Source organism: Anguilla anguilla, chromosome 6 (assembly GCF_013347855.1).
Source record: "Anguilla anguilla isolate fAngAng1 chromosome 6, fAngAng1.pri, whole genome shotgun sequence".
Taxonomy (NCBI): Eukaryota; Metazoa; Chordata; class Actinopteri; order Anguilliformes; family Anguillidae; genus Anguilla; species Anguilla anguilla.
Genome location: NC_049206.1, coordinates 33,189,259 through 33,333,437, shown reverse-complemented (window position 1 = coordinate 33,333,437; position 144,179 = coordinate 33,189,259). Strand labels below are relative to the sequence as shown.

The window sequence follows — 144,179 nt, the reverse complement described above, 5'->3', positions numbered from 1 at the left end:
TTTATGAGCCAGCTCCCCATTCCAGTCTGTGCTCTCCCCTTCAGAAGGCGCTTCCAGCGACGTGGCCCCCCCCGACAACGGAACCCCTCTAACCTCTGCTACCCCCCGCTGACCCCCTGTGAGAACTTCACGGTCACAGGGGGGCTGTGGAACTGCCAGTCTGCTACACGCAAGGCAGACTTCATCTCCGCCTATGCCTCCCTCCTATCCCTGCAGTTCCTTGCCCTCACAGAGACCTGGATCACACCAGACAACTCTGCCACTCCTGCTGCCCTCTCATCCTCCTACTCCTTCTCCCACACCCCCCAGCGATCTGGCCGTGGTGGTGGTACTGGTCTACTGATCTCCCCCACCTGGAAATTCTCTGTTCTCCCCCTCCCTGACCTGTCTATATCCACTTTTGAATTCCATCCTGTCTTTATCACCTACCCTGCTAACCTCTATATTATTGTTATTTATCGTCCCCTGGGGCCCCTGGGAAGCTTCCTGGATGAGCTAGACACCCTGCTCAGCTCCTTCCCTGAGGACGGCACCCCGCTGATCCTCCTGGGAGATTTTAACATCCACCTAGAGGCCTCCCAGTCTGCTGCCTTCCTACCACTACTCCACTCCTTCGACCTCTCCCTACAACACTCTCCCCCAAACCACAAGGCAGGCAGCCTCCTAGACCTGATCTTCCTGAGGACCTGCTCCAGCTCCAATCTTACTGTTACCCCCCTGCATACGTCTGACCATCACTTCATCTCCTTCTCCCTCCCCCTCTCTCCACATCCTCCCTCTCCTCCTCCCACCCCCACGGTCACTGTCCGCCGTAACCTCCGCTCCCTATCACCCTCTTCTCTTGCTCCCAGAGTGACTGCTTCCCTCCCCCCTCTTCAATCATTTTCCAAGCTCCCCACTAACTCTGCATCCTCCACAACTAACTTCATCTCTCTCCTCAGCACTCGACTCCCTATGCCCCTTTGTCCCTAGGCCAGCACGTTCATCCCCTCCCAGTCCATGGATGTCTGACATCCTATGCATGCATTAAAAGTAATCCATGAGGGAAAGTGTTGATTATCTTTGTGCTTTTTAAACGTGTTTGAAAAGGGTAGTTTTGTGTAAAAATGCTTTAGCAACTTGAAACATTTTATTGTTTTGAAACACCAACGGCCACCAAATACCCGAAAAGGCAAATGAATGCGTTAATAGGGTTACATGCGTTAAAATGTTTAAAACAAGTAGAAATTATGTTAGAAAAGTTTGGTAGTTCTTTCTTAAAGTAGATTAGTTTATTAGTTAGACAAGGAGACAGCGTTGTGTGTATGAGCGTTAGTTTTGTGTCAAATAGAATTTAAGAAAAGCGAAAGCGTTATTGTCGAGAGAGTGCAAAAAGACCAGCTATGCAGGCAATCATAACCTTTACAGAACAATCTAATTTGTGATGTTTATTAGATCTACTGATCAATAAGCTTGTTAGTTCTGCTCTATCATAGCTTAGGCATGTTTTTAAAACAAAGTGTTTATTACGGCTGTAGGCTAGCTAAATATTAGACAAAAGCTTACCAACGTAAAAAGCGTCCCAAAACATTCGTTTTGAAACTTTGCTACTTTAAAAACGGTCGTGGGCTATAGTCTACGTAAAAATAATAATTAGACCTAGGCTACTATTATATTGCAGCTCTATTCTGCTGGCCATAATAGACTATTGTTTTGTTAATGTCTGGAGACATTATGATAAAAGGGTTTCCGCTTTGCGCTACTAGTTTATATAAATATAGGCTATGTTAGCTCCATGTGTTATTTAGTTATATCAGTAAGTGTATAATTTGTCCAGGTGCGTAGAACTGCCAAAATCCGTCCTGCTAGAGTTGGATAAGTATCTGCGTTCATTTGCTAATTACATACCGCGTTAGATTTTAAACTTTTCCCTGTGTGGTAACTGTTCTTTGTTTTTAGGTTGTGTTAGGTTTCTTTGTTTTTAGGTTTCTATCTACCACTTTGATTCTTAGAATTGATAGATTGTGATTATTGCACTATTACAGACTGTGAACCTGTGTAATCAGCACGTTATTCGACTCAGGTTTTCAGTTGCTAATTAGGTACACTCGGAGCGACGCTATATTAGTCCTGCTAACTCGCAGTTTAGGTAGTAAGTGTATAATTTGTCCAGGTGCGTAGAACTGCTAATTAGGTACACTCGGAGCGACGCTCCCTCCTAGTTTATGAGCCAGCTCCCCATTCCAGTCTGTGCTCTCCCCTTCAGAAGGCGCTTCCAGCGACGTGGCCCCCCCCGACAACGGAACCCCTCTAACCTCTGCTACCCCCCGCTGACCCCCTGTGAGAACTTCACGGTCACAGGGGGGCTGTGGAACTGCCAGTCTGCTACACGCAAGGCAGACTTCATCTCCGCCTATGCCTCCCTCCTATCCCTGCAGTTCCTTGCCCTCACAGAGACCTGGATCACACCAGACAACTCTGCCACTCCTGCTGCCCTCTCATCCTCCTACTCCTTCTCCCACACCCCCCAGCGATCTGGCCGTGGTGGTGGTACTGGTCTACTGATCTCCCCCACCTGGAAATTCTCTGTTCTCCCCCTCCCTGACCTGTCTATATCCACTTTTGAATTCCATCCTGTCTTTATCACCTACCCTGCTAACCTCTATATTATTGTTATTTATCGTCCCCTGGGGCCCCTGGGAAGCTTCCTGGATGAGCTAGACACCCTGCTCAGCTCCTTCCCTGAGGACGGCACCCCGCTGATCCTCCTGGGAGATTTTAACATCCACCTAGAGGCCTCCCAGTCTGCTGCCTTCCTACCACTACTCCACTCCTTCGACCTCTCCCTACAACACTCTCCCCCAAACCACAAGGCAGGCAGCCTCCTAGACCTGATCTTCCTGAGGACCTGCTCCAGCTCCAATCTTACTGTTACCCCCCTGCATACGTCTGACCATCACTTCATCTCCTTCTCCCTCCCCCTCTCTCCACATCCTCCCTCTCCTCCTCCCACCCCCACGGTCACTGTCCGCCGTAACCTCCGCTCCCTATCACCCTCTTCTCTTGCTCCCAGAGTGACTGCTTCCCTCCCCCCTCTTCAATCATTTTCCAAGCTCCCCACTAACTCTGCATCCTCCACAACTAACTTCATCTCTCTCCTCAGCACTCGACTCCCTATGCCCCTTTGTCCCTAGGCCAGCACGTTCATCCCCTCCCAGTCCATGGATGTCTGACATCCTATGCACCTCCAGGGCCAGCTTCCGCGCTGCTGAGAGGAAGTGGGCCAAATCCAGGGACCCATCTGACCTCTTAGCCTATCAGTCTCTCCTGACAGAGTTTTCTTCTGCTGTCACTGCTGCTAAGGCAAAATTCTACCAAACTAAAATTCATAACTCAATTTCTAACCCTCATCAACTTTTCTCTATTTTCTCTTCTCTCCTCAGCGTGCCACCTCCTCCACCCCAGTCTTCCTTCACTGCAGATGACTTTGCAGCATTCTTTGACGAAAAGATTGCAGACATCCGCAGCTCCTTTGCCCCCTCCGCCCCCTCTGCGCCCTCCGCCCCCTCTGCGCCCACTGCCCCCTCCGCCCCCTGTTTCTCCACATTTTCTCTCCTCTCAGACTCTGAAGTTTCCCAGCTTCTGCTCACCCACCGCCCTACCACCTGCGCCTTCGACCCTATCCCCTCATCTCTCCTCCAGGCAATCACACCAGACATCCTCCCTTTTGTCACCTCCTTCGTGAACTCCTCCCTATCTTCTGGATGTTTCCCCTCATCCTTCAAGAGGGCCCACATCACCCCGCTGCTGAAGAAACCCACACTAGATCCTTCAGTCATTCAGAACTACCGCCCGGTATCTCTCCTCCCTTTCCGATCCAAAACACTTGAACATGCTGCATCTAACCAACTCTCTGCTTTCTTCTCTCAGAACAACCTGCTTGACCCCCACCAGTCTGGCTTCAGGCCTGGCCACTCGACCGAGACTGCACTCCTCTCGGTCAGTGAGTCACTCCATGCTGCACGAGCAGCCTCCCTCTCCTCTGTCCTGATTCTTCTAGACCTCTCCGCTGCATTTGACACTGTGGAGCACTCTATCCTCCTGTCCTCCCTGGCAGCAACAGGGATCTGCGGCACAGTCCTTGACTGGATTGAGTCTTACCTCTCTGACCGTTCCTTCCAGGTTGCCTGGGCGGGTAAGGTATCACCACCCCGTCCCCTCGCCACCGGAGTTCCCCAGGGCTCAGTCCTCGGTCCCCTTCTCTTCTCCTTGTACACCAGATCCCTTGGCCCTGTAATATCTGCCCATGGCTTGTCCTATCACTCTTATGCCGACGACACGCAACTCTTTCTCTCCTTCTCCCCATCGGACACACAGGTCCCTGCCCGCATCGCCGCTTGCCTGAGGGACATACAGAGCTGGATGGACAATCACCACCTGAAGCTCAACCCGGGAAAGACGGAGCTAATCTTTATTCCTGCTCCATCCTCTCCCCTCCTCGACTTTTCCATTTCCCTAGGGGACACCTTAGTGACATCATCACCGTGTGCCAAGAATCTCGGAATGGTGATGGACAACAGGCTGTCCCTCTCCAAGAACATCGCAGCAGTAAGCCGGGCATGCAGATTTTTCCTATATAACATCCGCAGAATCCGCCCCTTTCTCACCACCTACTCAACCCAGCTCCTGGTCCAAGCAATGGTTCTATCCCGCCTGGACTACTGCAACTCTCTTCTGGCTGGACTACCGGCATCTGCCACCAGACCCCTGCAACTCCTTCAGAATGCTGTGGCTCGTCTGGTCTTCAACCTCCCCAGACACTCCCACGTCACTCCTCTGCTCACTACCCTCCACTGGCTGCCTGTTATAGCTCGCATCAAATTTAAAACATTGGTCCTAGCATACCAGGCAGTCAAGGGATCAGCCCCAGCATACCTCCACATGATATTCAAACCCTACATGCCAGCCAGATCCCTCCGTTCTGCTACCTCAGGACGCCTAGCACCTCCCCCTCTTCGCACCTGCACTTCCAGAACACGTCTCCTGTCTGTTCTGGCCCCACGATGGTGGAATGACCTCCCCGTGGAGGTCAGAACAGCTGAGACACTGACCCATTTCAAACGACGACTGAAGACTCACCTCTTCAGGCTGCACCTCTCCCCATCCCTCCCTACCCCCCTGTAAATGACTGTAAACTTAGGGTTGTAACTAGGCAGCTGTTTCGTAGGTGACTTGGGTGCATTAACTGTCTTAACTACTGCTTGTATTTTTTCCTTAGACTGCGTTGTTGCCGTTCTCGTTGTGTTAGTGTTAATCAGTTTAACCTTCAGGGTCCAAGTTGAACTATGCGGTTGTTCCCTGCACTTGGACCGGTACTTCTCTCTAGGGGTTTCGTCATACTTGTTCCTGGTTATGGTTATACACTTTGTTGTACGTCGCTCTGGATAAGAGCGTCTGCCAAATGCCTGTAATGTAATGTAATGTAATTTAATAACAAAAGCTCTACTAGGGGCGACTTAACTCATGAGGTCAGAGCGGCTGTCTGTCAGTCGGAGGGTTGCCGGTTCAGGCGTGTCGAAGTGTCCCCTGAGCAAGACACCTAACCCCTAACTGCTCTGGTGAATGAGAGGCATCAATTGTAAATCGCTATATAAATGCCACCCATTTACCATTGAATAGACTATTTTTTGTTAACGTCTGGAGACATAAAGATAAAAGGGGTTCCAAGTTGCGCTACTAGTTCATATAAATATATGTTATATAGGATCTTTGCGCAAAGAGACCGTTGTCTCACAAAAGTTGCTTTTGAAATAGGTGTACATTCATGAAAAGTCCGCCCCCCCTCAAAGCAAACCTCCGCCTCACAAGACAAACCACAGCCTATGCTGTCACATGACAAAAACCCGTCACAACCTACGCCACACCCACAAAACTTTCGCCGAGCCTGTCCGTGTGACAGTGATTCCAGTCGGACCTAGACATCGGACATAGCTGGTCTTTTTGCACTCTCTCTCGACAATTACGGTCGAGAGAGAGTGCACGCTTTCGCTTTTCTTAAATTCTATTTGACACAAAACTAACGCTCATACACACAACGCTGTCTCCTCGTCTAACTAATAAACGAATCTACTTTAAGAAACAACTACCAAACTTTTCTAACATAATTTCTACTTGTTTTAACGCATGTAACCCTATTAACGCATTCATTTGCCTTTTCGAGTATTTGGTGGCCATTGGTGTTTCAAAACAATAAAATGTTTTAAGTTGCTAAAGCATTTTTACACAAAACTACCCCTTTCAAACACGTTTAAAAAGCACAAAGATAATCAACACTTTCCCTCATGGATTACTTTCAAAAATGAACATTTCCATTAAAATTAAATATATGCCAAATCACGCATGTGCTACGCTAAAAACCAACAAACCTAAATAAACAATGTTTATTAACGATATTAAACAATGACTATATAAAAATAAAAAAAATTGAATTAAACTTTTTTTTTTTTTTTTAAATTAAACAATGATTATAAAAAATAATAAACCACAGGGGGCGGGACAAGGGGTGGGACAAGGGGCGGGGGTTTCAATCCATCAAACTTTTTGACAGTTACCACAGGGGGCGGGACAAGGGGCGGGGTTTCAATCAATCAAACTTTTTGACAGTTACCGCATGCCATTTCTATATATCATGCCTGAGTATCTACTGCCGGTCATTGAAGGTGTAAGCGGTGGTAACCATGGTATGTGTAGACAGGAATGAGATGATGAATAGGCTACTGCTGTCTGAGTATTGTAGGTTACTGGCAGCCTGATCAGTAACAGACAGGTAAATGATGCCAATCATAATATGAATAGACAGCAATCAGATGAATACTGCTCCCTGAGTTTGTGTGATCTGCTGCTGTTATAAAATACGCTTGTAAGCAGTAGGTAGGCTGCTGTAATTTGCATATGCAAACTGAGGCTATAGCAATATGCAAGCAGCCTCCCAACACCCCTTTTATTAGTTATCTACAGAAACAGAAACGGTAACCATTCCCACGAGTCCTGAGCGGCGCGGAACGGCACGGTGCGGCCCTGGTAGCCGTTCGGCCCTACAGTGGAAAAGCGCCTATAGGAAGCTTTGAAGTGCTCAGCCAGCATAGCCTGGAGATAAGACAGAGCAGGAACTGGGGGGTTACTATCTGAGGTGTGAATCTGTGTGTCTGCTTGTGTGTGTGTGTCAGAGAGGGGTGTCCATGCCCCTGCCCCCTCCTCTGTTTCAATGGTTAAAATATGCGGCTTTCTTTGAGTTAAGTCATTTAGATTTTGGGCAGCTTGTAAAGAAGAAACAAGTAACAGTTGGAAGTGGGCATCTGAGTCCTGCATCTATGTCTGGCGTTCTACATTTCATCTCTGTTTCTTGTGGAATATTGTGATCTTTAGATTTTTGACTTTTGGATTTCTTTGGGACAAAAGCTGTGGTTTGGTATCTTCGCTCATTAATTTCTTGTGTGACTGTCCATGTCTGTAACCGTTTTAAGGTAGTTGAACCTCGTTTTCAGATTAGACGTTAATATTTTCAATTCAATTCAATTTTATTTGTATGGTGCTTTTTACAGAGAACTGTTACAGACACTTTACAGAGTATCAGGACAAGAAACAGAGCAAAAAGAGCAAACAGAGCAAACACCAAGCCTGAACCCCCAAATAGCAGGTACATAAGGTAAAAACAACTCCCAGTGGGGAGAAAACCCCCAAACGGGGGCGAGAAGAAACTCCCCAATGGAAATAAATCTTGATAGGAACTCGGCTATAGAGGGGGAGCCCATCCTCCACTGGTCAGCATTGTGTAAAGTAGCAGACAGCAAATAAAATGGGCTGAACAGCTGAGGTGAAAGCTAACAGGAATAGTAGTATACCAAATGGTATAGTTAGAATAGTTTAGAGGAGCTGGATGATGGATCTAGAGCTCCAGATAGCATCAAGGCATGGGCAGGGGACGAACACGGCATATATAAATGGCATGCCCCTTCTGTCAAAAAGTTTGATGGATTGAAACCCCGCCCCTTGTCCCATCCCGTGGTTTTTGACGAGTTTACTTGAGTTCAACACCCCCAGCCCAGTTCCTTTTACGGATTTGTCCATTTATTAATTTAATATTTATTTTTTATAGTCATTGTTGAATACTGTTTTTATTTTTCGGGGTGTTCATTTTTATTTAGGGTTCTTGGTTTTTTAGCGTAGCACATGCGTTGATTTGGCTTATATTTTATTTTAATGGACATGTTCATTTTTAAAAGTAAAAGAATCCGTGAGGGAAAGTGTTGAAGATCTTTGTGCTTTTTAAACGTGTTTATTAGTTAGATGAGGAGACAGCATTGTGTGTATAAGCATTATTTTTGTGTCAAATAGATTTTAAGCAAAGCGAAAGCGTGTTAAAATTGTCAAACAAGTGAAAATAGCAAATCGTTACACTGAAGCATTGTCTGTAAAGAAAATGCAAAGCGTGACAGATGTAAGTTGTCAGGCTATGTGTGAAAAGAGAGTTTCTTTTTAAAAACTATGATAGAAGAGACAATTAGAGACAGAAGACATTTAGAGACAGAAACGAGCAAAACTTTTCTCTGTGGAAAGCCCTCTTCGGATAGAAGTCCGTAGTTTGTTGAGAGAGCAAAAAGTGCGAGTTGGAGCTGCTCTGTCTTGAGTCTGGGCGCCTACTGGAAACTGTCAGATCTTCCAGTCCCCGCAGAAGCTCGGTGGGGGTGTGGTGTAGGTTGTGGTTTGTCATGTGCCGCGTGTCGGGTTGACAATGAAGAGAGGGGTGCTTTGAGGGGGCGGTCTTTTCAAAAATGTGCTTTTTTATTTATATTTTTTTATCTTTATGTCTCCAGGCATTAACAAAACAATAGGCTATTAGACATGAACTTTTGTTTTAAATAACGCAAAGAGCCTGACATATATTTATATAAACTAGGCCTACATAACGGAGCTGCAATATAATAGTAATTCTTATTTTTACATAGGCTATAGATGGAGTATAGTTTGATAGGGAATGCAGTTGAATATAACATTAACGCAGTTATTTCACTCTGTGCAGCCCTTCTATGAACTTAAAGTGTTGATTTTTATTTTTGTTATTATAATTATATAATATAATTAATTGTATCTAAATAATATGTCAAACCATTAACAAAGCAATGTTGCAGGCCAACTCGATGGTGCAAGTTAGCAGACTTGAATCGTGAACGCAAAAAATCAGGAAACGTGGGGATCGGGCAGACCGGTATTTTTGAATTGCACAAATTAACAGGAAAATGTAGCATTATATATATATATATATATATATATATATATATATATATATATATATATATATATATATATATATAATTTTTTTTAAAAATTAAAATAATTAAAAATGATAATTAATTCAGAATGCTTGGTGTAACTAAACTCCTTGTGGGCCAAAGTGCTTGTGCAACATGAAACATTTATTAATTCTTTAAATCAAGCAAAATGTGAAAATATGTAAGTAACTAAGTTTTAAAGCGGTGGTTTGTGTGTTAGTTTAAAGAAAAGAAGCCCATGCAAGTGTGCAAAGTCTTAACAAGCCGACAGGGTGCCGATTTAAATGTGTGAAATAAGCAAGCAATGAAACAACGTAAATGGTTATAATAGCAAAGTTGTTTAAAAGCATGGATTAGCAAAAGTGTGGAAAACAGGGCAAAAGTTATGTTTAGCTGCGAAGAAAAATGTGTAAAAAGCAAGCAAGTAGGCCTAAGCTTGCTATGAAACTACGTAAACTGTTATAAAAGCAATGAGTATTAAATGCAAGAATTTGTAAAACAGTTGAAAACAAGGAAAAGTTATATTAAGTTTTGTGAAAAGTAGACATGCGTGCAGATTGTGAAACGAATCGGGAGTGTTAAAGTCGTATAAGAGAGGTTTTCTGAAAGCTAAAGCAGAATTAGTACATGCGTTAGTCACTTAGCCGATTTCCTGCGACAAACAGAAGCTGTAGCTCTGTAGGTAGCTAGCTACATGTTCACAGCTGGGGGGCAAGAATCAAAATGGTCACAGTGACCCTGTAAGCAGGGCGGAGTTAGGGAGGAGACACCGTTATGTTAGACCATCGCCCCCAAAGTTTCGAAGAGGCCCATCAATAGTTGATGACATTTAGGATTTGGGGATAGCCGAAGTGACGCAAAGTGTAGACGGGTAGGATACATCTGGTAATGGCATTTACGCCGGGAGGTGCGTGCAGTCGGGGTTTGGGGAGGGATGTAGCCTATTGGAACAGCTGAGGTCCCCGGAGAAAGCAATGAAATGTTTTTTAAGTAAATACAAACACAAACCTAAACTAAGTTTTTTCAGCACCCATGTTGGACAGAAAACATTTGATTGTAAGCAAATTCATAATGTAAAAACGTTTTTTAGAATACTACTTATAAAGCCTTACAAGCCTTAAAATTTTTTTTTTTTTTTAACTAAGTAATAAATAAAAAAGGTTTTAAGTGAAAATTGAACACGTTTGACGCCACATAGGCATGTTTGGTATCTATAAACAGCAAAATTTTTGAATGGTTTTTAAAACGTATTAAATAATCACACTGGTCTTAGTAAAATGGTGTATTTAAAAGCAATAGTTTTAGCCCCTGCAAAAAATTTGTGGTTTTCACACATGGTGGTGATGGGGATCCTGAGGTTAAAAGTATGTTAACACCCTGTGAAGCAGAGTCATATGGTAAACATCCATTCAGATTTACCACTGGGAGAATGCATTGAAATGTTTTTAACTAAATACAGATACAAACCTAAATTAAGTTTTTCAACAGACATGTAGGAAAGAAAACATGGGTTGCAAGCAACTTCATTAGAGTCCAAAAAGGTTTATGATATTACACACATTTTTAAGCCTTTAAAAAGGGATTTAAGTGACTGTTTCATTGTCATCAACACTTTGATAGACAAATTAAGTAACTAAATACAGATACAAACTTAAACTAAGTTTTTCAACAACCATGTAGGAAAAATTTAAAATCATTCGAAAGTTTTGCTGTCTATAGATACCAAACATGCCTATACAGCCTCGAACGTGTTCATTTCTTTTTTTTATAGCTTTGTTTATTGGATTTTCAACGTAATCAGCATTGCACTTGTAAGTTATTTGGTAGGAGTATAGAACAACACATCAAAAACAACAATACAATAACACAGGGTAATCACAAAAAATAAATAAATAAATAAATAAAAATGAAGACAGAAAAATAAATATATATATATATATAAAATAATTATAGTAATAATAAAAAGAAACAAAAATGTATTTTGATACAGTTGTTCACAGGTCAACTAGATCAGACAATACAGTCATCATTAACATCATAGATGTTGTGTATACACATGGCAGGCCTCTTACATCACCAGAATGTGTCATGTCCTCCCCCCCGTCCAGCGAGGATAAAAATAAAAAATATATATAAATATAAATATACATCACTCTGGAACTGCAGGGAAATGTAGACGCTTGACATAAGAAAAGAAGAGGGCCCACATTGTACAGAATTTATTTACAGACCCTTTAAATGTGTGTTAAATTTTTTCCAACTTTATGCAATTTAAAATGGCTTTAATCTAATAAGCATGAGAGGGGGGTGCAGAGGATTTCCATCTAAGCAAAATTAATCATCTCGCCAACAAAGTGACAAAGGCAATTACATCCTTTTCATTTTGGTCAGTTGTAATGTGGGTGAGGAAACCCCGAATAATATCTATCGGCGATCACATTAGAACATGTAAAAGGTACTGATCTGTGAAATAAAATAGCCACCCCTCTTGCCTTACTCTGAAATGTGGAATGGAACACTTGACCCACCCATCTGCACCTAAGGCTTGAGTTTTGTGATACCTTGAGATGAGTTTCTTAGAGAAAGATAATGTGAGCTTTCAATTGATGAAGATGGTGGAGCACCTTATTACATTTAACTGGGTTATTGATGCCACTGCAATTCCGAGTAAGAAAATTAAAACCATTCCCTCCAGCTGGAAGGGCTACTGCAGGCTGAGTCATGTCTTTAGAGAGAGAGGATGTGTAAAGGACAAGGCACAATGTAAACTAAAGATCTTAGTTGACCCTAATAGTGCAAGTTTAAAGAACAACGACAAGTGACAAAACACAAAGGACATATAAAGACTATATACAAATAAAGAGGGAAAAACCCCTTCCCACAAAACCTCCCTTGCCGAAGCATCTCCCCAACTGAGATGCAAGCAAAACCCTAAATACAAAAATTTTTTAGAGAAAAGCATTATAACTCTTACTCTTTGCTACCTGAGATTTGTGACCATTGAACCAGAGTAAACCAAACAGGCATAAATTGGCCCCTAGTAGAGAGTGTGAAAAACTAGCATCAGTTAAGCGAGGCCAAGGTCAATAAAATTGCTTAAGTGGTAGAACTGCGACTGAACTATGCAAATAGCCAAATATTGACCTTAGAGGCGGTTCGGATCAAAATAAAATAGTAATGATACAAATATAAAGCAATACTGTGAGTGGAATAAAAAATTTAAAAAAACATATTGTGGAAGGGAAGTGCGCGTAAGCTTACAGCCATCACCACTACGATGGATCATATCACTGCATTAACATTACTTATTATTTGTAGAGTTAGAGTGGTCAGACCATGGTCAAATTATAAAACCAGCAGAAACCTTCATATAATGTGAGCAGTCTCCTATAATGTAAACATGGCCTTTCAAACAGACCATGTCATGAGTGATACAATGGCAGGGGCTGGATGAGGTGAATACCTGAAGTGAACACTTATTTTTTATATAAGAAAGGAAGAGGGCTTGGAAATAATGGTGTAAAATCTGGGCAGAAAATGAGAAAAATTGTGTATGGGAAAGAGTCAAGTAAAATGATGTAAGCATGTGGGAAAGGCCAAGCTTAAGCTCCACAACAGGAGGAACTAACAAGATAGGATAAAATGGAGTGTACGGCCCCAGGGGAGTCCAGTGCATCTTGTGTGTCTTGTGTGTTTTTGTGAAGTGTCTCGTGGAATGCTTGGAGAGTATTTGTATTGATGTGCGCAGATCAGCCCGGGTTCTTGCATGTTATCTTTGAATTACCTGCAATAAATTCAGTTGCATCAGACTGTGAAGTGTATAATTTCAAGAAATATTCAACAGTGTGAGGAGAACACCCAGCGCTTCTGGCCCAGGCTGGGGCCTGTTTTTCCCACATTGAATTGGTGAGCCAGCCAGGAGAGGCTCAGGGAAGCCGAATGCCTGGACGGAACTGCTGACTCTTGGTTCAACAGTGGCCACAAAAACAATAAGGTAAGCAGAGCCTTTTTATAAGTCTGCACGTACTAGTTGAATCTAAGAGCAGTGTGTATCCGCCTGGGCCGAGGCAAATAAGAGACCTCACCTCTAAGAGGTCTCTTATTTCTAAAGAATCTAAAACTACAGTAAAAGGCTATGGTAAGAGAAAAGAGTCTGATGTGATGTTGTGCTTGAAATAAATGTTATGTGTTTGTATTAAATGTTACGTGTTTGAAACAAATGTTATGTGTATGAATGAAAAGAGTGAAGTGCGAATGTGAGAGATATGTTAGAGTGTGTGCTTAGGATACTGATAGTGTGTTGGCTCGTTGTCTGTGCTGTGTTTGCTGGAGGTTTGGTGCATTTGGCGCTGACGCAGCTCAGGCAGTGATAGTTCTGCGGATACCGCTCCACCTGTGTTGAGGATGTGTATCAGGGGGAGGTCTGAACGGGTAGAACTGACAGCACTCTAGGGCACTCATACTTGCGGGGGCCATTTGGTGTGGGTGATTGGGCCATTCACTTGTGTGCTTGTTGGCCCCCCGGGGTTCTCGCGCATCCGGCGGTTTGTCCGTTCACAGAGGGTGTTCATTCAGTCAGTCGTGTTGTGCGATATAGCCGCTGGCATTACGGTGGTGGGACGTTCGACTGTCTGTTAGATCAAACGGGTGACATCAGCTCCAGTCATTCCCCACTTGCTGGCCCAGTGTGTTTTCGTTCAATCGGCGGCTTGGCTGCGCACCTGGTGTTCGTGCACTTGGCCGTGTGTTCGGGGTTGCGCGGGGTCTGCGTGTGCTTATTTGTTTGGTTTGGTTCGCCGGCCTTGGGCGTGTCACTGCTCGTCTGGGGGCCCAACAGGTTACAGACCAGGCCAACAATTGCTAAGAGGCCTACGGGACGGCAATTGAGGTAGTCGCTAAGGGGCCTACGGGACGGCGACATTGATCTTAGTTGTGCGATTGTGTAACAAACCGAGCTCACGATTGCTAAGATGGCAATCGGAGCAGTCACTAAGGGGCCTTTTATGTGTTTTTAACAAGACTATGTATGTAACTAATTTTGCAAAATGGAAAGATACTGGGAATGAGCAACCTTTGAGGAGGAAGATATGTGGATGAACTAAGGGAGTCAGATAAACTTCTGGGCGTCCTGCCAAGTTTCAACTGCAACTATTTTTGGTACAAAGAGGGAGATAAAAAGCTTGCCACAGGTGTCTCTGAAGGTCACGAATATGTAAACATGATTTGAGGGATACTTTGTAAATGGCGTTGTCAGGAGGTAGCCTGACAGGTGAGCCGGATTCGCCAGGGAAATTGGTTGACTGGAATCTGCGTGCGGACTGGGATTATGGCGAAGGCTGGTTCGCCGGATGCGGGGATTGGGGGCGTGGCGCAGCTGCTCCGTGTTAGCCGAAACGAGCTGAAGGCTTTTCAAAAAGGCAGGTGAAAGGCAGAATGCGAGAGTCACCCGGGGTGTGAATGGTTGGGTTCCTCCAAGCAGGATTTTTATTGTTAAGATTACTTTTTGTTCATTCTGATTTGTGTTGTCCGTTAATATTATTTCTGGTCTTTTTGTTGGGGCTGTCTCCCATTCTGGCGGTGGCTGGATGGCTGGCGGTCCCGGATGAGAAGAGATGTTGCACCGGAGCCACGGGGAGCGAGCGGCGCCTGGACTAAGTCGGAATACGTTGTGGGACATTGAGAGGAGCGACGCTGTGCAGAGGGCTGGTCCGGAGGCCAGGACACTGTTGCATGCGCAAGGAGCGACGCTGCAGGGGAAAAACCCTACTTAAGCCCCGACGAGGGCGGAGGAGCGGCGAGTCTTCCATTCAGAGGACGGGCCACGTATGGACCAGGACCAGAACCAGCGCCGGCTCATATTTTTATACAGACTGTGTTGAAGTAGAACACCTTTTTAGGGATGACAGTGACAGTGACTATGATGGTGACGAGAGTAACCATTGGAGTGGACGAAACGGTGGATTTGTGGATTGCTCACAAAGAAAGAATAAACAGATTTGATGCGATCGGATTATCAAAACACGAGTGGTTACATTTAAGAGCAGAAAGACAACCTGATAAACTTATATTAAGAGCAAATAGTTTACCATTTCCAGTTTAAATGATGCCTGCAGGTTCAAATAAATAGGCTCAATTTCACCCGGTTCTGCTACTGACATGGGGGATTGTCATACTTTCCTTTGTAGGAGGTCTTGGCTGACTAGCCTCGACTGTAGACCCCCTTCATGGCATTAACGGAACCCAAGGCAGAGGTGGATTGAACGACAATAATCAAAGACATAAACGAAGCTACCGATTGAATCACTGTCACCAAATAAAAAAAATAAATGAATAAAAATATGCAGAGGATTCAATCATTTCTGATTGCTGGGTGTGAATTCATCAACCACACAGTGCAGCAGGTCTTAGTTCTGCACATGCTTGTTATGAAGGTGCCGGAATTCCAGACAGGTGTTTCAAATAGTTTGTACTTTTTCTTTTTCTTTTCTACAGTAAAGACGTATTCGACATTTAAGCCATAACAGTAGTTCATAGTGTCTCAGCGACTAAAACACTGCCTCATTCTTTTGTGTAATGTTCTGCCAAGTTTCTACTGATTGGACCAATGTCAGGGTCAGTGTATCTGAGTGACATCAGTGTTATCTGTAGCTGTTTTATAAAAAGACAAGGCTGAACCATTAGAATTAGTGGAAATTCAAACTCCTTCTTGGAATTGAGATGTGTTCAGGTGGTTGAAAAATGGTCTGGGGGAGATGGGTACTGCTATCGTGCAAGGACTTTTGATAGTCTGTTTCGCCCTGATGCTAATAAGTTGTGCTTTTAACCTTTTCACCCGATGTGCTCCTAAGGCTACCCCAATTGCAACCGTCAGATCGGAGCCCAACATTTTACAGGAATGGCCAGAAGCACCGCAAGGGCTTTTGGCTGATGATGATATTGTGACCTGAACCACAGATCGCAGAAGGAGGTTGACAACTTCTCATCATCGCATTCACTTACACATTCACTCTGTGGTTGCAGACGTTGAACCTGACAAAAACATTGACAACGATATTTCCTAATTTCTTGGAAAATACTATTATTATTGAGGACTTTTGGGCATAGCTAAGCCATATGTTTGCTGATAGACCTAGCTGACATCGTTTTTTGGAGCAAAAAAAAAAACAAGCGAATAGAACACTATCATTGATTTACTGTCTCTGTCTCCATCATTGCAAATTTCATCATTGCTATGAAAGTATTACTGCTCAAAATATTTTGGTATTACATAATGTGGATATTTCACACTGTAATGTAAGCGTTAGTTAGTAGTTCAATAATTTTTACGAAATGTAGGCCTATTCCTTGTCTGAAAATGACCATTTGAAAAGTTAATGCAGGATTTAATCATTCTTACAAGACATAAGGGCACAAATTCAGAGGAAATAGAGGGAGGAGAGAGAGAGAGAAGGGGGAGAGAGATGCAACAGTGAAGTCCCGTCTCTTCACCTGCACAAAACGTTGATTATGATTAAATCCTGCAATAACTTTTCAAATGGTTATTTTCAGACAAGGTTAAGTATACATTTTGTAAAAATTATTACACTACTAAGTAACACTTACATTACAGTGTGAAATATTCACATTATATAATACCACTAAACTATTTAAAGACATTCAATTTCAAAAATAACGTAGGCTATATAACCAAAATATTTTGAGCAGTAATACTTAAATAGCAATGATGAAATTTTACCTGTGTTCAGTAGATGGAGACAGAGACAGTAAATCAATGATAGTGTTCTATTCGCTTGTTTTTGTTTTTTTGCTCCAAAAAAACGATGTCAGCTAGGTCTATCAGTAAACATATGGCTTAGCTATGCCCAGAAGTCCTCAATAATAATAGTATTTTCCAAGAAATTACAAAATATTGTTGACAACGTTTTCGTCAGGTTCAGCTACCACAGAGTGAATGCGTAAGTGAATGCGATGATGAGAAAACTTTCGGTTACTCTATAAAACGCTATTCCAAAAGCAAAATTAGACGTTATACATCTTTAGAAAGCTTAAACTCTCACCTACTGAATAAATGAAGTGTCAATCAAGCCAGACTGTACTAAAAAGGGAAACAATGCCATAAACAACACATGTGGTATTACACACAGCTATTTTGCAAGGTACCCAGGCGTCACAAATGCACACATATTTCACAAACAGATTGTCCAAGACAATATATGACCACTCAGTCTCAAAAGGGACATCTCTACACGTAAAACCAATGGTAAGGTTGTATATTTATTCAATATTCCCAGATATTGACTGTAGAATGACATGGTACCCATTCTTCTTATTGTAAAACGTGACTGCGCTCCGTTTTGTTACGTCGCTTCCGGGTTTGTCGTTTTTTTTTCTTTTTACTTTTTAAAAATGCGGAAGTAAAATTCTCTCAAAAAAATGACTCCAGAAGTCACGGTAGTGTATATATAAGTATATTTTTTTAATGAAAATCTAGTTCCAACATCATTTTACTACACATTGATTCACTGGGGTCTCCATCCTGCAATATTCCCTTTAATAACGACGTTCTTGGAGACTCAATGGGGGAAAATTGCCCAACATGGCAACCCTGGTCTCTATTGGAGCGCTGATTGGATAGTTGAAAATGCCTTGAACGATTGGCTCTCCATACCGGAAGCATAAAAACAGTGCCAAAAGTCTGTCTGTGGCTGCGTCCCAAATCACTCCCTATTCCCTATATAGTGCACTTCTTTTGGCATCAGCCATTTTGTAGTGTGTCCCATCTGAGAAACAAAATTGTAGCACACTATATAGTGAACTACTTCCACCCCACAATGCACTGCAAAATGTAGGGTACAAGCTATGTACACTATCCGGAAGCCCAACATCCCACAATACACTGAGGTAGGGCTTTACTGTTTATTTCAACAAAGATGGCGGTTGGAAAAAGCGAGCGGTAGCTGCTTGTATAAATGCAAGTTGTCCATAGTTATGTCAAATCATGAATTATATTTGCATATTTGATACAAAAAAGTTACCAATTTTCGTTAGAGGGCCAAGTGTAACGTTAACGGTTTTTCTCTGGAGAGCTGCTTGCTAGCTAAGAAGCTAGCTAATCTTGGTAGCAGTGCAACTCAAGCAAAACGTAATTTTCGGTCCCTGATAAAAGATTTTTGAACAGTATATTGCTATACATTTGGTCGATGCCAATATTAATTAATATTTATCCAAGAATTTCATATATACATGTACAGATAACGTTCAAAAAATATTGTATCAGGGACCAAAAAAACAACGTCGCTTTCTCGCCACATCAATAACGAATGCAATTTCCGTTATTGTGCGACAGATATATTTTTTAAAAGATAGTAGCAGCGCAGGGTGATGACAACAGCATCCCAAAGCAAATGCTCGTTCTGCCGCTCACTCCCTATCTAGTGTGCTACATATTTTCCACTATATAGGGAATAGTGAATGAGTGAACAAGTAAGGCATTCATACTTTTTCTGTTCACAAATGTTAACAAACCAATTCAGATCACAAAACACATGTAGATTTTAATTTACAGACGTGACCCTCCCCCTCACGAAAATCTATATCCACAAACACAACATTTTTTTACAGGTTCAACTTGCAGAGTACAAACACGAACCATAAGTTGCAAGCACAAGCCATTGCTTACAAGTACAAAATACTTTGTTTCAGTTTCAACTCGCAATGTACAAACATAAACCATAAGTTGCAAGCACAAGTCATTGCTTACAAATACAAAATACTTTTGGCATTAATTTGAGCCCATACTCATGTTCAGCTACAGTTGTGTGGGTGAGTGCTGGACGACAACTGCTGGGCAAACTGGTTTGCTAGTGGCAAAATTAAGCAACAGAAAGGCCGTATAGGGAGTCTGTTGAATTGTTTACTTCTCAACGAGTCAATGTGGGCTGAAAACATTTTAGTAGTAAGGAGAATATGTTATACTGACTGTTATGCAGACTATACTTGTTATACTGCATTGGATCTCCTTGGCCTGTGCACAAGGTGAAATGGCAAGAACTGTAAGGGATATGAGCATTGTGTGGCTTTTACCCACTCCCCACAAAATAGGGAGGGGATGTCTTCCACGGGATGCTCTGCTCTGCTGTTAGGTCTCCCTCCAAGCGAGTCATCATTTTGATGATCGCTGAGGTCATGAGATAGCGTTTTGCTGTCTGACAGTACGGAATCTGACAACAGATCTTAGAGAGAGTTTGCCAAATGTGATCTATACATGTATTAACATGAATACGTAATAATCAACGTATACCAAATACATATTAAATGAAAGCCGCAAGCGATGTTGGGAGGGGTCCAAGCATTGGCACTATCGCACCCCCTATGGAGCGATTAAAATGGCTTTGTCCTCATGATCATATACCTTCACCCAACATATCTACTGAATATCATGATGAGCAATGGATTGAAATATGTGTCTGACGTAGTAAAATATTGATGACTTATGACCAAATATCTGCTAAGAATCTAGTCTGATGACTTAGATGCGTCACCATGGATGTGTCCTGGCCGCTTCCCGTAAAGGCCTTTACTATGTCATAACACTTAAATGGCCCGGTGTGTACAGCTGCAGTGTTTCTACGCCGCAACTAAAAAAGGCGTCACACTAGTGTTGTCACGATACCAAAATTTTGACTTTGATACTGATACCAGGTTTAGTATCACGATACTCAATACTGAAATGATACTTGAAACTTAAACCATGCTGATTCGATACTCGGTACCTAACGATACTGAAATTACCTTAATAGATCAGAAATGTAATGTCCACAAGGGTTGACCTCATTTTCGAATTCATGGTTTATTAACAACCTTTACGTTGAAGCCTCTTCAACATATTAATAAGTATAGGCCTATAGTGTTTCAACACTAGAAAAACAATAGAAAAATATATTAAATATATTTCAAAAATTAAACAGTTGTAAACTAAATAATCTTTAAAACAGGTCATTCACCTTTAAATAGATTTTAAAACAGCATATTTTAATAACAATACAGCATCTATCTATAATAAAATATTTCCAAATTGGAACACCTATTGCTACTGAAGTGAACTGAGTCGAAGCTTGCGCTGTATCAAGGAGCTGAGTGCACAAGCGCAAGTCACCTCACTTGGCAACCTTAGTTGCTACTGCCATCTAGCAAAGATTCTGACAAATTACACTTTTCATCCTCTAAATTAGTAATGCGGGAGATACATTTCCCTGGCTTTTATATTTGACACAAAACTACCGAACGTCGAAAAATTCTAATACCGAAGCGTTTCTCTTTTTATAAGTACCGAAAAAGTGCTGAAGTTTCGGTATACTGTGCAACACTACGTCAGACACATATTCCAATCCATTGCTCAGCTTAGCAGAGAATGCACACTTCAGAGCGCCTCAGAGACAGATAGAATAATAATACATATTTCAAATAATAAATACGACATTGAAAAAAAACGAACCAAAAAACGAAATATCAACTCGTCATCTCTGCGAGCTGCGCGCAGAGTAGCCTACCTTATCATTTATTTCGACATTGGCAGACTACAGCATAAATTGCGTCTGTTGTTTATATTCAATATTAGTAATTGCAGCGAGAAACTGCAGCTGTAGACACAAGATAGTGTGTTATGTTATGGTAGCAACGGAACGAAACGGACTATATATGTATTACCGTCATTGTTTTATTATACGAGCGTGTTTTCGCGCGTTTGCACAGAAACTAATAAAAAAGTCCAAATGGCGGGCAAACAATATGGCGGACATAGGTGCTCCCAATGGCGAAGTTGTAGAGCACATTCAGATGCATCGGTCGATTAAGTTTTGTGTTGATCTGACTTTCGGTGTGGGAGTTATGACCTTTTAAACATGACCCTTTGTTATAGCGCCACCATCTGGCCGACATAGGTGATTTGTAGTGCCTGAGTAGTGGGGGGCCATAGGAACCCACCTACCAAATTTGGTTGGTGTACAACTTATGGTTGCTGAGCCTCAGAATTTTAGCGGAGAAAGCTTCCACGCCCCAATGAATAAGTCCACCTGAGGATAAAGGAAAGAAAAAAGGAAAACCAGAAAGTGCAGTAATATAAAGAAATTGCATAATAATTAGTTGTGCTTTTCAAAGTGATGCTCTTACCCTGTTCATCGTCAAGAAATCATGTTGACAGTTCATACTGGAAATGGGGATAAGTAGTGCAATGTATTTACAGAATATAGTGTTGTTTCCCCAAAGATGGTATTTGTTGATATAATTGTGGTGCATATTTATTTTCTATTTTCAAAAAATGAAATTTCTTCATGATTAGAAGAAATTTTGGGATAGCGCTTCCGATATTGCTTGTGTTGAAAGTGCTGTGACTGAAACAGGGATAGATGTAGTCACTTGCCACATCTGTCCAAAATGTAAACAAGTCAGGCCGTTTTCACGGGAGGGGAAAATTTTATGACAGTGTGCTAACCTTGACAAGCCAGCTGTATTGTAATGTTAAGTTATATCTATCCTTACTAGCTAGGGTCCTTACATGCTTGCTAATAACTTATTTGAAGAGTCTTGGAGATTGACAGTGTTTTGTTAAGAACATAGGTAGAGGAACTTATGAGAGTTAAGTTGAATGCATCAGTTATGGAAAAATGTGTGCAGAGGTGTTAATGAGACTAACCATTTGTGAACTCTGGATTGATTGTATTCAGGAATTTGGCCAGCTGTGTTGTCTGTGGGGAAAAGCCAACAACAAACCTTCCTCCTGTGCATGATCATGTTTTGATTCAGAGTGTGCACGGAGAGAAGGGCCTATTCACAGATGGGTCCATTGTCGATGTGTTTGTGTGAGAGAGAGAGAGAGAGAGAGAGAGAGAGAGAGAGAGAGTGAGACAGCGGCTCAGGGGCAAGGAGGGGCTGAGCGAATCAATGTGGTGTGCGCAGCTGTGGAATATTTTACCCATTTTAAAGTGTAAAAAAATTGAAAATCAATATGTGGCGGGCTGGTCTTTGGTCTTGTGTCATAGGCTGCATGAGAGGCAATAATTTGATTCAGCATTTGTTTTCTGGAACTTGTATTGATTTACTGGAAAACATCAATGACAATACAGTTATGGAAACTGAAATATGTTTGCATTATTTGAATATCAGTTTTATAAGCTGTGTTATCTTTGACATAGACATGGTCGATTAAGGTGGCCTTTTCAGTAGTTGCTTGTTTAACAAGTTGAGTGTATCCATGTTGCTGCATGAAATCTTAAACAGTTTGTGTAATGAAGAGATTTTCATTGAAGTCGCCCATTATTATTTTGGTTCCCAAGAATGTGTCAAGATGATCAATCAAATGCAGCAGTTTTGTTCTGAAAGTAACCAAACTGTAGGATGGTGGTCTGTAGAGGATGGCAACGTTTGCTTCCAGTGGCTTTATGTTGAATGTTAAACATTCAGTGTTTAGACATGGCAAATGTGTGATGTTGCAGTCTGCATCATTTTTAAAGTAAACTCCAACACCACCATGCTGCTGTTTCTTCAGTTCCATGAAGATATGTTCAGTGTGATCACATGCAAGGCACCTTGGTTTGCTGTAAAATGAAAAGTTGTTGAGATGAGTGTCTTGGGTAGAATGTTCTTGTTTTAGCCATGTTTCTGTCACACAAATGACATCAGCTGCAAAATACCTGTGATCACATTGAATCTTGGATATGAGCAGAAAGTCCTTGAACATTGTGCAAAAAAATTCTGTGCATTGTATTCAAGGATTGAAGTGGTGGCTGAATGAATGCAGGCATGTTTTGTATTGAAGTGTGAATTGTGTCATTAGCATATATAGCAGTGGCTTTAAAATCTTCGATGATGAGTCCTTCAAGAGATGTTACACGACTCAGTGCTACATATGCTTGTCCAGAAGTAAACATTTTCTTGAGAGAGACAACAGTTTTCTCCACTGTTAAGCCTTGTACTTTGTGAACAGTGCAAGCCCAAGCTAATTTCAGAGAAAACTGACGTCTCACACCACCGTTTGTTATTCTGTCCTCTTCAGGCTCAATTGGTGTGGCTTTTTCCAGTCCAGCTTTTGAGGATGGTTTCTTAGTTCAAGCCATTTTTCCAACTTTTTCATGATCAAAGGTGACATATATCATTGATGGGAAAGTGTCATCATCCTTGTAACAAATGTCAGAAACTGTTCCAAATACTCCATTTGCAAGTCCATCTGAAACATCAATGTTTTTCAGTAACATGACACGTGCATGTATGCCAAGATGCAGTGTATATACCAAACAAGCATTGTAAACTTTGACATGGTGTGTGATTTTTCTTTGCAAGCAACCAGTTTTAGCGTCCCTGTCAAAGTCTTGAGCTTCAGTGGAAGTGGTATGAGGGCACATTTTGTCCAGCATTTGAAAATTATGAGCGTCAACCTGTTGGTTTGGTTTATTAAGTAATTCACTTAATTCTCCTTCTCCTGTCTCACGACTTTTCAGCATGTTGATATCTTGTTGTTGCAGTGGTTGCTTTTTGTTGTGTTTTCTTAAGCGATTCAGCAACTGTGCAAAGTCTGTGTCTTTCTGCCTGAAAATTTCAGTGAGTTCTGTTACAGCGAAATGATTTTCCCATAAGTTGACACCACTTGGTTGTGTATACAAGGGTTTTCCTTTGACTGGTGGCAATTGATATAGGTCTCCTACTGCAATGATAGACACTTTACCAAAAGAGGAATAGTCACCTGTTTGTTTGATCTGTCTTAACCGTCCGTGGATATATGTAAGAAGTTTATGATCAACCATGGAAATTTCATCAATAATCAGTATTTGGAGCTTGTTGAGTTTGGCTCTCAAAGTATTGATTTTTTCTTCTGCAAGTGGTTGATATGGTAATGAGACATCTATTCCAATTGAAAAACAGTTGCGTATTGTTGCAGCATCAATGTTGTAAGCAGCAACACCAGTTGGAGCAGTCAGTAACACATGCGTGTCATCTGGGTTTTCTGATAGCTGTGATAAGATACGACATGCTTCATAATTGATTGCTTTTATCAGGTGGGACTTGCCTGTGCCAGGTCCTCCAGTGATGAATACATAAAATGGATCTGGGTTTTCATTATTGAGTTTTTGTAAACACCACTGGCGAATCTTGTAAAATAACTGCAACTGTTTTTGCAGTTTGTGTGATAGAAGTCTTCAAAGGTGTTGAAGTTTGGTGGTTTCAACCCATAATCATTGTAATGAGGAAGGAATAACTGTAGAATACTGTGGTAATATTTCTCAGGATTTTTTGTGCGTGAGAAGCGGGCATAACGCACAACAGCAGCATCTGTGCGTGTCCTCTTCATTACAAATCCTAAGTCCTTATCCAGTTTTATGGTGTTAGGTGATGACTTGTCTGATTTTGACAGAATTCTGTACTGTGATGCAAAGGTTGCCAAACACATTTCAGGAAATGCTTCTGTTTTTGGTCTTCCTTTGTATTTGTCTGTGATGCTGTTCATCCATATGCTGTCTTTTTCAGTGTTAATACATTTGAGTCTTTTCTGAAGAAGATGAAGTGGAAGACTCATTTTGATAGGATGTTCACCAGTTGGAATGAACTGAACCTTTCTTGATCCCTCTTTGAGTCTCATATTGGTTAGTCGGTATATGCTCTCTTGTGCAGATACTTCTCGGTTATGAAGATAAACACTGCCACGTTTCCGTAAGGCTAGTTTGGCATCAATATTATTTGAGGCCTCTTTTTGTGCTCGTTGTAGCAATAATCCCATTTCTCTCTCTTGCTTAGATATATAAGATATTATATACACAATGCAAGAGTAGGCGTCAACAACATACTGAATATCCATATTTGCATTCCAGCATCTGAGAAGTTGTGTGTTATACTGATTTACCCAAACATCGGATGGTTTTCTCTGTAAAACAACTTTGGTTTTTTTTGTCATGCGTATGTATGCAGCTTCAAACAGCGCCTGGGATATACCAATAGATGCAAAGAGGGAATCTGCAGAGTCAAAAGATGTGTCAGCATTCATGACAACTTGCCGTACTCTCTCCATAATCTGTCCTGCAAGTTCCATTGAAAGCCTTGGATGATTGATTTGTTGTTGTGGTATTTTTTGGTTAGGCTCACTATTGTGGTGCATTTGTTGTTCAGAAATTTTATTCCTTGTGATGAAAGTGTTTTTTGATGGTGGCCGTGGGAAGTTAAAGCGACAGACAGTTTTGTTTTTTCTGCAGGCTTTGAATGCCTTTTGCTGTGTTGTTGCACAGTAGAGACAATGTCGTGCATTTCCATCATCAACAGGTGGCATTTCACATGTCACATATTCATCAACAAATGCTACAACATCTGCATCATCAGCTTTATCAACTTGAGGTGCATTTTCAACCCAGAATAGACAATGAGTATGAGGTGAACCTCGTTGTTGAAATTCCACTCTGTAGAAGTAAACAATTTTTCCAATTGGAAGCGATAATCAAACATTCTGGCAGCTGTTACGGGATTCTTTCTCAAGAGATCACATCTCTCTGACCAGTCCAGATCATCAGCATTTATATGTTTCCCTTCTAGCCGGAGGAAAATTTCCATCGCATGTCAGCTGAAGAAAATGAACAAAACCATGTTGGGATTCTAAGTTGTCTGACCATTGCAAAAAGATCTTTCTGAACACTTTGCCAGAAAGCAGGTGTGCCTCTGATAGGTTTCATGAATTTGTATCCCTCGTCAAAATTGAGAATTCTTTGAAGTGAATGTTTGTTCATTAGCATGTCTGATGTAATTTTTTCTGTCGTATCCTTTTCTTAGTGCAATAGATACATTTGAGGCCACTTGGTTAATCTCAGATAAATATTGTGCATAAAAACTGTAGTCCAGGTTCTTTGCAAATCTCCCATCTGCATTGAGTATCTGGTTATTCAAATATCTACACAAGGTCAACTTTTCTTCCCTAGTATCATTAAAAGTACCGGTTCCTTTGGGGAAAATAACAGGAAAGCATTTTGATTCATTGCCTTCATTGGTTAATAATCTGATTGGGTTGTTGTCTTGTGCTGGGGCCAGAGACAAAATTCCATCAAAGTGCTTATTATCAAACAAAAATTCATAAATCTGCCTCTAACCCTCATCAACTGTTCTCCATTTTCTCCTCTTTCCTCAGCACTCCTTCCCCACCTCAGTCCTCCCTCGCTGCAGATGACTTTGCAGTTTTCTTCGATGAGAAAATTGCAGACATCCGCAGCTCCTTCATGTCCACCACCACCCTTCCCCACTCCCCCATCTCTGTTCCCTCCCCTTGTTTCTCCACTTTCTCTCCCCTCACTGACTCTGATGTTTCCCAGCTCCTACTCTCCCACCGCCCTACCACCTGTGCTCTTGACCCCATCCCTTCCTCTCTCCTCCAGACTATCACACCTGACATCCTCCCATATGTCACCTCCCTCGTGAACTTCTCCTTGTCTTCTGTATGTTTCCCCTCTTCTTTCAAGCTGGCCCACATCACCCCACTGCTGAAAAAGCCCACTCTGGATCCCTCTGTCATCCAGAACTACCGTCCTGTCTCCCTTCTCCCTTTCCTATCCAAAACAATTGAACGAGCTGCTTCTAACCAACTCTCCTCTTTTCTCTCCCTGAACAACCTCCTAGACCCCTACCAGTCTGGCTTCAGACCTAGCCACTCGACAGAGACCGCACTCCTCTCGGTCAATGAGTCGCTTCACGCCGCACAAGCAGCCTCCCATTCATCTGTCCTGATCCTCCTAGACCTTTCTGCTGCCTTTGACACCGTCAACCACCCCATCCTCCTGTCCTCCCTGGCAGCTATGGGGATCTGTGGCACAGCACTAGACTGGATTGAGTCCTACCTCTCCGGTCGCTCCTTCCAAGTCGCCTGGGCTGGTGCAGTATCAGCACCTCGCCCCCTTGCCACAGGAGTTCCCCAGGGCTCTGTCCTTGGTCCCCTCCTATTCTCCCTGTACACCCAATCTCTTGGTCCTGTAATCTCTGCCCATGGGTTGTCCTATCATTGTTATGCCGATGACACCCAACTCTTTCTCTCCTTCCCGCCCTCTGACACTCAGGTCTCTGCTCGCATCTCTGCTTGCCTGAGGGACATCCAGAGCTGGATGGATAACCACCATCTTAAGCTGAACCCAGGTAAGACGGAGATGATCTTCATCCCTGCTCCATCCTCTAACCTTCTCGACTTTTCTATTTCCCTAGGGGACACTGTGGTGTCATCATCACCCACCACAAAAAACCTTGGAGTGGTGATGGACAACAGACTGTCCCTCTCCCAGAACATCACGGCGGTGAGTCGAACGTGCAGGTTCTTCCTGTACAACATCCGGAGAATCCGCCCCTTCCTCACCACCTACGCAACCCAGCTCCTGGTTCAAGCGATGGTCCTGTCCCGCCTAGACTACTGCAACTCACTAGTGGCTGGTCTGCCAGCATCCGCCATCAGACCCCTGCAGCTCATCCAGAATGCTGCAGCACGTCTGGTCTACAACCTCCTCAGACATTCCCATGTCACCCCCCTGCTCACTGACCTCCACTGGCTGCCTGTTATGGCTCGCATCAAATTTAAGACCTTGGTGCTTGCATACCAGGCAGCTAAGGGGTCAGCACCAGGGTACAGAGGATCATCAGACCCTACACACCAGCCAGACCTCTCCGTTCTGCCACCTCTGGACGCTTGGCACCTCCCCCTCTTCGCGTCTGTACTTCCCGCTCCTGTCTGCTGTCTGTCCTGGCCCCTCGCTGGTGGAATGACCTCCCCGTGGCGGTCAGAACAGCAGAGAATCTCACCACCTTCAAACGCAGACTGAAGACTCATCTCTTCAGGCTGCACCTCTCTCCACCCCTCCCTAGCCTATAGTTTAGCTCACTGTACCTAGTTAGGATAATATGATTATGTTAGTGTATCTGGCAGGATTGTTTTTGTCTGATTAGGTGTGATTAGATGTGATTCCAGTGCTAGTTTGTACTTGGTAGGATTCTTGCTTGCTGAACAGCTTACTCTACAGGGTTGGAGTCCTGATCAATGTGGTCACTTCTGGCACTACGATCCTTACTTCACTCTAGTGTTTCTTTTGCACCTCTACATCATGAACCAATGCACTTGTTGTACGTCGCTCTGGATAAGAGCGTCTGCTAAATGCCTGTAATGTAATGTAATGTAATGATCCATCACCTCTTGGACAATATCAACATGTTGTAAACATGTATCATTTAACATTCCATGTTGCTGTGTATCATGTATTGTTTCATCAATGTCTTCATCATCTGGTTTTGTTTCAATGGATTGTTCATCATTAGCCTTTTCTGGATTAACCTCAACACAGGTTTCATTGTCAAAAGACATAGCTTCACGTGTGCTGATGTATGTCATCATTTTCATTGGGTTGTTCAATTTTGTTCAGTGGATTAATCCATTCGTTGTTGAAGGTAATATCTTTATTACATTACATTACATTACATTACAGGCATTTGGCAGACGCTCTTATCCAGAGCGACGTACAACAAAGTGTATAACCATAACCAGGAACAAGTATGACGAAACCCCTAGAGAGAAGTACCGGTCCAAGTACAGGGAACAACCGCATAGTTCAACCTGGACCCTGGTGGTTAGACTGATTAACACTAACAACAACGCAATCTATGGAAAAATAAAAATAAATAAAAATACAAGTAGTCGTTAAGACTGGCGCATCAACTAAGTCACCTATTAAACAGCTGCCTAGTTACAACCCTAAGTTTAGTCATTTACAGGGGGGGAAGGGAGGGATGGGGAGAGGTGCAGCCTGAAGAGGTGGGTCTTCAGTCGTCGTTTGAAATGGGTCACAGTCTCAGCTGTTCTGACCTCCACAGGGAGGTCATTCCACCATCGTGGGGCCAGAACAGACAGGAGACGTGTTCTGGAAGTGCAGGTGCGAAGAGGGGGAGGTGCTAGGCGTCCTGAGGTAGCAGAACGGAGGGATCTGGCTGGCATGTAGGGTTTGAATATCTTGTGAAGGTATGCTGGGGCTGATCCCTTGACTGCCTGGTATGCTAGAACCAATGTTTTGAATTTGATGCGAGCTATAACAGGCAGCCAGTGGAGGGTAGTGAGCAGGGGAGTTACGTGGGAGTGTCTGGGGAGGTTGAAGACCAGACGAGCCGCAGCATTCTGAATGAGCTGCAGGGGTCTGGTGGCAGATGCCGGTAGTCCAGCCAGAAGAGAGTTGCAGTAGTCCAGGCGGGATAGAACCATTGCTTGGACCAGGAGCTGGGTTGAGTAGGTGGTGAGAAAGGGGCGGATTCTGCGGATGTTGTATAGGAAAAATCTGCATGCCCGGGTTACTGCTGCAATGTTGTTGGAGAGGGACAGCCTGTTGTCCATCATCACTCCGAGATTCTTGGCGCAGGGTGATGATGTCACTACGGTGTCCCCTAAGGAAATGGAAAAGTCGAGGAGGGGAGAGGATAGAGCAGGAATAAAGATTAGCTCCGTCTTTCCCGGGTTGAGCTTCAGGTGGTGATTGTCCATCCAGCTCTGTATGTCCCTCAGGCAAGCGGAGATGCGGGCGGGGACCTGTGTGTCCGATGGGGAGAAGGAGAGAAAGAGTTGCGTGTCGTCGGCATAGGAATGATAGGACAAGCCATGGGCAAATATTACAGGGCCAAGGGATCTGGTTTTATACCATGGGTTATGTTGTTTCAAGTACGAGAAAGCTTTATGAATAGCAGCAGTGTTTACATATTGATATTCATAGTGGCCTTTATATGTTAACTTTCTCTTTAATTTCACACGGATCGTTAAATCATCATGCTCTGGTCTTGGAAGTTTACTTGCAATCTGAGGGACATTAGATGGTACACACGTGACAGGTCCATGAACACCATTTTGTCCCCCTTTCGGTAAAGCAAGCATCTTCATAAAAGGAATGTTTATTGCAATCAAATGTTGTTCCAACAAATTTAAGTTCTTCAGCTGTGGTGGAATGGGATCCAAAAATGGAGCATCGCGTAGTTCTGGCAGGCCACGAGAGTCAAGCGCTCCGGCTGAATCAGCTGAGTGATGTTCGCCTATCACAGTACATTCACTAACAGGGCGGTCTACTTAAACAGCATCCCTCTACTCATTTGGCTGCTCCTCCTGCATGCAAGCGCTGCATGTTGCTTCATAAATCGGTGCTTCTTCCTGCAATCCAGCTACGGTATGCTGCCAGTCTAAACCATGTCTGCTTGCTACATGTTAGCTGCTAGTCTAAGATCACAACCTAGGCAATATGAGGAAGTCTTGCTATTTATTTGCATTGCTCCTTACCTCCAAGCTCTATAGCTGCAGCAGGCAGGCGATCCATTTGGGGCCAGCCACGCAAAGTGTTGTTTAAGCGGCATATTCCAGATATTGAGGATACCGGTGCACTGTCTTCACTGCTAACTGGCCAGGGAGCTTCATTCAAGGAGCGCTGCTTGCGGCGGCCGCCGCCCCTCCATGGAGGATGCCATGTTCAAGCCTGGGAGCTGCTGCCACGTCCATATCTGCTAGCTGCAGATGCTTGCCGGGTAATGTCATCAACCTTATTTAAATTCTGCTGAGCTCTGAGTCTAGCGATAAACTCATAATATACACAGTGTTGCCAACTATTTTTATGGAAAGTCGCTATGGCCTCCTCTAAAAGTCGCTAAATTGACAACACCGAATATACACATTCGATTGCGGGGACATCTCACAGAGGGGCTGGTTTCACGAATATCGCAAGTCTTCGCTAAAAGCGGAAACGTTTCAACATATGCGGGCACAAGTTAACGGCATGCTTATTGTATTTTCTCACCACCAGAGTCAACGCTAGATGCTGTCACTGCTAAAGAATCCCTGGCGTGAATGCTTTCGGCTACCTTCCGGAATGCAGTAGAATCGGGTCGTACACTACATCCCCTAGTTGATCACAGCGGGGTCTTCCAATCAATCGTTTTTTACACGAATTTGGGATTCGTGCACGTAAATCTAAGCTGAAATGTCTGAATTGGGAAACACCAAAGTTCTCACGCTTGGCTGAGATGGAAAAGTAGGCGTATCGATAAAGAATCTTTGTTCATTGTGAACGGCTAATGGATTAAGGGCAGTCGCTACCACGCAGGTACTAGATAGCCCCCATGTCTCACACAGGCTATAGTTTGTGTATTTGTAGGCTAATGGCCTACTTCCTGGTGTAAACAGTTATTCCGGAAGGATTAGGCTGCGAGATGGCAGTTAAGCTCTGGCTGTTATAGGTCTGGCAGACTGAACATGGGCGGCAGGGCGTGTTGCAAAGAGCAGAGATGCAGAGTTGTCTAAATTGTTCAAAGCTACATTCTACCCTTCGCTGAATCGCTACACTACAGGAGTGTTAGACTGTTACCGGCAAGTAGGCTACAGTCAATGTTGTAAAATGCAAACCAGCTTCGGCTTTCAACTTCAGAATCTCCACTGATTCACGATTTGCGCTTAAAAAGCTGGTTCCTTATCGGGACCCAATCATCGCAACAGAAAAATGAAAACATTAAAATCATATTGGGTTAAATCTGCGAGAATAAAATTGGTTGGCTATCTAATTTAGCTGTCAGATCACGATGCTGAATGTTTAGGGAATGCTAATGTCCATTTTAATGAGACAAATTAGGCTTAACGTTGTCTCGCCCAACTGGTTCTCTCAATATCGTGCTGTTGCAAGACGCGAATGCGTACGTTCGCAAGTGTATCGTTGTATTCCATGACACTTAAACGGGCGTTTAGTCTTATCACAGCAGAGAAGGGATTTTATGTAGCCTTCTCCACGTCACTGCTCTGACCTCTTCACCGTGCATGTGATCAGGCATGTGACCACACGACTAAGGACATATGTCGAGGGGAAAAAAAAAAAAAAAAAAAATTATACCTCCTGCTACGGATATGCTCCGCATAGCCTAGGTATTGGCCTCTCTGTCTCTACAATTAGATGCTCACGCGAATGGCGTTGCGCGTCATCCATTGCGGAAAATATGCTTAAATTAGCTGTATTTTGTATACACCTCAAGCTTTTAATCTGAGAAAATGAAGGAACTCGTGTCATTATTGCATACTAGCACTGTTTTCCATCCTCTCCTCCATGACCCGGTACCTGTGGTGGCGCCCCCCCCATGCGAGCCCTGAGGAGCCTTTATTGGGAAATGCCATGATGAAATCTGGTTGCCATCCGCCTCCGTCTCATTGGCAATGTGGTCCCCATTCCGGAGTTCTACACCACCACTCCTGCTCCAGTGCGGCAACGACAGCAGTGATGGTTCCCGGCATCCCCAATGAAGCTACGGGGCTTTGGACATGTGCTTCTTTCATCCGTTGGCATTGACAATTTCCGTTCCAAGCTATAAGCTTTGCAGTATATGAGCACGGCTGCTACTGTCTACTGGCAAGTACCGGTGTCGCAGCCACCAATGTTTCCTCTATAATCTGTTTCTGCTGTTGCTGCTGTTACTGCTGCTGGGTGCTACTGCTGCTGCTGCGTTACTGCTGCCACTACTGCTGATGTTACTGCTACTGCTGTTGCTGGTGCTGATGCTACTGCTCCGACTGCTCCTGCTGTTTATTGCTGCTGCTGCTACTACTACCGAACGAGGATCATTACACTAATACGAGTAGTATATTTCCCTCTAATTGGTTTAAATCTCTGTGCTGGGGGGAGATACCAACAGCTGTTGGTACACATAGCCTAATAATATTTGGCGATTAGCTTGAATGACCTTGGGCTTACGAGGTAGCTAAGCCACTGACTGACATGCTTGTCACAATCAACAACCTGAGCCGACCAGAGGAGGATGGGTTTCCCCCTTGAGCCTGGTTCCTTCCAAGGTTTCTTCCCATCTGCCACAGGGAGTTTTTCCTTGCCACTGTCGCCTTAGGCTTGCTCCTGTGGGGGTGCAGGCCAGGGTTGTCTGTAAAGCGCATTGTGACAACTGCCGTAAAATACACTATACAAATAAATTTGATTGATAGAAGCCAAGGCCATACACGTAGGCATAGCCTTCAACATTACAAATAGTATTTTCCCCTGGTTTAACTTTACTCTCACTTCAGGGGAAAGGCCAAAAAAAAAAAAAAAAAAAAGCTTGGTACACATAGCCACTGACCCACAATGTTAGAACAGCCTCGAGCTGACCGGATGAAGGGCCCTTCCGGTAGCCGAATGGCGTTTCACATAGTCATCACTTCAGCCGGAGACTAAGTACTAACAACATGTCAGCGTATGGTTGTTTTGGGGGTTTTTGCTGCTGCCCCTCCCGTTCTTGTCCATGCATGCTTGTATGGATGGCAATGAGTGAGGATTCATTTACACTGATGCAAGTAGTAGTATATTTCCCCCGGTTTAGTTTAAATCTCGGCGCTCGAGGGGAAATACCGACAAGCTGTCGGTACACATAGCCTAATATTACATCTCACATAGTATGTTCCCCTGGTTTATTAATTAATAATTCATCTAACTATGACCTCAGGGGAACGTCCAACATGCTGTTGGTACACATAACTACTGATCCACGTAAAAAATAGACAGCCTCAAGCCGAAGGGCTTGACTGGACGAAGGGCTTCCTCCAGGTGGTCGTACACATAGTCATCACGTCATCATTGAACACGTGCTTCACATCACTGCTCTTACTGCTGCTGCGTTACGGCTCCTACGCTGCTGCGTACTGCCACCGCGCTCCTGCTGCTGCTACTACTGGCTCCTCCGGTAGGCCTATGCAACGAGTGAGGATTCATTTACACTGACGTAGTCGGTAGCATAATTCCCCCAGTTAGTTCAAATCTCAGCGCTCGAGGGGAATTACTGACAAGCTGTCGGTACACGTAGCCTAATATCATATCACACATAGTATGTTCCTCTGGTTTATTAATTAATAATACATCTAAGTATTGGCCTCAGGGGAACGTCCGACATGCTGTTGGTACACATAACCACTGATCCACATAAAAAATAGACGGCCTCAAGCCGAAAGGCTCGACTGGACGAAGGGCTTCCTCCAGGTGGTCGTACACATAGTCATCACATCAGCCGGAGACACTTATTAATAGCACGTCGGCATATGGTTGTTTTGGGGTTTGGCTGCTGGCCTCCCGGCCTTATCCACGCGGGCTGCGTGGTTGGCGGGAGAGCTCCACAACAGAGCCATACCGCCAAACATAACTGTATTGCCTTTATTGTCAATAAGGTTCTACTTTGATGACAGTGGTCCTGACAGAACCAAATTATTTGCAATACTTTCTGGAGGCATTCTGCCATGAAGAAGTTTTCTGTGACATGTGTAACAAATCCACAGTGTACTATTAGGATCTGTACAGTGTTTTACTATATGCATTTACTGGCTAATGAAGCTGTAGCATTCCCTCTTTTTCCATATGTGTCTTTTTAAAATTGTATGACTTGATGTTTAAACAGCTGTCGATGGCATGCATATTGGGGACCAGTGCTAACCTTGTCTTTGAATTCCTGAACAATGTAGTCCATTTGTTGTCTTTGTTTCTTTGATTCAATCCTTCTGGTAATATTGTACTGTTTCAGATTTTCCTTGTGTTGTTGATCAGTGGCATATTTATCTATGCTGTATTGTTTTGTACTTGCACGGTGTCGTTCATGAGTGGCATATCTGCCTATGCTGTATTGTTTTGTACTTGCATGGTGTTGTTCATCAGTGGCATATTTGTCTATGCTGTATTGTTTTGTACTTGCACAGTGTTGTTCATCAGTGGCATATTTGTCTATGCTGTATTGTTTTGTACTTGCACGGTGTTGTTTATCAGTGGCATATTTTTCTATGCTGCACTTTTTCTTATTTGCACGGTGTTGTTCATTAGTGGCATATTTGTGTGCACTGTATTGTTTCACATTTGTCCGGTGTTGGGCATCAGTGCCGTATTTGTTTATGCTGGCTTCTTTGACGGTTTTCTTGTAGTTTTCATCTTCATTGTATCTTTTAATTCCTCTTTTATTTTTTGCATCTTGGAATTGTTTGTTTATTTTATATTGCTTGTTTTTTCTGTCAAGCTCACGTCGACTTGAAGAACTCCTAATCTGATGTGACTGTGGCCATTCATTGGATTTGTTGCAGAGTTTAGTGCATTGGTCAGAATTGTGTTGCTTCACGCATGTAACGACTTCGTAATGAGATGCGTTGCAGTGTTTTAGGTATATAGCTGTGTGAATTGTCTTTCCATTTGATGTGGAATACTTGAACCACTTGTTGCGACTGTATGTGAAAACATCAACTCCAAAGAGATCTGCAGCTGCTTGTATTTCCACCTCAGTTGCCCAAGTTTGAACATATTTCATGCGTGATGCTTTCAAATAGTTTTCAACAGAAAAATATCCATCTCTGAGAATAGGAGCATACTGTGATGTGTTTGTTTCCATATATTTAACCACAGCTAGTCGGATTTTTCTGTGATGACCTTCACTTCCACTAATAGAAAATGACAAAGCTCTGAAAAAGCAGTTACCATCACCTACAATAGCCTTTGTCTCACAAGCATCATTCATTGGGACATTCATTGGAACTGGTTCTTGTGTATCAACATATTCAGGTGAGTTGTGGATGATGTTTTTTTTTGCTGCACAGTGAAAGGAGAGAATGTGAGACATGGGCTTTCCATTTCATTGACGAAAACAACTTCATCTGCACTTGGATTAGGCATTGTTGGATTGCTCTTAGATTTCATGTCGTAATGTAATTGACATTGTTTTGACCTGCGCAAATGTACCATCAGCCTTTGAAATGGCTTTTGACAACTGTTGCACACATCTAGGGAAATTATTGTTACGTATCACTGGTATTATTGGCTTCATCTAAACTGTGGGATTTAGGAGCGTGTAAACACCTCACAGCTAGACCAATGAGGGTTTGTAGCTGGAGGGGAAGGCACCGCGTGTTATCCCTTGGCTGGTGTGATTCAAAACCGGAGATGTTAGTTAGTTTTCCTCTGTTCGTAAGAACAGGGCACAATTATAATTAAGAATGCACTGGTTCCGTTGCCACGGGTTAGATATGAAGGCGCTGCTTCATATCCCGCTTAAAACTGGCCCGAAACGGATCAGTAGCATTCAAGTTACTCTCCGTTCGCAAACGGGGCTATGCTGTCATCAGAGATATATCCGATCTGTCGCCGGACTGTCAATATCCCAATGGGAGCATCAGAATATTCACAAATACGCGGAACAACACATCAAATATATCCATGACCACAGCAAGAAAGCGTAACAGTTACTAGGTTTTACCCTCGTGATAATCTGACTCCATATTAATTAATAAGTTATGTTCCAAATTAGAATTTAGGCTTGATTTAGAATGGAACTCAGTTCGTCTGAAGTTCTACACCAAGGGTCAACGCAGTTTCACCCGGTACGCACCGCGGATGCGCCCGTAACGACAATTTAACTAGCTGTTTGCAGACGACACAGCGGTTGTGAGATTTCCCTCATGGGGAGTATAACCTAATTAGGGTTCAGGGACTCCGAAAGGGCCAATATTGGTCATCCCAGGATCAACTTGGTTCTGCTGACGGTCCCGCCTTAACTGAAAACTTGGTGATCAAACAAGTCCAACGGGCAGTTCCCTAGTCATAATTGGGGGAAACCGACTTAGGGGGCTGTTACAAGAACGAAACATTGACCAAGACCACACAAATCAAGTCATTAACAGTTTTAATGTCAGGTAGGTTATACACTTAAAATAGTCAATTTGTAGTTACAGAATTTAGAAAATAGTCTAACAATCAAAGATAAAGATGAGCATACCTGACAGCAGTCTACACACAGAAAGAGTCTTGTGTGGGAAGTCTGATTGCAGACTCCCAGAGGGCCCTGTTCCTCTCCTATAAGAACCCAGCGGAAGGCAGGTGGATGTCGCCACAAAAGGCTCATAAAACCATAAATTTACTTGGAAGGGGAAGATTGGAATTTGGTTCAGACAGGATCAGACAGATGGATTTACTAGGAGGAGTGTCCCAAAAATACAGTTTACTTCCAAATTTATTAAAATAGATTTTCTATAGATTTGCTGGTTTTAAAACCGAAACCAGAGCATCACTCGCACAGAGACCATAAAAACCATACCAAATATGAATATTTGTTCTTGTGTTTGTCATGAAAACTCTGAAAAACATGAAATAACTGTACAATCACTTACATGAACCAACTGCCAACTCTCAATGTCTTTCCACAGTGTATTAAGATTGCATAGTGTCGTGTAGCAATGTATTCAACCCCAATCTGGCATTATTTCCTAACAAAAAGTGTGCTTGAGTAAATTTCTTTCCTTATGAAGGTAGGGAGACAAGTTACCCAGTGACACCAGGTGAGGGCACTTTGGCTGTCCCTCAACTGTCCTGAGCAATTTGCCCCATTTCTATCATGTGATTTTATTACTTGCAATCTGAAACCTCCAGGACGTTGGGGTAATTTTAGAATTGCTTTCCCGTAGAAAAGAGGTGTCACCTGTTAACTGTCGCAAAACCAGATGCCAAGGTCTTACGGGCCACTCTGTCCCGACAATATCAGACTCTGCACCTGGCGAACTGCTTTACGACAGTCAGAGAGGAAATTCCACTCTATGCCTGTTCCCGTGGGCCTTACAAGCGTAATTTTGAATCTGGACATTACTGGTGGTAGCTGTAAGCTCTGTTCTTTTCTGGTTTTCTGTGGCCTGTGTACATATGGTTTTATTTGTTGTGGGACAATCGCTTTCTGTGTTGTGTAAATCATTTCCAATGAGCTCAAAAATTTGTGCTAAAGACCTAGGAGTCTTATAGGTGCCAGTCTTGTATGCATCCACCAAAACAATTGTTTTGTCAACATCAACATTAGAAACAGGAATGAGGCTTTCAAAATGATGGCCATTGTATGCCAACACCAATGGAACATGAGTATCTCTTGCATTTGCTGGATCTATTGCATCTGCAGATATTACATATATTGGACTATGAGCTTGAGCATTCGTTGTTTTCCAAGGTGTGTTGAAAACAAGGATATCTTTCTTAGTAGTATGAGCACAACTAAGGATAGCCATATCACCAAAATAGTCAAGGTCATATTGGTTAGTTGTTTGCAAAGTTTGCCATGCTTCTCTCCACTGCTGTTCTGTATATACGTTTGGATAGTATGGAGATGCCTTAATTTTGTGTTCACCTACAGTATTCCAGACCTTTCTATAGTTCTCAGGGCTTTCTGTCAAATGTTCTGGAAAACATTCTCTTGCATTTATGTTATCAATAATGGATTCATACAAGCAATTACCATTGGCCTTGTTTGGATTGCCACTTCTAAGTTGGATACCATGCTGCTCTGCTATGCTAATTGTCATCTGAAATATTGAGTTGCCTTCACCTATAACTCCTCTTATGTGGTTCTTGCTCTTTTTTATGGCAAGTACTGCAGCTGGTCTGCTGTTTATTTCCTTTTGTTTGTTTTAAATATCAGCATGAGCTACTGTCTGTAAGCACACTGTCTTGTTATGGTCTGAATCTCCCCCACTTCTTCTGTGTCATGCACAGAAGACATCCCCCCTTTGTTGTCCAGTGTATTTGGTGTCTTACTTGCAAATGATTTCACCCCATTTGGCTTACAAGCTATTGGCAATGTGTTGTCATCACGCACTTCTGCAATACTAAACTTTTTGGGACATTCAAAAGTGGGCTGTAAGGGAACACAGAAATTAGATACCATCACCCAGCTATATACCCCGTGTATGTGCTGTGTATCCTGAAGCCGTTTGCCTACTTCTGAAGGTATGTGACCCCCTTGCCCCTGACCAACAACACTTCCTTCATCCCTACCAAACTTCTGTTTCTGTACTATTTGACTACCCAACTCCTGTTTCAGTGTTCTATCAGTAGGCAACTCCTGCTTCTGTTCTGTCTGTGTAACACTGGTGTGTATGTTTCCCATATTTCTCCTCCTTACTACCTTGTCCCTAACATCTTCCTGTCCTAAAACTTCTTTGACCCTGTCAACTACTACCAAAGGCCTACGACCCACATGCCCTGAACCAGCAGCACTTCGCTTTTTGATGTGCAGGGATTTCTTCTCAGCCATGGACTGAGGTGCTGGGTCATGGACAGGCTTGGCGTTCTGGCGGTAGGCCGAAGGGTTACATAGGACGTATGTGTCAAAAATGCGTTCCATCCTACCCCCGTTGACAATTCTCTGTAAACACAAGTTGATGTTAGGAGTTAATTACGTTAAATACTTACAGAATACTTTTTAGAAAACGTAATTGAACAGTTCAACAAAGTGTATACATCAACAGAAACGTACTTGCTGTATGTCAACAAACAATCCTTTGGCAGCATGCTGACATATACAATGACGCCGGTCCCGAACCTGCATCCTCACATCTAGAAACAAGCACAAACAACATGACTTAAATGAAATATGGGTCTCCACTATAACAGTAACACATCGGGACACAGACACATTGGCATGCAAGAATTACCTGGAACAGTAGGCACCAGATGTGTCCATTGGTCATGGTCAACATACTTCATTTTAACAGCTGCACACAAGAACATACAGACGTATGGGTTTAGAAAAACCAAAAAAAAAAGAAGAAAAAAACAGAGACAGAACATTGTTCAAACATTGGACACCACTAACAATGGACAATTTTATGTAACACACAGAGCAGTTATTACCTGGAAAGGGCCGATAGGATGTTGCTGAGCGTTGAGATCAATCAACACGCTGTGGCTGTGATGAAGTACCATGCTCCTTCTTGTTTTTGTGAAAGCATCGTTTGAGTGTAGGATGTGGTACAGGATTGACAGGGATGTGCAGGATGCTGTATGAAGTGTTCCAAATGAAGTCCGCAAGGAGAGGCATACCTTCGTCATCACTTAGGTGTACCAAATCCTGACACCACAGATGCCTTAAACAAAAAGTAATGACAATAATAATTAAGTCCCAGAGAAACATGCATAAGAATGTATTATGTACTCCAAGAACAGTGATGTTGTATCCACAACTTCTTGGAATATACCTTTTGGATGGCTGGAAAACATTGTTTGTTGAGAAATACCGCACCCCCATCTTTGCTGCAACTTGGTGATATTCCTGCTTTAGCAGAAGCTGGTACTCCAGTGTTGCATGTACATATGGGGAAATCCACCACAAACACCTAGAAATAACAAATTGCTATTAGCACTAAAATAAAACCTACTTAATTTCTGTGACTATTACTACTCCCTTTGTGAACACATAACATTCTACTAAAGGACATTATTGCCTTTGTCTGAGTGTGTTTATGATTTGACACATACCTTGTTTGGCCAGTGTTGCAATGCAACACTGAGGAGAGTCCCAAAGGCCCTGGCAGCCTCCTCAATAGTGTGACTTGAGGTCATGTTGTTCCCCGGAGCAAGCAGGCACACTGCATCTGGAGTATGTGGAGTAACACCAAGATGGGAGATCTCCAAACACAACGCTGTTGCATTTCCTCCAGGTGTGGCCATAAAACCAAAGGACAGCCGACCCTCTGGCATGTTTACAACTCCATCAGCAAAAGATCTGAGATGTGAATCGCCAACAACAAACACAAACTACATAAAGAAAACACAAATCAAACATGTTACTACATAAAGTAAAAGATAAATCAAATATGTTAATAAATACGCTAGTGAATGTTGTTACAACACTAAGCGATGTAACAACCTTGCATGTATCCAATTATATTGTATGACATGCTATACAGTACATAACACAGTATTAGATGCTATAGACTACATAAGGCACTTTTGCATACATCACCTCTTTCTCATTGGTGTGACATTTGTCAGGAAACACAGTCTTGTGCTGATGCCCACTGATGTCTGACACAGGCCATTGACGGACTTTATGAAGTGAGCCACACCCTGCCATGGCTTAACAGGAAGATTAACTTGATGTCACATAAAAAACATAGCATTACTGCTGCTACTTGTTGTTTGCACGTCAAAGTCATTCACACCTAGTACAATGTTACATGTTCACACTGTGATGATCTTTTTGCCATGAACATGGAGGCCACTTAGTCCTTCCATTCATCGCATAATCTGCTTTATAGCTTCTTTAAAATAAAGAGCAAACAACAACTTTCACCACTTGGCACACATGCCAAATCTGGCCAATCCTTATGCAATTTAGGGGGTACCCTATTTAAAGCTTTGTAACCCCAGATTTGAACACCACAGGCACTTGAAAAATGGTTTAAATGAAGCAAGACATTTGTACCATCTACAATACTAGCTTAGATTACATTACATTACATTACAGGCATTTAGCAGACGCTCTTATCCAGAGCGACTTACACAACTTTTTACATAGCACTTTACATTGTATCCATTTATACAGCTGGATATATACTGAAGCAATGCAGGTTAAGTACCTTGCTCAAGGGTACAACGGCAGTGTCCTTACCCGGGATTCGAAACTACGACCTTTCGGTTACAAGCGCAGTTCCTTACCCACTGTGCCACACTCCGTCCTCCATGACTTTATATTCATAATTTTGGAAGAAATAAAGTGGCACAAATGCAACTATCTAGGCAAATCTAATATGAATTTGCTCTTTTTTTAGTTCACAATGAAATACTGGGAGATTGCATATATGCAGCAGGTTAAAGTATACCAAAAAGTTCTTGACCACAAGTTCATAAAATGTAAGGGTGGATATGTAGAAGTACTACAGATCTAAGAAGCAAAAACTAAGCAGTGTACCCAGCGTCAGACAAATCTACACGAAATGTCTTAATTATGCATTGCTGTAAATCACAATAAATTCACATATTTCACTACAAATCAACTGTTGTACTGAAGGAACTCAATGTGCATCATTTTCAAGTGGTAATTACAAGCTTTCTGTCAGTACAATGGTCTAAAATACCTAGGGGTCCAGAAACAAATCCAAAACCTCTCCAAAAAGGAATATAATGATTTTTGTGCATTGTAAAGCATATACATGAGCCCCTTATGAAGGTTTAAGATTAAACATTGATATCAGATTTAAACATAATGCACAAATATTGTCACACAATGCTGCACAGTACCTATATGTGTAATAAGTAACTCATGTATGTATTTCTGCACTCTGTACTCTCGTATGTTTTCTTGTATGGGGATGGGACGATATGAAAACCATTTTCAACCGTCCGCCACGCTTTGGCAATGTTCCAATACTCTCCTCATCACTGTTGTATGCGTCACAAAAACGATTGCAGTACTAAGTAACGCTTACATTACAGTGTGAAATATCCACATTATGTAATACCACTAACCTATTTAAACACACTCAATTTAAAAAATAACATACATACCCGAAATATTCTCAGCAGTAATACTTACATAGCAATAATGTGTTCAGTAGATAGAGACAGAGACAGTAAATCAATGACAGTTCTATCCGGTTTGGTTTTCTCCAGAAAACGATTTCAGATAGTTGTATCAGCAAACATATGACTTAGCTATGCCCCGAACGCCTCAATAATAAGTAGCCTACTTTCCAAAAAATTACACAATATCGTTGACAACGTTTCGTTGGATGCAGGGTATTTACTTCCACCACAAAGTAAATGTGTATGTGAATGCAATAAAAAAATTGTCGGGAATGCTGACCTATAAAACGCTATTCCAAAAGCAAAATTAGACATGTTATACATCGTTAGAAAGCTTATACTGTCCTACTGCGTGACATTTTTAATTAATATTGCAGTGGTACAGCCACCGTTTGCTTTCATCTTCTAGATTCCTTCAAAGTTACTGCTAGCGGAGCAGCTAAATACTTGCTAGTGGAGCAGCTAAATACAGATGCGAACCATGCAGCATAAATTAGAGTCTAGTCTTACCGGACTTTTTGTGGAATTGCAGAATCGCAGAGTTAAATTATGGTAGTCTGAAAAAGCAAAAGGGACGATTACTAGAATTAACCTGTTATTTTACCCTGACAAAAAGTGTGGAAGGCGATTTTTCCCTGTTTGCATTCACTTTATCCCCAATGTAAATTACGCAGAACTACCGCATACCTGAAACGTTTTCAGTCAATTATAATGGGCTAACAAAGAAAATCCGGATGGAAATATTCAGCAACCGAATTAAAGCGTTTTGGTACGTAATATGCTGTCCAAGCACGAATGCTTAATATTTTATAAAACAGACTTAATGCTAAAGCAAGAAAAAAACAGAACAGCATACGTTATAATCCTCAATCTTAATTTCTAATCTGTTCCCAGTTTCAAGTTATTATTATGAAAATAATAAATCGGTTTGCAGCTGCAGATTTTTTACTCAACCAATCAGAAATGTTCAGCTCTTTAAGGCCCACCGCCAACGTTCCTGTACTTTTGGAAAGTACTATCCGCCGAGTAGGGACTTTTTGGGGGGTAAAATAATGTCCCCGGAACTGAATTTAGACCGTGGTCCCTGCAGTGGAAATGCACTGAGTTCCTCAAAAGGTTCCTAGTTCCCGGGGGGAAGTTCATGCGGTGGAAACGCGGCTAAAGTCAGCACTTTGAACCGTGTACTGAGAGGTGAATTACACTGTTGGGCGCAATATATTTATTCGCATGCGGGCGGCGGTGTAATGATACGTCTGGACGGGGCCTAGCAGCCAAGTTAACGTTAACCAACTATTTTATATGATCTGAAAGAGTACATTAGATAGATAGCTGCATAAACAGTTAATTACAATGAGTTTTAGCACATTCGTTGCAAAACACGTAGCCAAGGTAGCAAGCTATTCGGCAAACAATGAAGAAGAGAAACTTACTCCAGGCCTGGTTTCTCAATGCTGGTCTTCAATTAAAACTGTGGTCGTTTGTTAACGTGCCGATTCCAATTGCCTTAATAAACAAATGTTTTAATATAAATTTGACTATCAATGTTTATTATAGAGCCCGACCGATGCCAGATTTTTGGGTCCGATGCTGATTCCGATTTTGGAGAGTCCTAGCCCACCGATTACCGATGTTTTGACCGATATTTTGTCAAAAAGTGCAACATTTTCAAATCAATTTGAAAAACGTATATTTTATTAAAGTTTCTATATTTAAGAACATTTAACTTATAAGCAAACAAATAAAAATAAAAATAAACACATAAAGAACTTTTTAGATAAAAAAAGTAAAAGATGATATTAAATTAAATATATGTATTAACACCATCTTTAAGTGTGTGAAATCAAAATAACTCCACACCTTGCTTTTACTCCTTTCTTTTCCAGCCATCTATAAAAAATTAATCTAAAAAAAATCAGTTTTCCAGTTTCAAACATGTATTTTTATGAATATTATTATTATTGTTGTTGTTATTAATGTGTTACTATTTCTTAGTATCTATTCTCAGTACATTAATTATATTTTCTTATTTTATTCCTACTACATGATCTCAAAGAGTAAGACGATCTAGCGAGCTTCCCTGTCCATAAGAATTCGGTGGTGAAAATAACTACAATGCGCTCTGACGCGTGACTAGATGACCCACTCGCTCGCAATAACGCATTAGCTATTGACACAGCCTCATTATTTCTTATTATATATTCTCAGTAAGTTAAATGAATTATATTTTCTTATTTTATTTCTACTACATGGTCTCAAAGAGTAAGACATTATCTAGCGGAGCTAAAGAGTGAATCAAGTGTAACGTTAGATGAAATTAAATTGACTGGATGAAATACGTGAAAAAAACTACAATGCGCTTTCGTGCAGGTTACCTGCGCTAACTATTGGTTGATTCACTTCTCCAACAGCAATCCTTCTCTCATGTTAACACGACAAAGCTAGATAACATGGCTTAAAATGATCCACGTTAGAAGTGTTTTTCTGCGTTTTTACTGTCTGGTTAGCTTGCTACGATGACGCGTGACTAGATGACACACTCGCTTGCAATAATGCGTTGGCTATTGACACAGCATCATATAGTAGCTAATATCATTATCTCAGATACAAAAACAAATGTGTGATGCATTCAATCACCATTTTATTTTGGCTGGTTATTTATTTGAGAATACAGCGATGTCCTCTGGAAATGTAGATCCTATGCTGCTTATGTGCTCACTGCCACTTCATAAATGATTGCTAGCCAGCTAGCTTGCTAAAGTGAACCAAATATTTTAGCTAGCTCGCTCGCTTGATAATGAGGATTGATAAACATAGTGGTCGTATAAACGCATTTAATTAAAAACTTTCACTAAATATACATAACTTTATTGCGGCAATGGAATCTGTGCAGACAGGTCTTGCAGTGGAGAATATTGGAGGCACGAGTGACAAACGTCTTAAAAGCGCGTCAGTTCCACCAGCTTCGCTGCTTGGACCCCTAATAATAATAATCCTAACAAATACAATAGGGTTCCACCAGCTTCGCTGCTTGGACCCTAATAATCCTAACAGATACAATAGGGTTCCACCAGCTTCGCTGCTTGGACCCCTAATAATCCTGACAGATATAATAGAGTTCCACCAGCTTCGCTGCTTGGACCCCTAATAATAATCCTAACAGATACAATAGGGTTCCACCAGCTTCGCTGCTTGGACCCCTAATAATAATAATAATAATCCTAACAGATACAATAGGGTTCCCCCAGCTTCGCTTCTTGGACCCCTAATAATCCTAACAGACACAATAGGGTTCCACCAGCTTCGCTGCTTGGACCCCTAATAATAATAATAATAATCCTAACAAATACAATAGGGTTCCATCAGCTTCGCTGCTTGGACCCCTAATAATAATCCTAACATATACAATAGGGTTCCACCAGCTTCGCTGCTTGGACCCCTAATTAATGCTAAGAAATGCAAGAGTCCTAGTGCTGGAATATAAAGATGTGTGTTAGGATTAGGCTAGGCATGGGATGTGCCGCGAGAGCTACCCACATGGGCTGTCGTGCAGCAGGCGGCACAAAAAGAGTGGTCTGTAGTTTCTGCATTGTTATTAGGGCTATGCACTAGCCACCTCAGTCTGCATATTTGGTTGTATTCCAGCACTATGCCAATATTATCCGCACAGCTTATTCCAATAGTTAATCACGTTAGACATGGAACTTAGAAGTTCCAAAGCGGGGGAATGTGGAAGGGAAGTGCACATAAGCTTACAGCCGTCACCACTACGATGGATCCTATCACTGCATTAACATTACTTTTTCCTTGTAGAGTTAGAGTGGTCAGACCATGGTCAAATTATAAAACCAGCAGAAACCTTCATATAATGTAAGCAGTCTCCTATAATGTAAACATGGCCTTTCAAACAGACCATGTCATGAGTGATACAATGGCAGGGGCTGGATGAGGTGAATACCTGTCTTATGTAAGAAAGAACACTTATTTTTTATATAAGAAAGGAAGAGGGCTTGGAAATAATGGTGTAAAATCTGGGCAGAAAATGAGAAAAATGGTGTATGGGAAAGAGTCAAGTAAAATGATGTAAGCATGTGGGAAAGGCCAAGCTTAAGTTCCACAACAGGAGGAGCTAACAAGATAGGATAAAAGGGAGTCCAGTGCATCTTGTGTGTCTTTTGTGAAGCGTCTCGTAGAATGCTTGGAGAGTATTTGTATTGATATGGGCAGATCAGCCCGGGTTCTTCTTCTTCTTATTATTATTATTATTATTAATAATTACATTTATATAGCACTTTTTCCAAATGCTCAAAGTGCTTTACAGTGAAGGGGAACTCACCTCACCCTCCACCAATGTGCATGTTATCTTTGAATTACCTGCAATAAATCCAGTTGGCGCGGTGGGCCCGGTCTAGCAGCGGTTTCTCCTCCAGACCGAGCAGCTCCTGAAGCAGCTGGGCCACGAACTCCGTCGGTCATGGGCCCTCCACTCCCTCTGGTACTCCCAGAAGACGAATGTTGTTCCTCCGCATTCTACTCTCCAGGTCATTACATCTGTTATCCAGGTATGCCACCTTAGTTGTTAGTGAGCCGACGTTAGCCTCTAGTTCACTAATGCAAGTGATGTGGTCTGTAGCGCCGCGCTCCAGCTCCGATAAAACTGCTCCATGTGTGTCGAGCTTATTCTGTATACTCTCTATAGATTTTTTAAGCTCGTCTTTGACCAGTGATATCTCTGACCTCAGATTTGTAGAAAGACAATGTAAAAAGTCAATTTTACCAAAAATATCGGTTTTGAGGGAGCCCATCATGGATTGTAGCAGCTCCACAGTCAGTGTTCCTGTGGGGCCGACATTAGCCACAGCACCCAATGGCGGGGGTGAATCAGGACAGGGCGCGGGCTTGTTGCGGCCTACTTTTGTAGACTCTGTTTTTGGCCAAGTAGATGACATTTCAAATGTAAATTTCTCAAAATTTGTCTGACTTGTTTAGAGGTCTCTTCAAACGCCTGACCAAACAGAAATATATGAAATTTAGCAAGATTAAATATATAAATTTGGTCACTAACTCAGGAGCGATAGGGAGATGCGTCCTACATCCTCGGCTTCCAACAGCGCCCCCCCGAACAATTTTCACTTAAAACCTTTTTTTATTTTTTTATTTTTTAAATTTTTTTTAAAGGCTTGTAAGGCTTTATAAGTAATATTCTAAAAAAAACTTTTTTACATTATGAATTTGCTTACAAACAAATGTTTTCTGTCCAACATGGGTGCTGAAAAAACTTAGTTTAGGTTTGTGTTTGTATTTACTTAAAAAACATTTCATTGCATTCTCCAGCGACCTCAGCTGTTCCATCTCTACATCTCTCGAAATGTCACAGGCATGCCTGTGTCCTCATCAAACCCCGACTTCTGCATGCATCTCCCAGCGTAAATGCGATTACCAGATGTATCCTACCCGTCTTTGGCTATCCCCAAATCCTAAATGTCATCGACTATTGATGGGCCTCTTCGAAACTTTGGGGGCGATGGTCTAACAAAACGCTGTCTCCTCCCTAACTCCACCCTGCTTACAGGGTTACTGTGACCATTTTGATTCTTGCCCGCCAGGTGTGAACATGTAGCTTTGTCGCAGGAAATCGGCTAAGTGACAAACGCGTGTACTTATTCTGCTTTAGCTTTCTTAAAACCTCTCTTATACCACTTTAACACTCCTGATTCTTTTCACAATAACGCCGCTTTCTGCATGCTTGTCTACTTTTTCACAAAACTTAATATAACTTTTCTTTGTTTTCAACTGTTTTACAAATCCTTGCATTTAATACTCATTGTTTTTATAACAGTTTACGTAGTTTCATAGCAAGCTTAGGTCTACTTGCTTGCTTGCTTTTTATACATTTTTCTTCGCAGCTTAACATATCTTTTGCCCTGTTTTCCCACACTTTTGCTAATCCATGCTTTTAAACAATTTTGCTATTATAACCGTTTACGTTGTTTCATTGCTTGCTTTTTTCACACATTTAAATCGGCACCCTATCGGCTTATTAAGACTTTGTATACCTGCATGGGCTTCTTTTCTTTAAACTAACGTACAAACCACTGCTTTAAAACTTAGTTACTTACATATTCTCACATGTTGCTTTGTTTAAAGAATTAATAAATGTTTCATGTAGCACAAGCACTTTGGCCCACAAGGAGTTTAGTTACACCAAGCATTCTGAACATTTTAATTATTTTTTTAAATTTATATATATATATATATATATATATATATATATATATATATATATATCAGTGGCGGCTGGTGACCCACGGCGTCATGTTATTTTACACTAGTTGGCTACTTAGCTCTACTTTCTTATGTTCAAGTTATGTTATGTTATTATGTTCAACCTAATGCAAACTTACTATACAACTAAGGTAAGTAATGCACCCGAGGTTTATCCCCATCTTCCATAAGGAACAAATGTCATATTATCATTTATACAACGGCTTGGCTGAATACTCGATTCTGATTGGTCCAAGGGTGGGCATTATTTCTCAGTAAAGGGACACCTCGGCCTTTTAACAGTTCTAAAATCAATGATTTAGATTTTAACAGTTCTAAAATCAATGCGCTACAAAATCCAGCATTCGCGCAAATCCGAATCGTCCCTGGACACTAGAATAGGCGTTCCGCATTTAATTCATGGCTACGGGACGCATTTTCATCGTATGTTTGGGAACGATTGTGTTTATAGTAACCGCTGTTTTTTGAATAGAATTCAATAGTTAGCTAGCTAGCTAGCCAGGATAACAAGCATGCCGTGAGACCATTCTGACCTAAAACCAAGAATTTTAATATTGGCTAGGTGACAAGTGACGGCGAACCTTTCTAGCTATCTGGCATTCAAAATCAATGATTCGCAACGAGACTGGGTGCAACTTGCAAAATTCCAAGACGTCTGATTGTAAACGTTCTAAAACTGCACTTGGCGATTTGACAAGGACGGTCTTTTAAAACCTCAGGGCAGGCAACGGCTCTGCTACTAGCCAGTTCACCCCCCTGCAATTTTCTCTGCAACATTCTAAAACCGTTTCGCCTCCTTGCGAATCATTGCTCTGAACTGGCCTTAACGTTACCGCTATTTACATTGCCATTGAGTTCATCAATATATTATAATGATCGGAATGAAGCCGGAGTATGTGGAGCAGAGCCGAGTCTGATTTCTGAAGACGTCATGCAGGAGAAAACTAAATAAAAGAATACGGCAGTATGGATTAGCATTATTATTTTATTACGCTTCCTCATATGTTCCTTCAGCCTTTATGCCCTTTTTGATGAAATTTCCTTTGTTTTTGTTTTATTCTTCTTGTTCTGATTGCTAATTTAACACCCAGCTCAGCTTTATTCTCGAACAGTTTAGCTAGCAAAACCAGAAACACCAGGGGTAACATTTTGCAAGGCAGTTGTTTCAAAAATACCACACAACAATCATTCACGAAAAAGACTGCTTATTGTGCATGAGATACATAATTGCATGAGCCACAGCGAATCCCGCAAATTCTTCTCTGCAGTGTAAAGATGTTCATACCAGGCAAAAGGTGGATAAAGAACATTTGCAGAAATTGATCATCACTAATTCTACCCCAGGTTTGCTACGGCATTTTAACCCGGCTCGGCAGTGTAAAGACATCTTGAGTTAGCCTAATGTTAGACAACGAATGAGTATGTACATAACGTTACTTTTATAACAACCATTTTTTATTCAGTAAATAGTAAGTGTTATAGTTGGCGTGCCAACTGACTGATGTCACACAGACGACAATGGTTGGATCGGGTTGGATCTATGGGAAGTGAGGTCCAAAAACACACCTGCAATTACCGCGTCTCGCCATTGGCACCGCCATAGAGAACAAAACTGAAATCTTCGAGATTGTCACTTTAATGGTTTGATATATTATTTCGATGACTTATGGAAATAAGAATTATTTATTTAATATTTATTTAGATAGGTATTGACACATAAACGTAGCCTTGTTTAACAAATAGTCTGATGTCTGTAGGCAAGCATGACCTTTATAGCACAAGCTAATTTGTAATGTTTATTAGATCTACTGATCAATAAGCTCGTTAGGTCTTAAAATAAAGTGGAATCAGGTAATTTGGGACAGTTTTTGGTAGAATTACCAGGAGACCATCGAAAAAGCTGGTTACTCACTCTAATGATGTTTTTATAGGTTATCATGGATCTCTGCAATATTTCTGTTTTGAAATTATGTTGTAAAGTATACTTGTTTAGAAACTACAGACCTTCAAACACACCAAGACCCCTACTCTCATGTTGATGGCATGTTCAGGTAAAATGGGACAGCTGGTAAGATAAATTGGGACATTCATTTTCAGTTCTTGGGACTGGGACATTCATTCACTTTACAACATAATTTCTATCCTACTGTCCTCCCTGGCAGCAACAGGGATCTGCGGCACAGTCCTTGACTGGATTGAGTCTTACCTCTCTGACCGTTCCTTCCAGGTTGCCTGGGCGGGTAAGGTATCACCACCCCGTCCCCTCGCCACCGGAGTTCCCCAGGGCTCAGTCCTCGGTCCCCTTCTCTTCTCCTTGTACACCAGATCCCTTGGCCCTGTAATATCTGCCCATGGCTTGTCCTATCACTCTTATGCCGACGACACGCAACTCTTTCTCTCCTTCTCCCCATCGGACACACAGGTCCCTGCCCGCATCGCCGCTTGCCTGAGGGACATACAGAGCTGGATGGACAATCACCACCTGAAGCTCAACCCGGGAAAGACGGAGCTAATCTTTATTCCTGCTCCATCCTCTCCCCTCCTCGACTTTTCCATTTCCCTAGGGGACACCTTAGTGACATCATCACCCTGTGCCAAGAATCTCGGAGTGGTGATGGACAACAGGCTGTCCCTCTCCAAGAACATCGCAGCAGTAAGCCGGGCATGCAGATTTTTCCTATATAACATCCGCAGAATCCGCCCCTTTCTCACCACCTACTCAACCCAGCTCCTGGTCCAAGCAATGGTTCTATCCCGCCTGGACTACTGCAACTCTCTTCTGGCTGGACTACCGGCATCTGCCACCAGACCCCTGCAACTCATTCAGAATGATGCGGCTCGTCTGGTCTTCAACCTCCCCAGACACTCCCACGTCACTCCCCTGCTCACTACCCTCCACTGGCTGCCTGTTATAGCTCGCATCAAATTTAAAACATTGGTCCTAGCATACCAGGCAGTCAAGGGATCAGCCCCAGCATACCTCCACAAGATATTCAAACCCTACATGCCAGCCAGATCCCTCCGTTCTGCTACCTCAGGACGCCTAGCACCTCCCCCTCTTCACACCTGCACTTCCAGAACACGTCTCCTGTCTGTTCTGGCCCCACGATGGTGGAATGACCTCCCTGTGGCGGTCAGAACAGCTGAGACACTGACCCATTTCAAACGACGACTGAAGACTCACCTCTTCAGGCTGCACCTCTCCCCATCCCTCCCTTCCCCCCTGTTAATGACTGTAAGCTTAGGGTTGTAACTAGGCAGCTGTTTCGTAGGTGACTTAGGTGCATTAACTGTCTTAACTACTGCTTGTATTTTTTCCATAGACTGTGTTGTTGCCGTTCTAGTTGTTAGTGTTAATCAGTTTAACCTTCAGGGTCCAAGTTGAACTATGCGGTTGTTCCCTGCACTTGGACCGGTACTTCTCTCTAGGGGTTTCGTCATACTTGTTCCTGGTTATGGTTATACACTTTGTTGTACGTCGCTCTGGATAAGAGCGTCTGCCAAATGCCTGTAATGTAATGTAATGCAGTTCAAATATTTTTTTTATTTGAACATACATAGTACAATTGAACATAGTAAATCATAGCTTATAGAAGGGATGAACAGAGTAAAATAGCGATTCAGGTGTTGTATGAATACAAAAATAATTACAATTAATTATATTTTATATTTATAATAACAAAAAATAAATAAAAATCAACACTTCATGTTTATAGAAGGGCTGCACAGAGTGAAATAACTTTTCATGTTATATTCAACTGCATTCCCTATCTAACTATACTCCCTCTCTCCAGAGGTGGGTAACCCGGCTTCAGAGAGTAAAAAGACTGACCATGTATTTGCTCCACCACCATGCACTAAACCAGCTGATTCTAATTAGCATAACTCTTCAGCATGATGGGAGAACTAATTATTGTGATCAGCTGGTTTAGTGCATGGTGCTGGAGCAAATGCATGGTCAGTCTTTTTACTCTTTGAAGCCGGGTTACCCACCTCTGCCTCTCTCCTATGTGTGTGTGTGTGTGTGTGTGATGTAACTCTGCACAACACCCCATCATGTTTCCTTTTTGTTTTTTCTGTTTGTGCAACAAATCTGTGCAATCAAAGAGACCGTTGGCCTGCAGGCTCCCCACGTTTCTGCTTTTTGCGCTCACGATTCAAGTCTGCTAACTTGCAACATCAAAGATTGCGTTGGCCCGTAACATTGCTTTGTTAATGGTTTGACATATTATTTTGATGACTTATGGAAATAAGAATTATTTATTTAATAGGCTGTTTATTTAGTTTAACAAATAGTCTGTTGTCTGTAGGCAATCATAAAAGGCGTAAAGGGCAACCTAAAACATTCGTCTTAAAACTTGGCGCATATAATTAATTCTACATTACTTTATAAAAGGATGTGGGCTGTAGCCTACGTAAAAATAAGAATTACTGTTATATTGCAGCCCTTTTCTGTAGGCCTAGTTTATATAAATATATGTCAGGCTCTTTGCGTTATTTAAAACAAAAGTTTGTGTCTAATAGCCTATTGTTTTGTTAATGCCTGGAGACATAAAGATTAAAAAAATAATAAAAAAGCACATTTTTGAAAAGACTGCCCCCTCAAAGCACCCCTCTCTTCATTGTCTCCCGACACGCGGCACATGACAAACCGCAACCTACACCACATCCCCACCGAGCTTCCGGACTGGAAGATCTGACAGTTTCCAGTAGGCACGCCCAGACTCAAGACAGAGCAGCTCCAACTCGCACTTTTTGCTCTCTCGACAAACTACGGACTTCTATCCGAAGAAGGCTTTCCACAGAGAAAATAGCCTAAGTTTTGCTCGTTTCTGTCTCTAAATGTCTTCTGTCTCTAAATGTCTCTTCTGTTATAGTTTTTAAAAAGAAACTCTCTTTTCACATATAGCCTGATAACTTACACCTGTCACGCTTTGCATTTGCTTTACAGACAATGCTTAGATGTAACTATTTGCTATTTTCACTTGTTTTACAATTTTAACACACTTTTGCTTTGCTCAAAATCTATTTGACACAAAACTAATGCTCATACACACAATGCTGTCTCCTCATCTAACTAATAAACTAATCTACTTTGTGAACCAACTACCAAACTTTTCTAACATAATTTCCACTTGTTTAACGCATGTAACCCTACTAACGCATTTATTTGCATGTTCGTGTGTTTGGTGGCGGATGTTGTTTCAAAACAATAAAAATAATAAAATGTTTTAAGCACTTTTACACAAAACTACCCTTTTCAAACACGTTTAAAAAGCACAAAGATCTTCAACGCTTTCCCTCACGGATTCTTTTACTTTTAAAAACGAACATTTTCATTAAAATAAAATATAAGCCAAATCAACGCATGTGCTACACTAAAAAAAACCAACAACCCTAAATAAAATCTAACACCACGAAAATTAAAAACAATTTTAAACAGTGACTATAAAAAATAAATATTAAATTAAAAAATGAACAAATCCGCAAAAGGAACAGGGGCCGGGGCGGGGGTTGAACTCAAGTAAACTCGTCAGAAACAACAGGGGGTGGGACAAGGGGCGGGGTTTCAATCCATCAAACTTTTTGACAGAAGGGACATGCCATTTATATAGCACGGCTGAAGCACTCCATGACCATGGAGCAAAGGACAGGACTGGAGCGATCCCGTGGGTTCAGGCCGAGGAAACAGGTTGGAGCGGTCTTTGGACTCAGGGCAAGGTAGGGGTGGGAGCCCCATGGAAAGAGAAAGAGAAACAGAGAAGACAGGGCTATGGTCAGCTTGACATTTGAGGCTAAGCTAATTAGTGTATCCGCTCTGTTTATGCAAGCTTGACACTTAATGCTAAGGTCCCTACCGAGCTCAGTGTTTAATTTCAAAGACTCCATGATTATACATGACCATTTGACAGGATTATAGGACAACAGAAATGGCTAAAAATCACTAAAGATGTAAGTTTTAAGCCTACACTTAAAGGCAGATAGTGTGTCTGAAGCCCGCACATATGTAGGGAGATTGTTCTATAAAACAGGAGCTCTATGAGAGAAGGTCATACCACCCATTGTAATTTTAGATACACATGGAATTTTCACATGACCAGCATCTTGTGAACAAAGTAACCTTGGAGGAAAGTAAGGAATAAGCAACTCACTAAGATAGTCAGGGGTCAAACTGTTTAGAGCTTTATACGTTATATGTTCCCATTTCTTAGGCCCGGTTCAGACCTGGCATTAAAATGCGTCTTGGGTGATCCGATCACAAGTGGACAGCTCTAACTACAGGTGTGAACACACCCAGGATGCATTGAGATCCAATCACTCAGGCCACATTCTTTTAGCAGTGTGTACACGAATGCATCCTGGGCCACATTGAAGGACCGCCTAGTCAACTGACGTACTCTGCATAAGCGAAAGTACATACTCATTCGCGCGCCAATGGCGTCATATTAAAGTATGAAACAGCAAGAAGAAGCCACACTGAATAACAAAATAAACGAGACAAAGTTTAAAAAATGATACCATGTCATTCTACAGTCAATATCTGGGACTAAATATTGAATAAATATACAACCTTACCATTGATTTTATGCATAGAGATGTCCCTTTTGAGACTGAGCGGTCATATATTGTCTTGGACAATCTGTTTGCAAAATATACACGCATTTGTGATGCCTGGGTACCTTCCAAAATAGCTGTGCATAATACCACACGTTACGATGTTGTCGTCCTTTTTAGTACGGTCTGGCTTGATTAACAATTCATTTATTAAGTAGGTGAGAGTATAAGCTTTCTTACGATGTATGACATGTCCTATTTTGCTTTTGGAATAGCGTTTTATAGGTCAGCGTAACCGAAAGTTTTCTCATCACATTCACTTACGCATCCACTCTGTGGTAGCAGTAAAAGACGCTGCACCTGACGAAACGTTGTCAACGATTTTTCGTAATTTCTTGGAAAATACTATTATTATTGAGAACTTCTGGGCATAGCTAAGCCATATGTTTGCTGATAGACCTATCTGACATTGTTTTCTGGAACAAAACAGAAGCGGATAGAACTGTATCATTTTGGTTGGTTCTCAAATTGCGTAAGCTGGCTTTGTCCACGACGTTTGAAAATTTTGAAAAGCGCATAGAGACATATTACGAGTGCGTCAAACATCTTGAGCGATTTGGTTTGCCTGGAACACGCCAAGGAGTAGACCCAGTCTGTTTTTGTTTTGATTTTGCCCATGCACCAAGGTCTTTGCAAACTTCTTCTTCTTCTTCTTTTTATTTCCGGCAGATTAGGCACAGGTAGTGCATTGCTGCCATAGACTGTATAAAAATATACCGGTTAAAAACAAAACCGGTTGTTTTTAACCTCCCGCCGGTTAAAAACAACAACGCATTTGGTCTCCCCAAGAGGGAGCATGTACAAGGAAAAAAGCAAGGGACCCAACACGGATCCTTGGGGTACTGCACAGTTTACCTTGGAATACTCAGAGGAATTATTATTTACCTAGAAAGCCTGAAATTATGTCAGTGAGATAGAATTTAAGCCACATAAAGGCTTACCCAGTGACACCAACTGATTTTTCTATGAAGGTGGATATGGTGGTCATATGGGAAGGACAAGAACAGAGATATCGCCACAATCAAGGGAGAGAAACAGATTGTTAAATACTCAGGCAAGGGTTGTCTCAGTACTATGATGCTTCCTAAAACTAGACTGAAACCTCATTGTTACCCTGTAGGAAAGAAGAGAGTTGTCCTACACATTTCTCAAGAACCTTTGATAGAAATGGGAGATTTGAAATCGGTCTATAGTTAGCCAGGTCTGTCTGATCCAAATTTGATCTCTTGAACAGTGCCTTCTTAAAGGATATGGGAACATAGCCGAATAGCAGTGAAGATTTAATTATATAAAGAATCCGTTTGCTAAGAACAGGCAATAGCTCCTTCAGTTGCTTTGTAGGAATGGGATCAAGAGTGCAGGTGGTTGATTTAGCAGAAGAAACTAGTTTGGCTAGGTCACTCATAAGTATGGGAGTAAAGGATTCCAGTCGTTCTATGTGTCTGGGAGGTGGGTCTGTGATATTGATAAAGCTGTTGTTGACTAGTGTAGAGGGAGATATATTTTCTCTAATTCCTATTATTTTACTGCTAAAGAATGTCAAGAAATCATTACTGTTACAAGAAGCTGGAATTAGAGGTTTAGTTGTTGCATGATTATTTGTTAGATCAGAAATTGTTTTGAATAGGAACTGGGGATTATTCTGATTTTCTTGTATAAGCTTTGAAAAGTAAGTAGACCTTGCATTGGAGAGAGAATACTTATAGGCACCAAGACTCTCTTTCCATGCTAGGTGATATATGTACCTTAAGTTAAATGGAACGCTACTTGCATTCCATTTGGCGAGACTTCTGTTAAAAGCCTGTGTATGGTCAGTATTGTAAGAAATCTGTCTCTGATGCCAATATGTCTGCTGGCTACACATTCCCTTGATCTTATCATTATCACAATACAGTTGGTACAATGGTAGAATAGCGACCGGGAGTGAGAGATTGGGAACCATCCAAGTCAACAGACGTGCTAATTCAATCACAACAGGACAGCCAATACACTATGGTCTAATTAATAGGTGTTACAAAACTGACTACATAATTCTTAGTATGTGTATTCAACACTCCTGATCAAAGCTTTGAAAACAAATAAGAAGCAGCCTCTGGAAAGGTTTGTGGTTCAGTCGGACTCTGCTGAACCCAAAGTGTCATTTGTGCGCTTTGTCACTGCCGGTATTGGAAATAAACTTTGTACGTTTTCATCACGTTCGAGAGACGTCCTTTTTTCATTTTTTCCACCCAGCGAGGAATTCCGAAAAAAAAAAAAAAAAAAAACCGGGGACACTAAGGTAAGAAACGCGGTTTCTTCTTTTATGCTGCTGGTTTGTATTTTTTTTTGTATTTTAGGGAACCCCCTCATTTAAAAAAACCTATAAAGGAGTTTTAAGGACTGGGACAGTTTTGTTTGTTTTCACCATCATTTCATACTGGCAGTAAGAGTTTTAATTCCAAAGCACTGGAATTAAGAGTAACTGGACCGTGCCCGACGGAGTGTGGCACTGTTGTAACTTGCAGATACAAGTAGGCCTAAAGTAACTGGTCTTTAGAATCAATCGTGCCCAAAGCACCGGGACCTTTATGCTAAAATAGTATTCCTAAAGTAACTGGAATCCTCGTCCTGTGTCCGAAGTACAGGAACAGGGTAGCTGTTGTTTATCTTAAAGCAACTAGATAACGCAACGATTAGAACATAGACCTAAAGTAACTGGTCTGTAGAATTTATTGGTTCCGAAGTACTGGGACATAGATTCTTAAATTGGGTGTACTCTGAGTAGTAAAAAAACTATTCTAATATCACTTACTAATTCACGTGACTAGATTGCGAATTTATTTTTTTTTCGAGTCGGTAACGCTGGTTTAGCAATATTGTTTGTGTATTGTGTGATAGCTAACTATAAATTAGAGGATGGAAGACCTTGTGGTTAGGTACATTGCTAAACATGGCAAATGCAGTGTAAGAGGGAAGTCAAACTGGGACCCAGAAAAGGCTGGCATTTGAATGAGCCGGCACGCTGGGACTCATCCTGTACTTCAAAGGACCCGAGAAACTTGTGGTAAAACAATAAGTTACTCGGACTTCCTCTGGATGAGCAGGCCATTTGGCTCTCTGGACTGTTACCCTCTGGACAAGACTGAGATAAGGGGAACTGGACTGGTTGTTTATGGTTGTGTGAGCAAGCCGTTGGCTCTCTGGAATGTTCCCATCTGGACACAACTAAGATAAGGGGAACTAGTCTCTTTAGCCGCGTTTCCACCAAAATTACCCGGAACATTCAGTCCCAGGAACTACTTTACCAGGAACTAAAAGGTTCCTTCAGCCAATGGTTGTCTGCGTTTCCACCGGGGTCTAAAGTACCGCGAAGATTGGGCAAATTAGCCCACTGACGTATGAAAAAGCGACGTTGTCGTCGGTCCATCTGTCATATGATTTCTTCTGTAACCCCATACTACCACTGAAGTAGCCTACATTATTTTCTAATAACCGGGACAGCCCGGAGGGGTTTATTCCACTTATATACAACGGGTTACCAACAATGACTATATATGGTTACTTTTGTATTTATTGATTTTCATATATCCTCTCAAACACATTCATTATTTTTATGCGAACATTCGCTTTCATGTCTTGACATCCGAAGCGACAGAATGCATTCACATTTATATGTATAACTGGCCACAACAGCAGAAAACATGCACACGTTGTAAACAATTTGCTGTTTGATTAATTTCTCGTCGTCAATTCCATATAGGCTAATCGCAAAATGACAAGAATAGAACGAAAACTCGGACTTGCGTGAAAATGTAAATTAGTAGTGGTACAGCCACCGTTTGCTTTCCTTCGAAGTTACTGCTAGCCGAGCAGCGAACCATGCACCATAAATTAGTCCATAGTCTTCTTGGTCTTTTCGTGGAATTGAAAAATGGCAGTAAAATTGAGTAAAATTACGGCAGTCTGAAAAAGCTAAAGGGAAGATTACTAGAATTAACCTGTTATTTTACCCGGACAAAAAGTGCGGAAGGTGATTTCCAGTTTGCTTGTACTGTATCACCAATGTTAATTACGCAGAACTACCGCATACCTCACATCTGTATCAAACGTTTTGAGTCAATTACAACGGGCTAACAAAGAAAATCCGGAAGAAAATATTCAGCAACCGAATTAATCCGTTTGAATGTTTTAGTACGTAATATGCTGTCCCAGCTCGAATGATTAGCATTTTATAAAACGAACACTAAAGCAAGAAAAGAGCAGAAGAACACACGTTATAATTCCAAGACGTTGGCAGGCTATAACCAAAAGTAGGCTACTGCGCCACATAACATACAAGTTTGATTTGAAGTTATTATGAAAATAAATTGGTTTGCCGCTGCATATTTTCAAACATGGCGGGTAATGGCGGAAAATAAATACAACACAAATGCTGCGAGTACTCGACCAATCAGAAATGTTCAGTGCTGCAAGCTCCACCCAAAAGGTTCCTGTACTTTCGGAAAGTACTACCCCCCGAGCAGGAACCTTTTGGGGGGTAAAATAAAGCCCCAGGAACTAAATTTAGACCCTAGTTCCTGCGGTGGAAACGCACTGAGTTCCTCAAAAGGTTCCTAGTTCCGGGGTATAGTTCCTGCGGTGGAAACGCGGCTTTTGTCTAGGGTTGTGGGTGTGTGTGTGTGTTGGGACCATCAAGGGTGAAAAGATCATCAGGCCTCTGGCCAAATGGTGGGGCAACTGTGCGGGACAGTACCACAGTGCCCTTATGTGGGCCCCTCTGCCATTACACTTTTTATTTATTTTCTGGATCTGGACTCTAAACCATCTGTTTATCATATTCAAAAACCCAGTAAAACCTTACAAACCATGCACATGTTTTCATTATATTACTGTATTATGTCTTATGTAGTAATAACATGGATTGCATGTAAAATGGTTCAACAAAAGGGTATTTTCATGACAACTGCACCATAATATTACATCCCCTGGACATGTTTGGTATGGGCGTATTCAGGGAAATTAAAGAAATTGAATGAAATATGTTTCATACCAAATAACATTTAATTAAACATAGTTTCAGAAACTCAGGGAAAAACTATCTCAATGGAATGTCCTCTCTGGTAATCATCTCCTTTTCCCAATTTCCCCACTAATTGTTTTAACAGCAGCCTCCAAATGGTGGGGGCCGAAATTCCAGATTTTATCATTCGTCCAGGTTAATTTATGGCAATGCCGCCTGGATCAAACGCGGGATTTGGCTTAAAAGGAAGGGAGACAAAGCAATCGAGGAAGATCGTAATCGACTTCCCACATTGCACATACTCTGTTGTAGTCTGTATTCCCGGTCACTTGTCTCCCCAGTACTGTCTCTGTGTCTGTGTTCCCTGAGCTGCTTCACTCCCCTGTACTTGTGTGATTTCACTATTCGGGTGGTTCCGGGTTTTCGTGGTTTCCCCCCTTCTTTCCAGTCTCGCTTTACTTTCTTCCTGCTTATTTCTAGTTTTACTAATTTCTACTAATCCCTACTAATTTATAGATTGTAAAGTACTAACCTCACTAATATACTAACATGTGAATATTACTAATGGACTAACACACACTAGTTTTGGGTTTTTGATAGTTTAGATCACTATACTAATACATTAACCAGTCTCCCCTTTTCCATGCTGCGCTGTAGCTCCGCCCCTTTTCTTTCTAGCCTGCTCTAACGCTGAGTTCTGCAATTGCCTGCACCTGTCTCTTGCTCTGACTGCACCTCTCTCTCTCTGCACGTGTTTTACCTGCTTCACCCAGGCCGTCTATTATCATTGTTGTCTATGTGATTCCAGTCCGCGTTTTGTCAGTCCCCCGTCATTGAATTAGTTTTCCTAATGTTCTTCACCTGGATGTTGTTTGTTACTCCTCCCACTTAACCCCTCCTTGATTGTTATCTTCCCCAGTGTATAAATGTCAGTCTTTTCCACCTGTTCAGTGTCAGAACGTTGATCAAATTCATTGTGCCGATTGTTAGTAAGCCTTTGTCTATCGAGATTCCTGCGACACCCCTTTGTACGACTTCGAGTTTGCCTGCCCCTTTTGGTTTTGTTTGCTTCTGGTTTGACCTTCGCTTTGCCTTGACTTCTCTTTTGCCTGTCCCTTTGTACCTTCGCCACTCTGATCTCCTGGTTTTTGACTTTTCGCCTGTTTTTTCACTATTCTTTTGGAAACTCGAATCGGCACCGTACTCTCTCTGATTACCTGGCTTCGAACCTCGGACTGAATAAAGACAACGTTTTTTGGATTTCCCTGGTCTGCGTGTGGGTCCTTGCACAGAACATCACAGTACGTTCTGACCAGGATGGACCCAGCGGACCCTGCCCAGGTACAATTTGTACTTGGGCAGCAGGGAGCCATGTTGGGACGCCACCAGTCCCACTTGGAGTCGGTCTCTCACCAGCTGCAGACCCTAACCTCCTGCGTGGCGGAGCTGACATCTGCACTCCGGGCTTCCTCGCCTGGCTTCGCTCCCCAGCAACCTGCGGCTCCCGCTACGCCTGACATCCCACCTGCACGTGCTCGTGAACCCCACCTTCCTCCTCCGGAGAAGTACGACAGAGAACCTGGTGGCTGCCGCCCATTCCTTACCCAGTGCCGGCTGATCTTCCAGCTACAGCCAGCTACCTTCCCCACTGAGCAGGCCCGAGTTGCCTACATAATCACGCAGCTCACCGGGCGAGCTAGGAAGTGGGGAACGGCTGCCTGGGAGGAGGGGCTTCCCTGCGTGCAGACCTCCACGCTGCTCGCAGAAGAGATGAAACGAGTCTTCCACCGCTCCAAGCACGGCCATGATGCGGCGCAAGAACTCCTGCGCATGCGCCAAGGGGGAATGACGGTGTCGGACTTCGCCATCGACTTTCGTACTCTGGCTACCGCCAGTGGCTGGGAGAAGAAAGCTCAGTACGACACCTTCCTCAATGGCCTGTCTGAGAGCGTGAAGGACGAGCTGCTGACCCGGGACCTGCCCAAGGACCTCAACGATCTCATTGCCCTGGCTATCCGCGTGGATTCACGCATCCGAGAGCGCCAATGGGCTCGCAGTCAAGGGATCTACAACCGAGCAGTCACTGAGAGGTCCAGGACCACTGCTGCACCTTCTACCAATCTCAAACCTCCTCCAGTCATGATGTCGGACCCGGAACCGATGCAAGTCAACAGTGCTCGCCTGACCAAGGAGGAGAGGGATAGAAGGATGCACACCAGGTCATGCCTCTACTGTGGGAAACCAGGCCACTATGTCGCAGCCTGCCCGCTAAAAAGACAACACCCGCTAGTGTGTCGAGGAGCACTAGTGGGTATGATTCCAACCGAATCCTCCTCCAAACACCGGACTTGCCTGCCTGTCACCATTGAGTGGAATGGACAAACCAAAGGGACCACCGCCCTCATCGACTCCGGGGCCGAGGAGAACTTCCTGGACGCTGGGGCCGCCGAGAGTTGGGGGATCCCCTTGGAGAAGATGTCATGCCCCCTAGTGGCCAACTCGCTCATGGTCAGAGGTTGGCGAATATCACTCACATCAGCGTTCCTCTCAAGGTTCGGCTCTCCGGCAACCATCAAGAAGAGCTTCGGCTCCACATCATTGAATCTCCCCACTCACCCATCATTCTCGGGCATCCCTGGCTTGAGAAACACAACCCCACCTTGGAGTGGAACTCGCACAAGATTTTGGGCTGGAGCCCATTCTGTTTAGCATCTTGTCTGCGAGAGGCCCATTCTTCTGTTCCCGAGTCACCTCATCCCGAGAAGCCGACGGATCTGTCGGCGGTTCCTCCCGAGTACCTGGACCTAGAAGAGGTCTTCAGCAAGTCCCGAGCCACCTCTCTGCCTCCTCACCGCCCTTACGACTGCGCCATTGACCTGAAGCCCGGCACCACTCCCACCAGAGGTCGATTGTTCTCTCTGTCTCGGCCGGAGACGGAAGCTATGAATAAATACCTCCAGGAGTCCTTGACTGCCGGCATCATCCGTCCTTCATCCTCACCAGCAGGGGCCGGATTCTTCTTCGTGGGGAAGAAGGATGGCTCACTCCGGCCTTGCGTCGACCGAGCCCTCAATGACATTACGGTCAAGAACCGTTACCCACTCCCCCTCATGGCTTCCGCCTTTGAACTCCTGCAAGGAGCCACCATATTCACCAAGCTGGGCCTGCGCAACGCCTATCACCTGGTGCGCATTCGAGAGGGCGATGAATGGAAGACAGCCTTCAACACTCCTACCGGACACTGGGAGTATTTAGTGATGCCCTTTGGGCTCACAAACGCACCAGCTATTTTCCAGACACTGGTGAATGATGTTCTGAGGGACTGGATAAATAAGTTTGTTTTTGTATACCTGGATGACATCCTGATCTTTTCCAAAACTAAGGAGGAACATATCATCCAGGTCCGCAAGGTGCTCCAGAGACTGTTGGAGAACCGCTTATTCGTCAAGGCGGAGAAATGCGAATTTAGTTGTAACACCACTTCTTTCCTGGGATACATCATCTCCGCCGGCAGCATTCAGATGGACCCCCAGAAGATCCGGGCGGTTGTGGAATAGCCTCAGCCAGACTGTCGTCGGGAACTGCAACGTTTCCTGGGCTTCGCCAATTTTTACCGCCATTTCATCCGAAATTACAGTTCTCTGGCAGCCCCACTCACTGCCCTCACATCCATTAAGACCCGATTTCAGTTGAACGCCCAGGCTGAAACAGCCTTCCGAGCCCTCAAGAACCACTTCACCTCTGCACCCATCCTTGTCCATCCTGACCCTGCGGTTCAGTTCATCGTAGAGGTTGATGCCTCCAACATTGGGGTGGGAGCCATTCTTTCTCAGCGCTCATCCAGGGACAATAAGATTCATCCCTGTGCCTACTTTACTCACCGCCTGACACCCACGGAACAGAACTATGACATTGGGAACCGTGAGCTGTTGGCGGTGAGGATGGCTTTGGGAGAATGGCGCCATTGGCTTGAGGGCTCTCAAACACCTTTTCTGGTGTGGACTGATCATAAGAACCTGGAGTACCTTCACACAGCCAAACGCCTCAACTCTCGCCAGGCCCGGTGGGCACTATTCTTCTCCAGATTTGACTTTACCCTTGCTTACCGCCCCGGGTCGAAGAATACCAAGCCTGACGCCCTCTCCCGCCGGTTTGAACCACCCACCAAGGACCCTTCACCTGACACCATCCTCCCGCAGAGCTGTTTCATCAATGCCATTCACTTGGACATCGAGGAGATGGTTTGCAAGGCCCAGGAGGATGAGGCTGGTCCAAGTAATTGCCCGGCGGATCGTCTCTACGTTCTTGCCCAAGTCCGCTCTCAAGTTCTCCTTTGGGGCCATGCTTCTCAACTCTCCTGCCACCCGGGGGCCACCAGAACCAGGACATTTATTCAGAGACGTTTCTGGTGGCCCTCCATGAAACAAGAGATTTTGGACTTTGTGGCTGCCTGCTTGGTGTGTGCCCAGAACAAACCCTCTCACCACCCACCCTCAGGTCTGTTACAACCCCTCCCCATCCCACATCGCCCCTGGTCTCACATAGCGTTAGATTTCATCACAGGCTTACCCCCATCCAACACTTTCACCACTATCCTCACCATAGTTGATAGGTTCTCTAAAGCTGTTCACTTCGCTCCCCTCACCAAGCTTCCCTCTGCTAAAGAAACCACCAACTTATTCATTCATCACGTTATTAGACTACACGGCATCCCCACTAACATAGTTTCCGATAGAGGCCCCCAGTTCACTGCACATTTCTGGAAAGCTTTCTGCTCACTGTTGGGTTCCTCCATTAGTCTATCCTCAGGATTTCACCCCCAGACCAATGGCCAGACCGAGCGGGCCAACCAAGTTATCGAAACTGTCCTTAGATGCCTCTGCTCCAAGAACCCCTCCTCATGGTCTTATCAGCTACCCTGGGCAGAGTATGCCATAAACTCACACACCTCCTCTTCCAAACTTTCTCCATTCGAGTGCTGCCTAGGGTACCAGCCACCTCTGTTCCCTAGTCAGGAGGAGGAGGTGGGGGTCCCCTCAGCTGAAGCCTTCATCCGGCGCTGCAGAAGGACATGGAAGACCGCTCGCCTCAACTTGCTTCACGCCAGCGCCAGGATGAAGGTGACGGCCGATCGCTGCCGCTCTAAAGCCCCCTCCTACAGAGTTGGACAGCGTGTTTGGCTCACCACCAGAGACATTCCCCTACGTGTTGAGTCCCAGAAGTTAGCTCCTCGTTTTATTGGCCCCTTCCCTATTGTTAAAATCCTCAGCCCCACTGCTGTTATATTAAAGTTACCCTCCACCATGCGCAGAATTCACCCCACTTTTCATGTTTCCTGTTTAAAACCGGCTGTTACCCATCCCCTCTGCCCTGCCCCTGAGCCCCCCCCTCCCCCCCGACTCATTGATGGTGGTGATGCCTACACTGTGAACAAACTGTTGGATGTTCATCGTCGGGGTCGCGGCCTTCATTACCTGGTAGACTGGGAAGGCTACGGCCCCGAGGAAAGAAGCTGGATCCCCTCTCGCTTCATTTTGGATAAGCAGCTTATTAAGGACTTTCATGTCAAACACCCTGTGCCACCGGTGAAAACGCCAAGAGGCGTTTCCTAGGGGGGGGGGGTACTGTTGTAGTCTGTATTCCCCTGGCCTTCACCCAGGCCGTCTATTATCATTGTTGTCTATGTGATTCCAGTCCGCGTTTTGTCAGTCCCCTGTCATTGAATTAGTTTTCCTAATGTTCTTCACCTGGATGTTGTTTGTTACTCCTCCCTCACTCACTTAACCCCTCCTTGATTGTTATCTTCCCCAGTGTATAAATGTCAGTCTTTTCCACCTGTTCAGTTTCAGAACGTTGATCGAATTCATTGTGCCGATTGTTAGTAAGCCTTTGTCTATCGAGATTCCTGCGACACCCCTTTGTACGACTTCGAGTTTGCCTGCCCCTTTTGGTTTTGTTTGCTTCTGGTTTGACCTTCGCTTTGCCTTGACTTCTCTTTTGCCTGTCCCTTTGTACCTTCGCCACTCTGATCTCCTGGTTTTTGACTTTTCGCCTGTTTTTTCACTATTCTTTTGGAAACTCGAATCGGCACCGTACTCTCTCTGATTACCTGGCTTCGAACCTCGGACTGAATAAAGACAACGTTTTTTGGATTTCCCTGGTCTGCGTGTGGGTCCTTGCACAGAACATCACATACTCTGTGCTTTGTGTGTAGCTAGACAAGGAAGATCGTAACCGACTTCCCACACTGCACTGTGTTCTGTGCGTAGCTGAACAGGGAAGATCGCAATCGACTTCCCACACTGCGCAGACTCTGTGATTTTGTGTGTAGCTAAACAGGCTGGGTAAGAACTTTTTACTCTGTATTTATGTTCTTAAAACCTTCCATATTTTAAATTGACTGTGAATTTTAAGCTAATGACCTACCTGCCTGTTAATAAATTCTTCTTATTTTTAACTTGCGTGGTCTTCATGACTCTAATCCATTTTATCTTCATTTCAGCCGAAATTCCGATTAAATACTCAGGGGGACAATTATGACTAAGACCTACTGATCAGGGGTCTAGTACAGCGAACGTCTTTAGTGAGGTCTTCAAGTTAGATAGGCGACCACAATCTGCCCGCTAACGGGATTGGTGTTGTATTGGTTCTGGTGTTTTGGCTTAAGAGGACCCATGGGCGTTTTACGCCGGTTCTTGTCAAATTCGCCTTAAGGAGCCCGATAGATACGCACTGTCCTGGGCTCATAACTATCTATGCACAAAGGAAGGCATGTATTATGGTGGTCCGCCTCCTACCCTCTGGGGGCTTCACCGAACTGAGATTTAACAATAGTGCTAAACCCGGGAGCATATATTGAGGAATGATGGCACAAGATGGAGTCGAGTGTAACCACTCCAAGATCCACGTATAGTTAAAACCAAATTTTAAATTCTAATTTCATTTGGAGTCAGATTATTACGAGAGTAAACCATAGTAACTGTTACGCTTACTTGCTGTGGTCATGGATATGTTTGATGTGTTGTTCCGTGCATTTGTGAGTATTCTGATGCTCCCATTGGAATATTGACAGTCCGGCGACAAGTCAGATATATCTCTGATGACAACATAGCCCCGTTTACGAACGGAGAGTAACAAGAATGTTACTGGTCCATTTCAGGCCCGTCTTACCCGTGGCGACGGAACCAGTGCATTCTTAAGTATAATTGTGCCCTGTTCTTACGAACAGAGGAAAAATAACTAACATCTCCGGTTCTGAATCACACCAGCCAAGGGAAAACACGCGGTGCCTTCCCCTCCAGCTACAAACCCTCATTGGTCTAGCTGTGAGGTGTTTACAGCAGTGTGCTTGAAGGGATAGAAAACCAAGACGTGCCTTACGAGTGGGCATCGTCTCTGTTTGAAAACTATTCAAAATTACCTAAAAATAAGAAAGGGAAGATTGCTACAGCATTGCAAGCGATTCTGGCATCTTACAAAATGACTAAAAAGAGACTAGACGCTGTAGAGATAGAAAACCATACTCTTCAACAGCAAGTCACAGAGAATGCAGTTACTCTTAAAAGTTATAAAGTGAATGCCACACTTAACATGGAGATTCAAATAAAGCTGAGGCAGGAGGTTGTACAGCTAGAAGACAATAATCAGAATCTTGTGTCGTCACTAAAAAAAACAGTCAATGACTTGAATCGTGCACAAGCGGCGTATGATTACTTGATTAGCAGAGGTGGGTAGTAACGCATTATATTTACTCCGTTACATTTACTTAAGTAACTTTTTGAATAAATTGTACTTGTAAGAGTAGTTTTAATGCAACATACTTTTCACTTTTACTCGAGTATATTTTCGAAGAAAAAATGTTACTTTTACTCCGTTATATTCGGCTATATTCCGCTCGTTACTTTTATTTTTTACCCATTTTTTTATTAAACGCACGTTCTGTTTGTTTCTTTCTCTCAGAGAGACTTCAGCCAAAGAGGCTGACTGGTCTTTGCTTTGGCACTGTCATAGCCCCACATGACTCCGTTTCACCAATCAAACGTAGGCAGTCACAGCACACAGAACGACAGAAGGACGAGTGAAGGAGAACAATGGCTGAAACAACGGCGGGAAATTCTGAGGAGGCAGAACACCCTTGGCCTCATGTACAAACCATGTTTTCTTTAAAGACTACCAAAAACAATAGTTTCGTTATGGACTGCCTTCTTTGTCTGCCGAAAACGGTGGACATTTCAGCCTACAAAAACTCAACTTCCAACTTGAGGAAGCATGTGGCGGTAAGTTGTAGGTTAGTTTTGGCTGTGGATAGCTAACGTTAGCCCGGTTGTTCTCTTTAGCGACCAAATTGAAAAGAGTCCCAGAGGGTCCTGTTACAGGGCTAGGTATGATAATTAATTGCGTATTTATTTAGTTAACTGACGTTAGCCCCGTTAGCTAGTAAGATCAATAAAAAAAATAAAAAAAGAAGAGCTCCAAATAAATGGCATGAACATAAATGCTGTTTTAAATGTGCAGTGTGTAGAATTTAGTAGAATGGACTTGGCAGAAATTGAATAAAATATTCATAAGTATGATTTCATTCGTGTATAATCCCATGAAAACAAGAATCGTTGTGTTTTCGTTACCTTAGAATCAGCCCTTTTATCTACATAGGGAGCGGGTCCTCTTCCACGGCGCCGCCATGTTTCTACTACACTAGACAAACGGTTCTAGAGAGGGCGCATGTGTGATGCCTGGGTACCTTCCAATATAGCTGTGTGTAATACCACACGGGTTGTTTACGGCGTTGTCGCCCTTTTTAGTACAGTCTGGCTTCAACGACAATCCATGTATTCAATAGGTGAGAGTATAAGCTTTCTAACGATGTATAACATGTCTAATTTTGCTTTTGGAAGAGCGTTTTATTTGTCAGCGTAATCGGAAAGTTTTGTTATGCATTCACATGTGGTAGCAGTAAAATACGCTTCACCTAACGAAACGTTGATAACAATTTTTCGTAATTTCTTGGAAAATACTATTATTATTGAGGACTTCTGGGCATAGCTAAGCCATATGTTTGCTGATAGACCCAGCTGACATCGTTTTCTGGTGTAAGACAGAAGCGGATAGAAATATGTCATTGATTTACTGTCTCTATAAGATTTCATCATTGCTATGTAAGTATTACTGCTCAAAATATTTCGGCTATGTACGTTATTTTTGAAATTGAGTGTCTTTAAATAGGTTAGTGGTATTTTATAATGAGGATATTTCACATTGTAATGTAAGCGTTAGTTAGTAGTGTAATAGTTTTTGTGACGCATCATGTCTTTCTATGATTTACCATGCAAAGCAGTTAACGTTAGCAATAAAACGCTACCACAATGCAGAACAATTAACAATCATAATCGCCATCTTACTTGTAAGCTATGATCTATAGTTTTACAGACTAAATAACTAAATACAATTTATAAATCTATCAAGGAACCTCATCACTTGACACTTGTCTTCTCGAGGCAGTCGTAGACGATGACATCATTTTTGGAACTTACAGGCGACCGTAGCTTCTCCTACGTCGTTGGAGAGGGAGGGGTGAGGGGAGTGGGGGGTATTCATTTGGTTGCAATCTGCAACCTCGCCGCTAGATTCCAATTCTACACACTGCACCTTTAATTACCTTTGAGTTGTTATGAGTGCCTTAGCATGGCTCCACACTAACCTTTTACTCTAGGAGCACCAAACCAAATTTAGGAGCACCACACAAACCACATTCAACATCAGCTCAACACAGCCATATTTTTTTCCATCTTCATGTTAATTGTGTTACTGATATATTTGCTTCGGTAATAAATACAGATATTTAACAGAAGGAGAAGATACATTCAAATACAACCAGGCCAACACACTAAAAAGTTAAATAGAAAATCACGCACATGCGCGCACACACACAATCACACTAATTCTCTGCCTCCAGATGAACAGTTTAGAAATTAATGTGATATAGCCAACAATGATTATAAAAAGAGGGCATATTTGCAACTAGCACTGGTGCTCCTAGATATCCATTTTAGAAGCACAATCACCAAAAACAGTAGGAAAAGGCTCCTAAATTGAATCACTCTGGAGCCCTGTTATGCCAGTGTTGATAGTGCATTTTAAGTGCATCATAAGGCACAATAATGGTGCTACAAAGCATTATGTTTCCCACATAGAAAGTTTCTGTTTGAATTTGAGCGGGCTTCTCTTTGTTGTGATGATGAGTCTATTTTAATGGATAAATCCCCTGTAGACTCATTGATATTTTTTCTGTCAACAGAGGGTTCACCCCAACAAATTGACAAAGTATACAGAATTAATAGAGTCCAACAGAAAGCGAAAATCTTCCTCTTCTGACGAACCTCCTATGAAGAATGCGAAGATCACAAATGGATTTTCCCTCGCTGTCCCACGGGTAGCACAGGCAACGCTTGACAAGCTCTTGCTAAATTTTATATGTGAAGGCAGCCAACCATTTTCTCTGGTTGAGATACCATCCTTCAAGAGTATAATAGAAACCTTGCAACCTCAGTGTACAGTAATGACAAGGAAAACGTTATGCTCTAAAATACAGGAAGCTGCAAAGACCATGAAGAGCATAATCATTAAAAAGTTGAGCGCTGTGAACCACGTTGCTACCACAACAGACTGCTGGTCTGCCAGACAGCGTAGTTACTTAGGTGTCACCTGTCACTGGATAGACCACGCCTCTTTAGAGAGGAACTCCGCTGCACTGGCTTGCAGACGTGTCAAAGGCTCGCACACATTTGATGTCCTTGCTGCAGCATTAGAGGAAATACATTCTAAGTACCACATCAGGGAGAAGGTGACCAGGACGACAACAGACAGTGGCACAAACTTCCTGAAGGCCTTTCGAGTGTATGGGGAGGAGAAAGAGGAAGACGTCGCTGATGGACAGGAGGAGAGAGACTCCCTCCTTGATCATGCATCAGAAGATGATGATTCATTAGAGGTGGAGTATCAAGATGTGTCTGCTATTTTAGATGATGACACCGGCCTTGAGTACCAACTTCCAAGGCATCAAAAGTGTGCATGCCATCTCCTCAATCTTATTTCAACAGTTGATACCACTGCTGCAGAAGCTGGCAGCGAAACATACAAGAGGCTGTCTCGGTCTGCTTTTGCAAAATGTAATGCTCTGTGGAATAAAACCAGCAGGTCAACCATAGCTTTTGAAACAGTGGAACGTGAATGCAAATTGCAGTTCCTCCGACCCAATCAGACCCGTTGGAGCTCCCTGTTCCTCGCTGTAGAAAGGGTTGTGCGCATCCAGAAGGAGCAAGGAGAAAAAGCAATTCGCAATGTATGCACAGCATTAAAGATAAAGATGTAAGTTGGCAGAACTCACATTATTTGTTAAAGAGTAATGAAACAGTTGTCAGCATTGCTGATTGATGGGTGAATCCACCGGTCTTAAGTTGCAACAAGTCTTAAGTTAGCCTACTCTTTGAACCTAGTTGAAATGTTTCAATTATAATTTCGTTTTTTTACATGGTTGTGTGATAATTGTAGTTTATTTGAGTGAAATAGTTTAACAACTGTGTTTTACAGGCTCAATCCTGCTGAAATGGGATTTTTGGGTGAGTACGCTGCTGTAATGAAGCCTGTTGCCATGGCCCTTAACATCCTCCAAGGGGAATCATCTGTGCATATGGGGTTCCTGCTGCCAACCCTTCACCAGTTGCAGGACAAGCTGAAGAAGCTGGAGTCAACTTGCAAAGTGTGTAGACCTCTGCTTGACGCCCTGCAGCAAGGGATCCAGAAACGTTTTGGAGAGGTCATGAAAGAACCTGAGCTAATTGCTGCAGCTATACTTCTACCAAAATTCAGAACATCCTGGACCACAGAGGAGAGCACCTTAAAAGCTGGTAATATACTCATGTATCAATTCAAAACTGAATCAGTTGGCCTTGACATATTAATCTATGTAATGGTTATTGTCGTTGAGGTTTATGTTGTGTCAGTGACAAACTACAGGTTGGCAAGAGTTACAAGCTCTGAGAGCTCTTAATACCAAAAATTAGCAGCTTGGCAGCCTATACAGTACAAGGGTAAGAAGAATGTGCAGACTTAATTTTTTTGAAAACTATTTATCTTGCCACAGGCCTTGACTACATCAAAAATCACCTAGACACTGACTTGGATGACGATGCACGCTCAAACAGCGGCCACTCTGACGAAGATGACTTTTTTGCATCCATGAAGTCAGGAAACTCACAAACAGGAGAGCTGGAGAGGTACCTTTCATGTCCATCCACTGGAGGTATGGATCTATTGCATTCCTTTCCTCAAATCAAGAAATTGTCGCTCAAAGTCAACACAAGTCTTCCAGCATCTGCAGCCTGTGAGAGACTTTTTAGTCATGCAGGGCTCCTGTTCACTGTCAAAAGATCACAGCTTCACTACAAAAATCTTGAGAGCCAACTACTGTTGAAGCTTAACAGTCACTTCACTAAGTGATTCTTCAGGACAGATCATGCAAGAACACTCATTTTCACCAAAACACACACACATACACATACATACACACACACAATTTCATTCAGCAAAACACATTCAGTCTCATCTATATACACAGCCTCACATTCACTGATTTTTCAACTTGTCACTGCAAGTAAAGTGTGAAGAGTTCACACACAGTATTGTTACCTAGGTATTGGTTTCAAAAGATTTATGTTGTGAAAAAGAATGATAAGAGAATGTTTTGAAACTACTAAGTTGTTATCTGTTTCACTACTTTTCATTCAGCGAAACACATTCAGTTTCTCATTTGTATACACACCTAGTCTCTCATTTACTGATTTTTAAACTTGTCACTCCAAATAATGTTTGAAGAGTTCAAACACAGTGCTGTTTACTAGGCACCGGTTTCAAAAGCTTTATGTTATGAAAAAGAGTGACAGAAGAGAATGTTTTCAAACTACTAAATTGAGTTTCAAGGATTTATCAAAGTGTTTCTTGTGACTGAATTTAATTATTGTGTATTGTTTTATTGAAAGGGATATGCTTTAGGCCATATTTGAATTTGGCCATGGCTATTTTATATTTTGTTTATTTATAATTTTCATTTATAATTTTATATTTTGGACATTTGGATATTTATGTTCATCTTGCTCTGCTCATTTCAACAATAAATCATATAGAATGAAGTAACTCAGTACTTGAGTAGTCTTTTCACTAAATACTTTCTTACTCTTACTCAAGTAATTATTTGGATGACTACTTTTACTTCTACTTGAGTCATTATTATTTTAAAGTAACAATACTTTTACTTGAGTACAGTTTTTGGCTACTCTACCCACCTCTGTTGATTAGTAAATGTACCAATCTGACTCCCGGAACTCACACTAGCAATTCAGACCGTGTAGGAAAATACAAGAGAGCAGTAGATATCATGCAAGGACACATAGCAGCGGTAGGGGTACCCCTTCCTGAGGGATTAGTGGCTGAATTAGACAATGAGGATGATAAAACCAAAGATTTTTGGGGGAAACCTGAATGGGATAATTGGGATAGCTATTCGGATTACACAGTTAAGTTTCCTATGGCCCCTGTACATTCAACCACTACTATTCAGCCTGGGGAGGGGGGGCAGAGGGAACGCACAAGTACAACTACTACACTTAGGCCTCTCTCACCTGGTGACATTGAATCCCTAATCAAGAACATTGGTTACTTTGAGCCTTCTAAGAGAGACCCGCTCGAATTCATTGCATCACTAGAACGTGCGGTAGATCTACACAGACTTACTGATGCTGATGCTTGTGTCACACTAATTGCATGCTTTCCACATGCCTTAGCTAGAGCGCTTTCTACTGATACACAGAACAAGAATTCAGACAAAGCTAGCAGGAAGAAGGCACTACTAGAGGTCCTGGGAACTCGAGAGATAGATTGGGAAAGAATTAGGGAAGTAGAAATGCAACAGGGAGAATACCCAGCAGCATATGCTTCTAGATCATGGGATGCTTTCTCTGACTATAGTGGTATGCCACATTTAACCCCACAAGACCCTATTTTCAAGTCTACATTGATTGCACAGAGTGACACATACACCCGAGATGCCTTAACACTTCACATAGACTCCCATACCCCATACACAGAAATAGTTACAAAAATGACTCAACTTTACAACTCCAAAAACAACAGGTTGGCGAATAAGAAGAGAAATCCAGTAGCTGCAGTTGGAGGAAGGCCTCATAATAATAGTTCACATAAGACTGTGTCATGGAGAAATGAAGGATATGTGCCAGATGACATTAAGCAGCAAAGAGGAGAGAGGCCATTACCCTTTAATTTGGATGGAAAGTTTGTTTGTTATACATGTGGAAAGGAAGGTCACATAGCTAAGGAATGCAAATCTTTTCACAGTAAGGGTCCTAATCACTCAAGTTTGAGCCAGACACGCAGTAGCATACAGTCAGCAATAACAAAACTGAGTGCAGAGAATGTTGATTTGCAGGCAGCTATTTCTAAGATGAAAAGCAATACCACTTCACACTCAGCATAGGGGTGTCAGGCCTCCGTGCTGCACGTGGCACCTTTGTCACGTGATAGATGGGGTAGACCAATTACACAGATCGCTGTTGGAGGCCGATGCGATAATTGGTTAGTGGATAGTGGTGCTTCTTTGTCCATAATTCATTCTAATGCAACCCCTAGTCACAGTAACAGGACTATCACAATAGAAGGCTTTGATGGTACTATGTCTCTGGCTTCCCAATAAGATAACCTTACCTTTGAAATTGACAAAGACAGGTTTAAAGACAAAGCTTGGCTTAGTGCAACAGGAGATGGTCGCAACATTTTAGGTTCAGACATCATGAAAAAGTGTGGTTACATTATAGATTATGGCAACAATTGCATTTGGCGCAATACTGAGTCTAAAGATGAGTTTGTGGAGATTTCTGATGTCCATGCAGTGCATGCCATTAAGAAGTCGGAGGAATATGACTTGCATACATTGTTGAGAGTTAACTATGCAGATTTGGAGGAAGTGTTAGCAAAACATAGAGATGTTTTTGCTAAAAGTAAACATGATTGTGGGCTAATAGATCGTGAAGTCATGGAGGTGAATATACAAGGCCGTGATCCTCCGTCACTCCGCCAATATAAGTACCCAGAGGAAGCAAACCCTTATATTCAATCTACGATTGAGTCTCTTTTGCAACAGGACGTCATACGACCATGTCTCCTACCAGCAATGGCTCCCATATGGCCAGTTCGGTAACCAGACAATTCCTGGAGGCTTTATGTTGATTACAGAGAACTTAATAAATGCACCCCTACCTGTGCTCCAGTAGTAGCTTCAACACCAGATGTACTAGCATCCCTGATACCTGAAGCAAATTATTATTCAGCATTAGACATTTCTAATGGATTTTGGTCAATACCATTGCATCCAGACTGCCAGTACAAATTTGCATTCAAATTTAAAAACACACAATACACATGGAATGTTTTGCCTCAAGGTTTTGCTAGTTCACCCACACTCTTCCATCAGTGTCTAGCCCAGGTGTTAACAGCTTTCTCCAAACCTGAATGCCTTATTCAGTATGTTGATGATTTGCTTTTGCAGACTGCTACCAGAGAAGAACACATAACCTTACTGGCAGAATTACTCGGGCTACTTGCAGGACTTAAATTAAATCCAAAAAAAGCACAGCTTCTCAGATCTCAAGTCACATACTTGGGTATCAAAGTAAGTAAAGGGGGGCGCACGCCTGACCCACACAAAGTAGACATAATCAAGAGACTACCTGTTCCGGTGCCTGTTACTGCTTTGCGGTCATTCTTGGGGATTGTGGGATTTTGTCGCGAGTTCATTGAACGCTTTGCAGACATACCCAAACCACTGAATGGGTTACTAACTGGTAACAAAAAGAAAAAAGATTCTTTGGACTGGGGTCCAGAACATCAAACAGCATTTGAGACGCTGAAGAATGCTTTAATTCAAGCCCCCGCTTTGCAAAACCCAGATCGTTCTCAGCCTTTCATTTTACAAACGATAGCTACCGAAGAAGCGTTATCAGCCGTCTTATTACAAGATGTTCAGGAAAAATTACATCCAATTGCCTATGCGTCCTGTGTTCTCTCCCCAGTTGAGAAGGCTTACAACTCATACACATGTCACTTACTTGCCGTCCATTGGGCAATGTCCCATTTTGAGTACATATATGGTTTTAATGAAGTGATCTTACATAAAGAAATGCAATAAAATGTAATGGCATGTATTATTATAAAAATTTTAAAAAATTAAAAAATAGGGGGGGAGGGGGTTATAACAATTTTTGTTTCTCTTCTCTTTATTTCAGAAATCCGGCATAAATATGTGGGAGGTCCTCTTGATAATAATGCAACCGGTGATGGCGATGACACAAGAGTGCCCAGAGCAGCGCCCAGCACCTCTGTCTGGGATAATTGCAAGACCACACCAGGACGCCCTGATCAACAATGTCCAATGGGTCCATATTCCAGTCCTGGTGAACTTGACAGCATGGTCTCCAGATCGTGACGAGCACTGCAAGGGGGAGAGCGTGACCCAGATGTACAAGGACCTCATGACAACAGCATTCCTGAAATACCTATGACATGGTGGCTGCCAACTTCCAGAGCGACAGCTCAACCCCCACACCTACCAGACGAAAACTGCTCGGGTTCCTGGATGGTGTTCTAGGAACTATGGGAACCGGATTAGGTATTTCAAATTGGATGGATACCCTACAAATGAAAAGGAATGAACTAAAACTGAAGGAGTTGATATGCTATAGATAAACAACCCTTGTGCGGAATGGCAAAAACCAACAGTAAAGTGTGCGATGTAAGTCTGACACATGTACATAATAACTTCACCAGAGTAATCATCAAGGATAAAGATGTTTGCATAAGCCGCTGTATGCGTCTGTTTAATACAGATTTTGATTCAAGGTGTTATGATTTGTTGTATGTGTTCTGTCCTAAACTGACAAAGACTTATATTTTCAAATTACATTGTAAGGCAGTCCCCTTGGCTCGGGTAGTACCCAGTCTCAAATATCTCGCCCGCTGACTATTGTTATAGTTTATTATTTATCAGCATGGCACCCAGGTTGTGGTGGTGATAACATCCACAGGGAAAGCAGAGGCAATACCAGGCAGCGCTCAGAGTAAGACCAGTGGAATGAGGTGTTGCTCCAATGACGGGTAAGGTTATCCGCGTGATAGGAGAGCAACCTAAGGCAGGACAGCACCGCCACTAATGAAGACTATGTACATGTGATGCTTTATTGCAAATAAGCATCAAACGGGGGACTGTTAGAAATCTGTCTCTGATGCCAATATGTCTGCTGGCTACACATTCCCTTGATCTTATCATTATCACAATACAGTTGGTACAATGGTAGAATAGCGACCGGGAGTGAGAGATTGGGAACCATCCAAGTCAACAGACGTGCTAATTCAATCACAATACACTACGGCCTAATTAATAGGTGTTACAAAACTGACTACATCATTCTTAGTATGTGTATTCAACACTCCTGATCAAAGCTTTGAAAACAAATAAGAAGCAGCCTCTGGAAAGGTTCGTGGTTCAGTCGGACTTTGCTGAACCCAAAGTGTCATTCGTGCGCTTTGTCACTGCTGGTATTGGAAATAAATTTTGTACATTTTCATCACGTTCGAGAGACGTCCTTTTTTCCTTACAGTATACCAAGGTGCAAGTCTCTTCTCAATAACTTTTTTACTTTTCAATGGAGAAACTACATCAAGGGTTGTACGTAGTGCGATAGTCAATCTCTCTGCTAGATTATCAATAGACACGGAGGAAGCTGAAACATCTGAATCAAAGTATTCCGGAATTGTATCAATAAAGTTTGTGGCAGTGTTAGCCGTAATAGTGCAACCTAAATACATTTTAGGTTCAGATGCTATGGGTTGAAAAATAAGAAAATGGTCAGACAAAATAGGGTTATGTGAGTAGATTACAACATCACTTACATCAACACCAGCAGCCATACCACCACGCAATCTGCGCAGGCCGACTGGCTGAAGCTAAGCAGGTGGGGCTTGGTTAGTACTTGGATGGGAGACCACCAGGGAATACTGAGTTGCTGCTGGAAGTGGTATTGGTGGGCCAGCAGGGGGCAATCTTCCCTCTGGTCAAATAAACCCCAATGCCCCAGTGCAGTGACGGGGACACTGTGCTGTAGGAGAAGCCATCTTTCGAATGAGACGTTAAACTGAGGTCCTGAATCACTGTGGTCATTAAAGATCCCATGACACTATTCGCAAAGAGTAGGGGGTTCCCCGGTGTCCTGGCTAAAATCCCAGATCTGGCTCACACAAAAACTTGACACCTAATCATCCCCTGATTTAATTGGCTAAAAAAATAATCAAATTTGATCCGGGCTGCCAGCCTTGATACTGTTGCGATAAAGATTCTAAGACAACTCAGCAATTTCTCTGGATTAACGGGTTATTTTCTAGCCTGAAATGCGATCGTATTACTAAATGGCTACACATGTCATGTAACGTGCAAGTAGTTGGCTATCTCCCCGGATATGAAGTAAATGTTTTTACCAATAAATAATAATAATAAATGCAATTTTATCCATGGAAATAGCTATACAAAAAGGCAAAATAAATGTTGTGGTTGCGATTGCCGTCGTAGATGTCAGAAGGAAATGTCACTGACAAAAAAAAAAGTTTGCTCTCTTTGCAGTGGTTTGGGCTGGAAAAGAGCTGTAAGAGCGGGATATGCACAACACTGCTTACTGATTCGCTACTGAATCTTACAACAATGCACAGCCTTGGAATGCTGGGCACATTTCAACAACAACAAAATATTTATGTATCTGTGTTACTGACTGTTTGGCTAGCTAGCAAAGTTAGCTAAATGACCACGTTGTCATGCACATCAATGTCATCAAGCTAACGTTATTAATAAACAAGTGAAGTCGTTATTTCGATGGCGATTAATAAGTCATGTAATGTTACAATGTATCGAACATTACATTTGTGCTATTAGTTGAATGTTACCTATACACTGCTTAAGTTAATATAAAAAGAATGTACTTACTGACGAGATGAAGTGATAACGCAGTTTGTAACAAGGTTAGTTAGCCTACTAAATAAGAAATGGTGGCTTGCTAGGTAACGTTAGCTTGTGATAGTTGGAAGCGTTGGAAGTGTTGAACGTCACTACGCACATTGAGGGTAAAGAACACTGATCATAGACCTGCTGTTTTCCTATAGTGAGTTCACGTTTTAACCAACAGATGTCGCTGGGGAGCTTTCCAACCGAGCCGCCCCACTGTAACTGTAGTTTAAAAAACATATTAAAAATACGTTAAAACATTTTTCACATTTTTTTATTCCCCGATGCTTAGGCCCGGCGGAGGGTCAACTTAGGCCCGGTGGGCCACCGGGCTTGCAATACACTGGCGGAAACCCTGATCAGTGATTAGTTCATTCAGAACAGCTGCTGTAGAATTAAGGGATCTTATGGTTAGTAATGCAAGAAATATTAATGACAGTGGAATTAATGACAGTAGGGTTTGTCTCAATATTGATCAGATTTTTGTAGCAAACTTTACGGTTTTTAGAATTAAGGTTATTTAGAGCAGTGGTTCTCAAATTCGGTCCTGAGGGGCCCGTGTATGCTGGTTTTCATTTCAACCTCAACAGCAATCCCAGAATTTTAACAAGCTGCTAATTTTTCTTAATTAGGTGCTTTTCATGTTTTAGAGCAGGTGTCCCCAGTCTTATCTAGAAAGGGCCAGTGTGGGTACACACACCTGATCCTGATTCTACCAATCAATCACTAGAGTCATTGTTAAGCACCTTGATTAGTAGAATCAGGATCAGGTGTGTGTACCCCGAGCCTAGATGTATGTAAACTTTTGGCCACAACTGTAACATATTGCACTCGCAGCAAAGGACTGCGGGAAAGGAGCAGCGAGACCATGGGGAAGAAGGCACGATTATGTTTTCTTAAGTGCAAGCATTGAAATAATTTGGCAAAGTGCCAGTCTGCTTGGCTTCTTGGCTCAGGATGTGGTTGAATTTGGTAAAGGACCGAGAATCTGCAAAATTTGGGAAACGGTGAGATATAACTTATATATTTTCATATATTTAGTAGTAAAATATTTTAGTAGTTGTAGTTTTAAAGGGGAAAAGGCGATTTTGTTCATGAAAATTACTGAGCAAACAATCTAAGAACAAACAATCTATTTGTTGTATATATTTGTTGTAACTTAATAAATTTCTTCATTTTCATCTGGTCGTGAGTTGTACATTTTGATAAATGTTGATCCAAACAGTTTCCTCTGCTTCTCAACAAATTCCACGATTTAATTGATAACTGATTTCTTTGATAATAATTATCAAATTAAATCAAATAAATATATTTTACATGTTGGGTAAGTGAGGTGTTTTAACTGTTGATGCATGTCAAGGAGAGTGTTAATGATTAAAACTGCTGGGTTCGGAAAATTAAACATATTTCAATTAATCCTCACCTTGCTGACAGATGATACATGTGCACACACACGTGTGTGAGCTAGCAGGTCTCTCTACAATAATAGTTGATTTGACTGTGCTGACCTCTCACCTTTGACTTGTCCAGTGTGGTAAGAACTGCCAGGAGTTTCATAAAAAATAGTGTAGCTCATAGCATCAAAGAGGTACACAAGCCTCCTGTTCACAGCAGGGTGAGAGCCCACAAGGAGGAAAATTACAACAAGCACGAAACCGTCCAGACCCACGGAGCACACTCCTGCATATGCGTCCTACAAAGGTCGTCTGTGAGTGAGTGAGTGAGTGACCACAATTTGCAATGCATAGCCCACGGCGGCATCCTGCGCAGCACCATGGGAAAAATATAAAATACAATCAAATAAAAATTTTAATATTTTAATAATATAATGCCCTTTATCACTACTGCAGTGTCTTTTTTTGCAAGCATTTGCCGATAAACAAACAAAGCTCCGATAAACAATTGATAAAGCCTGTGTCTAAGCTTCCAATCTTATGCTATGTGAAAATGTGAAGGGAAAGTAACTGGGTAAGGGCAGAATAGCTAACCCATAATTCCAGCGAAAAGAAAGCCATAAACTATGTTTGAAAACTGTGTAAATGAGCTTGAAGAACACAAGATTGTAAAGTTACTGTAATATATGCGGGGTTTACAAGCAGGGGCATAAGTCATGATGGATAGAACATGGAGGGTCGATTTTCTCAGGTAGGACTTCAGGTCATTGATTTGGCACTGGAATGTCTAATTGAGATTATTTTCTTGCTGATTGTAATGTATCAAGCTGCTTTTTTTTTTTTAGAAAAAACTACTTTTCACATTTGAAATTCTATTTACATACATTGAAATAATTGTTTTCAAGTGCTCCTGAAATCGCTTTCAGCTCAGTGGAAATAATGCAAAATGAAATAATTACTTTTATTACCGTATGTACAAAAAGCGGATAGATGGCTCAGAAGGGAGGATTACACCCTGGACAGGCCGCTAAGATACCAGAGGAAACACACACCATTCACTCGCACACTCATCCCTATGGGCAATATAGAGTCTCCAATTAGCCTACCTGCATGTCTTTGGACCATGGGAGGAAATCAGAGTACCCGGAGTAGAACATGAGAAGAACATGCAAACTCCACACAGAAAGGCCCAAGCCGAGATTCTTCTAGCTGTGAGGCAACAGTGCTACCCACTGCACCAGAAGTGCCACCCCACCGCAATAGTTTAAGAGAATGACGCCAGCATCTGGTTTCATGGCCATTAACCTTAATGGATTAACCACATTGTTATGACCCGTTGTAAATTCTGTTTACTTTAGTCTGTGTTGTGAGTGTGTTTCATCTTTCTGGTTCATCATCAGATGGAAGTTTCCGCCTCTGGATAATTGGCTTGAAAAAGCAACTATTTTCTTCTTACCAGTGGAGCTAGCTCTTCAAACTTGTGCTTAGTGTGTTGTGTATAGTGATTGCTTCATTTGATGCGCATTCAACCCTGTTTTTGTCTGATTCTGATTCCCATCTTGCCCTTCTGGTTTGTTTGCTGATTAGATTTGATGTATGTACCACTGTACCACTGACTCGTTCCTTCGACTCCGATTCTTGCCATAGCCCTTCTAGTTTGTTTGCCCTGTGATTTCGTATAACGTACAAAAGATGAGAACTGTATGGAGCACAATATGCCATGAATAAAAAATTGCACCCCTCCCCACTCCCTCCTCAATTAGAGCAGTTTAAAACCGGGGCTGACCAAAATAAATGCAAACCAATAACCATGCAGGATCCATGCAGTTTCTATTCTAGTAGAGTTGGGTTTTGACTACAGCCATCTCAAAAGTTTCATTTGAATCTCCCAGTGCCAGAAAAACTGAAACAGTTATGGTCAAATTGTGATTAGTAGAAGGGATAATGTGATATAGGGATAACTTTTATTCCTCCAGAATATTTGTGTATGTGCGCATCTTTCTGTACCTCTTTTTAATATTTTTTTGTGTTGGTGCATCTTCATGTATCTGAGAATTACTTTTTTAACTAATGAGACCAACTTTCTGCACCTTTACATGTGTGTAGGCAGAGGAAGAGAGTGAAGGGTCCAATTTGCAAATTGGGTGCCACTCACCTGTAACCTATTCTGTAGTCCTGCTTAGTCATCTTACCCCTGCTCTGAAAAGGCTCTGATGAGACAACATGGGGGCGGTGTTGGGGGTTTCAAAGACTGAGGCACATAGGTACATATTGTTCAACTTTGTTGCTATACATTCTTGCTGTAGGCATCATTAGGTGCAGTGCCATCCAAGCAGGCTCCCTTTCATTCTCCATTGCCATATCAATAATTTTAACAAATGGGACATCTCTGGACATATTTTGTGGTCTCTCTTTTTTGTTTTAAGGGTGAGAATATCTTTTTATCTTTCCTGCTGCATCTCCAATTGCCTGTGACAGAAGTATGTGGTATATAAGAGGAGCGTCAATGAAATGCTCATATCATTCTCCTGAGCACAAAACAATATAGCACTTGACATACACCGGCATATATTTTTTTACAGACAATTTACCTCAACTCCAGTTGCCTGAACACAAGGAAAGGCCGTTCTCCCACGGCAACACAGCTCGGTGAGCACATCAGCTTACTGCAGTCCAATCAACTCATCACAGAACACAACTTTCATAGTTGCGTGGAAATTGGAAATTTTAACACAAATATTCCCAAAGGCCATTATTGCTGGAAACCACTGGCCCACACTGACGGGAGAAGAGCCTCACTAATTCTTAATAAGGTAAGAAGGAGATTAAATGGATATACAATCTGTGTGTATAATTGATTCCTCATTTTGAAAAAAGTCATTTTTTTGCTGCATTTTTTTAAAAGCTGGAGTCATGGAAAGAAACTGAAAGAATACATTTTGCTACTTAAATGTTGTTACCTATTCATAAGTGGTAAAGCAAGAGATTATCAATGATTACAAACAATTCATTGATTTAGTCATTTATCAACTGCAAATTTGTTTTGATGCCAGCAGCAACAATGGGCTAATAATTAAAAGTCGATTAATAATCAAAAATATTTGAATAATCAAAGGTTTTAAGAGGAAATTGTATATAATGTGTATACAAGAGATTATATTAAAGCTATTTATTGCAACTAAAAAGTTCCAAAGTTCCAGTTTTTCTGTAATTTTGAGAAAATACTGCATTTAAAGAAAAGATAAGCTATACTTGGTAAGATATACTAACTCACTGAATTGATACTGAATTTTGAATTCATGCAACTACAATGAAACTTCGTAAAGAATACACAACCAGGATATCAAAATTTGTGTTTCAGGGAAAAGAGACTTTTTAAACAAATCATTGACTAGTACATAAATCACAGCAAAAGCATACACGGGTAGCTTCATATATTTGGTACCAGGATAAGCACAGGTAGTTTTACATATAGTAAGTATTTAATTCAATTTAATATCTTTGGTGCTTTTCCAGAAACACTGTCACAAATACATTTTACTGTGGATATACAAAAGAAAATTGGGCAAAATGCCAAGCCTGAACCCCTAAAAAGTTTGAAATTGAAGTAAATAAAGAAAAAAAAAAACACTGAAATGGAAAAAATAAGAAATCTCCAGAAGAACCCTGCTATAGAGGGGGAACAAATCCTCTGCGGGCCAGCCTGGTGTAATAATATTGATTGAATGAACGGTAACAGAAATGTAATGCGGAATCTAGCAGAGCAAACATAAAATGGTTGAGCAGGTTATAGAAAGAGATAATTAAACTAGCTGATAAAATAGGCAGCCTAAGCAGGGAGATGTACTATAATATGCAATTTAGAGGAGCATGGCGATGCATCTAAGCCTCCAGATTGTGTCATGCCGTTTGTTTGATTCAGTAGAGGGACGAGCGGTCTGCAAGAAAAAAGATTAGGCACATAATTATATAATTATGAAATGAACTGCTGCATATGTAGAGCCCTGAGTGGAAAAGCCCCAGTGTGCTATGCTATGACAGCATATCTAAAAGATGTGAAGAAATGGGGTTTACACATCTATGAGTGATCCTGAATAAACAATACCCCAACAAGATGTATGATTTACCCTTTGCATACATAATGATCTAATGAAAGAATTGACTAAAGAGCTTATATTGCAGAAAGGGAGATTATTCAGTAAGACATGAGCTCAGTAAGAGAAGGCTCTGCCTCCCATTTTTAGATCATTTTACACTATGTAATTAGTGTTATTTTTTGATACTCTGAATTTTCAAATAGTCAGCACCTTGTGAGCGGAGCAATATTGGAGGAGAATATAGGATAAGTAACTCTTTAAGATATGCTGGAATCAAACCATTTAAAACCTAATACATTAGGAGCAGAATCTTACAGTCAATTTTAAACTTAACAGGCAACCAATGAAGAGATGTGAGCACCAGACTGATATTCTCACAGTTCTTTGTTCTTTTACTTACCCTAGTGGCTGAATTTTATAGAATTTTGAGAAATTTCAAGGCTGAATTAGTGTAACCAAACAATAAGGCATCACGGTAATCCAACCAAAGGTTACAAAGGCATGAACCAGTTTCATGTAGGGCAACTACACACAGTAAAATCAACACCTGTTCTGCTGTTGAGTGTGTGTTAAACTGTGTTTTAAGTGTATGTTGGATGTGACCGGGTGTCTTCCCCCACGTACTGTAGATGCTTCTGCTCTTTCCTTCTCCTCACTCATCGCTCCTGTTCCTGGCTCTCCTGGGCATGGTAATGGTGTCCTTTGGGTTCCCTCTGCCTCACATGCACCCCCTGGAGAGGTAGGACAGTTCTATGTACTTGAGTTGGAGTTTGCTGCAGAAAGACACTGAAACTGGCTGAATGACAGTCTGTCAGATGAGAAATTAAACTCAACTTATTGTGCTTCTTAAAATTTCCATTGCATTAACCTTTTATGCATGGGCCCCCATTTCAGAGCACCATGTTTGGGACATATTAATGTTATGTAAATGAAAGTAGTCATGTTTAGTACTTTAGTGCATATCCTTTGCATGCAATCACTGCTTAAAGTTTGTGACCCATAGACATCACCAGGCGTTATGGCCTACACCCCTCCCTGGGTTATAATAACCAGGAAAGGTATCACAAGACCTAAGAATGCCTCACAAATACAGTGATTTTCAATATCACACACCACAATATATATATATATATATATATATATATATATATATATATATATATCTATATCAAGATAAAGCTACCACTACACTTTTATACACATGCAAAAATCTTCTGAGAGGTTGTTTTAACCTGCAAAGTAACTGGATATCTTTCACAGCCTAATCTTCTTGTGAGGGTGGGGAAGTGTTAACGACCACACGCAACTACAGTGAATTCAAAAGGGGGTTTCTTTAAAGCCGCATCTCCACCGCAGGAACTTTACCCCGGAACTAGGAACCTTTTGAGGAACTCAGTGCGTTTCCACCGCAGGAACTAGGGTCTAAATTTAGTTCCGGGGGCTTTATTTTACCCCCAAAAAAGTTCCTGCTCGGGGGGTAGTACTTTCCGAAAGTACAGGAACCTTTTGGGTGGAGCTTGCAGCTCTGAACATTTCTGATTGGTCGAGTACTCGCAGCATTTTTTTGTATTTATTTTCAACCGCCATGTTTAAAAATATGCAGCCGCAAACCAATTTATTTTCATAATAACTTCAAATCAAACTTGTATGTTATGCGGCGCAGTAGCCTACTTTTGGTTATAGCCTGCCAACGTCTTGGAATTATAACGTGTGCTCTTCTGTTCTTTTCTTGCTTTAGTATTCGTTTTATAAAATGCTAAGCATTCGTGCTGGGACAGCATATTACGTACCAAAACATTCAAACGGATTAATTGCTGAATATTTTCTTCCGGATTTTCTTTGTTAGACCGTTGTAATTGACTCAAAACGTTTGATACAGTTATGTGAGGTATGCGGTAGTTCTGCATAATTCACATTGGTGATGGACTAATTTATGGTGCATGGTTCGCATCTGGAGGGCACACTTCGCTGCTCGTAGTAACTTCTAGCAGTAACTTCGAAGGAAAGCAAACGGTGGCTAATTTAAATTTTCACGCAAGTCCGAGTTTTCGTTCTATTCTTGTCATTTTGCGATTAGCCTATATGGAATTGACGATGAGAAAGTAATCAAACAGCAAATTATTTACAACGTGTGCATGTTTTCTGCTGTTGTTGCCAGTTATATTGGAAATGTGAATGCATTCTGTCACCTCGGATGTCAAGACATGAAAGTGAATGTTCGCATAAAAGCATAATGAATGTGTTTGAGAGGATATATAAAACAGTTACAATCTGACTATTGGCCTGTTATATCCTATTTGTTGCATAACAACGGTCCAAGTTCAACTACCAACGACAGTTTTGCTTGACAACGGTAAAATATGCCCAAACGGCTGCAGAAGAATATTTCAATTCCAGGTGATTAAATCGATAAAAATCAATAAATACAAAAGTAACCATATACAGTCATTGTTGGTAGCCCCTTGTATATAAGTGGAATAAGCCCCTCCGGGCTGTCCCAGTTATTAGAAAATAATGTAGGCTACTTCGGTGGTAGTATGGGGTTACAGAAGAAATCATAGGACAGATGGGCCGACGACAACGTCGCTTTTTCATACGTCAGTGGGCTAATTTGCCTTATCTTCGCGGGACTTTAGACCGCGGTGGAAACGCAGACAACCATGGGCTGAAGGAACCTTTTAGTTCCTTGAAAAGTAGTTCCTGGGACTAAAAGTTTTGGTGGAAACGCGGCTTAAGTTACCACCGAAGTGGAAACCACTAGGTCTCAGTAAGAGGCTTAAGGAGGGTGTAACAAAAAGAAATGACTCAACTCCTAAGGGAGAATATCCCAACATAAAATAAATGTCTCAGCAGGAGAACGAAACTAAGGCGTAAGGAGTGAGTAGAATTTTAGTAAAGACTGCAGTGGAGTCTGGAGAAAAGCAAAAGATAAGGTGCCTCGTAACAATGAAGGCAAAAAAGGCGTATTAAGGAAAATAAAGAATAAAGCTAAGTGACTAGTAGGACCAAAGTCTTACTACTAGTCAAAACAAAAAGCTATATTCAAAATCCTATGCATTACATTACATTACATTATAGGCATTTAGCTGACGCTCTTATCCAGAGCGACTTACAACAGTGTAACCAAACTCAGGATCAAGTCCACTTAAGTCCATTGAATAAAATGCAGATCAAAAACCTTTACTATAGTAGCATACAGTAAGGAGAAACAAGATAGTCTGATATGCCTTTTTCCTTACCACACTTTTCTCTAAGAGAGCTTTTCACTGTTACCGGCTTTCGTGTAACGTGAGTAGACACTAAAACGAAGAACAGATCTCACGTGAGCGTATATAAGCTCTCTCAATCAGGTGCAAACAATCGGTCATAATCAAAAGCAAACACGGAGTGCCCTCAGGCGGTCCTGAAGATTACCACACTCAGTTACCTGAAACAGCACAGCCGATTAGCACGAAACGGCGTCAATTAGCACAACCCAGGACGCCGCATAGCAAACGGAATAAGGAACCATGACACTTCTACACTGGAGTAAACTAATTTGTCATACCCAGCACAACCAACTTAAACACATCAACATCGGGGAAAACACATTGAAAACTATTAACAACAAGAACAATAAATGTACTGCACGTCTTGTGAGGGGAACCTCTTCCAGCCTTTCAAAAAATGAGGCCGCCTTTAAATAGGTACAAATACAGGGCAGGTGATCCCAAGGTTGATGTCATCATAGCTCCACCCACCATCCATGCTGCCAGGCAAGGGACTCAAAAAAAGGAAAGCAGAACAACTTGCAGGGGTATAACATCCTCACCCTTAAGACAATCATAAAACAATAGTTAATTTTATGAATATCATCATGTCTTCGCCTTTATCTTTAGTTTACAAATATACAATACCAATTTGTTTTTCAGTCTACAAGACGTGCCATACTCAAGACTCAAACTGTCACCCGTCACCACAACATAGCAAATGTAAAGTTCTGTATGTGGGAAATAAAAATATTAGGCAGGATTGCTTTATGGAAGGAACAAAATTGGAATGTGGTTAATTTGAAAAAAAACTTGGGAGTAATGGTTGATCAAAGCCTTTCAGGTTCTAGGCACTGTGCTGTAGGCCAGAATTATTCTGGGATATATAGCCAGAAGTATTGAGTATGAATCCAAGGAAGTTTAACTTATCTTATATAATATATTTTTTAGACTACACTTGGAGTATTGTGTGCAGTTCTAGGGACTGTACTACAAGAATGATATGGAAGATATAGAAGCCAAATTGATTCCTGGTATGAAAGATAAAAGCAATGAGGAAAGACCTAAGATTCTTAATCTCTTCAAGCTTAGTAAAAGGAGACTCAGGGGTGATTTTATTGAGGCTTTCACATTCATAAAAGTGAATCAACAAAGTGAACTACAAGAAATTCTTCAAGTTGAGTTCTGTTAGGGTTAGGGTTATTTATTCCGCCGTACTTTTGTAAGTAGAAAAATAAATGCAGGCGCGTCTTCGTTTCAAAATAGGTAGTTTAATGTAGCAAAGGAACTAGTGGGTCTGTTACCCAAGTACAGATAAACAAAGAACCAACAAATGACGGAGACAGTGAATACTTATACCCTGTTCCTTCAAGGAAACAAAGGGCCAAATGGTTATCTTACACATCACAGGGAAGGGGGGGGAGGTAATCAGACATTGGGGGGGAAGAAACAAGGTGTGGGGGAGTTGGACTGAAGTAGGGGGTAGAGGATATCACACAATGGTACTGCATATCAAAGGGAGACAATTTGACTGGGCAAGGGGGTAAAAGGTCAATTTAACTGGGTGTGGTGGTAAACAATCAATGTTATCTGCAACTGGCCCACTACAATGTGAGACACCTCAGAGGGGTAAACTGTGGCTCCCATGTTTTCCAACAAGAACGAGGGGACATAAATGGAAATTAGCAAAAGGTAAATTCCGTACAGACATTAGGAAAAATTTTATCCCATGCAGAGACTAGTCAATGTATGGATTAGCCAGCCAGGTCACATAGTATCTAACACCGTATCAAGAAAATCCCCAGAGTTTCTGTCTCTACTATCTAGTCTGTAGGTAATCAGAGCACTTATTTGGTCAGGAAAATGTTGAGCATTGTTGGGCTGAATAGGCCCTGTTCTTGTCATTGTGTTTTATATTATGTTAACATAATTACATCCGTCTTACTAGACAAACAAAAGAATCTTCCTCCCAAAACCCACACATGGACACACACACAAATGCATATGTAGGAATTAGGGATGGGCATTTTCATTTTTTTTTAATGGTCGACGACTAACAAGAAATTCAGTCGATTAGTCGACTAGTCGTGACGTCATCACCCGCCCCCATAACGTCATCACACACACTCCAACATAGACTACTAACCGCAAGTAACTACCATGAAACAAAGTTACCAGTACATAAATATAACTACAAGAGGTGCTATTTAAAATTCTTTTATTTTTCCAAATAGGCCAAGTGCTACAGAGTGACCAAACAAAAATAAGTCTTACCAGAGATGACAAAATGAAAATAGCTACCAGTACACATCTACAATAAGTGCTATATGAAATAAATATTTAATTTTTTCCAAATAGGTAAAAAGTGCTACAGTGACAAAACGAAAATAAGTCTTACCAGAGATGGCAAAATGAAAATCAATCCTACCAAATTAGTTCTTATAAAGGAAAACCAGCATGCCAATGTGTTCTGGGGATAGGCGTGTGCGCAGCCTGTTGACAACCTGTCCAGCAGTTGAAAAAACCCTCTCTACTGGAACGGAGGTGGCGGGTATGGTGAGGTACTGCCTTGCAAGGACGCACAGATGGTTGAAACAGGATTCGTTGTTTTGCCACCATAACATGGGATTGTCTTCAGGTGAGATGCATGGGTCATTAAAGTAGCGATCAATTTCGTCTTGCTCGGTGTCCTCGACACTGTAATCCTCCCCAAGTAGAGCACTCATTGCCGAGGTGTTTGCCCGATCAACCCCTGCCTCTTCGCCACCTCCTTTAATAAATAATCTTCTGTCGGCGGCAGCAGTAGCCGCTTCTCCGCTGGGCGCATGCTCTCGGACAACTCCGTTGTACAAAAGTCATTTTTTCTCGAATGCCGATACGTAATGCTGGCTGGTCCATGAAGCGCAGATGCTTGTGCCTCGGGTCTAATGCAGAGGCAATCAGTGCCGCTTTGCCTGTATAAAACACACAAACTATTGTATTTAGGTTACCTAACATGAATGTTGCATTAAAAGCACACATATAACAAAGAATTAAGCAACATTACTAAAGTTATTTTCAGTTAATATAAAGTAGCCTAGGTTGACATTTATAAAAACGCTGCCTTTTTTGCCCTCCACTTACCGGGATTTGCGATGTCCATGCGCTGGCCGAGGGAAGCTGCCACTGTCCGTTTGAACTCGGCCACTCTTGGAGAATCTCCTGGCAGGACGTTTAGATGACGACTCAGAAGGCTGTTCGTCATGGGGTAGACCAAGGAAATGGAGATGTGTCTCACTGCAGAGAGCTGTAGTGGAGCACTTAAGTGATCGAAGTACTGGTAACATGCCCTCTATTGTTTGTCAGCACTCGTCTGTCAGTTCCAAGGTTTGAGCGTCACTGAGTTATTGCCCACCTTTGTTCGTGCAAGCGCTCCATCATGTCAAATACCGAGTTCCATCTAGTTCGACAGCGCTGGATCAGTTTATGCAGAGGTAAACTCTGTTTCTCTTGTTTTTTCCTCAATGCAGCTATGGCCACCGTGCTGTGATGGAAATGGGAAACCATTCGACTGCACGCAGCCACTACACGAGTCATGTTTGGAATCTTCAAACCGTCGTTAATTGCAAGCTGAAGTGTGTGTGCAAAACAACACACAGACTCCCATTCATCCACAAGGCGTTCATTTGCTTGAGTTATGTTCTTTGCATTGTCGTGAACGCAAGCACTCACTTTCCCCCCCAACCCCCCCTCACCAACGACGTCTCTGAGGCTAGATTTTCAGCCGTGTGCCGCTCATCTGTGCTTCGAGTCTGGAGTACAACACTCCTCATCTCCCACTGATGCAGGTAATGACATGTAACAGTCACGTAAGATTCCGCCATGAGAGCAGTCCATGCATCGGTCGTGATGGCTACACTCTTGGCAGCATTCAGATTAGTCTTCAGCAAAGTAGCTGCTTCCTCGTACTGTTTTTCAATTCGGCTGGTAATCGTCTTTCGTGATGGCACAGAGTATTCCAGTTCAACAAATTCCATTAACCTACAAAAGCCAGCTCCCTCCATGAAACTTAACGGTAGCATATCACCAGAAACCATTGAAGCGACTAGCTGGGTGATTTGTTCTTTTCGGCTGTTATCACTTGCGTTTAGCTGATTTGCTCATTTGCGTTTAGCTGTAACAAAATCAGTCATTAGTGGTAGTTGTTTGTCTACTTTGTCTTTTAGTTTAATACTTTGGTGCCGAAGTTGCAAATGACTCTGCATCACACTAGTAGAACCGTGGTAAGACAGCTTCATCCCACACAACGTGCACTCCACTTTGTTCTCAACTTGGGTAAAATAATGCCACACTTCGCTCCGTCTCGTCGCCATCATTCTCTCAGTTACAAGCACTTTCTTCTACGTTACAGGAAGTTTCTGTCTCTCCGCTCCATCCACCTAGCTGTCCACTGCCGTTATAACGCGATGCGTGTGCTACACTTATTAGAGTCCGAGCGGAGACAAAATCATGAATAGTTTCTCGGTCGTGTAAAAATAAATAAATAAATAAAATCAATAATTATTTATATCAGGTAGTCAACGTCACTGCCCAAGTCGACTAATTGATTATCCGACTAATCATGCCCATCCCTTGTAGGAATATAAAATATTCACAGTACCCAGAGAGAGAGTCCATGGAAAAAGGAACACAGTTTAGATATTTAAGTCATTAAAACTATCACAGCTGGTCATGAGTTAGAAGTTTCTCAAGCTCTGAACCAAACGCGTACCTTCCTCCTTGTAATTACAGAGACATAGTGACCACAAATCCACAGTACACCCACATCCACAGCCAAAGCATTATCCTTGCCACAGGAACGTTGGTGTTTTAGATCGTAGGCCTGTAAAAGCAAACTCTTTGGTGTTAGTTACACATACACTGGAGAAAAACCAGAGGGTTAAGATCAGTGAGCGCAACTATCATAGTGTATCCAATGTAAACCACAAAGTGCTGGAGAGTGAAGATTAAAGTGAGTGCCTCTTTCTCAATGGTGGAATATGCTTTTTGGTGGGGACTGAATTTTCTGGTTAATTAATCGTTAGAAAGTAATAATAATAATAATAATAATAATAATAATAATAATAAACTTTATTTATATAGCACCTTTCATATCACAAAATGCAGCTCAAAGTGCTTTACAAGAGAAACAATAGAAATCAGTACCACAGGTATTAAGATAAGATAAAAAATAGTAATAAAATAAATTGATAATGATAATAGCAGAAAAGAAGTAAATAAAAAATAAAAATAAATAAATAATAAAGAAAAAATACTAATAGAAATAAAATTAATAAAATAAAATAATAGTAATAAAGTAGCCAGTCTGCTTCTCATCCTGAACAGCATGAAGGTGTACTGCAGGAAGTTATTATGGGTGATAAAAGCGGATATCTGTCTTGAATGGGCAGATTGTGGCATTTACCAATATCCTTTTAGCAGATCAAATTTGATCTACACAATCATCCATTAAAGGAAGAGGAACCATTAATGTTTGGTTAAATTATTTATTATTCCTGTAATTGTTGCAGAACTGTAAGGTTTGTTAACCATACCGCATGGTAAACTCCAGGCACTTGAACTGGGTTCAATGCCATGTTCTAACATATAATTTAGGCTACCTCTTGCTGCAAGTATGCATGTTTCACTAGATTTTCTATGTGTGCAAATTGCTAAATCACCCACATCAGTATCATGCTCCATAAGTTTAGTTCAGCTAAGAATATCGGGAAATAAAAACTGATGGGATTCAATTAGTTTAATAATATCTAGTTATTCAGAAATGGATAAGTTGAAGAGATGAGTCTCAGGGTTACTCAGTTTTTCAACCTTTGGTCTGTGCCATTTTCTATTCCTCATCCACATATAAAGATGAGGTACCAGTAGATGGAGACACGGTGCAGGATGGTAAATGGACTGCATTTATATAGCGCTTTTATCCAAAGTGCTTTAAAATTGATGCCTCTAATTCACCTATTCACACACCAACCGTGAAAGGCTGCCATGCAAGGTACCAATCAGCTTGTTGGGAGCAATTAGGGGTTAGGTGTCTTGCTCAGGGACACTTCGACATGCCCAGGGCGGAGGATCGAACCGGCAACCCTCCGACTGCCAGACAACCTCCTTACCTCCTGCGCCATGTCAGATAAAGCGGGCTTTGTAGAGCAATGTTCGTAGTATGGTTTAAGCATATTAATGTGGCGCTAACAATTTACTTTTCTGCGATCAGGGGTGGAAATAATATAATCAGTGTCACTCACTTTTCATTCAACCGAATAAGGATCACTGAAACGGGCTTGAATAGCAGAGCTGGGGATAGGCAACAGAACCATTACCTTTTCCCCAGATGAGAAAACTCTGTTCCACAGACTGATCAAACCAGCACTCCTTTTTTTGTTGAACCACTGCAAGATTTCCTTTTGCCAACCCACAGGCTCTAAGTCACAAACATAGTCACAAACATAGTACAACAAGGTACATGGATTGTTGTCAGTCTACCACTTCTCCTTAAGAAGGTTAAGCGGGCCATGCACACTGTGTCCAAATGTCCAAGCTCTGCTCGGCTCAAGCCCAAGGATTATGTTCAATGCTGAAATACGTGTGTGAGCTGGCAGGTTTTATAACTGAAAACATATATTACTTCAAAGCTTCAAATGGACAAATTCACTCACAATGGGTGTTTAACATTTGCAGCAGTAACATTAGCAACAGCAAAGCACGTTCAACCTGAACTAATATTAGTTTTCAGTTATAAATTCTGCCAGCTCATGCGCATTAAACATAATGTTAATTCTTGTAAGATATTGACACTTAAAACATGTTAGAACTGATTCTCCTCTTATCTGTTTGAAATATGTGATTTTGAGTGAAGAAGATTTGTTTTTGAAGTGGAGAGTATGTGTTCAAAACATTATCAAAAATTGGCAATTTGGAGAGGTGTTGGGATATCTTGGGAAAACCCTGCTTTTTGTTATCTACAATTTTTTTGCAGTGGCCAGAAAAAAATTGGCGGTGAATTTTAATATAATTATTTTGATGCAAGCTCATGTGAATTTTGTGAAATAAACAGTAATGTTCCATTTTTATTTATATTTAATGTATACTATGAAAATATTTTCACGTATTTCCTAAATTTTGATGCGTATTCTTGATGGCACACATGCCCTTCAAAAAATGCCATAAGCTCTCTGCTGTGTGTTATTGACACAAAGTTGTAAGGCTTTATTTAAGAGTAGCAGACCCAGGTGAAAACTGCCTTTATAAATTCTTTGGGAGAAAGGGTTAACTGGCCTCTGTGTGTCTAGTTGCCCAGATAAAGACACAAGACCATTATGAATGGCACATAGTCCTGAAACTCAGAGTCTTTCATTCTGTTTGGCAAATCAACAAGGTCCTAAACAGGCAAAGACTTTTTCAAAAACCCAACTCCTTTATTTCCAGATTTATTTTTCTTTTTTTGGCAAAACACTTGGTCACAATTCTTACTGTAGAAGCACACCATGTATTCTTTAGCTCAAAATTCCTTCCATTCATCACTCTCGCCAATAGTGGGAGTGTTGGCCTTTAACAGACGAGGTGATCTGGAAGCTGGAGCTTTCTGGACATTCCACACAAGTGACATCACCATGATGTACAGAGGATTTCCCAGAAATTGAATGTTTGTGTGTAATGATGTATTCATCAGCCAAGGCGGCTGCTTGACAAATTTGTAATGCTTTTCGTTCACTTTAAGTTGCTTCATGCTCTGGTAAACTCCTCCAAAATAACCAAATCTCTCAGTTGATCAAAGATTTTAAGTCCTTGAGCAACGCACCATTGGTCGAACAAACTTTCTATTTTGTGTGCAAACTCAACATATGTCTGGTTGTCAAACGTTTTGTAATGTTGAAATTTTTTATTATATGTTTCAGGTACCAGCACATAAGCCCATAAAGAAAAGTTTCATCTGTTTTCAGCCATATTTCTGTGAGACATAACATGTCAAGACAGTAATTAGAGATTAGTTTGTTCACGAGAGCTGCCTCAGAGTTAAGGGATCTTATGTTTAGTAGTCCAAATTTCAGAATATTATTATTGCTAGGGTTAATAGCAGTATTATTTGTCTTCATATTGATCAGGTTTTTGTGGCACATTATACAGATTTTTAAATTTTAATTATTTGGAATGCAGGGGACAAACACAGCACCACCTATTGGCTAAGCACCACAAAAATTGGCATTCTGCCTCAGAGTCAATGACAGACACGAGTCACGAGTTAGAGTTTTAGTAAAATGGCCACGTCCACAACTGTTGATTTGAATATTGTAACCATATTGCCACGCCCCCTAAAAATATTTTTTTTTAAGTTGATAACGGCCAGTGATGTTACAAAGGGGAGTCCATTCCTTGTTTGATCCTACCAGAGTGCCGTAGGTCACTTGTTAGTCAAGTTTAGTTAGTCGGTTTGACCAGTTAGTCTACGTTTTTGTTTCATAGCGAGTTAGAATGGTGAACCACTGTGTTTGTGCAGGCAGTATAAACTCTAACCTGTCAGGGAACAAAGTTCACCCCGCCCCCCCAGAAAAAGTTCTAAAAGTAGTATCTTTGTGCGAGGGTGTGGGTGGGAAGAGGAGAATACCCTGCAGCATCTGTCACAAAAAACACGGTAGTCTGTGGTGGGCATTTTAGGAAGGAGGATTATGTCCCTGGGATATGATGGAGTTCAGGGTGGTATTTCGAAAGGACCGTGGAAGACTGATGCCTGGTGCGGTTCCGTCTGTTCGCTCAGCTCCTTCAGTTCTATGGTCATGCCTGTGCCACTGACGCGGGTGGGAAAATGTATTGCAGAGCCAACACATAATCAGCTCAAAAGAAACATGAAAAGTATATGGCAACTTATTGCAGCTAGCTAGATAACTACCAAATAAAGGAGTAATGTTTAGTGAATAATGTTTAGTTTGCTGTTAACCTAGGTAGCAAACTAAACCAACTGATTGATTTGGCATCATAACCAGAAGTCAAGACATTTTAAGTGAGGTAATTTATCTAGTTAGCAAGCTAGCTAACTATTGTGTGACTTAACCCCTTAGCGCACAAGCCAAATCTTGCCAATCCTTGCCCATTTAGGGGGTACCCTATTTAAAGCTTTATACCTCCAGATGTGAACACCACAGAGACTTGAAAAAATGGCTTAAATGAAGCAAGACATTTGTACAACTTACAATACTAATGCAGATTAGTTTATATTCATAATTTTGGAAGAAATAAAGTGCCACAAATGCAACTGTTTTGACAAAAAATCTAAAATAAATTTGTACTTTTTAAGTTTGCAATGAAATACTGAGAGATTGCATATATACAGCAGGTTAAACTATACATGTGCTAGATCAAAAACTTCTTGACCACAAGTTCATAAAATCTAAGGGTGGATATGTAGAACTACTATAGATGTATGAAGCAAAAACTAAGCAGTGTACCTAGCATCTCTAAATCTATCCAAAATGTCTAAATTATGCATTGCTGTAAATCACAACATAATCACGTATTTCACTACACATCAACTGTTTTGACTCAAGAAACTCACTGTTGCATCATTTACAAGTGGGAATTACAAGCTTTCAGTCAGTACAGTGGTCTAAAATATCTAGGGGTCCAGAAACATATCCAAAATCTCTCCAAAATTGAATAAAATGCTCCTTGTCCATTATAAAGCATATACATGAGCCCCTTATGAAGGTTTAAGATGAAACATTGATAACAGATTTTTTTTTAAATGCAAAAATATTGTCACACAATGCGGTACAATACCTAAATGTGTAATAATTAACTCTTGTATGTACTTCTATACTCCGTACTCTCGTATGTTTTCTTGTATGGGGATGGGACAACATGAAAACAATTCCACCACGTTTTGGCAATGTTACAACTCTCACGTCATCATGGTTCACAAAAACTACCATCTAACGCTTACATTACTGTGTGAAATATCCACATTATGTAACACCACTAACCTATTTAAAGATATTCAATTTCAAAAATAACGCATAACCGAAATATTTTGAGCAGTAATACTTACATAGCAATGATGAAATGTCATCTATGTTCAGTAGATGGAGACAGAGACAGTATCAATGATACTGTTCTATTCGCTTCTGTTTTGCTCCAGAAAACGATGTCAGCTAGGTCTATCAGCAAACATATGGCTTAGCTATGTCCAGAAGTCCTCAATAATAGTAGTATTTTCCAAGAAATTACGAAATATCGTTGACCACGTTTCGTTAGGGGCAGCGTATTTTTCTGCCAACAGAGTGAATGCGCAAGTGAATGCGATGATAAGAAAAATTTCGGTTACGCTGAACTATAAAGCGCTATTCCAAATGCAAAATTAGACATGTTATACATCATTAGCAAGCCTATACTCTCACCTACTGAATAAATTAATTGTCAATCAAGCCAGACTGTACTAAAAAGGGCGACAACGCCATAAACGACACGTGTGGTATTACGCACAGCTATTTTGTAAGGTACCCAGACATCACAAATGCACGTATATTTCACAAAACGGATTGTCCAAGACAATATATGACCACTCAGTCTCAAAAGGGACATCTCTATGCGCAAAACCAACGGTAAGGTTGTATATTTTTTCCATATTTAGTCCCAGATATTGAGTGTAGAATGACATGGTATCATTTTAAAAAACTTTGTCTCGTTTATTTTGTTATTCAGTGAGCAGTGTTTTGACTGCTGTATTGGCATATTTTACAGCTATTGTCGGGTTTATCTTGTTGCTATGACGGAATACTATTTTTTAGTGGTGAAAGAATATTTGTATGAATGCCCAGATAGACAATATTGTCCATTATATCATGGGTGGGGGGTGTAGTTGCAGATGAGACTGCAGGGAGGGGGTGCGTGTTAAATGAACGACCAGAGCGACAATGGTGGCGCAGCGAAACTCCGTATTTAGCATAGTTATCATGTATCGTCTACTAATTAAACTAAAACAGAGCGTTTCTATTTTTAACTCATACTTTGGTTGCAGTAGCACTAAATGTCTGAGTTCAGTAATCTCGGAGCGCTGGCCTGCGACCACTAGGAGCTTTGCGCTAAGAGGTTAAAATACCAACCTCCGGTTATGCCCCACCCATTTCCGGTTTAAGCCCCGCCCATTCCGAGTACGGATACAGATACAGATAATTTTGTTGGTTGAACAGATACAGATACAGATAATGGTGTACTTGCTCATCCCTAGTGGTTATGCTACCTGATAGTAACCATCCTAGGTGCAGGGGTGTAGCTACGGGTGGGCCTGGCTGGGCCTAGACCCACCCACTTCTTGCCTAGGCCCATCCTAGGTGCAATAACAGCAAAAAAAAAAAGACACATGGACTTGTCACCGTCATTACTTTGAGAGCGTAATTTCCCTGCTGATACGATACCCCTCCCCTACTTAGCCTAGTGAAATCATTTTCATCTATTCAACATCTCTTCAATCGAGCTCATCCAAATTCAGTGCGCAGATTCCACGAATACAGTACTAGGGAATGAAGCCGAAAGACTAAGTGAAAGCGATGAAAATGCCAACGAGCTTTGATTGATTCTCGTGGCTTTAAACATTCTTTTATCTGATCCAAGAAAAAAACGAACTTTCAGGTAAGGAATTCTAGTGACAATTTCGGTAGCCTATCCACAATATTCAAAAGTCCCCTCCTGCCTTGCACGGAATATGTGCAGAAATTCCAGTTTGGCGTAAACAAACGTTATGTTAAATGCTATGATAAGGTCTTAAAATGGCAGAAATTTGGGAAGATACAAAGACAACACTAAAACTCTCACTGTACTCTCGTATGTTTTCTTGTATGGGGATGGACATGAAAACAATTTTCAACCGTCCATCACATTTTGGCAATGTTCCACCTCTCACGTCATCACTGTTGCATGCTTCACAAAAACTATTAGCCTACACTTCTAACTCTTACATTACAGTGGGAAATATCCACATTATATAATACCACTAACCTATTTAAAGACACTCAATTTCAAAAATAACGTATATAACCAAAGTATTTTGAGCAGTAATAGCCTTACATAGCAATGATGAAATCTATGTTCAGTAGATGGAGACAGAGACAGTAAATCAACGATACAGTTCAATCCACTTCTGTTTTGCTCCAGAAAACGATGTCAGCTAGGTCTATCAGCAAACATATGGCTTAGCTATTGCCCAGAAGTCCTCAATAATAATAGTATTTTTCAAGAAATTATGGAAAATCGTTGACCACGTTTTGTTAGGTGCAGCTTTTTTTCAGGCCCACCTGCAATTTCATTTCTGGCTATGCCACTGCCTAGGTCTAGTTTCTTTCAAAGGTTGTTTATATGGAGAACTAAATGTGCCAAAATTAAATGAATAAGGATTTATATAAACAAATAATTAAATAGGTCAGTAATTGAATAAATACTTCAATTAAATACAATTAAATACAACAAATACATTTTATCTTGAAATAATTAAATAATCCACAGCTCATGATTGTTATTTTCAAAATAAAATGATATTTTATTTCATAGTAACATGTTGTATTTCCGAATGGCTTTTTTCATTTCATAACGAGACTTTTCCAAATTACTTATTTCCGAACTATTTCATTTCATAATGAGACTTTTCAAAATGGCAAGACCTCCTGTCAATCAACACGAGCATGGCATGATTACTCAATGTCATTGTTTTCTTACGCATTCAGGCAAAAGTAGCAGCACTGCAAATATCGATCTGCATATTAAAATTATAGATAGTAAGCCCTAGTACTAATGCTATTGGTGTACTAGTCACTTCAGATACATCCATTTCCAACATAGGGTGCAAATAAATAAACAATGCATCCACAAATTTATTGAACAAGTGCAAATCCTTTATTGGAACGAAAGCAAGTCGCAAAAACTTACAGGGTAAGCTTCATAAAGGATAACGCCACGTCATTCTAACCAATTCTAACACTCCTGTGATTAAGAACATTGGTTGCTTGCCAGGTAGCTAGCGGGGCTAATGCGGCTTGCGGCCCCACTCGCAGGGTTGGTGAAGTGTCTTCTTGGCTGTCTCCCAGAACACAAACAGAAGCTAGTTTTAACTAGTGACTAGCAAATGAAAGTGTCTTTAAGTGTCAGATCCAACACTCAAACGTTCGCTTGATTGTTTTTCTTAACTATTATCATTAGCATGTTATCGATAACTAGATAACGCAAGCTAGGAACATTGCTGATCAAGAACCTACTGTTTGGTAGCTAGCCAGCCAGCAGAGCCAATGCTGCTAGCCCTCCCACTTACAGTTCCTGCCAGCAGGGCTATCTCTCTTATTACTGTCTCTTCGAATGCTGACAGAAGCTAGAAAGCTAGTTTTAACTAGCTACTTAGCACATGCCAGTGCAGTTATTTTGATTCAGCCTTCAAACGTTTCCTTAACTACTCTTTTATTTATTATTCAGGTGGCATCAGCTAGTTAAGAACTCCTCTGATGAAGAACCTAGCAAGTCAGTGGAGCAAATGCCTCTATAGCCACCCCACTCACACTTCCTGCCAGCTGGACTGTCTTCACACTAACCAAAGCTAGAAAGCTAGTTTCAACTAGCTACAGTGCCTTGCGAAAGCATTCACCCCCCTTGGCGTTTTTTCCTATTTTGTTGCATTACAACCTGTAATTCAAATGGATTTTTATTTGGATTTTATGTAATGTAGTCCAAATTGGTGAAGTAATGTGTAATGTAATGTAGTCCAAATTGGTGAAGTGAAATGAAAAAAAAAACTTGTATTAAACAATTCTAAAAAATAAAAAACTGAAAAGTGGTGCATGCATATTTATTCACCCCCTTTGCTATGAAGCCCCTAAATAAGATCTGGTGCAACCAATTACCTTCAGAAGTCACATAATTAGTTAAATAAAGTCCACCTGTGTGCAATCTAAGTGTCACATGATCTGTCACATGATCTCAGTATATATACACCTGTTCTGAAAAGCTCCAGAGTCTGCAACACCACTAAGCAAGGGGCACCATGAAGACCAAGGAGCTTTCCAAACAGGTCAGGGACAAAGTTGTGGAGAAGTACAGATCAGGGCTGGTTTATAAAAAAATCCAAAACTTTGAACATCCCACGGAGCACCATTAAATCCATTATTACAAAATGGAAAGAATATGGCACCACAACAAATCTGCCAAGAGAGGGCCGCCCACCAAAACTCATGGCCCAGGCAAGGAGGGCATTAATCAGAGAGGCAACAAAGAGACCAAAGATAACCCTGAAGGAGCTGGAAAGCTCCATAGCAGAGATTGGAGTATCTGTCTATAGGACCACTTTAAGCCGTACACTCCACAGAGCTGGGCTTTATGGAAGAGTGGCCATAAAAAAGCCATTGCTTAAAGAAAAAAATAAGAAAACATGTTTGGAGTTCACCAAAAGGCATGTGGGAGACTCCTCAAACATATGGAAGAAGGTACTCTGGTAAAATGAGATTAAAATGGAACTTTTTGGCCATCAAGGAAAACGCTATGTCTGGTGCAAACGCAACCCCTCTCATCACCCCGAGAACACCATCCCCACAGTGAAGCATGGTGGTGGCAGCATCATGCTTTGGGGATGTTTTTCATCGGCAGGGACTGGGGAACTGGTGAGAATTGAAGGAATGATGGATGGTGCTGAATACAGAGAAATTCTTGAGGAAAACCTGTTCCAGTCTTCCAGAGATTTGAGACTGGGAAGGCGGTTCACCTTCCAGCAGGACAATGACTCTAAGCATACTGCTAAAGCAACACTCGAGTGGTTTAAGGGGAAACATTTAAATATCTTGAAATGGCCTAGTCAAAGCCCAATTGAGAATCTGTGGTATGACTTAAAGATTGCTGTATACCAGCGGAACCCATCCAACTTGAAGGAGCTGGAGCAGTTTTGCCTTGAAGAATGGGCAAAAATCCCAGTGGCTAGATGTGCCAAGCTTATAGAGACATACCCCAAGAGACTTGCAACTGTAATTGCTATAAAAGGTGGCTCTACAAAGTATTGACTTTGGGGGGGGGGGGGGGGGGGGGGGGTGAATAGTTATGCAAGTTTTCTGTTTTTTTGCCTTATTTCTTGTTTGTTTCACAATAAAATAAAAAAAATATAAAAAATAAAAAATATTTTGCATCTTCAAAGTGGTAGGCATGTTGTGTAAATCAAATGATACAAACCCCCCAAAAATCCATTTTAATTCCAGGTTGTAAGGCAACAAAATAGGGAAAATGCCAAGGGGGGTGAATACTTTTGCAAGGTACTGTAGTTAGCACATGACAGTGCTGTCGTTTTGATCCAGCACGCAAACGTTTCCTGTACTTTTCATTCATTATTCAGCTTACATTAGCGAGTTAAAAACACCTCCAATTGAGAACCCATTGCTTGATACCAAGCTAGCAGAGCTAATAATGCTAGCTAGCCACCTCTGATGCCAGGACGAATACCTAGTCTATTGGTGGAGTGTTCTCTGGTCAGATGAAACAAAAATTAAACTGTTTGGCCATAATGATCAGCGCTATGTATGGAGGAAAAAGGGTAAGACTTTGAATCCAGAGAATACCATCCCAACTGAGAAGCATAGGGTGACAGCATCATGTTGTCAGGGTGTTTTGCTGGAAAAGGGACTGGTGCACTTGACCATCATGAGGAAGGAGGATTATCTAGAAATACCGAAGCAATACTTCAGCTAGTAAGTTAAAACTTGGTTGCAACGGGGTCTTTTAGCAGGACAATGGGCCTCATTCAACAATATCTTCCTAGGTATTTTCTTAAATTTCTTCTTAAGAAAATTCCTTAGAAAAGTCTATGTCAGATTCATGACGTATTCTTAAACTCCACAATTGTTTGTACGTGTTCTTAAAATGATGAATCCCATTGTCCTCGTAAGTGTAAAGCGTGTGCCACTTGTTCCTAATTAGCATAGATAAATGCCCCACCAATCCCCATAAAAGGGCGTGAGACTGCAGGGCCGTGTGCACACAGAAATCGAAAAGAAAAGTTGAGTGCGAACAAAGTCAATAATACCCAAACGAAAGTCTAATGACGGTGGAGCACCGGACTCCAAAACGTAAGAAAAACTTCAGTAGTTCTGAAGTGGAGGTTTTGCTGCGGGAAGTGAACAGCAAACGACCTATCATATTTAGTAGCGTCAGTAGTGGATATAAAATAACACAAAAAAGATGCATGGGATGATATTACTCGTTCAGTGAACGCTGTGTCCGGAGAAGGGCACACAACTGATGAAGTAAAAGAATGGTTTGATGCCAAATCTGAGGCAAAAAAATAATAATAAATACTGGTGGGAGTGGGCGCAAGGAATTGCGTGTTATGCATTCAAACGACAAAGCGCTTCTCGTCACATTAATACCGCTAATTAAATCAACCGGCAGTAAACTGCATCGGAGTAAACCCGTTGCTGCACAAAACAATGCACAAAAAAATTATTGCCAGTCATTTTGGTGTCACCCTCCTAGTGACGTTCTCTTCTTTAACATGTCCATGTGTTTAAAAAGTGTTACTTAAGTGCTTAGTTTGTATTCAAAATTTAAACATTTGCTTTTGCAGTATAGACCAAACATTGCATAATTGAAACCCCCAAAAACAAAAGGTCACTACAATGGTTTGATTTTTATCATTTACTCCCGCTGAGGCAACCACCCTCTGAGGCGGAACCTGGCACCTTAATGCTTTGTAAAATAATGAAAATAATTATTAAAAAATATTATAAATGTTAAAAATATTATTGTAATTTAAATCCTATAATATTATATAACTGTAGAATTGAAGAAAACGCAATAACCAATTATTTTGCACAAACATGTCAGCACTCAAATGTGCATAAGTGTGCTCTTGAGTGTGCGTAGATTCGGTTGGTGAATGAGGCCCAATGATCCTAAGCATACCTCCAAAGTTGTAACAAAATGACTTTAAGACAACAAAGTGAAAAATATTGGTGTGGCCATCACAAAGCCCTGACCTGATTCCCACAGAACATTTGTGGACTTAATTGAAAAAGCAAGTCCGAGCAAGGAGGCCCACAAACCTGACTGAGTTACACCAGTTCTGTAAGGAGGAATGGGCAAAAATTCCGGCAAAGTATTGTGAGAAGCTTGTGGAAGGCTACCCCAAGGTTTTGATTCAAGTTAAGCAATTAAAAGGCAATGCCACCAAAATGCTAACAAAGTGTATGTAAACTTCTGACCCACTGAAAATCTGGTATAGTACATAAAACCTGAAATAAATCTATCTCTTAGCTATTATTTTGAAATGACCTCTTACGCAGGGGTTAAATTGGGATTTGGGAGGTGGGTGGACCCCTGAGCTACCTAGTGTGTCAACTCCGAAAAGCCAACTTGACACTTGAGGCTAAGCTAACTAGCGTGTCCGTTCCTTGACACTTAATCTAAGCTACCTAGTATGTCAGCTCCTTAAAGGCTAACATGACACTTGAGGCTAGGCTAACTGGCGTGTCCATAGGTACTTGATGCTAAGCTACTTAAGCCGCGTTTCCACCAAAAGTACCCGGAACTTTTAGTCCCAGGAACTGCTTTTCAAGGAACTAAAAGGTTCCTTCAGCCCATGGTTGTCTGTGTTTCCACCCGCGAAGATAAGGCAAATTAGCCCACTGACGTATGAAAAAGCGAAGTTGTCGTCGGTCCATCTGTCCTATGATTTCTTCTGTAACCCCATACTACCACCGAAGTAGCCTACATTATTTTCTAATAAGCGGGACAGCCCGGAGGGGCTTATTCCACTTATATACAAGGGGCTACCAACAATGACTGTATATGGTTACTTTTGTATTTATTGATTTTTATCGATTTAATCACCTGGAATTGAAATATTCTTCTGCAGCCGTTTGGGCATATTTTACTGTTGTCAAGCAAAACTGTCGTTGGTAGTTGAACTTGGACCGTTGTTATGCAACAAATAGGATATAACAGGCCAATAGTCAGATTGTAACTGTTTTATATATCCTCTCAAACACATTCATTATGCTTTTATGCGAACATTCACTTTCATGTCTTGACATCCGAGGCGACAGAATGCATTCACATTTCCAATATAACGCAACAACAGCAGAAAACATGCACACGTTGTAAACAATTTACTGTTTGATTACTTTCTCATCGTCAATTCCATATAGGCTAATCGCAAAATGACAAGAATAGAACGAAAACTCGGACTTGCGTGAAAATTTAAATTAGCAGTGGTACAGCCACCGTTTGCTTTCCTTCGAAGTTACTGCTAGCCGAGCAGCGAAGTGTGCCCTCCAGATGCACCATGCACCATAAATTAGTCCATAGTATTTTTGAAACAACTGCCTTGCAAAATGTTACCCCTGGTGTTTCTGGTTTTGCTAGCTAAACTGTTCGAGAATAAAGCTGAGCTGGGTGTTCAATTAGCAATCAGAACAAGAAGAATAAAACAAAAACCAAGGAGATTTCATCAAAAAGGGCATAAAGGCTGAAGGAACATATGAGGAAGCGTAATAAAATAATAATGCTAATCCATACTGCCGTATTCTTTTATTTAGTTTTCTCCTGCATGACGTCTTCAGAAATCAGACCCGGCTCTGCTCCACATACCCTGGCTTCATTCCGATCATTATAATATATTGATGAACTTGATGGCAATGTAAATAACGGTAACGTTAAGGCCAGTTCAGATCAATGATTCGCAAGGAGGCGAAACGGTTTTAGAATGTTGCAGAGAAAATTGCAGGGGTGTGAACTGGTAGCAGAGCCTTGCCTGCCCTGAGGTTTTAAAAGACCGTCCTTGTCAAATCGCCAAGTGCAGTTTTAGAACGTTTACAATCAGACGTCTTGGAATTTTGCAAGTTGCACCCAGTCTCGTTGCAAATCATTGATCTGAACTGACCTTTAGTTAGCTACACTGCAACGTTGCAACAAGGTAGCATTGCATTCAAGAGACGGTTTGCGAGGTCGGTACTGGTCGGTAGCGTTAGCTAGCGTTTTCTTCTAATTGTTAGCCGACATTAGATTGTGTTAATTACATTAGCTAGCTAGCTAACGCAACGTTACCTGATATGAGAGATGGATACTGTGCACAACGTTGTCTAAACTAATGTTGTCTTTCTTGACATGGTCCGGTAGCTAGCGTTAGCTGTGCAAATAGCTATGTAATTTAGTAAAGTTACATTGTCATTAAATGTAATACGAAATCTACACCAACAAATAATATGATCTCTCATGTTACACAAAAACTTTTTAGGGTTCCATAACTCCCCCAACCCCCCCTTTCTCTGTTATTGTAACGCATGCAGACACCGGAAAAAACAGCACGCCGCTCACACACAAGTGAGTTGAAGAGCGAGCCCGTTGCGTTAGTTCCGCCTACCCTCTCTGGCGGACCAACCACTGGTGGGTGATAAAAACGCATCACTAACTGTGCACCGCTTGTGATTTTTTCCCGGGAATGTTTCCACAGACACCAAGTTTTTTAATCATGAATTATGATAATAATAATAGTATAAATTAATATAAAAATAGGCTCAATCACCATTGTGTTACCCAATGCAGCGATAGATAGTGACTTAAAAGACATTTATTTTAATGAAAATCTTCGAGATTATTACTTTAAAGACAGAGTGTGTCTGAAGCCCTCACATATATAGGGAGATTGTTCCATAAGACAGGGGCTCTATGAGAGAAGGCTCTACCACCCATTGTCATTTTAGATACACATGGAATTTTCATATTACCAGCATCTTGTGACCAAAGTAATCTTGGAGGAGAGTAAGGAATAAGTAACTCACTAAGATAGTCGGGGGCTAAACCGGTTAAAGCTTTATACCTTAACAACAAGATCTTATAGTCAGTTCTAGATTTTACAAGCAGCCAGTGAAGAGATTTAGGCACTGGACTGATGTTCCCATCTTTTAGTTCTCGTAAGGACCCTAGCAGCTACATTCTGTGAAAGTTGGAGACGTTTTAAGACAGAGTTGGTGCAACCTGACAATACAACATTACAATAATCAAGCCAAGAGGATACAAATGCATGTACCATTTTTTCAGCATCCTGGAGGGACAACATCTTCATTAATTTCGATATGTACTTTAGGTGGAATGCCACTCATGTGATATTATTAATCACCTGGGCCTGAAAGGAGAGTTCCAATCAAAAGTTACACAAAGTTGTTTTTAACAACTACTTTCGAGGAGACAGAGAAGTGTTTTATGTCTAAGGAAAACTGGAGGAAGTTATCTCTAATAGATCGGGGAGCTACTATGAGCATTTCAGTTTTATCAGAGTTTAACATGAAGAAATTTTGGTTCATCCAAGCCTTTGCATCTGCAAGAAAGGCCTCTAACTTATCTAGTAGATCTACTATGCCTTGTTTAAATGATATATGTTGTATCTAAGTTGTGTATCATCTGCATAGCAGTGATAGTTAACACCATGACAGCTTATGATGTCCTCAAGAGCGAGCATGTTCAAGGAAAAAAGCAAAGGACCCAAACCAATCCCTGAGGTACTCCAAAGTTTATGCTGGAATACGCAAGGGACTTATTATTTACCCTAACAGTCTGAAATATGTCAGTGAGATATGATTGAAACTACATAAGGGCTTGCCCAGTGACACCAATTGATTTTTCTAACCCATGGAGGAGGATATGGTAGTCTATGGTATTAAAGGCAGAACTCAGGTCAAGCAGGAACAAGAACAGGAAATACATCTACAATCAAGGGAGAGAAACAGATTGTTCAATACTCAGGCAAGGGCTGCCTCAGTACTTTGATGCTTCCCAAAACCAGACTGAAACCTCTCATACACATTGATAACCTATAAAAAAAAAAAAAGAAGAGGGCTACACATTTCTCAAGAATCTTTGCCAGAAATGGGAGTGTCACACGCCAATGTGACACCCCGGGCAGGACTGATGCAGCAGTACCGGGAAACACTGTTTCTGTCTCACAGAGAGAGAGCACACACGCACAAATATTAAATAAAATAAACGGACCACTTCACCCTCACGGGTTCCGGGCAAAAACAATTCGCTAAAATAACAAGTTAAAATAGCAAAGACAAAAGAAAGTAAAACGGCGTGACCACTTCCCTGTGCGTCGCCCGTAGCTGACCCGCCCTGCCCAGGTCCAGCTCCTCCAGCATCCCAGCAGAGGATTACTTCCTTTTTCTTTCGTGCACAAAATAAACCAAAATGAAAATCATAACTGCGCTCTCGGTGTTAGCTCCCGGTCTCGGCACCGAACGTTGCAGAGCAGCACACCTTTAAGCACCTGGGCTGATTAGCTAACGCAGCCCAGGTGCATGAGCTGTCTCCACCAGCCGGCGCAACCGAGACCAATCCGCCACTCTGGCGGACGGAATGCCACATTTACATACATAAACATTCCTGTTTAGCGCCATTGCCATCAAATTTGTCTGTTTTGTTCTACCAGCTATCTTTGAACAACTTTTTTCAGCTACTCTGAAGGTGATAAATGCCAAATTTTGTGGTGGTGATCCAGTCAACAGTCTAGAATGAGATGTTTAAAATGTGCTTTTCATGGAATTCAAAATTGATGGCTGTGGGTGCGTTGAACTCAACAAGGAATTCAGAGCAAAAAAGAATCACGACTCTAGGCCAAATGCTTCAAAAGCCAAGTTTAAGTCCAACTTTGGCCTGTCAGTGGTACTAGAGGGGTTAGTGTACTGATCCCAATTTGGTGAGGTGATACCTTGGACTGTCAGTGTGCCAAATTTTTAAAAATCCATTAAGGGGGTTAGACTCCCATGGTGGAAAAATAAAAATATTAATAGTGAAAAAACTAACAAATAACAATTAGTCATATGCAAGAGAACAGGCAGTGGGTTGCTGAAGCAACCACACTAACTAGAATGTCAGGTTTATGAATAAACCTTAATGTCGTTGCTTCAGCAGTTGTTTTGCAGTTACCAGATGTATAATTCATTTTTTCATGCAGAAAATGTTATACAAGATAACTCCATTTTAATGATGATGCAACCACCATCACAATGCCAAAATCCATCCATCCATTATCTATACCCGATTATCCTGAGCAGGGTCACAGGGGGTGCTGGTGCCTATCCCAGCATGCATTGGGCGAGAGGCAGGAATACACCCTGGGCAGGCCGCCAATCTATTGCAGGGCACACACACCATTCACTCACACATTCATACCTATGGGCAATTTAGGGTTTCCGATCGGCCTACCTGCATGTCTTTGGACTGTGGGAGGAAACTGGAGTACCCGGAGGAAACCTACACGGACACGGGGGGAACATGCAAACTACACACAGAAAGGCCCCAAGCCGAGATTCAAACCTTGCTGTGAGGCGACAGTGCTACCCACTGCACCACCGTGCCGCCCTAAAGCCAAATATGATTTATAATTAAGTATGCAATGTTTGAATGACTTTTTATTGTGTTTTTCACAAAATCCCTATAACAATTGTTCTGTTAACTAATTGGGGGGAGGAGTTTAGAAGAAATAACTGGGTGCCCATGCTGACAAATAAGAGTTTTGTTTGTCCGGTTAAGGAGTGTACACAAGCCATGGATTGTATTTAATGTCACAAAAGATTAGATAAAGCTATATCGATAAAGTCATAGATACTCTTTGAGGAATAAACAGGCATAGCTATGTATTAGCCAAATGTTGTATTGTGCTCTCTTCTGGTGAAATGTGTAATGTAGGATATAACACAATGTAAACTTGGCTTACATTACCTCTTCTGAAATGCACAGTACAGATTTTTCACAGACAAAAACTAGTTCAACTATTGTGGCCTCCATTGTCTCTCACTGAGTAATATCAGTTTAAATGCTTAAACTTAAAAAAAGTTAAACATATATTTTATTTTCGGGTTGTGTGAAACTTTGACTGAATATACTATGACTTTCAGATGGCTGCTGCCAAGTACTGGGGCATATCTAGCCAATTAGCCCACAAAATAAAGAGAAACATGTCAACGCAATAGTAACAGGTCCAATTCTGCACCCGTCACATGTTCATTTGTTAATTTGAGTTAACAGATAGCAAACTGCTCCAAAGTTCCAGACTCTTAAAAGTTACAGGTACTTTAATGGCAATGGTTTGTTTCTTTTTTCACATGCAAAGGCTTACAACACTGTATCAGTATTATCAGAAGATTTACATACATTAGTATTAGCAGTGGTCAAGAGATTATAGGCATGATACATTTCAGCTATAATTTCTTACTTTGCAGTATAATACACATTAAACATAACATGATGAGAACAGGCCATTCAGCCCAACAATGCTCGCCATTTTCCTGACTAAATTGTACCTAGTGCTCTGATTCCCTACAGACTAGATAGTACAGTTGAAGTCGAAAGTTTACATACACCTTAGCCAAATCCATTTAAACTCAGTTTTTCACAATTCCTGAAATTTAATCCTAGTAAACATTCCCTGTCTTAGGTCAGTTAGGATCACATGCCCCATACCTATACAGCACCAAGAGTTAGGCACTTTTCAGGGTTCCACACAGAAATAACCACAACAGCCACAGACACTCAGCTCTTAAAAACATTAAATTCTGTACATTCCAACATTGCACATTTGCACATTTTACCAACACCAGCCAATCCTTCACCTACACGACCCAATCAAAATCTCACATACACACACGCAAAATAGCCATATCTTTTTACTCTAAAACATTTCCAGTCTCAACACCTAGTCCGTTCGTGGCTGAGTGATCAAAGTCACATCATAGGCTCCCCCCGCCTTGAGCAAGTTTCTTTAACCTGCTTTTTTCCTCACTAATTCAATTCCTTGACGATTGATTGAATAGGCGTCAATATGTCCAATTTGTATTGGTATGTATATACCCAGCCTTTCTATTGCGTGAATGATTGTATGTTTCTTTGTATAAATGTTTGTTCGTAAATGTGAATGTAACATGCTGTGAGGGAAATGTGCCTATGGGGATGAAGTATTCTATGTATGTATGTACAAATATGTATTTTACATGCAGTATTTATTGTAAGTACCACATACACAAGAACTTGTACATTTAGTAAAATTAAGTTGACAAGCAAGTATAAACATATGTTTTCTGGAGGAATATGGTTCTTGTAGGTATTCACCAGCACTTTTGTGTTGCATGAGGCAATTAGAAATATTTGACACTTTCATGTGACACAAAGTTTTGAATGACATTGTAAAATGGTGAGATTAAAAAACACAGGGCCTGTGTTTTTAAGTGACTTGAAACAATTGAGGAAACATTGGTAGTATTGCTTTAGTATACAGCTTATTTAATTTCGGTGAGGCAAGATAGCCTATATTATTTGTAGTACAGTAACTTGGCATCATTTTGATATCAACACTTTTAATGGCAGGCCTAGATTTTATAGACAGTGTATGTCTTGTATGTGTGAGTAACTTGGCATTTTTGCAAGTTGAAAACGTTTTTTTATGAGATTGAATTAAATTTGCTAGGTTTCCCCCCACTTCTGGATTTTGTTTAGATCTTATTGGATTACTTTAGTAGATTCCAGACTATTAGCTGGATCTCCTAGTGTTGTATCATCTGCAAATTTGACTAATGTACTTTATATGTCCCTGTCAAGGTCATTGATATAAATGAGGAAGAGCAGTGGTCCCAGAACCGATCCTTGTGGGCCTCCACTTCCCAGTTTCCTGCTCAGATAATATCCCTCCTACTACTCTTTGTGTTCTAAGCTGTATGTTCCGAATCCACTCTGAAATACGGCAGCCTCTTGTGTTACCTTATCAAATGTTTTTTTGGAAATTCAAGTATATAACATAAGTCAAAACACTTGCTTGAATTTGTTCACATCTTTTTATAATTGTTTTTGTCAGGGTAGTGGGGGGTTAGGACCCAAACGCAGAGTGAGGGGAAAAAAACTCAAAACTCCGAACGGGTAAGAAACAAAGACTTTACTTAAGAAACAGAACAAACAAATCCGGAACAAAAGGGAACAAAAGGCCTCGCAGGGCAACTCTTAGAAAACACAAAGTAAATTTTCAAAACTCAGGAAACAAAGAAAATCTAGAAATCCAGAAGCACGTAAAAACGGAACGTGGGCAAGAACACAGGAGGCTACTCTCAGGAGGAAACACGCAGGGCAGAAACACAATCAGGCACACACAAACAAACAAGGATCCAGCACCTGAGTCAGGGAGAAGGGAACTTAAATAGACACGGCACTGACGAGACACAGGAGGGCACAATGAACAATCAGGCCACAGAGAGAGAAGGGAAAACGAGACAACCCAAAAACAATAATAGAATAATTGAAAACAATAATACAATTAAACGGGGTAAAAGGACAGAACTAAAAACTGAAGTGCCGCCACCTGGCGGCCCAAACAGGGAAACACAGACAAACCACAGAACATGACAGTTTTTTCTAAAATAAAAACTTCTGGCCATAGAGGCCTTACTAACTGCAAAATGATCGCTAGTCTCAAGTGGCACAATTCCCCTGAGGCTAAATTTTGTGGGGATCATTACATAGCACCAGATCCAGAATTGCTTTCCCTCTTGTAGGCTGACTGACAAAAAAGTAATTTATAACATCTACAAATTCTTCCTTATTTTTTCCTTGTCATCAATTCCCAATTAATAGTGGGGTAATTGAAGTCACCCATAATAATTGTTCCACCTTCCTGACAAGCTTGTTTTAATGTTTCCAAAGAGCATTGATTACAGTTGGCGGGGTCCAAGCACTATTGGTGAAATGGTGCACAACTGCAAAATCTTACACAATCTTTCACAATCAGTTACAAAGATGATGGTCTGCTTCATTTTACCCCACTAGCAGAGTTGCATATGAATCTAAAAGGTGGGGAAAGTGTCCTCCATGAAGGGAAATGATTCAGTATTTTGCATGCAATCTTGTCAGGGATCTTACTAACCAATTGTGGAATTTAACTTCACAAAAACACAACCTATGAACCTGTGTCTGGATGTTGTTGGCATGTTGTGGCTGACACAAATCCTCAATGTCGCATGGAAGTCAGGAACAGTGCCCTTGGAGTGGCAGGGGAAGTGGTCCCCATCTTTAATAAAGGGGACTGAAGGGTGTGTTCCAATTGTCGGGTAATCATACTCCTCAGCTTCCCTGGGAAAGACTATGCTAAGGTGCTGGAAAGGAGGCTATAATTAATAATCAAACCCCAGATTCAGGAGGAACAATGCGGGTTTATTCCAGGCTGCAGAAATGCAGAACAGGTTTTTACCCTCTCACAGATATTTTGGGGGGCATGGGAGTATGCCTATCCATGTATGTTTTGTGGATTTGTAGAAGGGATAAGACTATGTGTTCCCCAGGGTATCTTGTGGGAGGTGCAACGGGTGTATGGGCTGCCGGGGTTGCTATTGCAAGCCATTCAGTCTCTGTATACTCAGAGCTAGAGCTGTGTCTGCATTCTCAGCATTAAGTGAAATTTGTTCAAAGTAGGAGTGAAGCTTGTTCAAAGTATGAGCGGAGTCGCCAAGGGTGCACCTTGTCTCCTCTCCTGTTCTTGGTATTCATGGACAGGATCTCAAGGCGCAGCCAATGTATGGAGTGTGTCCAGTTTGGGGACATAAGAGAGGCATCTCTGCTGTTTGCAGTTGATGTCATCCTGTTGTACTGTGAACTTCGGTGCACACTAGAACGGTTTGCAGCTGAGTGTGATGCAGTCGGGATGAGGAACAGCACCTCCAAGTCTGTGGCCATGGTCCTCTCCCAGAAAAGATGGCTTGCCCCCTTCAAGTGAGGGGGGAGCAACTGCCCCAGATGGAGGAGTACCTCAGGGTCTTATTCCCGAGTGAGGGGAAAAAGCGATTCGGAGATCGACCGCCTTCTAGATTCAGTGGCCGCAGTAATGCACGCATTGTATTGGATGGTGGTCGTTAAGAAGGAACTAAGCCTAAAGGCAAAGCTCTCGATTTACCAGTCAATCTTCGTCCCTTCGTCCCTGTGATCATATGGTATGGGTAGTGACTAAAAGAGTGAGATGGCAAATACAAACACCCAAAATGGGGTTTCTCTGTAGGGTGGCAGGGCTTACTCTCCTTGATAGGGTGAGGAGCTCATCTATTCTGGTGGACCTCAAAGCAGAGCCACTGCTCCACCGCATTGAATTCAGGATTCAGTTGAGGTAGTTCGGGCATCTGATAACCATGCCTCCTGGGCACCTCCCTTTGGAGGTGTTTCTGGGCACGACCACCTGGGAGGGGACCTAGGGGTGGACCTAGGACATGCTGCAGGATCATATCCACCGGCTGGCCTGGGATCACCTTGGGATCCCCCGGGATGTGTTAGCAGAAGTCGCTGGAGATAGCGATGTCCTGGCTGCTCTGAATGCCCTGTTGCCACTGTGACCCTGATCTGGACTAAGCAGTTATAAAATGGATTGATGGATGGATCTATGAACAAGGCCAAAACCTACACTCACTCATATGCAATAAACTTTCTGGAACTGATTCCAAGAACTGATAACCACTTTTCTTAGCATAATCACAGCTCATTTGTGCTTTATCCCCATTTTTCTCTTCACTTTCTATGTCTGGAAGCTTGTTTTGAGCCACCTTGTGGCATGCTGATTCACAAATCAGTATGCTCATGTCATAGCAATGATTGCTAACCAGTATGGAGTCCATTAAGCTTTTGTTCAAAATCATTACCTCATAAGAGGATTGAAAATAAAATTAGTTGTATCTGAATATCAAAACTAAAAAAAAATTTTTTAAACAGTATTCTCACTGGGAGCAAAGATGAGCTATTATTAGTTATATCATTAATATAACCCTGCGTACTGATGTCCCTGTTGTCAACATCTGGATGACATAGGAGATCCATGGATGAGATAAGAGCTAGCTAACATTGACGTTAATAAAACTTTTCCCCGTTAGCTACATATAAGTTCTAATGTCAACTCTAGATTTTTGCCAGATTCCTATCTGTGTAACAGCTTGAAATACAGGATTTTGAGGCACCTGGTAACCTTGACTATGGAGAGCCATTAACATTAGGCTCACCTACATAATATGACGTAGAGAGAAAAATTGCCTACACAACTCTGACTTCTAAGGAGGTGGGAGTACAAAGAAAAAGAAATAAAGATGATACAAAATGTATTGATTTGATTACCAGGAAGCATATCGTATATTGCATGCATACAGTCTCAACTGGTCGAGCACAGTAAGTACAGTAAGCATTGGTTTAATATGGTAACTGTAGCCACCTTTAGGCTAGTTAGATAGGAAATTAAAGCTGTTTTTTCAAGTTTACCGTGAAATTAATTACAGGCACTGCACTATAATGTCCCCAGGAGTCACTTGATGTACAAGGGGGTTGTCTGTGTTCAATTTGATAAAGCCCCTAGCTGCAAATACAAGTCAATCCCTTCGTGTGTCAGGGATGTTTTTTCTACCTCAAAAAGTAATCTTAAAGTTTTTACCTTACAGTTTTTTGCAGTCATTTGTGCAGTTACAGCACACAATGCGTGATTTCCATGGAAATGAAATTGGTTCCCAGTTAACCAGCTTAACCCCATTGTGCAGATGGAAAATCTGGCCAATCCTTGCCCATTTAGGGGGTGCCTAATTTAAAGCTTTATCACTCCAGGTGTGAGCATCACAGATCGAAATCGCTTAAATGAAGCAAGACATTTGTACCATTTACAATACTAACATAGATTAGTTTATATTCATAATTTAGGTGGAAGTAAAGCACCGCAAATCTTGGTGAAAATGCATGCAAAAATGAAGTTGTTCTTTTTTTAGTTTGTAATGAAATACTGAGACATCCCCATATACTGTATAAAACTATACATGAACTGGATCATTAACTCCTTGCCCACCAGTGTGCAGATTCTGAGGGTGATATTGTCAGGGATTGTTGTGTTAGGACCCAAGTGCAGAGTAAAAAACATGGGAAGCCCAAAAGGTAGGTTTTAAACAAAGACTTTACTTCCAAAAGACAAGAAGAACTCAAGAGGAACAGAGAGACAAGAGGAACTCAAAAACACTAGAAAGACTTGAAAACAAGATAACAACCAGAGAAACTCGAAATACAGGGAACTTGAGAAACTCGAAATACAGGAAGCTTGAAAAACTTGAAATACAGGGAACTCGAAATACATGAAACGCAGGGGCACACAACTAGGGAACACAACAGTAGGATCCGGTAAGGGACTTAGGAAAACACAGGGCTTAAATAGAGGAGAGGGAAAATGAGACACAGGTGAACACAATGATAGAATAAATGAACACAATGATTGAATGAAAGAGGAGAAAGCAATGAGACAAATGAACACACGGTACCAAGATGTGAATTGCTGCCATCTGGCAACCAAAAAAGGAATAACTGTAACAGAAAAGGCACAACTATGACAGATATGCAGAAGTGCTAAAGATGTAAGAAGCAAAAAGTAAGCAATGTGCCCTGGTGTCCCTTAGTGTCTCTAAAGCTATCCAAAATGTTTACATTGTGCATTGCAGGAAATCATAATATAATCATGTATTTCACTACAAATCAACTGTTTTCACTCAAGAAACTCACTTTTGCATAATGTTCAAGTGGGAACAACCAGTACATCTTTCCACCAGTACAGAGGTCTAAAGACATGTCCATAATCCCTTCAAAAATGAATAAAATACTTTTTGTCTAGTATGAAGCATATAAAGGTTCTCCATTATGATGGAACATTTAAGATGAAATATTGATAACAGTAAAAAATAATGCACAAACATTGTGATACACTGTGGTGCACATATCTAAATTTGTAATCATTCACTCTTGTATGCTTTGTCTCTATTCTACAGTATGTAATAACTTGTTGCATGGGTATGGGGCGACATTAAAACAATATTCCACCGTCATAAAAGTTTTGACCATGTTCCAGCTTCACGTCAAATAGGTGCATGAAACATAACACGACATATCTACAGAATTGTTAGGCTGCAGTGTCCTCATTAGAAAATAGTGCTAACTTATTGAAAGACACTCAAATAAAAAAATAACATGTATGACTGAAATATTTTGAACAGTAATACTTACACTACCGGTCAAAAGTTTCAGAACACCTCCATTTTTCCCATTTTTATTGAAATTTACGCAGTTGTCTGAATGTACTCTGAAATTAAAGCATTAGAACAAATAAGCAATTGGAGATGAAAATTCTTAAAAAGAAATCATGGAACTGTACTGTTTAACACAATTTCTATATAAATTTTCTGCTCATGAAAGTAGCCACCTTTTACAGGTATAGCAGCTGAACACACTCGTGGCATTCTTTCTATAACGGAAATCAAATATTGTTTGGAAAGTTCTTCCCAACACTGTTGCAGAACTTCCCACAAATGTGTTGCACTTGTAGGTTGCTTTGCTTTTCACCCTTCTGTTCAGTTCATCCAAAACCAGCTTGATGGGGTTTTAAGTCTGGAGGCTGTGCTGGCCATTCCATGATTTCAAGCCTACTGTCTTGTTCTTTTCTTTTAAGTTAATTCTGACATAGCCTGGAGTTATGTTTTGGTCATTATCTTGCTGTAGGATGAACCCCTGACCAACTAGGCATAGACCAGAGAGTATTGCATGGTGCTGCAAAATACTGTGGTAGCCCTTTTGGTCAGGGTACAAGTCCACTCTGTGCATGTCGCCGACTATGGATCCAGCAAAAGAGCCCCAGACCATCATGCTTCCTCCTCATGTTGACAGTTGGTGTCACACACTGAGGAACCATCCTTTCATTCTACTCGGCAGCATACAAAAACCCTGCCGTGAGTAACCGAAGATTTCAAATTTCTGATTCATCCAGTCCATAAGACGTACCCATAGGAAAGCAAAATCCAAGAAGAGATCTCATAGTTGCTTTCCTATATTTCTCCTAGACACGAATGAGCTATTTTTAATACTAAGGTGAGACACAAAGGCTTTTTCTCCTACTTCTCAATTCAGCTCAGGAGAAACAAACCACATATAATCTCATTTATGTCTCTACTCTGATCAAAACAAGAGATCTCTAAATGATCTTAAATAAGTCTAATTTAAGTCTCCTGAACATGGGACCATGAGATCAGAGAAAGAGCTCAAGAAAACTCAGCTATGACTCCTAGGATCTCACGATTCTTCTCAAATATGTCTCAGTTTTCTTATAGTGACCTCATGAGAAACAACCGCATCTCAATTCAATATCCATTTGTCTTACTGAAGTCTCAAATTCATTCTCTCATTATCTCATCTTTTCTCCTAAGGGGGTCTTAGGAGCAACAATTCAGATTGAAGTGATCTCAAAAAGATGTACAATTGAGATCTTATTACTTTCTTAAGAGTTAAAGAAAAGACTATCCTGAGGAAAAGATTTTTCTTTGGGCTGTCTTCCAGTCTTCAGTAGTCCACTGCCGGGTGCTTCATGTCCCCGGCAAGCCTCTTTTTCTTATTTTGCCATTTTAGCAATGGCTTTTGTACTTCCACTCGACCTGTCAAACATGCAGCTCGAAGTCTTCTCTTTACAGTTGAAACTGAGACTTGCTTACTTCGACCACTGTTAAGCTGTGCTTGAAGCTGTTGTCCTGTGAGCCACCTATCACGCAAGCTGTTGACTCTCAGAAACTTCTGATTCTGTTGTGGCTTTGGGTCTGCCGGGCCTCCTCCTGTCAGAGTTTCCTCTGGTTTCCAAGTGCCTTTTGATGGAGTAGGAAACTGTACTCACTGACACGTTGGCTTTCTTTGCAATTTCTCTAAAGGAAAGACCTACATTTTTAAGAGTTATAATGGTCTGTCTTTCTTCCTTTGTTAATTGCCTTTTCTCGCCATTATGATAGCAATATACTACTTCCTGCAGTGCAATATTGTACAAATAAATAAATAAACTCTGAAATTTACATTATTCTTCAGTTTTTGGTAACCTAAACTTTTTTTTTTTTTACCTCTTGCACTTTACCGCTCACCTTTATACCATTTCAGGTCATTCTCTGGACTTGAACTGCTTAAATTTCAATAAAATTGAAAAAATGGGGGTGTTCTAAAACTTTTGACCGGTAGTGTACATATCAAATATTAAATCCATGCTCACAGACATCCTCCTCCAGAGAATCAATGCTGTCGCTTTCCTCTTCTGACTTACTCCAGAAAACCATATCAGCTGAATAATATTTTCAAAATTAAAGCCGCAAGCGGGCTTGGGAGGGGTCCAAGCATTGGCACTATTGCGCCCCCTATGGGGCTATTTTAAAATGGTTTTGTCCTCATGATCATATATGTGCACCCAACATATCTACTGAATATCATAATGATTGTATAAAATATTGATGACTTATGGTCAATTTTGTGCTAAGAGATTACTTAGTTACGTCGCCATGGATCTGTCCTGGCCACTTGCTGTAAAGACCTTTACTATGTCGTAACACTTAGATGGCCTGGCGTGTATGTAGAGCTGCAGCGCATCCACGCCGCAACTAAAAAAGGCGTCAGACTAATGTTGTCACCATACCAAAATTTTGACTTTGATACCGATACCAGGCTTACTATCACTATACACGATACTGAAACGATACTTGAAACTGAAACGATACTGATTCGATACTCGGTACCTAACGATACTGAAATTACTTTAAGAGAACAGAAACGTAATGTCCACAAGGGTTGACCTCATTTTCGAATTCACGGTTTATTAACAACCTGGTTTATTAACAACCTTTAAGTTGAAGCCTGTTCAACATATTAATAAGCATAGGCCTATAGTGTTACAACACTAAACAATAGAAAAATATATTAAATATATTTCAAAAATTAAACAATTGTAACCTAAATAATCTTTAAACAGGTCTTTCACTTTAAAATAGATCTGAAAACAGCATATTTTCATAACAATAGAGCATCTTCCTATAATAAAATATTTCCAAATTAGAACACCTATTGGTACTGAAGTGAACTGAGTCGAAGCTTGCGCTGTATCAACAAGCATGAATGCGCAAGCGCACGTCACCTGACTTGGCTACCTTAGTTGCTACTGCCATCTAGCGAAGATTCTGACAAATTACACTTTTCATCCTCTCAATCAGTAATGCGGGAGATACATTTCCCTGGCTTTTACATTTGACCCAAAAGTACCGAACGTCGGAAAATTCTAATACTGAACCGTTACTTTACGTTAAAGTACCAAAAAAGTGCTGAAATTTTGGTATACCCTGCAACACTACGTCAGACACATATTCCAATCCATTGTTCAGCTTAGCAGAGAATGCACATTTCAGAGCGCCTCAGAGACAGATAGAATAATAATACATATTTCAAATAATAAATAAAAACTGCAGCTGTAGACATATGAAAGTGTGTTATATTATGGTACATTATGGTAGCAACGGAACAAAGCGGACTATATATATAGGCTATATTTACCGTCATTGTTTTATTATACCAGCGTGTTTTCACATGTTTACAGAGAAACTCAAATACTATCAATAAAAATGGTTTAGGTATTTCTCAGCATAATGACAGCTGGGGATGGGAAGATGTGAAAACAATTTTCAACCATTCACCACGTTTTGGCAATGTTCCAAAACTCACCACTGTTGCATGCATCACAAAAACTATTACACTACTAACGCTTACAATAGTGTAAATATCCACATTATATAATACCACTAACCTATTTAAAGACACTCAATTTAAAAAATAATGCATATAACCAAAATATTTTGAGAGGTAATACTTACATAGCAATGATGAAATTTTATCTGTGTTCAGTAGAGACAGAGACAGTAAATCAAGTCCTATCCGCTTCTGTTTTGCTCCAGAAAACAATGTCAGAAAGGTCTATCAGCAAACATTTGGCTTAGCTATGCCCAGAAGTCCTCAATAATAATAGTACTCTCCAAGAAATTATGAAAAATTGTTGACAACGTTTCGTTAGGTGCAGCGTCTTTTACTGCTACCCCAGAGTGACTGCGTAAGTGAATGTGATGATAAGAAAATTATTGGTTACGCTGACCGATAAAACGCTATTCCAAAAGCAAAATCAGACATGTTATACATCGTTAGAAAGCTTATACTCTCATCTACTGAATAAATGAATTGTCAGTCAAGCCAGGCTGTACTAAAAAGGGCGACAGCACCGTGAACAACAGGTGTGGTATTACGCACAGCTATTTTTGAAGGCACCCAGGCATCACAGATGCGCGTATATTTCACAAAACGGATTGTCCAAGACAATATATGACCACTCAGTCTCAAAAGGGACATCTCTACACGTAAAACCAACAGTAAGGTTGTATATTTATTCAATATTTAGTCTGAGATATTGACTGTAGAATGACATGGTATCATTTTTTAAAACATTGTCTCGTTTATTTCGTTATTCAGTGAGCAGCCTTTTCACTGCTGTATTGACATATCTTAGTGCTATTGTCGGGTTTATCTTGTTGCTATGATGGAGTACAATTTTTAGAGGTGAAAGAATATTTTTATGAATGCCCAGATAGACAATATTGTCCATTATGTCATGGGTGGGGGGTGTAGTTGTAGATGAGACTGCAGGGAGGGGGTGCGTGTTAAATGAACGGCCAGAGCGACAATGGTGGCGCTGCAAAACTCCGTATTCGGCATGGTTGTCGTGTATCGTCTACTAATGAAACTAAAACAACGTGTTTCTGTTTTTAACTCATACTTTGGTTGCAGTAGCACTGAATGTCTGAGCTCAGTAATCTCGGCACGCCAACGTGCCGACCACTAGGGGCTTAATATAACTCAAGTGGTTAATATAACTCATTGGTCCTCTCAATGGGTTTTCTATGGAAACTTGCTTTCTGAAGTAAAAGCTTCTCAGAATTAATAACAGTAACTAAGGAAAGCGGGTTTTGTGTTATACACACCTACAGTCACACAGCGTGTTACCACACTAGATGAACAAAAGCAGGAAGAATTACAAGTATTTAAAGAGTAATTGCACTCACAGTTTCAGCCTGGCTCTGCCAATGACACAATTCTGAAAATTGCATACTGGAGTGGGTGGAGTGGGGTCGTGTGTCTATTATTTGTACAGCGTAGGCTCATGAAACTTGGATAAAACTGTCAAACAAGGCATTGCAGATCAAATATGAATCAAGATTCAGCAATTACATGGCATATTCTCGGTTTGTGCATCCACAGGCGGCAGGTTTGACCAGGAGTGTCACTAGATAGAGGGTGATTAAACCAACATAACTAGCCCCCTATCATTGCCCACCAAGAATGAGTCAATTGTTGCTTTGGCCATGGCTGATAATGGCGTGACCAGGAATCAAACACTCAGTTGCAGGGCTCATGCTTTTGCTATGGTACGGTTTGCTCTTGCTTTGGTTTTTGATGCACTAAACTAATACCCCCTGTAGGGCTATCAGGCCTGAGAAATCAATAGACAACCACAGTTTGGCCTGAAGGAATGGCAGAAATACTTGTGACTGAGGTACAAAAACAAATTAAGAGACAGATGCTGTTGTGAATGACACCTCATCTCTGTAATAAAGCTTAAGTAGCCTACACATAGTACACATAGAGCACAGTCAGGTGAAAATTTATGTTCCTTTACATTACAAGTTGTATTTTTACTAATATTCACCACAAGTTTTAAAAGTGCATTTGTGGCCAACCACTTTGGATTACAAAAATTATTTTGATAACTTTTTATCAGTAAATGCATCTGTGAAGGTTTTGTTCCATTCACATGAAGCATTTAGTTATGCCTCACTTCTTGTTTACGTGAATTTGCCAAAAACAAATTGATGAGAGAGGTATGGTGAAAGGCTTTTGAGTGGAAAAATTATTTGATAACTTTTCATCAGCATATCCTCCAAAGGGTCATAATCCAGTTTTTTGTGGACATTGGCCCAGATGTCAAGTTTTAAAAGTGCATTTGTGGCCAACCACTTTGGATTACAAAAATTATTTTGATAACTTTTTATCAGTAAATACATCTGTGAAGGTTTTGTCCCATTCACATGAAGCATTCAGTTATGCCTCACTTCTTGTTTATGTGAATTTGCCAAAAACAAATTGATGAGAGAGGTATGGTGAAAGGTGTGGAAAAGTTATTTTGATAACTTTTCATCAGCATAATCCAAAGGGTCATAATCCAGTTTTTTGTGAATATTGGAACATTGTCTCTGGAATACATTTTGGCTGTGAAATGCAACATTTTAAATGACAGAAAATGACATATGGCAGAAATTAACTGTATAAATCCTATTCAGTCCTCTTTACTGATTCTAAAGGTACCACATTTTTTTATCCAGGCCAGAGGATTCCAGAATTATGATCAAAAAACGCACAAAACATGCCTTTCCTGAAGTTGGCACTATAGAGCATAAAACCTGTGGTCAAAAGCCCTTGAGGCCATGAGCGAAATACATTTGTGAAAGTTGTCACATTCGCATTCAAAATTTGGGAGTTATGCTTCACTTCTTGTTTGTGTGAATTTGCCACAAACTTTGTGAGAGCAGTATGGTGAAAAGCTTTAAAATGATAAAACTTTTTGTAAAACAACCATTTGTAAGTTGGATCTTTTACATAACAGACATGAGTCAGAAGAAGACACTTCATGTGTAGTGAATGTACCATTCCTGGATGTTTTGTTGTGTCCGGAGGGGCTAACAGCACTGGCATGGTCCAGATTCAATACCAGACTGTGGAACCCATCCATGCACTAGAACAGTGCCTATCATAATGAGCTTCCCAGCAGCCATTACTTACCTAATTTGATTCCCTTAGGTTATTATCCTCCAAAGACCAAGCAATTAATTTTGGTACGTAGGGGACATGAGTCTCTAGTTTTAATCTTAAAACTCATATCATACTATGCTGAATCCTACACTTAAAGGAACATTTTATAATAAAATTGTATTATGTAAAAAAATTCAAATATTTTTTTTCTGTTGCGCCTTACAAGATTATAGCAAATGAGAACAGAATTGATTGTCATTTTAACAGGTTAAATAATTTTAAAAGTTTTTCAATTTGCTCTCTTTCATTGTTTACTTCCAGGTTCTCATCTCCTCCCATTGGTCAAGAGGTGTCCAAATTGGCACTGTGGAGATGCTGTATCCCTCCTTCTGTCTGCATGACTGGAGCATTCAGATGATGTCAGCCCAAAGTCCTTCACCCCCAAACCAAAGTCTCAGGTGATGGCCAGTGACTCCTGGCTTCCTGTCAGCCAATCACACATGGAGGCCCTTATCGAAGAGCAGAGCTCAGTAAGAACAGGCCACCAAACTTGCCCCCCATGGGCAGGTAACGAGAAAAAGAGGAACATTGTTGTGGCAGATGATGCTGCTTTTCGGCAGAAGAGTAAGCTGTTAACAGCCATGGAGAGACAGAAGTGGCTCAACTCGTATATGCAGAAGCTGCTGGTTGTCAATTCCCCATGAAAACCCTACAAAAAAGCAAAATTTTTGAAAGATCAAAAATATAAATTTTTCCTGTACTATAAGTGTAACCATATTTCAAATTAATAAAATGTGAGCATAACACCATTAAGTGATTGAGCCTTATGAAATGTCTGGAAAACCTGTGTTTTTTTAAGTTGGCATGGTTTCTCACATATTTCTGTTCAGTCAGGTCAGGGTCTTCTCTCTCTCTTTCTCACACACACTCACACACGCAATAACATGTTCAAAAGGCTTTGTTAATGTCACAGAAAAGTGTATACCCACAGATCAGTGCATTGTTGTTTCTACTGAGCAACATTATTATTGCTTTTGAAGGAATTTTTAATTTTATGTTTTTACCCATTATATAAGAAGGCTATTAAGAGGCTGTAAGGACACTGCATAAACAAACGTATCTGGACACCCCTTGGTCTGGGGCTGTTTTTTTGCGGTTTGGGCTAGGCCCTTTAGTTCCAGTAAAGGCAAATCTTATTGCTACAGTATACACTGACATTCTAGATGATTCTGTGCTTCCCCAGCAGTTTGTAGACGGCCCATTCCTGTTTCATCATGACAGTGCACCAGGGAACATAGCGATGGTACATATAGAAATAGCTTTGTCGATGAACAGTGTGGAAAAAGTTTGATTGGCCTACTCAAGCCCTAACCTCGACGCCATCCAGGCACCTTTGGAATCGATTGGAAAGCCAACTGTGAGCCAGGCCTAATTGCGCAATCAGTGCCCGACCTCACTAATGCTTTTCTGGCTGAAAGGAAGCATATCCCTGCTCCAACATCTAATATAAAGCTAGGCTACATATTAATGCCCATAATTTGGATGAGATGTTGGATGTCAGGTGTCCACATACTTTTGGCCATGTAGTGTAACTTACCGTCTATTTTTCCACAAAGTATTCCGGTGCATGCATGGATGGATATTTCTGTGTATGTGTTTGTGTGGAATATGTGGTATTTGTGAGGGAGGGCCTACAAAAATGTAGGAACCTTGGCTTGTACTGGTTAGCTGCACTGTGGATCAGGGGTGCAAAAATGGAGAAACATTTTCATTATTGCCTGATGTATAATTCTTGTCCATCCTCAGTGCATATAGACTATGATTCTTGACACATTTAAGCCATCTGATATTTAAACCGTGCTGCTCAGACTTAACATTTTGAAATATAGCTGTATAGCTGAAAATCTCAGCAATTTCATTGTGGGATAAACTGTACCTTCTATTAAAATTTAGTTTACTACAAAAAGTAGTTTGGCTAACATTAGGGATTTAAGCTAGGCAGTGCAGTAGAGCTATCCCAAGGCTAGGCCATCTGCATGTAAACCATGCCTCACTGGTTCTTAACTTTGAAAGTGAATATCTTGCACTGGTACTGGAAGGAAGTACTGTCTCAAATTAAAATGGATTTTATGAGTCCAAGCGAACCTGTTGGATCCGTATTTTAGTCCTGTTTATTATTTTCTCCAGTGATAACTCTTAAAACTCCTATATGGTATGGTAAAAAGAAAATGAAACTTGGCAGGATTGTAAGGTCTGTGAATTTACAAGCTGCAATTGACCAGATAATGGAGTTAAATAAACGTGACACATTTCTTCTTTCTTTTAAAGCAAATTACTTTTTATTTAAATTTTTTTCCAGTTTCAATATAATAAAAAATGGCTCTGTGCAAAAGTTTGGGAACCCTGTTAGTTAGTACTTTGTAACTCCTCCTCGGGCAACTATAACAGCTTGTAAACACTTCCTGTAGCTAGCTAAGAGCCATTCGATTCTTGCTTTTGGAATTTTTCTCCATTCCTTGTGGCAGAACACTTCTAGCTCAGAAATATTCTTCGGCCTCCTTGCATGCACGGCATGTTTAAGATCTCTCCACAGAATTTCAATAATATTTAAGTCTGGGGACTGTGGTGGCCATTCCAAAACCTTCATCTGTCTTTCCTGAAAGTACTCATTGATGATTTTGAGGTATGCTTTGGATCATTGTCTTGCTGGAATACCCAACCTCTCTTCAACTTCAATGTCTGGACTGACTTTCAAATATTAGCCTCTAGAATTTCTTGATATTTGGTGGAATCCATTCTTCCTTCCACGCGCACAATATTTTCTGTGCTCCCAGCTGCCACACAACCCTAAAGCATAACGTTAACGTTGTATTGTTGTCCTGTGAACAGCTAGACCTGTGTGAGCTACTTTTTTTTGCAGCTCTTTTGTGGTGATGTGTGGGTTGCCCTGAGCATTTCTCATGAGGTTTCGGGCCATTCTATGTGAAATTTTCTTGGTCTTCCAGACCTTGCCTTGACTTCAACTGTTTCATTTATCTTCCATTTTCTGATATTGTTTCTAACAGTAGAAATAGGTAGTTTGAAACGTTGAGAGTTTTTTTTTATAACCTCCTCCGTGTTGGTGAAGTGAACCATCTTGATTCTGACATCCTTGGACAACTGTTTAGAAGAACCCATGATTGTTAACACCAGACAGAAACAGCCACCACAGTCGGATATTTTAGAAGGCAGAATAATAGTTCAGCCCTGGAATTATATTCACCTGACTCATTTAAGCCCTAATGAGTAATCCACCTGGGTCTGGGCATTAGTAATTATCTTTTAAAAAGTAACAAAGAATAATTTTTTAAAAGTACCCAAACTTTTGCACAGGGCCCTTTTCCCTTTTTTATCATTTAAAAACAGTAAAAATGAAAACAAAAATTTTTAATTTGCAGAAAGGTCCTATCAGGTTGCAGGTTTGGCTTTCGATCACTTAAAGATTAATTGTAACAGATATTTAACCCAGTGGTGCCCACATTTTTGCACCCCACTGTTTATGCTCTGTGTTGTAATCATAACAATTACAGATATTTCATGCATATAACAAATGGCAGCTCAGTAACTTTACTCATTTTTAGTGCTTTCTATGGCTGCAACAATAACTGCCCATATCATACAGTACCACTGTGATTGGAACTTTTACATATGCACTTTCTCTCTCCTCTTACTGATCAATTCCACAGGGAATGCACAGCTTTGGATGTTGTGGTGAGCAGGGATGCATCCAAAAAATGTATTTCATTGCAGTTGTGTTTAGCCTTATTCTGACTGTATTTGTCAACCTGGCACTACGTTTTCTTCCCAGAAGTGATGGGTGTGCAAGGTGATGCGGCGACCATAGCTGCTTTGGGTGGCTGCTGCTTCTGTCTTCAACTTCATGTAATTTTCACGCAGCTTGTATGCCAGGTCCATGATGAAGTCATCAGTAATTCCAGTGCTTTCTCTGGTCCTATTCGCTTGTGTGATTTTTCATCAAAGTCACCGTTTCATCAAAGAAAAACTGAAAGTATGTCAGAGGTGTTTTCTCAAAAGAGTTATAAAACTCATCATGTCTATGACTACAAGTCCCACAATTATTGATTCCCATGCGGAAGTCAATAATCAAAGTAAATCATCTAACGATTGCAGTGAATTAATTTCTTGTGATTATGTGAGGATTCAAGCTGCACCCCCTCATGCTGGTCACCAGAGGACATCATAATCATCACGAACTCTTGATTATGTGATTATGTGTTTCACCTGTTGTCTACTGAGAGCTAATTAGTTGTGGCAATTATTCAGCCTTAGTTGCCTTGCTTGTCCCTCAGTCTCGAGCCTTCATGCCTGCTGCTTTGTGCTGGCCTCTGATCAGGCGCTCTCTGAACGTGATACATACCCTTGAGTATTTAGTTCTTTGTTTTGAGCTCTCCTAGCTTTCTGTATGTTTCACATCCTGTTTTGACTCAGTAAAGTCTCTATTATTTTTTGCACTTAGTCCAAGTCTCCTGCTGCTGCTTTTCTCTGCAATTGGGTTCACCACCAACACCACCATTATAGATTATATGTGCGAAATTAGATTTGATAGCGCTTGACTCAGAAACTCATATCAAAGTGTCGTCATTCAGTCGCTGAATAGCATGCCTGAGGAGAGAGCAACCCATTCACACGTGGGTATCAGCATCTGTCACCTATTGTCTGGCAGGGGGGTTTTGTGAATAAGCTGGAACAAAATGCTTGTAGTTCTTTAATGAGTCGATATTTTAGAATTCTAACAATGCACTTATTTTAAGAAGGGGCGACATAGCTCAGGAGGTAAGACCGATTGTCTGGCAGTCGGAGGGTTGCCGGTTCAAACCCCGTCCTGGGTGTGTCGAAGTGTCCTTGAGCAAGACACCTAACCCCTAACTGCTCTGGCGAATGAGAGGCATCAATTGTAAAGCGCTTTGGATAAAAGCGCTATATAAATGCGGTCCATTTACCATTTTAAGTCCAGCTATGGAAAAGTCATGGAAGAAGGAGGGTATTGCTTTTGCGGTGTTGAAGCAATTTGTATTTTAAATTCCAAACGCCCAGAGGTGTTGGCTGGCCTTTCTAGTGTTAATTTTGGAGAATAAGAAGAGAGAATAGGCTATGTCTTACAAGATGTTGGCTTTGCTGCGTGTTCAGGAAGACATAATTTAGATCTATTCTAAAATAAAATAAAACCATTCTAAATATCGAGTCAGAATGTTTCATTTACTGTAAGCAAATAGAGATCACTTGGCCTTTATGGAATCCACACCCCCAGAATTCCAACAAGAACTCAGTGGAATTGCACAGAATTTGAATGTTGTAAAATAAGTCATTCACAAAGTTAACACAACGGCTCCCTCGTGTGACAGGTGGGTCACGTGTCGTGGTGAGGGTCAGTTTGTGTAAAAGTGGCAGAAAACAAACAATAATGTCAACAATAAGATTTACTACTGAGGAGCTAATGAGGCATCATTTATAAATAAAGATCAGGGACAGGGCAAATGAATTTGCCAGCGATTTTTTAAAAACGACGAGGTTGTATTTTGTACAGTTTATCAGCGCCCACAGATTAGCTTACCTCAGACTGCTGGAGCAGACAGATGCTGCTGGAGCAGTCAATTTGGCATAAAACAGAAAGGCCAGTGGTTTAGTAGCTAAGCATCTTGTTAATGTTAGCTTGCAAATATTAACAACAATTAGAAATTCAGAAAAAATTTGTCATGAACGTTTGGTAAATTCACAGTCACTATTTCTGTCACATTATTTGGGTAGCTAGCTAGCTTGCTATTATCACAAGAAAGCAACATTAAGCCTAACACTGATGGATGGCATTGTTGGGAGTAACATTGGGATGGCAGGTATGCCATCCCGCCAAGTTACGCCTGGGCATGCCCCATACCTATACAGCACCGAGAGTTTGGCACTTTTCAGGGTTCCCCACAGAAATAACCACAACAGACACTCAGCCCTTAAAAACATTAAATTCTGTACGTTCTGACCCCATTTCAACAGACAGAATTCATAAACAACTTCACATGTCCACACAATAAAGCCCCAAACTAAGGGGATTTTGCGTTTTTCTCCTTTTCTCTTCTTCTTCTTCTTCTTCTCTTTCTTCTTCTTTCTTCTTCTTCTTCTCATTCTTATTTTTCCTGCCGCCTATCCCACTAACAACATGTCTCCCCATTGGACATTTCACTGACACCAGCAAATCTGCACCTACACGACCCAATCAAAAACGCGCATACACACGCAAAATACCCATACATTTTTACTCTGAAACATTTCCAGCTTAAACAGCTAGTCCGCCTGTGGCCTAGAGGGTAAGGTTACAGTCTTGGGAACACGGGGTCAGAGGTTCAAGCCCAGCGAGGAACACGTTTCTTTAACCTGCTTCAACCCTCACTAATAATTGTCTACTAGCCTACTTATCAATTATTGCTTTTGCACCATATCTAACCGCCGTTCACCGTTCAGTTATTAACCGGCTACAATATTGCTAAGCTATATGCATTATGACTTACCGTCTGTACGTTCAGTTATTAACCGGCTACAATATTGCTAAGATATATGGATTCAACGGGAGCTCTTCTGTGCTTACTTGTGTTCTTTAAAACCACCTGCAGGTTTGCTAATGATATTTCACGCATTGCATAGCTATGGCATGGTGCTGCACTAACAAAGTCACAGAGTGGTAAACCTCCGGTTTGAGGCTTGAATCCCGACTCGCCCTCAGGCAGATCATTTCCTCTTTTACACTAACGTTTTCTTACGCTTATATTTGCTTTACCAAAACTCACTCACGGCACCCATATGCATTTCATGACGGCAAATGTATTCCTTTTATTAAACAGTTACACCAGTTCACCACTGTGCCATTTCTACTAACTATATTTCTTCACTTGGCTACCGTACAAAACCTTCATATCAGCAAACGCCACGTTTCTACATTCATAGGCTACACACAATTACTACGTATGTACGTTCTGCAACTCCGCATTAAAACATTACAATTAAAATCATTATTCACTCATAAGTATAACTACTAGCACTGAACATGAGAAAAGCACATTAGTGCAACAGATTGCACACATTATTTGCCTGTAATGTAATGTTATTTAACCCTCCACTTCAACAACTAATGTTCAATACCGACTGTTATATATACCGTTTGATAAGGAATATAAGTTCACTCATGGTCACTCCATTTACTTCGCACTATACTCCGTGATCATGTCAACCTTCACCTACATGCCCATTCTGCTAAAAACATATTGTTTCAACTACGGAATTTCGTAATTTCATCTTAATTTCTCTCACACTGTTGTTATTCTCTCATATGCAAAGCCTGCTGGGACGTATGGGTCTGCTCCTATTCTCCACGATCATGTTTTCCGGTTCTAGTTCAGCAAAACAGCGAAGAGGATTCCTACCTGCAGATAAGCCTATCAAAATGCCTTATAAACCTTACAAACACTAAAAGTGCATCTCCACGAAATAAGACAACGGAGCAGGACAGAAGGATAAACCTTACAAACACTAAAAGTGCATCTCCACAAAATAACAGACAACGGGTCAGGACAGAAGGCTACACAAGTTGCGACCTAGGGAATTATAATTCTACGGGCTTGTTGATTCTTTTGTCAGTCAAGGCTCGTTGGATGGACGTCAAATCCGTGAGTACATACCATATTCCATCTGCGTTTCTGATGCGTTTATGCTTACGCCACTGCATCCTTTCTCACAGCCACTGTTTTACATATATAGCAAACCGAAACTGCTGAACGGTACACGCTCATCAGACTGTACAGATTCACACAACGATAGCCATAATCCACAACCGTTTCTTGCAGGGTCGCATTTCTCACTCTCGTCATAAAACGCCTTGCAAAAAGAAATGATATCTCATAAAAAAACACGTTTTCAACGTACAAAAATGCCAAGTTACTCAAAAGTATTGATATCAAAATGACGCCAAGTTACGGTACTACAAACAATATAGGCTATCTTGCCTCACCGAAATGACATAAGATGTATTTCAAAGCAATGCTACCCAATATTTCCTCAGTTCTTTCAAGCCACTTGGCCCTGTGTATAAGCATGCACTACATGGACAGGCCAAACATATGTGTTGATGGCTCTCTCACAATCAAGATTGATTGAATAGGCATGTATATGTCCAATTTGTATTGGTATGCATGTATTTCGCTGCCCAGCCCTTTCAGTTGCGTGAATGATAGTATGTTTCTTGGTATACGTGTGTGTTCGTAAATGTGAATGTAACATGCTGCGAGGGAAGAAATGTCCCCATGGGGATAAAGAAGTTGTCTATGTATGTATGTACAATATGTATTTTACATGCAGTATTTATTGTACGTAGCAAATATACAATAACTTGCACATGTACTCAAATTCAGTTCAGAAGTAAGTATAAACATGTTTTCTGGAGAAACATGCTTCCTGTAGTTTACTCAGAAGCAGTTTTGTACATTAATTTCAATGTGTTCCGTGAGGCAATTCGAAATATTTGACTCTTTGATCTGACACAAAATTTGCATGACATTGTAAAATGGTAAGATTACAAAACACAGGGCCAAGTGACTTGAAAGAATGAGGAAATATTGGGTAGCATTGCTTTGAAATACATCTTATGTCATTTCGGTGAGGCAAGATAGCCTATATTGTTTGTAGTACCGTAACTTGCGTCATTTTGATATCAATACTTTTGAGTAACTTGGCATTTTTGTACGTTGAAAACGTGTTTTTTTTATGAGATTTAAATCTACCAGTAATGCCTTGTGACACTCAATCTGTAATTTGATTTGAATCTACCGGAGAAGCTGAAGTAATCCCGGCCACTTTGGAATGGCAGGTATGCCATCCTGCCAAGTTAGGCCTTGGCGGGGGCAGCATGCTCCATACCTATGCAGCACAGAGTTTGGCATTTTTCAGGATTCCCTACAGAAATAACCGCAAAGACCACATACTCTCAGCCCTTATAAACATTCTTTTCTGTACCTTCTGACCCCATTTCAACAGACAGTATTCACAAACAACTTCACACGTCCACACAATAAAGCCCCAAACATATTTTCCTTCTTCTGTGTCCTGCCTGATTACATCATCACAAATGCTCCAAGCCCACAAATAATGTCTCCCCATTGGACATTTAGGTACATCAATCAATAAAACACCTGATGCACACGCAAAATGACATTTATACAAGTGCACTTGTTTAAAAGAGCAAAATTTTGTTGTTCCTATGTCTCCTTCACTAGTAGCTCGCCAGGTATGCTTTTTTGGATGAGTGACAGGCTAGGTTCAAATCCCCCCTCGGACTCATGAAAACCTCTCACTCATCACGCTGCCTTGCTGGGTAACTAAAAATAAAACATTTAAACTTTTCCTTTTGCATCTGTATAATTTTTGCGGGAAACTCACTTATATTTCTGAAAAACAAATAAAATACACCCACACTTTCCTCTTTTGCTATTTTGACTGAGTTTAACATTAACTACCTTGATAACGACACGACAGATCAAGTGTATAACGTTAGTAGTGCAAATGGCTGTGAAATTAATGAGCAGTAAAACAGCGTTGCACTTCGGCCCATTAGGTAATGTTACCAGTCCGTATAGAAACTGGCACAAGATAATGATTTCTTCACAGCAGGTATGTCACAGGGCTTGTGGGGTGGTAGGGTGATAGTGTAAGAAAATAAGAAAAGATTGTTGGACAGTGGCTGCACGCAATGTTATTAAGAACGATAGGACAAACTAATTAAGCTGAAGACGTCACATACAGGCTACTTAATCACGTGCAACATGTCTAGAATTTTATTAAGCAAATCCAACAATTTTATTAATTTAGTAAATCCAACTATTTAATTTATGAGTATACTTAATAATACTGCGTAGAACCACTAGCCAACATTTTGTGTGTGTGTGTGTGTGTGTGTGTGTGTGTGTGTGGAACAGTTCTATATCTGGTGTTGGGCACATCTTCTAGCTTAACTAGCCTAGGTTTGCCAGTACCATCTGTGTACTTTCTAAAATCAAGTAGGTACAACCGTAGGCTAGCTGTATTGGCAAATACATTCATTAGACCAGCATCATTGGTGGACAAAGAAAATCCCCGTTTTAGATTAAAAACACCATTGGATATTGAAAGCAAAACCTAAAATGTACCAGATCGTGTCACCACCACAATTTCCCTGTGCCACTTGCATTGGAAAAGTTTCTATCTGTTACTATCACGTAAAATATAAGCCAATTGTATGGAAACTTGTATTGGCATAGAAGTAAGACCATTACACCAATATCATATCTATACAAAATCCAGGCTTTTACATTCATACAATTATCTGTCGGATATTTAAAGCAAAATTCCCTGCCTAAAATGGACCCAATTTATTGTCACCACAAATGCTCTGCCTCATATAAAATGCAAGTTATTGTGTTGCTATCACATAATATTTGTCATTTACATGACCATACCATACTGGTAAATGAATGGACACTCTTAATGTAACAAAGTTCTCAGATTGACCACATTTCACGTCAATTAAGCATACCTGTCATCAGGCAGAAGTCGTAGGGAATGGGATGAAAATGAGAAGAATTAGGCATTTTTTTAAATGACACGGTGATCTATCAGCATGGCCTCTGTGATCGACATATTTGGCACCCCTGACATACACTTTCATTTATTTAAGTTAAGATAAGATATTGTAGTGCAAGGCACTAATAGTATTCTTATACCCCAGTTTATTCTAGCATTATGTTAAATGGTGTTATTACGGTTACTAATAGTTTAAATATTATTATGTTAATATAATGTTACCCTGCTACCCGGAACTAGTCCAATGCTGTGTGTATTTCCGCACCGACTTGTACGATATGCATTGATTCTGTTTTGAATGCTCGTCGGCTCTGGTGTGGACTGTGGAAGCTCCCGGTCTACGCTGAAGTTAGGGCGTTTAAACAGCGGTTTGTACGTTCAATCTGTTATCCTTTGCAATATCCAAAGTAAACAAAGATCAACTTTATATTCAGTGTCCTGCGCCATAATTCCTCCTGCATCTAAACACATAAGCGCACTTCTTAGGCGAGGCTAACAATATTTTATTGAACCCTGTGGGGTAATTTGTCCTCTGCATTTGACCCATCCTAGTTACTTAGGAGCAGTGGCAGCCACGGTGCAGTGCCTGGCGACCAACTCCAGTCTTGAGGCCAGTGCCTTGGTCAAGGGCAACTGCAGGAGCGCACCTAACATGCATGTCTTTGAGCGTGGGAGGAAACCGGATTACCTGGAGTAAAACCACGCGAACACGGGGAGGAACATGCAAACTCCATGCAGAGAGGACCCGATCGGGCCCGGATTCAAACCCGGAACTTACTTCTTGCGAGGCAACAGTGCTAACCACTATGCCACCATGCCTGCCCGGTCATTCATAGTCAAGGAAAAATAATTGAGTCCATGACTATGTGTTTCTTTCATCTAGTATGTGTGGTAGTCCATCAAAGCCTACATTTACATTTTAATGACTATTATCACTAACTCATAACAAACACAGTACAAAAGATATAATATCTGATTTTTACGACCTGGTCTAGGGTATGACCATAACAGGGTGAATGATTGGTTGCTGTATAGTCTTCGAAGGTTACCGGGCACGTAGCAGCTTTGAACGCTTAACTTCGGACAGTTAGCTGATAGTCGGAAACTAAAAGCCCGAATAGCGTACCTCCTACAAAACGTTAGCTCACAACCTAGAGTAGCTTCAAAAACAATAAAGGAAAAATAACAAAGCAAAATAACAAAGTTATATCCCTATGGAAGGATTTTTAGTCCAGTTGGGAACACACTAACTAACCAGAGCACTATACAGCGAGCAAAGGGCAAAACGAGATTCAAGGTCAAAAACGAGCGTACAGTCAAACACAAAATCCAATCAGCAAACAAAGCAGAGAGGCTTGGCAAGAATCAGAATTGAATACGAGAGTGAATGGTCAGAAACACAAAATCACGGGGCAAACAAACTAGAAGGGCTAAGGCAAGGAAACAAGTCAATGGTCATACACAAGATCAAATCAGAAAACAAACCAGAAGGGTTAGACGGGAATCCGAGTCAAACAAAGATAGGTTAAAATACGTAAAGTCAAACAAAGCAATCACTAAACACGCCCACACCAACCATGAGTTCGAAGAGCTAGTCTCTGCTGGTAGAGCAACCGGATACGGAAACAACCAGTCAGACTGGAACAAAGAAACACAGGCAAAAGCAACAAATGTAAACACAAACTTACAACTGGGGTCGTAACACCCCAACCCTTAAGCGAAAACCTAAAACACAGCAACAAAATTTTGTGCACCTTTCTTATGTTTTATTTCCAAATTAAAACCTTGAACAATCAAAGACTGACGCATGAGCCAGTTGTTTGAATTGGAAATGCATTGTAAAAAAACTAGGGGGTTGTGGTCTGTGTACACCACAATGGGGTTGTGCTGGAACCAAGATATACTTCAAAATATTGTAATGCTAATAAAAATACAACAGCTTCTTGTTCTATTCTGCTGTAATGAATTTGATGACGACAAATATTTTTTGAAAAGTAGCAATCAGGGTGGTCAACACACATGATCGCCCCTCTTGCAGCAACACTGCACCTGCTCCTGAGCCACTGGCATCTACCTTTAATTTAAGTGGTCTGGTGAAATCAGGAGGAGACAGAACTGGAGCACTATATAAAAGGCTTTTTGCGGCATAAACGCACCCTGACAAGCAGGAGACCAAACAAAATTTTGCGACTGGCATAAAAGATTAGTGATGTGACACCACATCAGTAAAATTTCTGCAAAACTTTGATATATCCAGACATACCAAGAAAACAGCTAAGCTCCCTCTTTGTCTTGGGGGATGGAAAAGTATTAATTGCCTGAACCTTTGCATCCAGCAGTCGAACGGCACATTGCCCAACCCGCTTACCTAGATTGGACCATGTCCAAATTCTCACTTTGCCAGATTAAGCATGAGAGAAGCACTCGTGAGAAGCCTTTTTCCAGTGTACAAAGTGTGAGAAGACTCTTTCCAAGGTAAATAAGCGACTATCCCATATGGTCGAGTATATGACCACATCATCAAGGTAGCCTTCGCAATTATCAGTATTAGACAAAACCTCATTCATTAACCTTTGAAAAGTAGCAGGGGCATTTCTTAAGCCAAAAGCCCTCGCAGTGTACTGCAGAAAGCAGTCTGGTGTGGCAAAAGCTGACATTTCTGAGGCACGCACAGTTAACCACTTAGCACACATCCCCTAGTGGTCGGCACACCGGCATGCCTAGATTGTTCAACTCAGACATTCATTGCTCCTGCATCCAAAGTATGACCTGAAACAGAAACGCTTTGTATTAGTTTTATTAGTAGACGATACACAACAACAGTGCCTAATACAGAGTTTTGCAGCCCCCCTATTGTCGCTCTGGTCATTCATTTAACAAGCACCCCCTCTCTCCAGTCTCATCTGCAACTACACATGACATAATGGACAATATTGTCTATCCGGGGATTCACAAAAATATTCTTTCACCTCTCAAAAATCGTATTCCATCATAGCAACACAATAAACCCAACAATAGCCCTAAGATTATGGCAGTACAACAGTGAAAACGCTTGTAATAAAAACTGGGTTTGCGGGTAGCGGGTGCTTCCACCACCTTTGGTTTCCCAGTGGGGTCTGGGTAAAGGAGAGTTAAAGAGTTGGGCTGGGGGACTAAGGACAGGTAGGAGATACCTTTAAATAGTATGGGCCTGTGTATAAAGGTGCAGCAAGGTAACCACCGACCACACAACACAAAGTTGAAAGCACTTCACAATACTGATTTATTTAATAAGAATAGGACATTAAAATATGCATTAAAACAATAAACAACTAGGGGAAATACTAAGTCAGAGAGGGGTTGGCTCGATCAGCTACAGTTCCTTCTATTCAGGTAGACTGTGCCAGATAAGTTTCCACCAGGTGAATGCCACTACAACACAATTCACACATTAAATATTTAGTACTGCACACAAATTCATTGTAAAGATATAAATTAAGGTATTGATCACAACACACAACACTCTGTACAAGCACTACCAAAGCAAATGTGAGTAAGAATAGCACATTCTTAAATATCCTAAAAGAAGCTGACTGACTATAGGTCCTCCCCCTCTGCGCAATTTAGCAGACCCCCTTAAACAGGCACAATAACCTAGTTGCTGGGTTAGGCAATTCACAATAATAGTATAATTTTAGTTAGATAGTGTAGTGTAGTGTATCATTATAAGCAATCAATATACCCGCGTAAGAAGTCAGGCGTGAAGTCGTCAGGATTTCAGTACACCTCTACGAAGAGCCCGCATTTAACAGAGACATGTCTGGATGTGTGTATGCTTATAATGGGGAAGGGGACGAAGCTGGCTATGCACAACGTTAAAAGGGATGTCGTAGGCCGGGCTACAACTCAAAAAGGGGCCTGTAGCAGCCAATAATGTAATAACTACCATTAATGTAATAACTGCCAATAACGTAATAATTTTTCCGTTCTTAATGTAATAAAAGTCGATAATGTAATAACTGACCAATAATGTAGTACATTTTCTGAACCAATAACGTAATAACTTTTTGCATATAATGTAATAAGTTATTACATTATTGGCTGGTTATTACATTATTAGCTGGGTTTTTAAAAAATCATAAAAAATGTAATAACAGGAGCCGATAATGTAATAATATACTTATATCGCTTTAAGTTTTATTTATTGGCTATAAAGTGTCACACTTCCATGACACTTATCCTTGTTTCCTCTTTCAAATAGCTGCTCAAAAACCTAACCACACACGCACACACACGCACACACACCTACTCTCTCTCTAGGAATTATGACTATTTATTTGCTTGTGGTGCAAGTCTAACCGACTTATCTCCAGCCCTGCCTTCTACTCATTAACCATTTGAGTACCAAATGAAGTGCGAGCACATATGTTTGCAAACACAGACAATTACTCTTATGTCATATAATATGAAATCTATACCTCTTTGAAGATGTTTTGTCCACGAATACAAAGACCACCATTTCTTTTCATGAAAAATGTCATCTTTAATTAAATGTATTTAAATAACTTTTTCAAGCAAACTGTTTCAACCACACTATTATAGCTATTCAGCACTCTCTCTCTCTATGTATATATACCAAACCTGACTCCTGAAAGGTTACATGAAAATGTATTACCAAATCAGAATCCTTGCCCTATTGACATCCCTGGCTATTTGAATACAATCATGACAAGCTCAACAAAGAGTCTAAAACCGAAGCAAATGATATCTATAGTTCATTCTATTTTATTTTTGCCATTTTCTCCAATTTTAGTCATTATACCAATTCTCTGTGTGTATCATGGTCCTGGTCAATGCGCTATCCTCTGTTGGTCTGGGGAGGGTGTAGACTACCACATGCCTCTGATACATGTAGAGTCGCCAACTGCTTCTTTTCACCTGACAGTGAGGCAGAGGTGGGAGTAAGTCACAAGCAAGTTTCAAGTCTTAACCTTCAAGTCTCAAGCAAGTCCCATGTCACTGTGTTTAGACTCAAGCAAGTCAAGTCGAGTCACTAGTAAATGTCAAGAAAGACAAGTCAAGTCATTGTTCAGGTCAAGCAAGTCACAAGTCAAGTCACCATGAAAGAAGTGCTTAAAACAAGAGAGAAAGGGGCACAATGGCAAGCCATGTCATGGGAAAACTGCACCTGTTAGTGAGTTAGTTAGTTTCTACAACTAGGGATGGCATGGTTAGGATTTTATCAATACCAATACCACTGTTGATACTGCTTATCAATACCAATACTTATCAATACTCTTATTGATACTTCCTAATTTGAGTGCAAAATACATGTTGTTAAAAGAATTAGCAGTACTACTTTTATATTAGTTTGGGCAAAACATATTTAACAAAATAGTTCTGTTGAAAAAATGAAACATATTGTTTTCTGAGAAATGATGCTGGGACCAATTATTGTATTCGTGGACAAAGCCATCTTCAAAGAGGTATAGATTTCATATTATATGACATAAGAGTAATTGTCTGTGTTTGCAAACATATGTGCTCGCACTTCATTTGGACCTCAAATGGTTAATGAGTAGAAGGCAGGGCTGGAGATAAGTCTAACCAAGCACCACAAGCAAATAAATAGTCATAATTCCTAGAGAGAGAGTAGGTGTGTGTGTGTGTGTGTGTGTGTTTTCTCAGAGTTCTGAGGACTAAGATTCAGGGGTCATGATTGGCCTGGTTTTTGAGCAGCTATTTGAAAGAAGCAACAGTAAGTGGTTAGGCCTAAGTGTTATGGAAGTCTGACACTTGATAATAAATAAAACGTATACATAGTGATACAAGTATATTATTACATTATTGGGCTCCTATTATTACATTTTAATGATTTATTTTAACCCAGCTAATAATGTAATAACCAGTCAATAATCTAATAATTTATTACATTATGTGCAAAAAGTTATTACGTTATTGGTTCAGAAATTGTATTACATTATTGGTAAGTTATTACGTTATCGACTTTTATTACATTAAGAGCTATAATCGCGGCTAGACACTCAAGAGAGGAGTGTGTAGGTAGGTAACAAGCAAAGCTAGCCTTACAATCAAGGTTATTTGATGCTTACATCCTATTCAAGTTAGTTAGCAATGCATTTATTACTTTCTAGCCAGCTTTCCAGGTTAAAATAACTGTGGCAATTCCTTATTTACAATGAATTATTTTCCACCCACATAAGTAGCCTAATTCAGTTCATGTAAACCCGATGGATACACACTATGAATTTACTGACATTATCCCCCCAGATATGATTGAAAATGTCAAGGGCTCCGCACTGCCTAACAGTAAAATAAAAACCCCAAATCACCGAGATGCCGATTCGCACGGACTAATATTATCACTTGACCTCTGTGTTTGGCGAAATATGGTAAGTAATTTGCGGTGGAATTTTTACTTTACAAATTACGGACATGGCAGATTCGCACGGGATTAAGATCACAGATGATTATTACGAGTTACTAGAGGTCCCCAGGTGATACTAGTCCCGAGCGAATAGGGCATAAGAGACAGATTTATTTCAGCTTTTACATACTATATCAGATTTTAAGTGGGCCAAAAATTTACATACACTTTGTTAGTATTTGGTGGTATTGCCTTTTAATTGCATAACTGAATGAAATGCTTGGGGTAGCCTTCCTCACAATACTTTGCTGGAATTTTTGCCCATTCTTCCTGACAGAACTGGTGTACTTAGTCAGGTTTGTGGGTCTCCTTTGCGCAGACACGTTTTCTCTCTTCCACAAATTCTCTATGGGATTCAGGTCAGGGCTTTTGATGGCCACTTCGCCAATATACTTTCACTTTGTTGTCTTCAAGCCACATTGTTCCAACTTTGCATGTATGCTGATGATCATTGTCCCTGCTGGAAGACCCAGTTTTCACTTCTAGCTAATGGTCTTGAAGGTGTTGCTTCAGTATTTCTAGATAATCCTCCTTCCTCATGATGCCATCTATATTCTGAAGTACACCAGTATCTCTTCCAGCAAAACACCCCAACAACCGATCCGGAGGGAGCGTACAGCATCCCGGTAAGGGTGCAAGAACCGTGAAAATCGGGAGCTGTTGGACTCAGGGGCTATGCAGTCCATGATCCAGCCAAAACCTGGTTTGAACCAAAGGTATTGGTAGAGGCACCCTGGGTTTCTATTTGGTGTGTGCATGGGATGTGCACGAGTTATCTGCTAGTGGCCCGTGGAAATTCGTTAACAGGGAAAAACCCATATTGTGAAGGCTGCAGTTATCTCCCAGGTTTCGCACCCCCTAATTTGGGTACTGATTGGGCGGTGTTTTCGAAAAAATTCTAGAAACATGCGGGGGGTGCGATCACGACCAGATAGGGACGTGTGACGTGTGTGTTGTTGACGGTGGTGACGCAGGGCCGTCTGACACGGCCCGGGGGGGGGTGCGAACCCAGGCGAGCCTCAAGTTGAGACTCCCCGGGTTCCTGTGTTCCACCCCGCAGAGGGGATTTCCCACTCAAGCAGTCTCGTGACAACACCTTACGCTTTGCCTATGACCAAGTGATACGCATTGATGGTCAGCAGGTGTGCCCCGATGCAGTACTCTCTCACCCTTATTTTTCTATTATTAGTGTTACGGCCCGAAAACCCAGCAGTGTTGCAATAACATAGAGAGCGGAACTGGCCATTAAACCACCACAAACCACAACACCAAGACGCAGTTGGCGCACAGAGGTTTAAAAAGAGCAAATGATTATTTATTAATACAGAGCTGAGAAGGGTTTCCTAAACTAGCCGTGTCAGTCTCTAATTAAATAGTCATAAACGCGCATTTTGTAGAGCCTCACCGGGCAGCTAATACAGTGGTCCGAGTCCCCTCTTAGGCCGGTCCTCTCCACCAAGTGCAACGGCAGGGGTCCTGTGATGTTTTAGCATCACATGCTGCTAACTTCTGAACTGCGGATGCAGCATGCGTCTAATCTAACTTAGAGATTCTAAGAGGGTAGAGGGTATCTTTGGAAAAGAGCGAAAACGGTTGTGGCTTCCAGTGGCAGGTGGATTGTCTGTTATCTATATGATATGATTTATAGGTCAGCATCATTCTCCTGTGCGTTGCTCTCCAACAGTCCCTGGCGTCCCCAGCTACGGCTGCGTCTGGTCTGGTCTCCATGCGACCGACAGCAGCGTCCCTGTGTCCACGCATCCTCCAAGTCAGTTCCTCCGCAACAGTCGTCAGTGCGTCCTTTCCTACAGCATCCTCTAAGTCAGGTCGCCCGGCAACAGGATGCATGCTCACCTCCACCTGTATAGGGGAACACAAACAAACACAGCAGTACCCAGCGAAAAAACCCCAAAACAGCAACAGCCTTTAAAATAACAATTACCTATAACACACTGGACGTAACAATTAGGGACAGGTTGTATTGAGT

The 144,179-nt window shown here is 41.2% G+C and overlaps 1 protein-coding gene, 2 long non-coding RNA genes and 1 pseudogene across 3 annotated transcripts; 1 reads left to right on the top strand and 3 right to left on the bottom strand.

Moving 5' to 3' along the window:
• Positions 1-18,842: 18,842 nt before the first annotated feature.
• On the bottom strand, positions 18,843-19,304 carry LOC118230882. The gene is made up of 2 exons (XR_004765938.1): positions 19,082-19,304; positions 18,843-18,999 (listed from the first exon to the last, which is right to left on the bottom strand). It is a non-coding gene; the product is annotated as an uncharacterized LOC118230882 (long non-coding RNA).
• A 5,047-nt stretch (positions 19,305-24,351) lies between these two features.
• Positions 24,352-39,476, bottom strand: LOC118230171 (annotated as a pseudogene).
• Positions 39,477-83,848: 44,372 nt separating this feature from the next.
• Positions 83,849-125,879, top strand: pth2 (parathyroid hormone 2). The gene is given in 4 exon segments (XM_035423602.1): positions 83,849-83,872; positions 85,786-85,895; positions 125,434-125,530; positions 125,533-125,879. Coding segments are annotated over 2 exon segments (330 nt in total). The 5' UTR covers positions 83,849-83,872; positions 85,786-85,895; positions 125,434-125,484; the 3' UTR covers positions 125,817-125,879.
• LOC118230505 lies at positions 84,493-88,693 on the bottom strand. The gene is made up of 3 exons (XR_004765857.1): positions 88,584-88,693; positions 85,781-85,887; positions 84,493-84,997 (listed from the first exon to the last, which is right to left on the bottom strand). It is a non-coding gene; the product is annotated as an uncharacterized LOC118230505 (long non-coding RNA).
• Positions 125,880-144,179: the final 18,300 nt, after the last annotated feature.